The sequence below is a fragment of the Chenopodium quinoa genome, unplaced genomic scaffold (genome assembly GCF_001683475.1).
Source record: "Chenopodium quinoa cultivar QQ74 unplaced genomic scaffold, ASM168347v1, whole genome shotgun sequence".
Classification (NCBI taxonomy): Eukaryota; Viridiplantae; Streptophyta; class Magnoliopsida; order Caryophyllales; family Amaranthaceae; genus Chenopodium; species Chenopodium quinoa.
Window position 1 is genome coordinate 6,911,647 of NW_018742484.1, and position 144,179 is coordinate 7,055,825.

Here is a 144,179-nt window from a genome sequence, read left to right on the forward strand (position 1 = left end):
CTTCTCAAACACGAGATCGGTTGTTATTATCCCCGTTTTCCCCAGGATAGGAGAAGAACCAACATACAGGGATGAATGGGCTCGATGGACTCCGTACACCCTAGAGTATTACAACACCGAATTACACTCCATACTTCATACTTTCTTTAGGTACAAGACTAGACTCATCCATTTTGTGGAAACTTTTCCAAACGTTATAGAATTGGATAATAGTAACAAAAATCTCAAAATTTTACCAAATTGGATCCTTTTAAGGAGCTTACAAGTTACAACTCATCACCTTTAAGATCAAAGGGAATGAAACACAGGCGTGCCACCCTCTGAACAGAATTATTCATCACCTTTAAGATCAAAGGGAATGAAACACAGGCGTGCCACCCTCTGAACAGAATTTAATCGGAAACTGTTATTAAGTAATTTACTGGCCTTGAAGGACAGCACAACTCCTGTAAAGTTGGGAAGGGGATCCAAATTCCCAAGTTTCAACACAGAATAACCGGCCATAGACTAAGGTTGGTAATTGAGTAAATTACCTGATTGGAAGCCACACTAGCACTCCAATGATTGGTTAGGAGAGGTCGAATCCACAACCTCTTGGCTGCAAAGTGAGAGCTCTACCATTCAGCTCTCACTAGGTTAGGATTGCAGGTGTAAAAATTTATACATTAAGATCACCAAATTCATTAATGCTTGCAAGTTCTGTAATTCAATTAAAATCCAATACATTAATCTATGCGATGATTTTGCTTGAATGGTGAAAACCAAATGGTTGAGCAACTTTGCAGACCGTAATGCTTCAATTGAAGCAATGCCAATGAATTATTGGGTTATATATCAGGTGAAGTTTTAAGGTATTACTTCATTAGATCTAAGAATACAAATGCATTCCACAGACTGTGCAACAACATGGAGGGCATAAGGTTCCTCGTTCGAGCAAAGAGAGCACCCATGACAACCCCCAGAAAAATAAGCGGAAGCATCCTCTGTACATTGAAATGTGCTAGAGCAAAGACAACTGAGCTTACCAAAATAGAGCACCACACAGGCATGTACTTCGTCAAGGAGGGTAGAAGGAAACCCCGGAAGACTATCTCCTCCCAAATGGGAGCACACACAGAAACAACCACAACATACAATCCCATTGCAACTGGATCCCGTGCTAAGATAGACTGCTCAACGCTTGAGAGAGTGCCAGGTGTTGATGGCAATAAAGGTAGTATGTCAAGATTGAATTGAGAGAGACGATTAACCAGGGGAAACATGAGGCATCCAAGGGCAACATCAAAATGCCAGTTCCCTTTCAGGCTAAATTTAAACCATCCCGGAGGAAGTGGACGAAAACGTGACAGGCATCGATGAAGGATGGCAATCCCTGCTAGGCCTTCTGTCACATCGGTCAAAAGGCTGTAAAATGCTTGTCCCCTATATGTCAAAGACTCCTTACTGAAGCCAGCTATGTGTGCTGCAAATGGCATCATCCAAGAACCCACAAACCAAAATGAGGCAATCCATAATAGCATAACCTGGATAAACAAAGAAGATAGTTAATCCAAAGAGCTGTTTGCATGTGATCACATAATTTCAGAGTTGCAAAGACTGAGGGCTACTGTCTGCAGTGAGTAGATTACTCCAGCTAAAGACATTTTCACATGTCTGGAACATACATTGGAACAAAACAATGATAAATATGACAGATGAACCTTGCAAAGTTCTTGAAATAAGGTTTTCCAACCATGATTGACACATTAATTATCAAAAAAATGTCAACAGACAGCATGTATAAACAGTTTAGTGTTTAGACATGTAACAGCATATGGGAGATGGCTGTTCCTACAGCGATGGGGGCATGGGGCTTGAGAGCACATGCAGGTGATGCAAGATTAGAGATAGGCATTGAAGACAATAGAGATGCAGGTCTCTTGACAATATATCATGGAGAAGTCTCGTTTGCTATATGGTGTAACCATATGTGCAAATTCTGTTGTGTCATTTTCTCCACAACTGTATACTGTAATCAACATAATGCAAAAATGTTTGGTCTGAATCATGATAATGTTTGATCTGAAATGTGATCCAGTGTATACATTGTGTAACAATGAAGCTGAAACCACAGACCGCAGAGGACCTTTCTTTCAGTAAGATACGGAAAAGATTGCTAAACTGGAATGAACACTAAAATGGAAGCTAAAAGGTCTCCAGAGCTGGTATAACTGTGCCAAAATCACCAGCACATCAACTGGGACACTGACCCCACCCCCCCCCCCCCCACCCTTCTAAATAACGCACACACACAAAACATCTTTGGCTTCTAGGTAAGCAGAACTTACTTGCAATCATTAATAATGATATATTATTTGAAATGAACTTACTTGCAATATGGTTTCTCCTGTCCATGGTACATTCCAGCGGTCCCCGATTGCTCTAAACACAGAAGCAGCAGCCTGAAGCATTTTTATGCCATTAATAAGACTTTAAACACCTTGGAAGAATAGTAAAATATTACATTTTCACATAATCCTGATTACACCTTGCATCCCAATTCCCAAGTAGAAAAAGTCTAAACTCACAAGTAAATTTTATATACGTCCATCGTTTTTTAAAAGAAACATTTTTCTTTTCAAGTTTGCCTATACATATTTTCAACCATTAATACCTCCCATTATCAAGAAGTAAAGAATATAAAATATTTGAAATTATACACCGAGAAGAATCTAGAAAAACCCCACATGACTAATTTTTCATCAAATATAAATCACCCCAAAAATAGAGAAAGTAAAGTACTCCCCCCCCCCCCTCTCTTCTCTTTTTTCCTCTCAAAACAAACCCTATTATTTATTTTTTTTTTATTTTTTTTATCTTTTCCGTTTTAGGCATGTTCCTTTTTTTTTTTTTTTTTTTTTTTTTTTTTCCCTTTTGCTTTATTTCTTTAATTTAATGGTAAAGGAAATAGTCAATTTATCCCTCCTTACCCACCACATGGTCCACGTTATATTATATACATAATATTAATGTCTCTATACAATTCTTTCTTACTCAAAAAGTCAAAAACATGTACCCCGGTAATTTGGTCCTCTCGTCAGCAGGGACCACTAATGACATTGCCTAATATCATCAATACTAGAAGTTCTAGATTCCAGGTCAAAATGGCAACATACCATAGCAAGACAGTTTGCAACATTGAACAGCTCTAGGGAGTCTGATACATCAATCCCAACCTATGCTACACAAACTTAGGTAGGAGGATCCCACACAGATATGGAACCAAGAGTCTGATACATCAATCCCAAAATTTCATGATGAGGATTCTGTTCGAGTTTTGGACAAAGGTATAACTCTTTTTTTTTTTTAGAATTATATTAATAGTATTTATCCTCTTTCTGTTTGGACTTTGTTTGAGTTTTTCACTTATGTGTGGCTCTCTTAGTCTCTATCTTTTTCCTTTTTCTTTTTACAGCCAGGGAGAGAAAAAGTAAGAAAGAAAATCAAATAAACTCTTCCTCTGTTTCTTCTTCTTCTGGTTTTTTATTTTTATTTTTATTTTTTATTTTTTATTTTTGGTGCAGCTGTATCGGAGTACTATTAACTTTCTCAAAATGGATAATTGTGTGTAAACTTTTCACTATATGTTGATGCTCCCTATAGGAAAGATTCAATCTGTAGTTGACCTTTGGGGTACGAACCTAAAGTAATTCCTTAAAACCTTCACCACTTCATAGGTACATGCTCTGTTACTCTTTTATACAACCTTTTAGTATCCCTCATTAGTTTCTCTCTCAATGCAAATATCCCCTGTTATTATAAATTGACATTCAAATGACTTGCCCCTATTATTCAAACCTTAAGTAAATCAACAAAATATCAACATCTCCACACTTCAATGGCAATCCTAATCCATCCGAGTGAGTTCTATACTTTTTCACCTTTATTATCTACTCCAATTCTATTCATTGACCTCTTTGCATTTTATGAGCAGAGTGATAAATCTTTTGCATTGTAATTTGACCCTTAATAAAAAGTTCACTGATCCTATCAGCTTTACTTTACTCTTAATACACTTACTGAACAAAGATCTTAGGACTTCAATTCCTATTCTCACACCATCTTATTAGTATTACTTTCTCCGTCCTTCAAGTACTAATTAATCATACAGGCTGCATTCTTAGCCACTGTCGCTGCCTTTGCTATTGCATCCTTATACTACACAATATTCACTCCTTTACCCCAACATAATCTTACGGTTCATTTCACCATGTCGTATCTATGTCAATAAAATTTTTAGGATTATTACAATAGCATCCTTCATATTTTACAAATGCAATTCTTCAACTTGATCGGATGGGCATACAAATATCTCTAGAGGTTAATCTTTCTTTTCAACAACTTTGCGGACTACCTTATAATCTCCAAAACCTAATTGTAAGCTGGAGTTCCCATCCTCCTTGATCTTACTTTGATGTGAACCTAAGAACCAGCATTTATGGATTTTCACCCTTTCAACAAGAAAACCTATTAGTCAGGCATTTACTCCATTTCCAAATTCACCAGTCGTGCCTTGTACCTTCCAAATCACTACCTCCATTCACATCTATTTCCCCCGTCACTCTTCAATATAATTACCCACTATCTCCAATTACACTTACTTTTATCTTCATCTTTGCTACATAAGTGCACTTCCTTAAACCTTGCACCTAAAACAAATAGATACAGTTTTTGGAGAAAGTATATTCAATTTAAATATTGCGAAAGAGACCCAGGTCCATCCAAAAAATCCCAAAAAAATGTGATCCATGTATGACTTGAAAAAATGGGTGGCTAAGGTTTGACATTTAATTAATTCATCTACGTTCAACGATCCCTTCATCATTAAACAGAAATACATAAGCATCAATGCAATTAAATGATAAAGCAAATCTGTGACGTAAATGACAAGACAATTTGGCCTTTGTTCAACTTAGCGATACAAACAATCATTGTTCTTAATTCAGTCTTAACCAAGAAAATTATGCTAAAACTAATCCACTCATATAGCTACAACCCAGTTAGATCAACATTCTTTCTTTTTACCTAAAATATTAAAGGCAGGAATAGCCCACTTTGACCTTTATTTTCTGCTCAAAACGGTAACAATAGAAAGAACATGACTAAAACGGAAAAGATAAAATTTAAAAAAAAAAAAAAAAAAACCACTTTAACCTTTAGGGTAGGAATTTAATTTTCTTTTACTTAGCCCACTTTGACATTTAAAAAAAGAGGGGGGGGGGATGTTTGGCATATATATACTAAAAAAGAAGCAGTAGATAATCAAGTGCTATGAAAATCTCTCCATAAACGAGATCTCTACTATAATGTCAATCAGGAAATGCAGAAGTACAAAAGTGAAACTACACTAAATGATTTCTGTCTAGAACTCTAGAGTTTTAGGTATGTTTATAGTTATTAAGTTATAGACAAAGAAGGTATACAAGTTGGCTTAGGTTCCTATTAATAAGTTTACAAATAGTCCCTTCGAAATATAGAGATAGATTCTAAAGATTCAATCACCTGTCATTAACAATTCAATGTGAAGGTTTTTGATTGATATTCGATGTGCTCAGAAAAAATATAGTCTTGTATGTTGTGGTCCTTTACATAGCTGCTAGCCTCATGTACAATAGCAAATATATACGTAAAGGGAGAATGTAGGATCTAATTGGAGGGGTGAGATTTAGAATGATATAGGTACAAGTTGTGCAGCCACTTGTACAAGGCTTTGATGCTTAAAAACTCTCATCTAGGTCAAGATTCCTATCTCTGATACTTTGAAACTTGAGGAAACTGATGGCAAACCCTGATTTCTGACAACTAAATGTTATTCCTCTACATAAATCTATACTTATCTAATTTTTTTTTCTAAGAATCTCTTTAATTATATCACTTTTGTGGATGGAAAAAGATCACAAGTCTATAGCTAACATCAACTGAAAGAGGCCAACAGCGAGTGTGGGTTCCGATTCCTCTATTCTACCTGCAATTCATGGGAGAGAACATATTTATTATGGGAAACCCTCACCTTTTAAAATCTCATTCAACAACCTCAGGAGTTTTGAACGAAAGCTTTGTCATTAGATTGCTGCAAACCACATGTAAGTTCAAGGGAGGCCACTGAAAGTGCACTCTTAAAGCTCTAGATGAAGATTTATAGCCATAGTACATCTATAGCCTGTATAAAAGTAACTATTTTCCAAGACCATCATTTAATTCTATTACAGTTCGACATGAAAACTACATCTTGCACACTTCGTGTAGTTGATACCAATTACGACGTAATAAACTTAAACAGATGCATCAATTCACTAAACATTTGCAGATAAATTGAGCTCATAATTACCTCTCGAAGACCTGACCTCCAATCCTGTTTAAGAGCTGTCTGAAAATCGAGCTTCGGCTTTACCAACTCCTCAGATAAAATATCTTCAACCACCTCAGGTTTCAAGTTCTCAGCTGGAAACTCCTCTTGCCTAAAACAACAAATCTTCCATCTCTACAATTATCCGAAAACACAAAAAACAAAATCAATTACTTCAAATTCTAACCCAGCTACAACTAATTGCATTAAAAAAAAAAAAAAAAAAAAAAGCCCCAAATCACATAATCACTGCAATTTCTAACACAAAGTTAACTTTTTACAAATTAAATTGAAAGAACAAGCATTATATAATTACTTACAGATTTTGAAGCGCTGAAATGAGAATCGGTAGCGCGAAAACTACGATTAAGTAACGATAAGCTAACAGGACGATTAGGAACCCTAATTCTAGTTAATGGTGGTAAAGTTAGGGGACGATGAGAGATACAATAAGAAGAGGAGCTCAACATTGAAGTGAGAATTTAGGGTTTTCTCCGCGTCTTCTCGTCGATTATACCAAACCTATGCATTTGGGGAAAATTACAGATGAATCAAAAACCCTAATTCCCCAAATTCAAACTACCACAAGCATCAACCAGAAAAATATAAACCCTAATTGTTGAATTCAATGTATCCCAGTGCTAGAAATGAGTCAAAAAATTCGATTTTGAGAATTTTGAATATAATAATTTTGGGAATTTTGGATTGGAAGGAATCGAGGAAGCTTCAAGTGCACACGAGTTTTCTTAGAAAGGAAAGGCTTGAATTTTATCTTACCAACCACTCAATTCATATGTGCTTCTAATTAACTTAGATTAGCCAGACTTCAAGATTTTATCAAGGGATGTGAAATTTGTCACTATGATAGGAGTTGTACATAGGGGTGGGACTTTTCAAACCGAACCGTGAAACCGCCCGTTACCGAACCGAACCATCACGGACCGATCCGTTTATAAACCGATAAATTTAAACCGAAAATCGAACTGAACCGTTCAATATCAAACCGAAATCGAATCGAACCACTCAATGTCAACCCGTTACGGACCGTAAACCGATAACAAACCAAACTGCTCAAATCCGAACCGAAACGAAACCGAACCGAATGATTTATAAACCCGTTAATGACCCGAACCGTTTATAAACCGAAACCGTTTAAACTGTAAAAAAAACCGTTTAAACCGAACCATTTGTAACCCACTAACCGTTTAAACCGACCCGTTTATGAACCGAAACCGTTTAAACCGCAGGAAAAATTGTATAAACCGAACCATTATAATCCGCTAACCGTCTAAACTAAACTGCCATAACCCGTTAAACCGTTAAAATCGAACTGTTTTCGAATCACAACCTGTTTAAACTGATCCGATTACAAACTGCTTAATTCAAATTGAATTATTTACAACCTAAATGGCTAAATAGTAAATACAATTAATGTTAATAAATGTAGATCTAATCAAACGGCTTAGGTTTATACAAAGGTTTATATCACCTAGATCTAGTCCAACGACATTATTAATATCGTTTTAGATTACTTATTTATTTTAATTACAAGATATATCATTTGTATCATTTTCATTCCAGTAATAATGCTAGTCCACCCAAATTATCTTCATTGTTCCTTCATAAAGATATTCATGATCATCCAATAACACTCAAAGGTAACATAAGATTGGAGATGTATGAGATTGCGTTACACAAGTGGCATAAGCATTAGAATATTAGTATATTACTGTACTAGTCAATAAGGCGTACAATCATTCACATTATCACTTTATAAAACTTTCTTATACACGTATTTTGTAAAGGGAGGACTAAAATGTTTATAAAACTGCATGAGAATAACTAGATTTGAAACTTATGGTAGAAGAAAATGGGAAACTTTCCCTTCCTTTACATGATAAAAAATTTTACACCCCTAACAGACGTTAAAAGGAAAGCTAACATACTAGTATACTAGTATACTACTATATCTTTTTTTTTTAAAAAGGAAATACTGTAAAGGAGATTCTGAATAGAGAGAAGGAAAGAAAAGAATTTTTAGTGACATGATGACATTACATGAATGAGGGTAGCCAACAAATTCATAAGTTTGTACTATAGTGGAGGATAGAAGTATGATGATAAGGAGAATCCTAAAAAGAGGAAGCCACCGACGGTGGCGACTGTGCGTTGCGAGATCCTGGACGCCAACATGCTTCCTCCCACCACAACTACTGAAGTGCAGACCAAATGGCTTACAGCAATTGTAGCAATCTGACTACGATCCCCCCATTCAGCCAAGAAGGTGAGAATAAATGACTGCAAAATATGTAAAGCAACAATATCAGATGGATCCACTTCTAAGAGGTTCAATGACAATTTTGAAATAACATTAACATGACCTCCGTTATAGATATAATGAGGGTTTCATATTTTGTTTTCCAGATACTAGAAGAATTAATTAACTATATAAATCAGTTCCAAGCATACCTCCAAGAATATAGGAAGAAGGGACTCAGCAGGAACTTATTTTTGTTTTTCAAAATTGCTCTCAGATTTACGTTTATCGTATCATCACTGAGCAATGGCTGTTTTAACTTAAAACTTGAAAAATGCTGCCAGCAAGTACATATACATTGAAGTCTCAACATAAATGACAAGGGCAACGATGATTCAAGAAAAATTAAAACAGCAAGCATAAGAAACAGCAGCAACAAAACTTATCATAAATTCATAACACAAAAGGCAGCAACACAGCACCTCAAGCTGGCAGGAGGCAGGAACCAGCTCATGCAGGCAACAATATAGGCAATAACAACTCAGCAGAGACAACAACCAAAAGGCAAAAGCACTACCAGCAGGCACCAGCTCATAACAAGTTCAAGCAACTTCAAAATTATAGCTTTTGTTTTTTAAAATTGCTCTCAGATTTACATCACTGAGCAATGGTTGTTTTAACAAAAACTTGAGAAATGCTGCCAGCAAGTACCAAAATACATTTAAGTCTCAACAATCAACATAAATGACAAGGGCAACGATTTTAACTTAAGTCTTGAAAAATGCTGCCAGCAAGTCTGAAAATAAATGACAAGGGCAACGATTTTTCAAGATAAAATAAACCACAATGAGACACAAATATCAGTTATGTAGATGAAGCACTTTCGGCTTCAATCTCTTTACCAATAAGGAGGACGTCTTCCTCAACATCCGCTTGATAACCACAGCACCAATTTTGGGTGGTAACCAATGCCTCAACATTCTTTGGAAAAAGTTTACCCCTATATTTGTTCAAAATACGACCACCCAAACTAAAAGAAGATTCAGAAGCCACCGATGTAATAGGAATGGCCAAAACATCCCTTGCCATATTAGCTAAAATAGGAAGAGAAGAAGCTTGAGATTCCCAATACTTGAGAACGTCAAAATGTTCCCCTTGAATTAATCGCGAATGAGGTCCATTCAAATATACCTCAAGATCAGCCAGAGGGCATCTAGTTGAATCATCACATTCGTCATCAACCTCACGCAACTGAAACAGATTAAAAGTTAAATTATGACATTACAAATAAAAATAGAAGACTACCATTAATATTGAGTATATTGTATAACATAAATACCGTGAACATATTTTGAGAACTCAACGTGCGATTAGAATTTTCAGATTGAGCTGTGTTTGAAGAGGCAGGATTTCTGCAGCTTGTATTAGATGCAGTAGAATAAAATTTATAAAGGTCATAAAAAGCTTCCTTAATCATCATAATCTTTTCGTCGCATGCCTCATCATTATACAACGAGTTCAACATATGTCTCACTCAAAACAACTTATAACGAGGATCAAGAGCAATAGCAACTGAAAGAATCAAACTATAATCCTCCCAATAACTCTCAAACTTCTCAAGCATAACTGCTGCCATGGGTGCAAGTTTAGGGTCTTTAAAGGCTTGAGTAATAGCGTACTCAATTTTTAAAACACTAACAAAATACAAATTAGAAGTGGGATATTCGGTACTAGAAAATAACACAGTTATATCATTAAATGGCTGAAGGAAATCACAAAGTTTTTGAATGGTATCCCATTCATCAGCATCAAGTCTATAAGAAATACCCAAAAACCTACTAGTATATAGAATCAAGGCATCCTTAGCTTCTAAGGCTTTTCGGAGCATTGTATAAGTGGCATTCCAACGAGTCACAACATCGAGACATAACTTACCATTAAAAGCAGAGTCTCCTCAGACAAAGCATTCTTAAATTGAGTTAATCTAGAATCAGAAGCATCAATATATTTAACAACCTCACGCAATTTTTCAACACTTTCATGAACTTCTTTTAAACCTCTTTGAACAATAAAATTTAAAACATGAGCTGAACATCGAACATGAAAGAATTTACCATTACAAGGTAGAGGAGAACATAGCATTAATTCTTTTATCAAATATTCAACCATAACATTCATAGAACGAGCATTATCAACAGTTATTGAAAAAACCTTCCCTTGAAGATTCCACTCTTTAATCAGTTTAAACACAAACTTTCCAACCTCAACACCAGTATGGGGAGGGCCACAATATCTAAAATTTAAAATTTTAGACCTAAGAGACCAACTGTTATCAACATAATGAGCAGTCAAAGTGAGATAGCCTCGGTTAGTGCATGCAGTCCACAAGTCACATGTAAAGCTAACTCTACCAGAAACATTAGCCAAAGACTCATGCAACAAGGATTTATATTTATCATGCTCAGCAATAACATACTTTAACATAGTTTTTCTACAAACATGCTGCACCTTAGGATTCAAATATGCATGAAGTTCCCTAAGATATTCATGCTCTACAATTTTTAAAGGATATGCATGGCATATTATAGCTTTAGCAAACTTTTGTAAATAAGTTTTTTTGATCAAATTGTGATTCTTTATCGGGCTGGAGACCATGCTTTTCCAAACATGCATTAATATGAGCTCTACAAGTTGAAGTACCCGCTTTACCAGGTGCTTTATATTCTTTGCCACACAAATTACAACGAGCATAATCTACCTTTTCATTACCTATCGTCTTTACAAAAAAGTGTAATGCTTCCATATACATGCGATTCTTTGACGTTTATTAACAGAAGTAGTGATAATGCCGGTATCACTAGCATCATCAACCGGGGCAGAGGCAGCTTGAGAGCTAACAGTATCAAAATTTGATTGCCTCTCATAGTCAAATTCATCATACTCGCGAGACATGACTGAAACAAAAAAAAAAAACAGCATTTATAAGTACCAAATTAAGTGACAGATTCTACTAATAGTGAGCAATTAAGCATGCATTGTCTCATGTGACTGACATATGTGTACATTTTAAGTACTAACTTTAAGCCAACTTTAAGCCAATCATACATTTTAAGTACTAACTTTAAGCCAATCATACATTTTAAGTACTAACTTTAAGCCAACTTTAAGCCAATCATACAAGTATACATTTTAAATACATATAAGTATACTAACTTTAAGTACTAACTTTAAGCCAATCATACAAGTATACATTTCACTGGACTATATATGTTCATTTCCTGAGGTAATGGTAACAAACTAACAAACTAATAGAGGCCTCAGACAAACTAGGCCCATTTAATAAATGTTGGACTTGGACAGAATGTACAAAGTATGACATTAGGCACAATTATTTTATAGTCCATTACTTGGAGTTTAGTTTCCAAAAAAAAAAAAACACACACACACACAAAAACTAAACTAAACTAAAATAATTAGATGGAAAAATTAAAACAATCCATCTATGAAGAATCAAATCATGAAAATCCAGCTAACATATGAAGACTTATAAAGTAGAAAAGAACACTAGTACAATACAAAATGGCAGTTTAAGACAAATTTAGAAAACCAATCCAACTATTTAAGGTGTTATAATGAATGTGAAAGACAGGAGTGCATCCATTTTGAAATCATTAGCCATTATAACCACTGTCTAATGACAACTCAATTTGCACTACAATTTAAATAAAAATCATTAAAAAGAAAAGAAGGGGCAAATATAGAACAAGGAAAGAATTAATCATAGATTCCATGTGAAATATTTTTGAGTAATATTTGTACATTATAGGACACACCCAGAATATCATGAACACTCAACATCATGATCATATACACAAATTTGAACAAAAATTACATCCCTCTACAAAAAAAAATCCTCATATCATACTTCCCACAAACAATTCTTGGTTTAAATTGGGATTTGGGACATAAATACACAACATAACACTAACTAAAACTACATGATACATTGAATTATAATATATGCTTTTTTTTTATACAAGAATCATATAGTATAAACCATAATAACCCCCATCAAATTCATATACTCAACATCATGATCATATACACAAAAAATAAAATTTCACAAAAAAAAAGCACAAAATAACGAAATATACATTGCAGAACAATTAATGAACAAAAGATCGAAACTTAGAATAAGAATAAAAAAATACCTTATATCGTGAGTAGAATATGACAGATCTACAAAAAAAAAAAAAAAAAAAATTAAAACTTCAAAAAAAAAAGCACAAATTAATTAATTATACATAGCAAAAGAAAAAAGAAAAAATACCTTATACGGTTATACCGTGAGTATAGTATGACAGATCTACAAAAAAAAAAGAAAAAAAAAAATTAAAACTTCAAAAAAAAAACCACAAATTAATTAATTATACATAGCAAAAGAAAAAAGAAAAAATACCTTATACGGTTATACCGTGAGTATAGTATGACAGATCTACAAAAAAAAAAAGAAAAAAAAATTAAAACAAAAAAACAAAAAAAAGCACAAATTAATTAATTATACATTGCAAAAGAAAAAAGAAAAACTACCTTATACCGTGAGAGAATATGACAGATCTACACAAAAAAAAAAAAATTAAAACTTCAAATAAAAAGCACAAATTAATCAATTACATAAATTGTAAAAGAAAACAGAAAAAATACCTTATACCGTTCGCCAATAAGGAGATTCAGATGCAGAGGGATGATGAAGAGGGAGATTCAGAGGCGTGAGAAAGTTAGGAGATTCAGAGGCGTTAGGAGAGAGAGAGCTGGAGACGTTGAAGAGCAAGTTAGGAGAGAGAGAGAGAGAGAGAGTCGTTTAGATTATGATGAAATGATCAAATGAGGCGTGCTACTGCTGTTGTTAGGTTTAGGTATTAGGTTAAAACTTATTCCCCTAATCTAACCGTCCATTTCAATCTCAATATCTCACCGTTCATTTCAATTTTTTTTTTGGTAGTAATTAAGGATCTAGAATCTTCATACATCCAACGGTCTTAATTTTGTTTTGTTCTTTTCGAGGTCTTTTTGACCATTTATTATTTTATTTTATTTTATTTATTTATTTTTTTTGATACTACCGTTCATTTTTTAAACATATTAAATATTATTGTTAATTATTTATTTTTATTATTATTATTTTGAATTTTTGACTTTTGAGGTTTTATTATTATTATTATTATTGTTATTAATAATGTTATTTTTATTAATAATGTTATTTTTATTATTATTGTTATTATTATTATTGTTAGTATAATTTTTTGTTAATATTATTATTATTACAATACTACTACTATTAAATCTATTATTACTATAAGTAGTTTATTACTTATAAATTGTAAGAAACGCAAATGTTTCAAAATTGAAATTGATTCATTACGACATAGTTAATGTACATCAATAACTATCATCTCTATATGTATATAATTAATCAACTATATATTAATATATATGATCGGTTTAGGGTTTAGGGTTTTAAGTTTTTTGGGTGGTTAGATTTTACATCATGCATCAAATCATCTTAATGTAGTAAGTTTTTTTGGGTCCGATGTCTGAATGAGTTTAGTTTAGAGCATTACAAAAGATTTCGACAATGAACGAATGATTTTTTGTACAGATGCTGTTATCTTTCATGTTTAACCGTTAACTAAACAATAGCCGAAACTATTCTCAATGTACGTAGCATGTCTATTGCCATGAAAAATATATTTAATTTGATATTGATCCGACCATACTAGCTAGTTTGCTATTATATACATTTAATTTGGCAATACTGTTAGTAGATTTGATATACCGCACGCTATCAAGTTGACTGTGAATAGAATCTAAATTATCTAATGTACGTCATTGTGGTTCGACCTACTTGATCAAACTCATAATTAAATTGAACATCCTCTTTAAGTTTAACCGGTAAACATAAATCATTATATATGTGAGTCTGTCACTTTAAATGTAATAAACTAATTAATAAGACTAGTAACTAATAAGTAATAAACTAATAACTAATAAAGTAATGAAATCTAACCGTTGTTTTTCATGGGCATTCAATTTAATCGTTATGTATTTGACTATTTGTACATTAGTATTGCATAATGATTTCATCACCACTTTAGTGATTTTGTGATTTCGTCCATTTAACTTATCAAGTTGTTTGAGTTAGTAATCTAAATAAAGTAACAAACTAAATAAGTAAATAACTAATTCATTTAATCTCGTTTAACTTATAAATTATAAGAAATGCAAATGTTTGGAAATTGAAATTGATTCAATACGACATTGTTAATGTATATCAGTATATGTATTATGTATATGAGTATATCATATGGTACGAATGTACGATTGGTATCATACTATCATTGTCTTGTTGAATCATTGGTATCATGGTATGTACGTATAACGGTATAAACCGTATAATCGATAAACATATATGATTATTAAAACTTAAAAGTTTAAAACACTTGTTGATCGATCTAATTGAATACTTGTACATTCTTAATTATCGATTTATCGTATTCTAAGTGTCAACTCATTAAATCATGGTCATGACGCGATCTTTAAAACAATCATGAATTCATGACCCAAACCGCTTATAAACCGAACCGGCATGATCCAAACCGTTCATAAACCAAACCAATTGAATTGTGTAAACCCTCCACTAAACCGGCCCATTTCAAACTGAACCGACATGATTCGCACCGTTTATAAACCGAACTGATATTGACCTGGGTAAACCCACCCCTAAACCGACCCATTTCAAACCAAACCGGTTTGATCCAAACCGTTTGTAAACCGAACTGACATTGACCCGGGTAAACCCGCCGTATCAAACCGAACCGTATCAAGCCGAACCGACATGATCCAAATCGTTTATAAACCGACCCGCTTATGACCCAAACCGAATTTAAACCGCAAAGAAATAAACCGAAACCAAATCGAGCCGTGACTAACCCAAATCGAACCAAACCGATCCGGCAGCTAAACTAAACCGTTTCAATCCGAACCACTCCAAACCGAAACCGACTCAAACCGAGGTCAAACCGAACCGCCAGACCGAAGTCCCACCCCTAGTTGTACATGTTGTTGTGTGCTTCATTGGGACATATCGAGTAGGGATTTTGTTGCACCTTTCATTTATAATAACATAAATAGATATGAATAATTAAGTACCTGTATATTATGTAATCTTTAAAATGAAAAAAAAATTCCTAAATTTGATTCTTTCTTAATCTTCTTTAAAAATTCATCTAAGTTCAATTTAGTTTATTATTGTTGAAATTCTCCTTGTAAACAAAAAAAAATTTTAGGGAATGTTTAGTCATTGTTGCTAGTTGTTACTAGCTATTTACTTGATTGATGTAAGGCCTAATGTAGTTAAAACTATCTAGCATAATATTTTACATCAACTCACTTCTCTATGTTCGATGGTTAGTAAAATTAGTTGTTAGTTATAGATATCAAAATACTTACACAAATAAGGAGTGGTATTCAAAACTTAGGATCAAATTTCTTTTATATCATTTGCCTTTTACGACTTTCTCTATACCAAAAAAATTTGGAAAAATTACAATTACTCTAATCGAAAATTCAATCAATATAATTAATTGTTTTTATATTCCAAAGGGTTCAAACCCTCATGCTATTTAAACTAATATAAAAACTGTTAGTCATATGCATGCTTTATCGTTTGGTTGCCCTGCTTGGATTAGCATGATGCATTCATACAAAGAAAGAATAGTATGCTTTGATATGTAAAAGTCATACTTTCACTTTCATAATAAAATTGAATTCCACATTTTGAGATGGTAAGCACATGGAGCCGCAATAAGACTACAAGTTCAAGCGCTCAAGCTCAGCAAGATCAAGCTCAAAGAAAATAGCCTTGCATAGTCTGCACAGTCCACTAAATACTTGAAAATTTCCGTAATGAACGAGTTACAACAGGAATTTGGGCAAATCTTGCAGGAAGTTTTGAATGAATCTGCAAACAAACTGAAGAAATATAACTTACAAATAATAAACCATACCCACCTCAATCAAACTGATATGAGGAACATGAAGTATCACAGCAGGAGAACGACAGTTCTTTCGAAGAAATGAATACACCACATTAATCACAAATCTTTTGAGATTAGATGCTTTTTTTCGAGCCTTAATATATGAATGCCCAACTATGAATGCTACCCCAGCCTCGTTAGCTTCCAAAAGCTCTATCAATTCTTCCTTTAATTCCTATAAGAAATATAAAGATTATAAATTTTATTATTGATTTACACAAGCTACAGTAGCCGTATATATAGATACAATATTAACAACTATAGAAAAACTAAGCCTAGAGTTATGGCTAAATTAGTGGAGCTAAATTAGATACATTGACTAAGAAGATTAAATCAGAATTTAATAAAGGAAAAGATAAACATAAGATAAATGCAAGATTATCTTCTAATAATTCCTCCTTTAAATTCTCGGTACCTGATAACTGAAACCTGGTATGCCGCTGACGAAACTTTGGAGCCTCTTCCACTATGTAGACTACGCAAGGTTGTCGACTTACCTCCTTTGATGCGTTCTTTATGGTTTGAGCAGCTCCCCTTTCTGTCAGAACTGCTATCTGATGTCACTAATCTTGTTCCGAACTTATCAGATGTTTTCACCAAAGCCATCCAGCCATCAACCATACCATCAAAAGATTCGGAACCTTCTGCCTCCATTCTGATGAATTCTGCAATGCACATGACAAGGTTGTCTTCAAAGTCATCAGCATATTTAGCAACCTCTTTGTAGCCATAACGTATGATGCACCAATACATACGATAAGATTTGGGCCCAACTCGGCCTACAACATACCGCTCTTTGTCTGTGACATGAGGTACAGGAACTGATTTGATGCAGACAAAAACCACTATTTGATGAATGGCTGGTAAGTTGGTTATAAAGTCGGTAAAAATGGAAGGAACTCCACTGAAAATTTGGTGTATATGAAGCTGATACCAGGAATCCTTACAATACCAAGGTTAGGCCCCAATCCGAAGATCCATTTCACAGGCACCTTATTCTGTACTTCTAGCAAGTATTTGCGCCTACTGCCAAAATGCCATATATACATTACAAACATCAAGAGCACGGCAAATACAAGTTGAGTCCACCCTCCTCTAGATACTTTTACAAGGGATGATGAGAGGTAGATCAATTCAATCGGTGTGAAGAATAACAAGGGTAGTAACGCTAACACGATGTTCTGATACCATACAAAAATGATTACAAGTGATAGTAACAATGTATTCACCAAGTTCACGCTCATGAAGGCCAAACCTGAAGAAAAGCATCACAAGGAGAAAGAAAAAATAAGAAATGAACATCAGATCCCAAGTTCCCAAAACAATGAAGATAATCATATTCTGACGAATGACCAAACAGCCAGAAGATGCATCTATAAGTAAACAGGTCAAAAGCAGGTAAACCTCTGAAAAAATATTAAGGTTATACAGACAAAAAAGTTGGAAATTTTTCCATAGTTCTTCGATTGCAACAACAGTAGCACTTGGTTGTCTGAAATCCCTATCCTATCATTTATTAGGAATTGGTTTTATTCAAGGATTGTATACTTCTCTAGATATTATACATACTTGATAGTGTTGAATTGAATACCTTAATATTTTGATGATTGACATACATAAAATGACTAATGATGTTTATAAGTCTTAGTTGAACAAGAAGATTCAGGTACAAAGCTACATGTTCCGGAGTAGGAACAAAAGAGTTTGGAAGACTTGACGTTATTTGCAAGCTTTCAAGATATCCTCACAAGCTCCAAATACTTAGTATATTTTTGTATGTACTTGAGAAGCAAAAGTGTTGGAAGGAACTAATAAGAAACTCGAAGTTCCTAAAGGAACTCGACGTATGACTCAGAAACGATTTTTACGAGAGATTTAAAACGGTTTTCAAAGTCCTTGATTTAAAGAAAAGATAAAATCAGTTTGAAAAGATTTGTTTTACAAATAAATAAAATCTAAATAATTCTTTAATTTAAAAGATAAGTTTATTTTAAATTAATTAATTGTTTAAATATCTTTTTAATAAATAAATATTTATCTTTTTGATAAATATTCTTTTAAACTGATTTTGACTTAGTATTTTTCAGTTGCCTAAAATTATGGATTCACGTTGAACTTGGGAGACAAGTCAGTGAAACATGTTTCTCCACTTCCTCAATGTACACTTACTTCCAAGTTATGGTGAATGTGGGATTGAGGGGGAAGTGGGAACATGGTTGAGGCTTAATTAATCTCCATATAAAAAGAGTTCAACGTTGTTGTTTTAAGGTGTGGAAAACTTCAGTTTTCTGAGCGTAAAAGTTTCTAAGTGTTTTGAAACCAGAGTTCCTTCTATCCTTAAGTTTCTTGAGTACATTAGGGAAATCCTTGTAATTACTTTGTAATTGGGATTGGGGTTTGTGAGAGTTGTAAAGTGTGAGGCTTGAGAGAGTTCTTCATACTGTACAAGTGATTCGGAGTAGAATCACAAAGAGAGAGGAACTGCGATTGAGGGATCGTAGTTGGGTAAACTTGAGTTCCTCACGGAAATTGAGTCTAGGCAGAATATTAGCGATTGTAATTCATCTTTACATAGTGAAATTATTCATTGCCTATCTCGAGTGTCTTCTCTCTTAGTAGATAGTTTAATTCCCCAAAATTTTCTATAGTCTACAATTCACCCCCCCTCTTGTAGTAGACATTGTTCTATCAGATAGGTTATTCCTGACTCCTGAGCCTCCATAAACCAGGAGCAAGGCCGATAACATATTCTAAGTTCAAACATTATGTTCATAATTAATACTGAATGGTTAAAACAAAATTTATCAAAAATAATTACCATATGCATTGCCTATGAGAGTGGTATCTTGGAATCCAATGGTCACAGCCAGACTGAGAATCATAAGTAACCAATTTATTTCCGGGATGTAAACTTGGCCTTGAATCCATCTTGATGTGTGTTCCACCTTGACACGAGGGAAACACCCTAGTGCTCGGCATTGTTGCACAATTGAAAATGTTGCAGATATGACAGCTTGACTGGCTGTGATAGCAGCTAGAATGGCTAATACAAACATTGGCTAAAAAAAGGGATCTACAAAAAGGCAACACATATATATCAAAATTATATAATAATTTTTCCCCTCCTCAGAAATATATAAAAAGTGTACATTGCACCTAAGTTATACCACAGAGCTGTTAGTTGATTATCCTAGTATTCTAGAATAACTTCTGTTTGGCTGCTTTCCAAGACACTCGACTAAATCACATCTCTTTATTTTTGTACACTCATCAACTCTAGTATAAATTATTTCGACTGACTCTAGAACAACTTCTGAGTGTTCTGACAACTGACTCTTGAACCGTGCACCCAAATACTAAGGAAAGTATTTACAATTACCATTTCCATCCCCATCTTGTGTCTCTAATGAGGATTTTTCCCTTTGGCAGAGTGGAGGGAGTCAAATGGGTGCAACCTTCACAGCTACACCCATGCGGACATGCAACTGTCATGAGGCTATTTCTGTCAGACTCTTGTTTCGGGTGACAATTTACTACCTGCTTCTAGAATTTAGATAAGTAGAGGACAAGTATACTGAACTTGATAGCAACGGTGTTGTTAAAAGAACAAGTACTCTCAATATCGGTAATTCAAACTTCTCACATGGAAGGAGGGTGAAGCTTGCAGTTTCTTATTAGTTGACCTTTGATAGCTTTTCTGCAGTACAGATGCCATGAAGCTTTCAAGAGAGTGGTGTTGTAAACTCACCTGGTATAGAGCTATAAAAACTTGATGCAATTGCAGAGAAGTTTTTCGAAAGAAATGCTGCTTGCCCCATGCACTGAAGAACTAAACAAGGGTAAACTACACAAGAAAAGGCAACCTGCATCACAAGTACCCATCTGATCAAAACTCTAGCAGCCAACTCTGCAATAGTGAAATGTATTAATTTACAGGTCCATAAAGTCTTCATAGTTTATTTTGATAGGGTGATAATTAAACAGAGGGGGAGACGACATTCTCACCTGTGATGCACAAAAGTAACCCTCCAATAGAACTTCACCCAACATTCCGAGTCAGTTTAAAGAACTTGTAGATGTAATATGGAGAGAGAGAGCATGGTAGACTCCTTGATTCCACTTAATGATATTATAGATGCCAAGTGCAGCAATTGACAACAACCAAATGCTTACAATGGGGGCAAACAAGAATGAGACCTTATGGGCACCACAGTGCTGTAAAGCAAAGATGCCAACCAGCAAACTGCAGACAATAGTCATCACCGCACCTGAGAAAATATTTCTGTCATTAAGAGAGTATTCTCATACAGGTTGAAGAAGAGCTAGATATTAAAGATAACATGGCATCCAAGAGAATGTGTAACAGAAACATTAAGATCACCCATCAATGAATTTTCAACAAAACTTGGCATTTCAAGTCACAAAACTTTCATCATATCAGTGTTCCTCTATACATCTGACTCCTTGGATGATACTGGTTACAGTGTTGGCAGAACATTACTGTAAATTTGCTTATTAAGATCTCAGAATATTGTAAATTTCCAACCAGTATTTGTTCAAGGACAACTTTCGGAATCATGAAAAATCAGATCACAAGTTCTGGATTCAATGCTCACACTTTGACTCTCTTATCTCTGTCGTCTGAGCTACATATTGTGGAAATTTTGTCTAAGCACATTAACTAGGTAACTGGGTGATGCAAGATCTTTTACGAGATAGTCTCACATTTATTTATTGCACGTACTACTAATGACTTGGTACTTCTTTGGGGGTACTCTTGACGTCACACGATATGTTAATGTGATTATGTGAACCATGTCACCCAAGACTTGTTACAGGAGATATTCCCTAAGCAATATAACAAAATTATCCAGACATTTACAATAACAATGAACTAACCATGATTTAGGCTCGCGCTATGAGCTCTGAGCCCCTGAAATGATGACAAAACTGTGGAAAACCAATTAGTAAATTGGCTGAGTTAGAGAAATGACATGAAAATAGCATGAATTAAATTTAAATACATACTGAATCATAAGCAGAAAATGTCTTATCTCTTACAAAATAATCAATTAAAAGACAGTTTTACCTGAAATAGCCGGATTAATTACACCATCACCAATGACCATGCAGGCCGCAAACAAAACAATAAGAAGTAAACAAGTTCTGAACTTTTTGTGTCTCTCAAGGAATCTTCTAAAAGAGGAGGATCTGGTTACATAGCCAGGCCTATAGTATGCTTGAAGCTCCTCATCTGCTGCTTGATGATTTGGGAGGAAACTGAATTTTGTAAGTCTGCGCAGAAGTGAGTACAAAGCCAAAGTTCCCCCTGAGAAAAAACAATTTTTTCAAACTCTATTGAAGACTAAGACATTGGTTTTTTTTTTTTTTAAGAAAAAAAAAAAATCACCTTCACCATTATCATTTGCACTCAACATGATAACAGCATACTTGAGCAAAGGGAAAAGAGTTAGGCTCCAAAAGATTAATGATAAAACCCCGAAAATAACTTCTTCGGATTGATGCTGATGCAATGAAGAGAAGGCACTTTTATAGACATACAAGGGAGATATACTCAAGGCTCCATAAACTATTCCGAGACTTTGGTATGCTAAAAGGAGCGCATGTCTTTTCCTACTTCCAAGTGATGCTTCTTCATTCTGCATGAAACACTTCACCATATCCTTTTATTTAACTCCACAATCTTTTCAGGCTAATAGAAAAACCACATATTCGATGCAGTGTTAATAATCAGTTCTAGAAACTGGACTTGTGCATGTTAGATATCAAAAGAAAAAATACTGTCCAACAGTTATTCCTGATTTCTTAAGTGCTACACAAAAAAAATAAAATTGACACAACTACATTGCAGAGTTTACGCAGGGCTTACTAGCTAGTCCAAGCTAGTGTCAAAAATTGCACAAATGAAGAGCACGTTTATGAGAACTTATTACATTATTATTTCTTATTATACATATATATATATATATATATATATATATATACACTACTTGTACAATACATATCACTTGTAACATTTTCCTATGTTTTCTCTCGTTCCTTCTTTTCTTCTTCTAAAGTTCATATGGTATCAGAGCCATTCTCAATCTGAGATTGCGATTTTTTGGTTTCGATCAATTGATTTCGTTGATTCTTGCCCCAATTCCTTCGCAATTTAAGGTCGCGATTGAAATCGAAATTTCTACTTCTTGATTTTCCGATCGATTGCTTGAAGATCTGATTAATTGAGGTGAATCAAATGGGTTCTGGAAATGTTAATGGCGGTGTTAATGGCGGCGTTAATGGAGGTGTTAATGGCGGCATTAATGGCGGAAATAATGATGATCCTTACTTCATTTCTAATTCGGATAATCCGAATTCTTCTCTTGTACCTGTTGTGTTTACTGGCGTCAATTATATGCGTTGGCGTCGGAATGTGTTGCGAGCACTTGGAGCGAAGAATAAGACCGGGTTTGTTGATGGATCGATTCCAGAACCTGCTGTGAATGATTCTTTGTTTTCTAAGTGGAAACGTTGTGATTACATGGTTATGAGTTGGTTGCTGAGCTCAATGAGTGCTGATATTGCTGATGATTTTGCGTATGTTGAGAGTGCTGCAGAGTTATGGAGTGAAATCAAGGAGGGATTTGGTCAATCAAATGGTCCTTTGATTTATCAGCTCAAGAAAGAGATTAACAATCTCAAACAGGATAATCTCTCAATTCTGGCTTATTATGGCAAAATGAAGAGATTATGGGATGAAATGCAGAGTTTGCGTTGTTTTCCGACTTGTAGTTGTGGTGCTTTGGCTGGATGTAGTTGTGAATTTCTCGAGAAACTTCAAGATTTTGAGAGTGAAGAGAAATTGATGCAGTTTCTGCTTGGATTAAATGGAGGTTATGATAATGCTATTACAAATATTCTGACACAAGATCCTCTTCCTTCTATAAATCGAGCATATTGAGAAGCAGAAGGAGGTGAGTGGGAGTAATGATGTTGCAGAGAGCAGTGCTATGGCAGCTCAATGTTTTTCAAGGAGTTCTTCTTAGCATCACAGTACTGGTGCGATGATCAAGAAAGATTGGAAGAAGGAAAAATTCAATCGTGTGTGTAACCATTGTAAAGCTAAAGGTCATACTATTGACCAGTGCTTTAATCTCATTGGTTATCCTTATTGGTATAATGCGGTTAAGGCTAACAAATCTAATGGTTCAAGAATGGTAGCTAATGTTGCTGCTGAAGATGGTATGGTTGATAGTCCTTTCGATTGGGGTAATACTGGAGATTCTGTCAATTCTGCTGTTGTGGCTTCGATATGTCAGGAGGTAATAAAAGCGATGAAGGATAAGCAAGGCTTTGATGGAGGATCTTCTTCTGCTAATTTTGTTGCAAATGCTGCAAGTATTACTTCTTATGCTCTTCACTGTGGTTCTGTTAAAGTTTTGAACAAGAATCTTTGGATTGTTGATTCTGGAGCTACTGATCATATGGTATTTGATGAGTCCATTCTGGTGAATAAGGTGGTTTTAGATAAATCTGTGAAAGTTGGATTGCCTGATGGTAGTGTTAAGTATGTGAACATTGTTGGCACAGTGCGTTTAACAGATACTATTGTGCTTCATAATGTGATGTTAGTAAAGGGTTTTAAACATAACTTGTTGTGTGCTGAAGGGTGGAGTTGGTGTTGTGTTTGATACTGGAGGTTGCGAATTTCAGGACCTTACTTCTGAAAAGTTGTTGGCTGTTGGACAAAAGTGTGTCGGTTTGTACTATATTTCTGCGCTGCTGATCTTCCTCAAGGTGATATCTCTTTTAAGCACAGTTATTTGGCGTGTAAGAAAGCTACTCATGTGGTATTAGCTGATTTTGTTTTGTCTAATAATGTGAATAATGAGAGTCAGACTAGGAGTTTTGACTTGATTAAGGGTTAGAATAAGGCATCTATTGTCAACATGATAGGTCCTATTTTTCACATGTTTTAGGTGGGTATCTAAGCTCATTTGATTACAAAATTAGAGATCTTTGGTGCATATTTGCATTATTTGCTTAAGTTGTGCTCCACTACTCTTCGTTTGTGTGTTTTGATGAATTTCAGGTGATTTATATGCAAATGGAGTATGGTTGGCTAATATTGAGTATAATAATCATGGAGTATGAAAACATATTTCTTAAGAATATCAAATCATGTGTTCGAGACGAACTTGAGTGAAAATGAAGCAAAACGTTGATGAAATACTTGACAAATATGACACCTTTTCACTATTATGCTCATAACTTTTGATATACAAATGATAATGGAGTGATTCAAATTGCATTGGAAAGTAGACTTGAAGACCTTTCCAACGATATATTACACATCTCAAACGGAGCTCCGGATATGAAGTTATAACTAATTTAAGATGAGTGATACGCGCAGCAGAGCAGGCACGTCCGTGCCCAGAACCAGGCACGTCCGTGCCTGGAAGACAGACTCAACAGCAATTTGCTACGCAGTGAGGCACGTCCGTGCCTCCCTATTAGGCACGTCCGTGCCTCCTGGAATCCTAGTGCGCCAAAGCTTGGAGTTAAATCTTATCTTTTTAGGTTTATTTATATACTCTTTTAGGCTTTGTTTTAATTCATTCATTAATTAATTAAGCATTGTTTTATTTTATTTTCTCTCCTTAAGCACTAGTTCTCCTTTATTTTTTTCCAAGTTTTGTAATTCAAGATTCAAGATTCAAGGTTTCTACTTTCAATTTTATTCAAGATTCGTTATTTATTTTTCATCCTTTGTTATTTAATTATGCTTTCATTATTTATTATTGTTTTTGTTTCTTTAATCATGTGTGAGTAGATTCTTTAATTCAAGGTCTAGTGTAGCCCAAGTATTATTGATGCATGAATTAAATCTTTAAATTCTTTGACAACTTTAACAATTGAATTGCTAAATTGATTGTGATTATGCCAATGCTAGGTTAGAAGTAACTATAGTATTGCGATTATTCCATTGTTTTTATCACAACGAGAGTTGGGTATAAACGGATTTGAGTAAATTAATTTAGGGTTTGATTCATAACACGAGAGTACTTATGTTTGATAATTGGGAAGTGAGAGTAACGTGTTTAATGTCTTTAATATGCATGATACCATGAGAATAGGATTGATTGTATGTTAGGGAAGCCATTGATATTCGAGAGAGATCCTTGGTAATTATTAGGGTTTACTTTTCCCCGTTCGATTGAAATCGTATGTTAAGGGTAGAATTACAATTGCATCGATAATAATTGTGGTGAAACTAAGATCTTGGGTGTTTTTTTTTAGTATTTGAATTAATCATATTAATTAGTTTGTTTTCGATTTTTTTTCCATATTTTAGAACCTTGGATAATTGATTTTATTCGATTCTTGCTTAGTAGAAATTCGAGTCTGCTTAATTTTTTTGAACCATAGTCTCTTGGGATCCGACCCTTACTTGCCAATCTACATTAGTATTGGTCTGTTAGGTTATTTTTTATAGGTGCGCGACACGCCTACCACAACAATTGTAAGCTTGATTCCTTGAATATAATGCATGCAAGACGTGGGCATGTTTCTTTGTCAAAAATGAAACATATTTCTGCTTGTCAATGTTCTGGAGTGCATGATTATAATTGTGAAATATGTGTGTTGGCTGCATCATAAGTTGCCTTTTATCGGAAGTGAAAATAAAGCTGTGACCAGGTTTGATTTGGTACACATGGATTTGTGGGGTCCTTATAAAATCAGTGAAATTGGAGGTGCTAAATATATTTTTTACCATACTTGATGACCATAGTAGAACTGCCTGGACCACTTAATACAGAATAAAGAGCAAGTTGAGAGGGTTGTTGCAAATTTTCCTGTGATGGTGGAAACACAATTTGGTTTAAAAGTGAAGTGCATACGGTCTGATAATGGGACAGAACTTTTAAAGTCTCAATGCACTCAGTTGCTTCAGTCTAAAGAGATTATACATAAAAGGAGTGTAGTTGGTGTACCTCAACAAAATGGTAGAGTAGAAAGAAAACATAGGTATTTGCTTGAAGTGGCTCGGGCAATTAGATTGCATGCTAATTTGCCTAAGAAGTATTGGGGAGATTGAATCTTAACTGCTACTCACTTGATTAATAAACTTCTTACAAAAATTTTAGATTGGAAGAGTCCTTTTGAGGTTTTGTATGGAAAGGTGTTGCTTATAATGAGTTAAAGGTGTTTGGATGTCTTTGTTATGCCTATAACAGAGATAAAACAAGGGATAAATTTAACCCTAGAGCCAAGAAATGTATATTTCTAGGCTATCCTTTTGGACAGAAAGCTTATAAGGTTTATGACCTTGAATCTCATACTACATTTATTTCTAGAGATGTAGTATTCCATGAAAACAGTTTTCCCTTCAAAGAATTTTCATCTAATGATTCTCGTGTTCCTATTATTCCTCCCCAAGTCACCTTTGGTGATGATAATCCAGAACACATACCTATTCATTCTTCTTAACCCACATTACAATCCACACCTATTATATCTTCTTCTTCCTTTTCTCCTAATAATTACTCTTTCTCTGAAAATTCCTTGAATATAAATTCTACCACTGATTCTGTCATGCAGAATCTTTCAGACACTTTCATGGATTTTCACACTAGTTCTGAACCTGAAATTCCTATACAAACCAGAACTTCCACTAGAATTACAAAAATTCCCTAACAAACTACAAAATTATGTTGTTCCTTATGTGCCTCATAGGCAACATAATTCACGTCCTTTGTCTTCATCAGCCACCTCAGAATCCATGTCTTTTGTTGTTACTTCAGATGTAACAGAGCCTAAGACTTATGCAGATGCTCATCCTGGATGGCAAGAGGCCATGCAAAAGGAGTTAGATGCTTTAGAGAAAAATGTAACTTGGATTGTTACTGATTTGCCTAAGGTAAAAGAGCAATTGGGTCAAAATGGGTTTTTAAAACTAAGTTGAATCCAAATGGGAGTATAGAATGGTTGAAAGGACGGGTGGTAGCAATTGGTTATCAACAAATTGAAGGAGAAGATTTCACACAAACCTTTTCTCCGGTTGCAAAACTTGCTACAGTGAAAATTGTCATTGCTTTGGCTGCAATATATAACTGGACTTTATGTCAGTTAGATGTAAATAACGCTTTTTTGCATGGTATGCTTGATGAAGAAGTCTACATGGTGCCTCCTGCTGGTTACACTAAAGCTAAATCTGGGCAAGTTTGTAAGTTGCAAAAATCGCTATATGGCCTAAGACAAGCTTCTAGACAGTGGAACAAATAGCTGAAAAAATTTATGTACTCGATTGGTTTCAGTCGGTCTACTCAAGATTATTCAATGTTTACCAGGCTCCAAGATGGGGAGTTCCTGGTTATTCTTGTTTATGTGGATGACATGCTAATAATAACAAATATACCTATCTCACAATCGGTCATTTAGTTACCCATACAAATTACTCCCTCCGTCCAAATTTAATTGTCACAAAGTAATTTAAATTACAAAGTGACTTACAATATTGGATTATGAAAGAGTAATGAAGAGTAATAACAGAATTAGCGTGCTATAATTTCCTTGTAACTTAGCAAAGGGGATCAGGGATTTCATACATGAAAAATAGTGGTGGAAATGTAGGTATGATAACTATGAAGATGTTAGTAATGGCAAAGAAAACTTACCATAGTCGACAAATGAGATGATCTCTCGCAATCTCTCTCAAAAAGATGGAAGCGTGAAATATGAAAATTGTTGTTAATCGATGGTTGGGTGATTGGCAAACAAAGAAACAAATGTAAAATGAAATACAACTATAACTATTATAATGAGTCTGTTGAACGTTGTGGCAACTGATCCAAAGCTCTAGGGCATTTCATTCCATGTCAGCAATTTTTTTTTTTTTTTTTTTGAATAGTCCCATGTTTTTTTTAATAAATCAAAAATGTTCTTTTAAAAAAAATACATCTAAAATGTAACCAATACATAATCAATCATAGCATAGTGCATCATTTTCAAAAGAAAGATTTCTAAAGTAAAAATAAGCACACTGTCCAAACAAAAGATACATGAAAACCCTTATCGTATCATATCATATCATAAACAATAATCTGGTCAATAAAAGTGATATTTTTTCTGCACATATATCAAAATAATATTCCGTACAAGAGAAACAGGAGCAATTTTTTTAGATGACATGAACTAATGATAGTTAGAACCATATGGGCAATATATTGGTAACCGCATGCATGAAATGTGACATAAAATTTCTGACCTCAGTGCTCAAAGAAAGAACAGATGAAATATCTGCCTTTATGAAGCTCATATTAGGGACCAAATCATACCCTTTATATCTCAAACGTATACATTCAACTAATCATATGCCTGCCAACGGGCTCCAAGTCTCCGTAGCTCAATTTTTGAAAAAATTACAGCCCCATATATATGTATAAAACACTGGCACAACTAATTTACAGCAAAATGTATTCAGCTCACCAGATGAATGACATACGTAAACAATTAACAATTGTGCAACTACAGAGGAAAAGAAACAAAAAACTACACTTGGAATACCAAATACATATACACAGGACCTTATATAATAATTGGACAACACTGGATCAGATCCACTCTACTCCAAAGGCATAAATAGTTGGAGAAGTTTAAATATTGACAAAATCTCTGCCATTGTTCAAGAACTGGTGTAGACGAGCTTCACACGACAGTCATAGTAGTCATATTACAAAGTTACTGTCCTATGAATCATCTCCTCCGTCTGTTTAAACCCAAATCAGGGTTGCCTTTCTTCATCGTAGCTACAAATTCCTCATAATTACTCTACCATCCTGCATAGGAGAGAAGAATTATAATTTAGTCTGATTTATAACAATGCCATATAACATAATTTGAGTCTCTTCGAGATGAATGAGAACATAACTATAAAATGACAAAAGCATGTTCAAGAAAAATGAGGCAGCAGCTAGCACGATTATGAATTACGATTATCTACTAAATGGGACATAAGGAGTCATAGACAAGAAGATACATTATCTGTGTCAACTTCAGCAATTATCTCCTGTATTGTTTTCTCATCACCCATGTTATACTTCTTCAAGGCTTGCTCTAGTTCCTCCATGGTTATGTACCTAATGATGTGAAACAAACAAGCAAGGCAGTATTCATTTATCAGTATACAAAGCTGTTGAAATTGTTTCAAAAGTAGACAATACATTTAAAAACCATGAGCAAGTTAAGCTACCCGCTCTTGTCCTCATCAAAATATTCAAAGGCCTTGTACAGATGGTCCTCCTTCTCCATTCTATTCATATGCATTGTGGCTGTGATGAACTCCATGTAATCAATGGTTCCATTACCATTGACATCAGCCTGCAATTGAACATGTGACAGATGAAACACATTGACATAAAGTTATCTTATGCTCAATTTGCGGAGCGAGAAATCTTAAAACAAAATCTGTGAAACTGCTTGTTAGAAGAATTGCTATGATAAAGCTAAACATGGCAGCAGCAAAATGTACAATGAAGTCATTTCCAAAGATTAATTAGTTTACACATTGAATTGCTACTTTTTTCAGTTTGTTCATTGCTCTGAATTGCTTCATTCTGGTTAAAACAGCAATATCAATTGGCTTGTCAGGAGCTTCTCCATCTTCTCTCATCCATGGATGGTCTGCAGTTCATTCAGAATTACATTGTCAAGTTCAATTATAGAAGGGCATTAAGGCATATTTACAAAGGATAATTGGATTTATATAATCAAAACTGTAGGAGTGCTTGTGTGTGTGTGTGTGTGTTGAGGGGGGGGGGGGGATCAACCTTCTAACTTTGATAATAGTAATTTTTTTTCCCAAGAATTTAAAGTTAGCAATTTTTCTTGAAGACTTTGCATGTTTTCCCTACTTTTTAAAAAGTTAGAGTTAGTTCTTATGAATAGTGCTTGGACAATTATACCCTCTAAAATGATTATTTACTTATTTGCCCTCATTAATGTCAATTGCCTCTTTTTTTTTTAACTTTTAAGAATAGTGTGGAGACATTTATACCCCTAAAATATTTGTTATTATAATTTCCCTCATTAATCTTAACAATAAGGCTAAATTAAAAGAGCTCCCTGGACATGGTTAACTACGGAGTGCACATTGCGCACGTTAGCCACCCTAGTATAATTGAAAAGTTATTTTCTCAACAGCAAAAGCATGAATTAATTTGCATTGAGAAGTCACACGTTCCCAAGGTTACTAAATAATACCAGCAGTAAAAGTAGAAATTTCTTTAAACAAAAACAAAAAAGAAAGAAAGAAAGAAAACTTATAGAACATAATAACTTTCAGTCATTAAAACTCTCCCTCTCCTAAAGTTGGGACTATTGACATCCTAGTATGAAGTTTTGTAAATATTTGTTCAATCATCTATAGTTTGGATCATCATAATAAAAATAACTAATCTATCTAAAAAGGGTGAAGTAAGCTGTAAGCCTATCAGCAACATGACCACACTAATGAACATCAAATAACATTTATTTTATGTCCTTAGACATTACATTCATTTTTAGCGAAATTAAGCAGTTTTTGATGTTATTCTTGATTATGGGATGGCGAAATTTCATTTAACTATAGTACTCCGATATATGAAGTGATTCATAATGATGACAATGGGAAGTCATTTACCAATTCATATTTTTGTCTTAAAATCCTTGTGTTAGACTATAAATCTTTCATAAAACTTACTTAAAGCATCAAGAGCAGAAAGCCTTTCCTTAGGATCTTGACGCAACATCTTCTTCACTAGATCTTTGGCACTACTGGATATTGAAGGCCATGGATCAGATGTGAAATCAAGAATGCCCCGTAAAATAGCATCAAAGATACCCTGCTCATTCTCTTACATGGAAAAGGAAAAGAAAAAAAAAGTCAGTATTATGCATCAAAAAGCAAAAGATATGGTAAGCTATATAGCCCTTACAAAACAAGTTCAGCAGTTGGATTCTATCCAAACAAGAATCAAATTCATAAAGTGAAAATATATATATATATAAAGGCATCTATTGGCCAATTAATCTTTGTAAGGCTTATATATAAAATAAAAACAATAATGGAACAACTGAGAGAACAACATAAAAAGTTTCCATCACTCAGAAATGAAAAATTATGTATAAATGAACAACAGGGCAAGAGAATTCAAGAAATTTCCATCTCAAATGATATCTTAATGAAGGAGAAGAAGAATACCTCCCCAAAATGGAGGAACTCCACTTAGGAGGATGTATAATATCACTCCAGCACTCCAAACAGCAGCTTCAGCACCATAACTACGATGTAAAACCTCAGGAGCTACATAATATGCACTCCCAACGAGGTCTTTGAAAACATTTCCTGCATCCACAAGTACAAAACTGTTCATAAACTTCAACTAGGGATAGATAATAAACTTCCTCCATAAACAATTGAGTCTCGTGTAGAATAAACTTGCTCAATGGTGATGATTTATGAAAAATTCAAAGTAATATTACCTAGAATTTTTCTTTAGGTATATATTAGCTAGCACAAAACCAAAGTGGTTCAGTTGAATGTTGCTGGATTGATGTTGGCAACACCTAGAAACTTAGTCCCTCCTTCCCACATCAGTTTTGACACTTAACATGACACATAGTTTCAGGTGATAAGTTGTAATGGTTATCAATTGTTATTTCATTGGAAAAGTAGATGTAAAAGATATATAATCAAGTATTCTTTTATTAAAAAGGTAGATGCACAATAACAACAACAACAACAACAAAGTCTTAGTCCCAAAATGATTTGGGGTCGGCTAACATGAATCGTCATAAGGTATCATACGATATAAAGAAAAGGATATAATAATTTTTATTGAATGTGAGATAGTGTGGGGCCTAGCTTTTTGGTAGGGGAAAGAGAGATGTTTTAAGATAAGAGTGGAGATTTACCAAAATAGAAGTGTAAAAATAATTTAAACAAATACAAAGGAAACTGTAAAAACTAACCAGAGACGGGACAAAAATTTATTTAATGCTAAAATTTTGACAACATATTGGCACCAAAAATTACCTAAGAAACTCACGGGGATGACAGAGCCTAAGTTATCTCAGTACATATCATAAAAAAATTTACAGATTAATATTTTAAAAGTATTTCCTCCGTTCTTTTTGTTCTACTCATTTTTTGTTTTCAGTCGTTCTTCTTTGTTTTACTTAATTTGCTTTATTCTACTTATGGCATACCCTTTTTACCATCTTACCCCTTCAACTCCACAATAATTACACCTTTTCATACACTTTCGCATACTTTATTCACCTTTTTCTTACACAAACACACTTTTTTACATTCTCTCTCTTACTTAATCCTACTTTATCTAACACCCACTTACATTCTTCAACATTTTCTTAAATTGCATATCTATAGTAACTGAATAGGACATAAAAGAACAAAGGGAGTTCTTCAATATATGAATCTACTAATATTACTTATACAAAAGTAATCAATACATATTGAGAGAGAGTATCAGCCAAATGTAGTGATGTGAGTAATTTGGGAGTGTTAGGAGCCCATGGCTCTTTCCAGTAGATTCGTATAATCCTCCAAAATAAGTTAATAATCAGGCTGGAAAGACCAATTCTAGAAGAGGAAAGAAGATAAACTTCGTGGATTTGAATTTCTTCAGAGACAATAGGGCAGGATGATTTCGATAGTAAGAAAATAGGATGAGATATATTATGTACAAGATTTATCCAATCTCCCAAAAGAAGCATCAACTCTTCTTTTATTACATTGAAGTGGTTGTTGATTCCCCAAGTTTCTAATGCACTGAGTGTCAATGTAATACTATTAACTTGATTGGAAGGTCACAAAGAACCATTACTAAACATTTGTCCAATAAGCGAAGGGATTATAAACTCCATAATCAGTAATACATAAACTTCTTTTAGCACACAAAACATAAAAATAGTTCCTTATAGCAAATGAGGTAGAAGTTTTTTACGAAATACCGTAAACTCAGTCTTATCCTTGAGACTATTTTGCTGTTGGGCAAAATTAAGAACTCCCTCTTCTAATTTCTACCCATTTACAATGGATCACCTACATGGACCAACATGTCATCCCTGTGAGTTTCTTAGGTAATTTTTTCTCTCTCCAGTCTCCACTCATCCTTATCCAATGCAATATGATCCTGAAAAGATGCAATTGTTTCATGTCCCTTATCACCCTTTCCATCCTAATCATCTTTGGTTTTTTTTGACTTTTTATTATCTTTATTATGTCTGCATTCTCTGAATCAGTACTTCTTGATGTTGCTGTTAGTGACCTGACTTACCTCAATTTTCTAATAAATATACGGATTTCTTAGCAACTAAGCGACAGATTTTCACAAGACAAAACCTCCGCTCTATCAGGGAAAATACTTGTTGGAAGTGGCTTTGTTAATAAAATTATGGAAAACTTTAATCGATTCAAGGTAGTCCATAGGCATCAATGAAAACACTGCTTCCTTGATTACTAAAAGTTTTAAACTGATTCCTAACAATGGTAACAAGGACAAAATTCGGCTTGACAAGGAATTGGAAGGGAGGTTTCTATTTGATACTTTTTCTTTCCTTCAACCACCGCGAGTAATAAGAGCTATTGGGTGGGTCAAATTTTGGTTCTAAAAGCTTCACTAAAGGAAAATGCCCAAAAGATGAAAAAAGATTTATTGCATCCACAGCTGGGGAATTTCCTACAAATTGAGCACCTTTTTTCTTAGAAGACAGTTTTGATTTCAGGAAGGAAATGAATAGGCTCTGTAAGTTGCCTTTGCAACAATCAGCTTAGTTGCCATTTTAAGGCTAGTCGGGAGTTTTCAAGGCCTCATATGTGGAGAGTCAATAATTGTTTCATACACCCGGGTGTACCATGCGCATGGTACACCCGGAAGAACATCACCCTATGAATAAAAGAACATTACCTATAAATAGAAAAACGTTACCTATAAATAAGATAACATTACATATAAATAAAAGAACATTACTTGTAAATAAAAAAAAAATCGTAGTTATAATAATTTATTATTACATTACAAACGAACATAGAGTATATCAAAAAGAACGTTACATATAAAATACAGAACATTACATACAATAAAAGAACATAACTTAAAAATAAAATAACATTACATATAAATATAAAAGAACATTATCTTTTTGAAAAAGACGTTACATATAAATAAGGGAAAAATGCTACTACCCAAACCCATGGAAGAAGATGATGAACAACAATGGTAGTGCCAAAAATTCAAACAATCAAGTAATTTCATGATAATAAAGCTTTATATGAACAACAAACATTATCACAAAACACAAAATATAGGTAAAAATAACAAGCAAAGAGAGAGTTCACTATTGAAGCACAACCTAGGGTTTCATATTCATGAAGTAGAACAAAGATGAACAAAGAAAGAGAAGTCATATCTCAAATGAGTAGAAAACCCTTGTAAAGTGAATTAATAGTGGAAATCAAGCAAGTTGAACACTCAATTGCAAGTTATTTAGCCAAAATAAAAAATACCCAAAATTCTCAAACATGAAAAATCCGAAAATTTGGTTGTGAAATTCGGATTTGGAGTGTAAAATCTAGTATAAATGTGTTTGTGAGTGATGAATTAAGCACATAAAAACTATAAAAATCAAGAAATAAAATGGAAGAAGAAGTTAGAGGGAGAGGAGAGAGAGTATCGAAGAGAGAGAAAATAAATGGGTGAAATGAAAATTACATATAAAATAAAGAACATTACATGTAAATGAGGCTTCATAAATAAAAGAACATTAAATTTGTCCTAATGTTATTTTATTTATATGTAATGTACTTTCAAGTGTACCATGCACATGGTACACCCCCCTCTACCATACTATTTGTGCCTAATTTAATCTTTGTTGCCAAGCTCTACAAAATAGGATTCCAACCAAGACAATCTTAAGAAGAGGAATCCTCTCAAATACTCTAATAAAGAGCGTTCCTTCAGTTATAAACTGATTTCACCTACAATGTGGTACATAAGAGGCACTTAAAACAGATATGGAAGCATAATTCACTACCTAGTTCTGTTCAACTAGTCCACAAAGTCATCCCATATCAATTATCAATTTGCATGCTCATGGGTTAGTAGAATAGCTGCACAAAATTAGGAAGTACGAAGTGATAATCTAGAAGACTGGGATTACTATCACTGAAACCATTTTAGCATGTGCCGCATATGAGAAGGATGGAAATTTTACAGAAGCTTGACTATTATAGTTGCTAATTTACGTCTGAAATAGAGGTACTTTCAGGTGTTTAAAAATTTAAATTAAAAAAACAATAAATGATAGATACTACCTCCATTTCATTTTAATGTTAACATGTTACTTTTTCACGCTTGTTTATATAAAACTTTGATCATTATTATGTCTAACCAGTCTAATTGTGTATCTGTAGTCTGTACAAACTATAAACAGTTATTATCTTGAAAATACATATTGAGACGAATCTAGCAAGATTGCACACAACTACATTATTCCTTACATATAAATCACACACGATGGTCAAAGTGAAATTTGTGAAGTGTGCCAAAATTATAGTTTAACATCAATATGACTTGGTTATACGGACAAGGACTTAATTTGGGCAAATAATTCGTCCTAAAAATTTGGTTAAGATCCAAATTAGCATGCAATTACATGAATTGAATTATTTTAGACTTTCTACAAATTTCATTGAATTTAAGACAAAATCCAAAAGTGATTAGATTTGGCCTGAATGCCTGAACTTATATTTATGGAAATCCAAACAAAATAGTTTATAATATACCCCTAATCTTCCCACGTATTTTCCTATGAAAAAATTTTAAATTGTTAATTCTTTCAATTTTGCAACAAGTCATTCAGTAGGTATATGCACAAGTCAAGCAGAAAGGATTCTCCCACTCAAAGACTGGTCACTAATGGGAAACAAATGAGGATGGCTCTAGCTGGGGAAATCGGGAAGCATGACTAAGCATTGGTTATAATCATAATGGGAGCATTCGTGGTATTTTTCCAGTGACCTGGGAGTTGTTTTTAGACTCCAAATAAACTTAATTACATGCTTTGCAACAAGCCCTGAACACTACAATCTCAAGACTTGAAAGTTGAAACCATTTCATAAGAGTTGATCTACAAGCATGCTTTCAGTGCGTATCAAGATATGCGGTACACTGACTCGCGCAACCAGAAGTTGGAGAAAGGGGGTAGATGGGAGGGGATATGAAGCTGATGAGTTTGATAACAGTTGTATAATCAATTGACAAATAAATAAGGAAATTGTTAGGTGGGTAGTTTTAAAAACATGTAACAAGGAGCAAAATAATGAAGCTAAGGTACGGTATGGTATAAGGCTATACGGGGCCAGTATGATCTCTGGTTTCAAATAGAAGCACCTCTCAACAAACATTACATTACACTTGTTGGCAATTAGTTGTCAAATTCAATTAATTAGTCCATAAAATTAAAAACCCCCAAAGAATATAATGATCTCAATCATTAACACCTTTCTCACAAAGTACCAAACTTTACATGTGCAATTACATTTTTTTAGTTGGTTTAACATTATATTAGAGTTGAAAAATAAACGGATTATCTAAGAATACCAAACTAATTTGTCATGACATAATTCTCTGATACCAAAATCCATTATATTCCAACAAACATTTGTTTAACAATGTAATGTAACATATTAAAATACCCTAATCCGCTTCAATATTTTTCTCCATGTATTAAAAACTCTGAATTCTCAATCAATTTACTCAAGTATGCTTCTCATTATACTGAGTACTCGGTAATGATTACGCTTCCACACCCATTATACACCATATACCAGTATACTGAGCCGTAAATTGCTTCCGCAACTACTTGATACCGAGTAATAACCCGCTTTTGCATTTATTATTGTATACCAATTAATTTAACACGATGATTAAAGTCTATAATTAGAATTAATTCTGACACTATCATACTACCATCATCATTTACAATCTTAAAATAACCTAACAATCAACAATACATAATTATAACATCATTTAGTCATTTACCATCTCTTATACAAACCTAACAAAATCAACAATACATCATAATTTAAACAGCCAAGAACTCATACCTGGTTTGAAGAAGACAGAGAGTCCGAAATCAGTTGCTTTCAATGGCGAATCTTCAAGAGAGCTTAAAAACAAGAAATTCTCAGGTTTAAGATCTCTATGCATAACCCCCATAGAATGACAATTGTACACAACTTTAACAATCTGTCGAAACAACCTCGCCGCCTCGCGCTCCGAATAATGCCCTTTCGCAATAATCCGATCAAAAAGCTCGCCGCCGGCGCACAATTCCATAACCAAATTGACAGAGTGACGGTTGTTGGTGACACCAAATTGTCCGCGCCCTAATTCGCGGCCGAAATTGTAGCTGGCGCGGACGTCTTCTATTGGTCGGCCGAGGACTCGGCCGATATTGGAAATATGAGAATAATTTTGCTGTTGGTTCTGTTGTTGTTGCTGCTGCGACGGTTGTTGCGGCGGAGGGTCAGGGTGGTCGTGAGGTTGTTGAGGTGGTGGCGGAGTAAGTAGAGGGTCAGGGTGGTCGTGAGGTTGTTGAGGTGGTGGCGGAGTAAGTAGAGGGTCGGGGCGGTTGTCGTAAGAGCGGAGTTGAGAGAGAGTGGAGGGTAAGCCATTACACTTAGGGATGTCAGTGGCGGGTCAAGTAGGAGATCCGCCCCATTGGGGCGGGGATGGGTCTCGGTTTGGCGGGTGGTGGGGCGGGGATGGGGATAAAAATCATACCCGCCATGGGTGATGGGGCGGGGGTGGATTTTAAGTTGTACCCGCCCCATTCCCGCCCCGCCCCACTTCGTACCCGCCCCATCCCCACCTCATACCCACATCTATATATCTTTTAAAGAAAAATTACATACTTTTATTCTATTTATAAAATAATTACATGAAATACAATATTAATTATAATACTTTGTACGACATTTATATTATAACACAAAAATGTGTATATAATGTTTTATTTTATAATTCGTATTAATTATGTAAGATTGTGTATTTGATATACGGATATTAGGTGGATCTTGGGTGGGGATTAGGCGGGTTTTTGGTGGGGATTAGGTGGGGATGGATATCCTAGTAGGGGGTGGGGCGGGGATGGTTTTAGAGTTGTACCCGGTGGGGCGGGGATGGGGATGAAAATTGGACCCGCCGCGGGGATGGGGATGAAAATATTAGGTGGGGATGGGGATGGGAAGGCCAACATCCGCCCCGCCCCGCCCCATTGACATCCCTAATTACAGTTGCCCATTTTTGGAGGAGAGAGAAAATAGGGGAGAAGTGGATATTGGCGGAAGAAGTGGGAAAATGGGGGATTTATATGTCTGAAGACCAAGGTGGGTTGGGTTGGGTTGGGTTTGAAGGGTTTGACAAATTCAATTGGTGGGATTGAAGGGTGAGCTAGACGAGGTCTGGTCAATGTTCAACATGGTCCATGTTAATGTGTTGATGGTCAATGCAAGTCACAAAACTTACAACTTACTCATTCATACTGAAGTAAGATTCGAAGTACAAGACATACCCGATAGTATCAACGACGTATTGATATTTAAAGTATTTTCTCTTTAACATACATTACAAGAATACCTCCACCAATTTTTGTGACAATAGCGATTGAATTAGTTGAGGAATGGTCCCTCCATCTCCCCCTCCCCTCAAGTGATGGGAATTCGATTCCTTATCCAGCCCCCATTCCTATGTTAGGGTGGGGGGTCCATCCTGTATCTTATCGTAAATAAATAAATAAAGTATGAATTAGCCGGTAAAAGTGTTTTAACAACTTGAGTAGAAGTTTTGAGTTTGGACCTTGAGCATGCAACAACATTTATAGTGAGAGTTTTTTCTTCTCATTTGGAGATTAATGTAGCATTAAGATTAATCAAAACCTAGTTGGTTCTAATTTATGAATGAGATACCTCTTTATTAAATCCAACCTGCTACTGCCAACCATAGCTAACCAAAGAGTAACAATTTGATTGTACGAAGTAGATTCATTTCAACCTTGTAAAAATAAAAACTTTGGAAATTAGTGTAGAATCATATGCTACATCACCTACATGCTCAACAATTTTTTAATTATATTTCTTCTGCATACAATATTATGAAGTTACATCGGTTCCCGTCCCGTCAAAAAAAATAAGTTACATCGGGTTAATTGCATATTGACTAAATTTAGCCATCTTGGAGAGTTCATCAATAGTTTCAACAAGGTGATCAAGTTTTGCCACAATTTCAGTGAGCAAAGAACAAAATGTAACCAATGATAATATAGCTTTACTCTCTTCCAAGATATTGGATTTGTTGTTGAGATGTAAATGTTGGTTTATAGCCCATTGAAGTTGATATGTTAAGCTATGTAATTGTGTAAGAAGTGTTGTGCTTGTTTGTAGACTTCTCTTCATGTTGTTAATGTCCTGCCCCAAACCCCTCAGAAATTTTGTGGCTAGGTCGGTTAAGTCTTGCATCTCTTGCTTGAACAATACTCGAAGATTGTAGGGTGCCTGTAAATTATATGTTGACATTGTCAATGTAATCAATTTTGGATTCAATTGTTTTATAGAACCTACAACAATTTATTTATTATTTAAGTTTACCAATATATAACTTTAATTATTAATGTTTCTTTAATAGTTAATTAAAACCAATACGGAGTAACATTTTGCATCATAATATTTACTTTTCATATCAATAAAAATTTATCAAAACTAATACGGAGTACTTGTAGACAAATAGTGTAAAAGTCAAACTAAAGCAACTTTTTATGAAAAGAGAGACGCACATGTGTGTAACATCTTAGTTGTAACCGATTTTTTTTAACAAGGGTATTTTTGTTTTTTTTTATATTCCACCCGGTTCATTTGGGTTATTTCAAATTCGGGGATCAGTTCTGGGTGGTTAGGTTCTATTCCCCTCCCAATTGTTGTTGCGGGGGATCGAACACACAGTCCTCCCTACCAAGTGCAGTCCCAATCACCACCGCATCAACAAATTGGTAACAAGGGTATCTTTGTATAACTTCTTTTACTTTTAACCTATTTTGCAAGAAAGTCATTTTGGTCGGTCAAGACATCAGTAGGTCTTTAAATGAGGATCAAGAAGTGGAGGGATGGTGAGTCTCTCCATCTCCCCCTGGTGTGACCAAGGTTCAATCCTCACCCTCACCCAAACTGTGATAGGAGGGGCACCTCGTATATGACCGTATAAAAAAAAAATTAATAGGCCTTTAAATTATGGAATTCTTAAAAAACACAAACAGATTGCTCTTACATAGTTGTGCATTTGTGCTTTCTATTAAAGACTAAATAAGAAATACGTGTAGTAGAAAGGTAGAAGCACCTGTGATTCAGAATGGAGGACACCATGGAGGGCCATAATTTCGTAAGCACATTGCCTTAAAATGGTACCGATTTTGACGTACTGAGACCATGGATAGGAAAATTGCTTGAATCTACCATGAGGGGGCTCCCATTTTAATGAACTTGCCTGTAAAATAATTCAAATTAAAAATATATTGAATTGTTAATCATTTTTGTATATAATAAATAAATAAATAAAAACACGAATTACAAACGCTAAGCAGAATTAACGAGAGAAGTTACCAAAGTTTGCAACTTGATAGAGGCAACTAGATTGTTTCTACATCTTTTATAGGCAGATTCATTGGAAAGCTCATCAAGAACAATCCTCGAAGAGTTTATGTCTTTTGACCCATCAAAATCTATATAATTTATCACGCATTCTGATGAAAAAGGTATAAACAAGAGCACGTTAGTGACAGTGTTACTTCGTATTATACTTGGATAACAATAAGGTTTTAAACACACCAAAAGTTTAATTTAGTTTTGCAATTTCAGTGATATTATGGCTTATACTTTTAAGCAACAAATTTAAAGTGAAAATTAATTCTGATAAACAGTAAAAAAAAGAGAGTATATGTATGATGGAGCTCTTACCTTCAAGTGAATCAGGGAATACGAGCACATTCACTAAAACAGCTACGATCCCTCGAATCGCCACCGAGTAGAGGCGGTCCACAGCCACCGTGATAGAGTGTCCCATCCGGTAGCCAGAAACTACGATCAAACAGAAAGTAAATAGAGTCACCCTAAACGCGTATTCGTATTGTACTAGTGACGGCCATATCTTCATGAATGATGTTATAATACCTACATGTACATACATCAACACACAAGTATTGTGTTAATGCAACATTTGTAACATTTCAGTAGTTTTAGACTTTATAGTTTAACTTAAATTACGTACCAATGAAAAATATGCTAACACCAATTATTATAGGTGCAGCAATTGTTCCTGTACATAATGCAACTTGAGCTATGGCAATGGCCAAGATTCCAGCGAATGAGCTTCCTATTGCACGGTTGAACCCCTTGCTAAATGTCATGCCTGGATAAATTACATTAAATTAAATTCCAATCTTATAATAACACTAAGAACAATTTACAAATTAAAACTAATGCAAACACCATTATATTCTCCATTGGTATGTAACTTATTCTCCAAATGTCCACGTAGGATCACTATAAATTTCTTTTTTGAAATTGTGTCTCGTAGCAAAACCACTACTAGAAGTAGCGATTTTGGTACTAAGTTATATTATACAATTAACAAAGTTTATCAATGTTGACCTAAACTCTTACTAATGTATAGTGAACACAAGAAGTAAAGGAGTACGAGTACATACCAACAGTGTATTCGAACATGACAGCAGTAGTAAGAATAGCCCAAATGAGATTGTTGCCACCAAAAAAATGAAAAGGAGCTGGAATTAAAATTAGTAATGAAACAATAACAACCGCTAATCCTACTTTAAATGGGAAGATTATTCTATTAATGTCGTCCATATAAAACTTACAAACATTCTTAACCCAAATACTTCCCTTACTATTTGTGGTTTCTTTGGAGGTTGCAATGGTACTACTTGTATTTTCTATTTTTATAGGAATGTGAATGTCAATATTACCCCTTTTCACATTCATTTTTTAATTTAGAACGTATAAATATTTTGTAGGAGAGAAAAGTGTGCATGATCTAGGAGATTTTGCAAACTATATATATGCATATGTAGAGATAATTAAAATAATATTATATATTTAAACAATTTTCGAATAAAATTCGTAAATTAATTATTAAAGAAAAAGAATAAAATGAAAATAATGAACCTTGTGCTAGGTATTTGCAGGCTAGAATAAGATGGTTAATATCAGCAAATAAATATTAGGAATCACGGCATGCATGGCAATGCAATTGGCAGCATTTTTTATTTTTCTTTTGGAGGAATCTCAAAATCTTTCTTACATTTAATTTCAAAAAATTAAAATTATTCATCATATACTCTGCACAGATAAAGAATAATGTTAGCATAATTGAGTATTTATTAGGCGGTTACTATTCCACGGAATCAAATGCGCCAGGGTAATGTGGCTGAACTAACAAGAGCTTCGATCTATTCTCAGATCATCGTATAATACGGTAGCTCATTAAGAATCAATAATCTCATGCTTAATTTCTCGTACTCTGTATGAAAAATTGATAATTATATGTGAGATAAGAATTTAAAAAAAAAAAAAAAAAAAAAAAAACCTACTCAAAAGGAAATATGTAATATATAATAAAATAATGATATATGATCTACTATACTATTTGTACATCCTTCATGATTAATCCGCGTTGATCAAGTTCAATCATGTGAACTTATAATACTCGTATAAAATTAGGGTAATCAAAACGGAGATAGTAAATTCAAATAAGTTTAGGTAAACAAAATCGTATAATTATAGTAATGGTTATTAAAACAAATTTCTACACACAATATCATCAGCGTTTGTAGTCCAACGGTTAGGATAATTGCCTTCCAAGCAATAGACCCGGGTTCGACTCCCGGCAAACGCATTTTTTGCCGATGCTATCTAACTCCCACAGCACCCCATTTGTCTGTTCTATAACCATGGAGGAAAATTCTAGTTTCCTTTGCTTCAATCAAAATTCAAAACCATCTTATGCATTGACTTCTTTCCCTCTTACTCTCTCAGTTGCTTGAATTTGTTGATCTGCCACTAAATTTGTCAAAGTTATTAAAAGGTTTCATTATTATTATTTTTTGTTGAAAATTGTTTCCCATTTCTATTGAATTTGTTGTTTCATATTCTGCAATTGCAAAGTTTAAAGGGTTTTTAATCCCTATACTAGGATTGAAACTATTTTGTTACAGAATTAGTTGTTTTTTATTATGAGATGTGTTTTTCTAGCTACATTTGCTAACCCCTTTTATTGTTCAATCTTAGAAATGATATATCAACACATGAACTGTCAGTTAATTTGATGAATTGTAATTTTCAAGTATTATGCAGACTTTTTTATTAAATAGTTCAAATGCCTTAACTGTAATTTTATCTGAAGTTAGTATTATGTAAAATTCTTAGGTAATTAGATGATGTAATAGTGGAACGTATCACCTTCTTCAACACTCACTATTGCAATTGTTGCCATTATCTGTCACTGTGATTTAATGGGGTTTTGAGAAATTATGTGTTTTCATGTAACGCGTATTTGATTTATCTGCTTAGAAAGCTTCTTATGATTAACAATCACGATTGAGCTTTTCATGGGAGTACTTTGTTGGCCTTTTGTATTCTGGGCATAATTTAATGAGAAATTTTAAAGCTATAGAAATATATATCAATTATCTACATAAAACGACTGATATTATAAAATACGACGACCTTATGATATCTAGAAAGGTTTTAAGTTTTCAGAATTGGTGGGTTCGGACCCCCCCTTTGTAGCATTTTGGTTTTAAGAATTTTGACTAATAATACATTATCTTACTATTATTCCTAACCTTCAACTAATATGATCTTCCAGACTTGTTCTGTCATGCCTAAATCACATTATTGGTTTTACATTTTTAATCTGACAAGGGTTTCCTTGTTGGTAACTAATGTTATGCTCTAAGTGGTGCGTCTGCTTGTGGCAGTTTCATTGTCTCCTTCTCGAACAGTTCTCCTGATCCAGAAAAGGATAGTGCTGCAGTACAACAATTCTTTGCCAAAATGGAAGTTGCCTTCAAGGCTCGTCCACTTTGGAGTGGTTGCTCAGAAGAGGAGCTTGAAAGTGCTGGTTAAGTGAGTTAACTTGCTTCTTTGTTGTATGCGCTCTTTGATCCCATACATGCAATCTTGATTCAATGATGGGTACATTACATTTGACCTGCCCAATTTTCACTTGCAGAGACTGGAGAAATATGTCCTGAAAAAATTATTTCCTCGTGCTTTTGCTTCATTTCCTGACGATGTAAAGATTGATGAGCAGCTTACTGAAAAGATAGCTTTAGTTCAACAATTCATCTGGCCAGAAAATTTGGATATCAATCCACCCTTTCAAAATGAGTAATCATGGCTGGTTAGTATGAAAAGTTGATGCTTTTTTATCATATTGTATCTGTAACAGCTTGAACAACTTCTTTGGAATAGAATGACTTGTAGATTTTACTACTGAGTTAAATTTCAACTCTCCTCATTTAGATATGCATCGGATTTGACTATATCTCACTGCACTTAAAATATTTTAAGGGAAAATTAAAACTCCCTCCATCTCACTCAAATAGTCCCAAAATAACGACCACTCTTCTTATCTACTAAGCTAAATTATAAAATTTCCCATATCTGACTAAATTTAGGATTTTATGCGTCGCAAATTGAAAAAAAAAAAAAAAACAAACAAACAAAAATTGCTTGCTCTAAACAATTACATATCTTATCTAGGATAATTATGGTATATTGAGCCAGACCAAAAGTGTCCTATTAAGACAACCAGAGAGGGATTATTATTCTTTTAGTTTTCGAGGTATCTAAGATTCTAAGTTGTCACAGGTCATAAGTTTATAAATGAGGCATCCAAATACTTAGTTGTATGGCCTTTGTCATTTGTTGATACGATAGAATGGATAATCACGCATCCAACAAAGTAGAGTCACAAAATCAGGAATAAGAAAAGTTTTGCTAGAATGGAAACATCACTCCGTCTAATGTTTACAAGTTTACTGCAAATTTGGACTTCTGTTCAAGACTTCAAGTATGATACTCGTTAGATGTAGTTGTCATTAACTCTTTCACTTTATGTGGACTAATTACAAAACACTCTGACTGTTGAGTACTTAAGAGTGTTTGCACTTTTGAAAAATATGCCAGCTTTCAGTTATTGTAATTTCAAAAATATTAAAAATCTTGAGGTTTTTATTTCCATATTACTTTTCCGTTACTTTCTTGGGTTTTTTTTTTCCGTGTCATTTTTGGTCATAGTATCAATTTCTTCATGAAATGCATATAAGAAGAACAGGAAATTATTAAAATCACTTGAAGTAAAGTTGCTAATTGCATGAGATTAGTAAGTAATATGAATGGAATCTGAATCATATAGTATTATTGAACATAATTTCTTGCTTTGAAACGGCACTTAATTAAATGCAGCTACCACCTTGAGACACAGGGAGTATTTCTCAAGATTTATGCGCCATCTTAATGTTGGCAGCTTGCGCAAAAGGAGTTGCAAAAGACTAATATGTACAAGGCACCTAGGGAAAAGCTTGCCTGTATTCTTAACTGTTGCAAAGTCATAATTGTTGCACAATGTTGTTGTCACTGCAAATGAGGATACCCCTGGAGCTGATGAATTTCTTCTGGTACTTATTTATGTCACTATAAAGGTCAGTTCTGCATTATTGCAAGTAATTTCTGCTTCTGCCTCCTTGCATGTGCTGGTGTGACTTTTGCTTATCTAGTTTCTTTATCTGTATGTCCAAAAAAGAAAAACCACTTTTGATTCTAATGTACTTTCAATTGTGTCACAATCACTTGCAATGAAATCAGAAGCCCTTAAGATGGGACGAAAAGAAACTTAACCTTTAATAGGTTGATTTTATATACACCATTCAATTTTATGATTATTGTGTTTTCTTTACATTTATGCTTGAAGCATTCACCTAGAAATCTAGGGTGCTGCATCCTTATAACTTTCGTTGGTTCAATACAAACTTACGCAATCTTACATGGCATTGTTATGTAGGCAAATCCTCCCCAGCTGCACTTGAATTTGCAATATATACAGCGTTATATGAGTCTCGATTAGTTTCAGAAACAGCTTACTACTTCACAAACATACTTTCAGCTGTATCCTTCATCTCAAACATTGATGCACAAGCTCTTCCAATGGATGAAAATGAATTTGAAAGGAATATGGACTCTGCTCAAGCATTTCTATTTGGGTTAACGACTGATATTCAGACTACAACGAATACTGTTGACAATACTTCTAGCTCAAAACCCCCCATGGAAAAATTTCAGCAAACTTTTTCTTCTAATAGTGACTCCACAAAACAATCACAAACACCCTTGGATTCTTCTGCTTCAAAATCTAGCCGCCAGGAGGATCCACCTAGTAAGGATCAATCATCAATGACAAAAAATATGTCCATCTCTGATCTTGAGGAGAAAGGTGCAACTATGATATTGAAAGAGGATCATAGTATTGACAAAGTTTTTTAGCAGTTCCTATATGTATTTGCTAGTGTTGGGGATCTAACGTTGCGCGATGTTGAAGATTTACAGAATAATAAACAGCTTGTATTCAAGTATGTTTGCCTTGCCAAGGGAAAGGGCGTTGCACCATCACTGTCAATCTCTTCATCTTCACAAGCGCTAGATTAGAGCCTTGTAGAAACTGTGGAAGGATTTGAGCCCAGGAAAGAAATAGAAACAGATGAACATTAAGCTAGAACCTGATAGTGCTGATGAAAGCTCACACTCAGACATGGTAATTTCTGAATCCAAGTCACCACATGAGGATGCTGATGCTTCTCCACAAGAAGAAGAAAGAAATGAAGATTTGGTTTCACCTAAAGAAGAGTTAGAAGACAAGGAGCAACAGGAGGATTCTGCTGCACCACTAACCAAAGAACCACAAAATGATAATTCTTTGATATATTTGCAAAATGTTGTCAGATGTACATTAAGACCATCTTCTCCTGATATTACTTTGCACGAATGAAAGGACTCGTTAATGAATATTATTAAGGTCTGAGAGACAGCGTATGTAAGGTACCATGAATTTCGTAATTACACCTTAGGTTAAGCTAGAAGCTAATTGTTCAAGACCTTTTTGAAATCCTAGCAGTCGCTTAACTCCTAGCAACATAACTTTCAGAACATGAGGAAGTACTAATGTAGAAATTGCATAACAAACACTAAAATATTAAAAAGCACATGGGGGTGAGAGAAAAGAGGAGAGAGATGGGTAAGTGGGACCACTTTTGAATGTCCTACTGAAAGTTTATATAATACCATTAACTATGTAGTGATACTATTTCTACACGTAGTTAATACCACTGAATGAATATATAGTACCACTACATATACATAGTACCCCTACATACATATATAGTACCATTGAATGTTCAATGGTACTATTTGATCATCCGGTGATACTATTGATCACCCAATGATACTACTCTAAATTTAGAATATGCATTTACGTGAAATGACCCCTATGCCCCTCGTTATGCATTTACTCATACCTCACTAACCTCCCTTTGGAAGGCCTCTCAGAACATGATACAATAGCTCGTAAGCTCATGCATGAGTTGGTGCCCAAAGTGAAATCTAGATCCCAAAATTATTTCGCAATATTGGCCTTGTATACATTAGAATTTATCTTTTGGCATGGGTGGCCAATTGCCAAAGTTACAATTAGAAACTAAGAGAAAATATGTTAACTGTTGCTCCTAGTATAACTCTGTTAAGCCTATAGTGTATAGCTAATGGGCCTAGGTTATCGGCCCTAATCTCTTGTTAGGTTGTATATATATACTTGCTCATACATAATACAACTAAGGAAAATCAATTCCTGACATGGTATCGGAGCCTCTAGATTTCTAAACAGATGATTCTCTATCGAAGCGACATGATAAGTCGACTTTGTATTATATCCAATGTCATCGATTTGGTCACGATTATGCCGCTTGCTTTTTGGTCCATGGCTACCCCAATTGGGGGCTCGAAAAATACGACAACCAAGGGAGCGCTTCTACCTTTACTATCGCTGCCTTGTCCGCTACTTCTTCTATTGTCGTTGCTAATGCACCGCCTGCTTCTGCCCTTGCTCATGCTACGACAGCAGCCCACACTACTCACACCACCAATTGTCCGCCAAAAATGAGGATTGGTGATTATTTTTATTTCTCTTGGATTATTCATACGGGTGCCTCTCATCATGTAACGGGTGACGAGTCCTCTCTCCTAGATATTCAATCCATTCTACCATGCCCTGTTGGTCTTCCCGATGGTGCTCATGCAGTTTCTATAAAGGAGGGTCGTGTTTTCTTGGCTGATGGAATTATTCTTGAACACGTCTTATTTGTTCCTAAATTAAATTGCAATTTGATATCGGTGTCTAAATTGATTGATGACACTCACTGTTATGTACGATTCATTAATTCTTTGTGTGCTATACAGGATAAAAATTTGGGGAGCGTGATTGGAGGAGGTGAACGAATGGATGGACTCTACTATTTCCGGCGTCTTCCAAAAGTATGTGCGGTCACGGGTCAAGAGGTCTCTACATTTGAGTTGTGGCATCGACGTTTGGGGCATCCGTCGGAAAGAATTGTCAAGTTACTCCTTGATATTAGAGGTAGTTCTAGTAGTAAATATTTACATAAGGCATGTGAAATTTTTCCTCAAGCTAAACAAACCCGGGATAGCTTTCGAATAAGTGATAGTCGTGCTAGTCGAATTTTTGAAATGATACATTGTGATCTATAGGGGTTGTATAAAACTCCGTCTACTTGTGGTGCACACTATTTTCTCACTATTATGGATGATTTTTCTAGGGGTGTTTGGGTATATTTGTTGAATGAAAAATTAAAACTGAGGTCTATTCTTCTTTTTGCTCATTCTTTGCTATGATTAAAACTCAATTTGATGTGTCTGTGAAGTGTGTCCGGAGTGACAATGGTACGGAATTTAAACACATGCTTCCCTACTTTGATAAACATGGAATTTTATTTCAAACTTCTTGTGTTGGTACTCTACAACAAAATGGCAGGGTTGAGCATAAACACCAACATATATTAAATGTGGGTCGTGCACTAATGTTTCAAGGCAATTTGCCGATTGATTTGTGGGGTGAATGTGTTTTTGGGGCGGTATATTTGATTAATCGTACTCCCTCCCGTTTACTAGAAAATAAAACACCGTATGAGGTCCTATTTGGCAAACAACCTACTTTTGATGAAAAGCGAGTTTTCGGTTGTCTTTGTTTTGCTCATAATCAAAAGGCTAAGGGTGATAAGTTTGCACCTAGGAGTAGGAAGTGTGTGTTTGTGGGATACCCTCATGGTAAGAAGGATCGAAAGTTATATGATTTAGAAACGGGTGAAATCTTTATCTCACGTGATGTCAAGTTTTATGAGAATGATTTTCCGTTTGTGATTAATGGTGGTTCGGATAATTCTAATGTGGGTAATGATGAAGTGTCCCATGACAATAATGGGGTTGATACTGATTTTTTGGATGACTTGGAGCTAGTTTTAGAGGTTGGTAAGGCTTCTCTTGAGGCCAGTTCTTCGGACAGTCGTGGTGGCAGCCCAATTCCAATCAGGAATTTGTTTGGTCCGTTCCCTCCCCCATTTCACCTATTATTGCTACTGCTGCTGCCACTGCTCCGCCTACTACTACTAATCCTGCTAATGTTACTGCCGCTGCATCTTCCTCTAATGCTGCTACTACATCTGCTTCTGATGCTGCCGCTACCACTGCCTCTGCTGCAACGTCCGATACTGCTGCTAGCAGACTAGACCACAGCCACACCATGGCATCCAGTGCTACCCGCAGCAAACCCGCGACACCTACAATTGTTGTCTCTGCTTCTGCCAGCACTACGGACAGCAGCCCTGTGGCTGATCCGAGCCTCTCTTCTTCCTCTTCTCTTGATATGGGTCATGGTCAACGCCAACAACATCCTTCAGGTTGGCATCGTGATTATGTCGCACATACTATTTCTCTTCCGAGTCCATTTATCTCTACATGTTCAACATCTACTCCATGCTCCTCAGGTACTCCTTATCCTTTAGCACACTTTGTGAATTGTGCTAAATTTTCTATGCGACACCGTGTATTTATTGCAGCTATAGACACGACAATTGAGCCTCGTAATTTCAAAGAGGCTATGAAACATGAGGGGTGGAGAGAGGTTATGCAAAAAGAAATCTCTACCTTGGAAGATAATGAAACTTGGGTAATGGAAGAATTACCTCCGAGGAAAAAGGCTCTCGGGTGCAGATGGGTTTACAAGGTGAAACATAATTCAGATAGCACAATTGAAAGATTGAAAGTTCGCCTTGTTATATTTGGCAACCATCAGGTTGAGGGTATCGATTATAATGAGACATTTGCTCCCGTAGCTAAAATGGTCACCGATCGTGCTTTCTTAGTTGTTGCAGCTGCGAAAAATTGGGAATTGCATCAAATGGATGTTCATAATGTCTTTCTTCATGGTGATCTAGATGAAGAAGTCTATATGAAGCCTCCTTCCGGATTTCATGGTTCTCAACCTGGCATGGTATGTCGCCTACGTAAGTCTTTGTATGGCCTTCGACAAGCACCCCGTTGTTGGTTTGCCAAATTGTCTAGCTCTCTCAAAAGGTACGGTTTCATACAGTCGTACTCTGATTAGTCTCTATTCACTCTGAATCATGGGGCTATTCATCTCAGTGTTCTTGTGTATGTTGATGATTTGATTATTTCGAGGAATAACTCTTCTGCAATACATTCAAGTCATACTTGAGTGATTGTTTTCATATGAAAGATTTGGGTGTTTTAAAGTATTTTCTTAGTATTGAGGTTGCACGAAGTTCGGAAGGCTTATTTTTATGTCAACGGAAATACACCCTTGATATTATTGCAGAATCTGGTTTGTTAGGGGCAAGGCTAGCCGGTACTCCAATTAAGCAGAATCATACTCTGGCGAAATTGGAATAGATGACCCCAAAATGTATCGTCGTCTTGTTGGTCGTTTGATTTATTTGTCTTTCACTAGACCTGACTTGGCTTATACAGTTCATATCTTATCTAAATTTATGCAACAACCCCGTCAAGATCATTAGGAGGCAGCACTTCGTACGGTACGCTACTTGAAAGGTTGTCCAGGCCAAGGGATCCTTTTGAGTTCATATTGCGATTTACATTTGACAGGTTGGTGTGACTCGGATTGGGCTAGTTTTCCTTTGACGAGACGCTCGATTTCTGGTTGGTTGGTGTTTTTTGGTGGTTCTCCGATTTCGTGGAAGACCAAGAAACAACATACTGTCTCTAAGTCTTCTGCAGAGTCAGAGTATCTCAATGTCGGAAATTACTTCTGAGTTGAAATGGTTGAAGGCGCTACTTGATAGTTTGCATCCCCGTGCGATGAGCTTGTTTTGTGATAGTCAATCGGCATTATATATTGCGCAGAATCCGGTCTTTCATGAACGCATTAAGCATATTGAGGTTGATTGTCATTATGTTAGGGATCAATTCAGGAGGGGGGTTATTAGTTCGTCTTATGTAAAGACAACTGATCAACTTGCGGATATATTTACTAAGGCTTTAAGCAAAAACAAATTTTTGTATTTCCTTAGCAAGTTGGCATTTGTGATTTGCATGCTCCAACTTGAGGGGGGGGGGGTTAAGCCTATAGTGTATAGCTAATGGGCCTAGGTTATCGGCCCTAATCTCTTGTTAAGTTGTATTTATATACTTGCTCATACAATAATACAACTAAGGAAAATCAATTCCTGACAAACTCTCAGGCGAAAGACAAAGTTTAATTGCCTCTTGTACATCCTTAGGCTAGTATAGTTCGATCTACCCAACTCATCTAAATAAATTTCTATCGTCGTGTTTGATCACCTGACAGGCTAAAGTCGTATCACCTCATCAAAAGTAATTCCTAAAACCACTAACTAAAATAGATAGGGAATTTTATGTCGAATCCACAGGGAAACAACGTTCTTCTATTCCTAATTAATTAATATAATCTAAATTATCAAGAAACAAATAAGGGTTGTATGAAATAAACTAAGGAAGAAATCAATAATAAAAAGCCTAGGGTCACAGGTTCACCAATAATTAATACTCCGGGATAAAATATAACAATCAACGATTAATATTACAAACATAACATGATTAACAGGCTCTCACAATTTATTAATCAACATAGATCTAACAAGTTCTCACAATTTACTAGATATAAGTTCCTATTGAAAAATAACCTTTAATATCAAATTAACATCTGCTCGATTGATCAATTCAATATTGCTATACTCTTACAATCAAATCACATCTGCTCGATTCATAATCTAATTGTAAAGAATCAAAACAATTCAATAAGAAATTATTATGCAATATCAATAATCAACCAAAATAAATCACCCCTTCATATTAATTATAGATCCCTTAAGAACCCTAGAATTAAACTAGTTGTGCATAATTAAAATTAACCTAATCAAAGCGATTAAATTAAGCATGATTAAAACAATAATTAAATTAGGGTGAATAATAATATTAAAACTAAAAAGAAAACAAAACAATAACATTAAACATGAAAAGTCAAACAAAACAAAAAGAAAACAAATCTAATCTCAACATAAGAAAACTAAAAAGCATAAAGATTCCCGCTAAAATCCTAACTGAAACAAAGTTACGGAAAAAAAACTAACAAAATAAAAAATTAAACTAAAAGTAAAACTACTTACTACCAACCTACGTATCTCCCTCCTGTTTATAAGAAAAGAATCCTATTAAAAGTAAACTACTACTCCTCTAAACAATGACAACCGATCAAGCAAAACATAAATCGGCAACAATAGCCCATAGCAGCAGCCCAAAGATTCACAAGCCCACATGCCCAATAACTGAAGTTTCACTGATATCCCCTTGACCGGACCAGGCCTTGCCCGATCGGGCCCGGTCAGCTGGAGCTACGAGCTGGACTTCAATGATCCATTTTCCTTTTGTTCTTGGACTTGTCTTTTAGAGTTTATTCACTTATATGGTCCGTATTTCGTGTGAAAACTTTGGACCTCTTTTACTATATTGAGCCCTTAATCACCAAACTAAATTTATCAAGCTCGGCCTTGGACTTCAAATTTACGGTCATAAAATACAATTAAACTCCAATATTTTCATAGTGGCTCAAAAAGCTCGGCAATTATCATAATTCTGCAAATTCCTGCAAAATAATGTTGACTCTACAAAAACACTAGAAAACATATATTAGTAATAAAAATAGTTCTGTAGAGCTCAAATAAGCACAAATATGACCACGGAACGGGAATAAAAATATACATAAAATAGACTACCATCACCTCTACCATCCAAATCCCTCCTTGACGTCCACACTTAATATCGATGCCAAATATTACAAGAGTAGCCCAATAATTTAACGTATCTTTCCTTAAGCATGCTCAATGTTAGTTGTGAATGATTACATACACTTAGCAAATATGGAAATAGACAATAAAATATCTATTACTAGACGTACAATATAGTCAATTTTACAAGAATATGAGCCTTCCAATTTTAATCGGAAGCTCCACCAATCATAGTGCTCTCTCGGAGGGATAATATCTTTGTTTTATACCATTCCTTTTGGGTCCTTATTATTGAAGGCCCTAGATATCAGTCAATTCTAATCGGAATAACAGCTTAAAAAAGATGTTGTATTTAGACTCCGGCAAAATAATTCGGGTCACTACATGAAATAAACAATTATACATTGAGTTGAGTTTATGACCGATGTGTTATTAATTACATTTTGTTTTTCGTAATGTCAAATACCTATATTTTTAACTTTTACTTTGCAAAAGAAAACATAAAGTATGACATAGCTTAATGTAAGACATTAGTAGTGTTAAAATTTGAGTTTGCTTATTTGAATCGAATAGACCATAAATATCTTTAATGTAAGTTGATAAAATAAAGAATGAAAAACAATGAATGATAGAGAGCACCACATTGCATGCAGATTTCCATTAAGTCCTTTTTCAGCATATAAGTGTAGATATAAATGTCTTCACTTTAAAAGGCTAGAATTCCCTTAATAAATAAGTTTAAAATGAAACCTACTTGATCTTGTAAAGTGAACTCTTTCTTCTCATGATAGGTGGGTAGATGCCGACTTCTTTGGTTCGTGAAATAACGCTCTTCTTATATACACTCACTCAAATAATCAATTGCATGGAAAAGGCTAAAACCCTCATAGAGTGGGTATCTTGTACTTCGTAAATTTTTTGAAATAAGGAGAATGATCCTGATCAAACCTTAACCCTTACGGTTTCTTTGGATCAATATATACAGGGCTAGACACTTTGAAATTGAAGGAAGAAGAATAAGAAATTGTCAACCTTGAAGTGTATCTAGTGTGAATCGGATCTCATAACGTAATTGTTTGGTGGTGGACCGGCAAGAAAGGGATAGTGATAATAGCCGACTTTCTGATAGCAAGAGTCCAAGAGACAAATGTTTGTCACCACTTAAGACAGTGTAATCGGGACCTATGGTTACCTACTTACCTATGATATACTTAGCTTTTTGATTACGTAGCAAGTGAACAACAACAAAATGAATCACCCATTTCTTCCTCTTGACTTCTTGGGAGGATGTAGTAAAGAAGGCTCTTATGGAGGTTAATTTTGTCAGCAGTCTTCTTTAGAAACACTTTTTTTGCTCTTGCTTTCAGGAGTATGTTTTATACGAAATACTACGTATTTATTTTCATTCATAACATTCTTTCGGTACGAAATTTATAGATTTACATAGTTATAGCAAGTACTCCCAAAAAAAAAAATTAAAAAAAAAAATAGAATTATATTAGTTATTTATGACAAATCACATGTTATACTTGAACTTTAAGATAGCAATATTATTTTCCTTTTAGCATTAAGCAATTCCTATTAATTATAATGTAGGGTACCAAACACAATCTTTATTAAATGGTGCACACATTTGTTTCATTATTGCTCAAAGAAACCAAACAGGTCATCCATGTACTTCATTTTGTTGTTTGCCTAGCTTACCAAATGTGCTCAATAACACAGTACTACAACCACAAAAACGGAGTAGAAGATTTTGTGATGAAATTGTTTAAGCAAAACAGAAAAGGAATGCAGCTTTATGCGACACGAATGGTATAAATATGTACTTCAATGAGCATCATGGAAGGAATAGAGACCATTCAATTTTGTGCTCAAAGCGAAAGATTTAGAGGTGATCAGATATGATGGAATCAGACAGAAGTTGAAAGAAAGAACCTCATCTTAAATTCATCACAGCCACTAATACTGGAAATACTTCCATGTGACTGCTGCCGCCTGCCAGTAAAGAAACTTACCAAGACGGCAAGACATATCACACAGATTCCAAGCATAATACCTACAGCAATAAGTCGAAAAACCTAGAATAGTCGTATTATAGCAATTAGTCGGAAAAACTAGAATAGTTTACAATTAACATAAAACCTGATCACTATAAGAATGATTGATACAATGTAGCAATGTTCATTCAACACTCGGAAAAAGTACATAAATTGAGAACATATTTATTCTGAAACTTGCTGACCAAATCGACAATCCTATTTACAGAGACAGATTATTGAAAGTACCAAAATACTCTAATCGTTCTCCTGATTCTGAAATTGCAACTCATAAAATTTTTCGAACCAATTGTGCCGTTGCAATCAATGGAGTACAGGAGAGCTTTTCATCATCATCATAAAAAATAACTACATGAAAACTAGAATTTTGAAATGCAGACTCTATAAGCAGACGGAAGACAACCAAAAAAATAAAAGCAGAACAAACCAAAAGATGAACGATGTGATGACAACCAGATTTGCTCCACATGATGATCTAATTGCTTGAACACTGCCACTGCTTTGCTTCAATGCTTCGAACTACTAGCGAGTAATGACAGCAAACTTCCACCATGAACCCTTCCTTCTGGAGTCGGAGGTGAGCGAGACTCTTTATCTACACACTGGAACTGAGCATGCATCAAATCACAGGCAGGCCATCCTACTGCATTAAGACCAGTTGGTTCCATCGCCATGGTGTCACCATTCATTATTCTTGTAGATTCAGCTATCATGTTCTCAAGGTCAGCGGAGTCTGGGTCCTGCAATAAAGGACCCAAAGTGATGCCTCCATGCACCCGCTTGTCCTGAACCAATGCCCCATGCATTGCACAAAGACCCGTTTTCCCCCTGGCAAAGGAAGCACAAGGGCCATCAGTTTGGTTGCCAAAGTGAGATCCAATTTGTTCCCAAGCACATCTTTTTCCTCCTCCATGTGCCTTGCAGAAATCAGTGCTACCTTGTGCACTTTTGCCACAACCTTCAAATCTACACCTTTTACCCCCGCCATGACGAACACAGAAATCTGTCCTTCCTCTTGCACTTTTGGTGCAACCAGAGACAGCACACCTCTTGCCACCTCCATGAGCCACACAGAATGCTGTTCCCCCATGGACACTCTTTGGGCATCCGGAGAAAGAACACCTCTTTCCTCCACCATGGCCCTTGCAAAAAGGTGTGCTTCCTTCGGCGCCTTTCGTACACCCTTCGATAGTACATCGTTTACCCCCACCATGTGCTTTGCAGAACATTGTACTTCCTTGAGCTCCCTTGTTGCATTCAAGATACTGGCATCGACGACCACCGCCATGTGAGATGCAAAGTCCCGACAAGCCTTCAGCACTCCTTGTGCAGTTCTCTCTTTGACATCTCTTACCACCACCATGCCTTATACACAAACCAGACTTTCCTCGAGCAGCACGAGAGCAACCTTCTTGGCCACATCGACGTCCACCACCATGTGCAATGCAGAAATCAGTGCGTCCTTCAGCACTCTTTGTGCAACCAAGAAACTCACATCGCCGTCCACCCCCATGTGCTTTGCAAAGGGCTGTTCTCCCTTCAGCTCCCTTGTTGCAGCCAGGCCTTTGGCACCTTCTCCCACCACCATGAGCAATACAGAGACCAGAAGCACCTCTTGCCCCCTTTCCACATCCAGTAAACTGACAAAGCTTTGAACTACTCCCACGTTGCACCTGCTGTGGCTGCTGCACAATCCCGGAAGTACAGGTGACTGAACTTTTAGGCATATTTATTGTGCTTGCTGAGACATCTGGAGCTATAGAGATCAGGTCCACATTTCTTGGAATGGGCTTCAAAATAGAAATTCCTCCCACACCAGGAGAATGGGACACTGGTGATGAGGAATTTTCTACTTCCCAGTGAGAAGAAGCAGATTCATTATCCACAAATTGTGTTGCCCCAACCGTGAATGGCACTGCACCATGCTGAGAAGCATCTACGCCACCAAAGATGCTAGTGATGTCTGATTCAAGAGGGCTAGTGGAGAGACTCAATTCCAAGTCGAGGTTAAGCTGCATACTCGCCCTCTTGAAATTTGAGACAGCTGGCATCTTTGGACTAGGAGATTTGTCGCTGCCAAGGTGTAGAGTGAAGTCCAAATCAAGATCCATTGAGGACTCAACCTCAGTTTCTTTGGCTGAAGAAATTGCAGTGCATGCAGTTCCCGAACTTCCTTTGCTGTCTGATGAACTTGATGAGCGGTGCAACCCCAGACACAATGCAGGATTGACAGATTGGCCCATGTTTCCATCCCTACAACCCCACTTTCTCTTCATTCCCTTTGACGAAGGGAAATGAGGAACATTGGATCCGACTGGTTGAAGCCTTAATACCGTATCTGCACAATGATCAGATCCAAAACCTTCTATATGCGGTGAATCACCCAGATTCTTATATACATTTGACACATTATCAGAATAAAAGCCTGCTCCTGGATTCCTAGTGCCCATGAACCAACAAAATTTGCTATACTAATGCCCAACAGAAATCTCAGCCACAGATATCAGTCCTTCCTGACTTCCGGGTTAACCTATTATCTACAAACCTAAACTAGTGTTAAAAGTATTTAAAAACCCATACAACCCCCACTAACGAACCCTGAGGTATCACACCGGTCCATTGCTTCAATAAAAAATTATAAAACTAACTGCTGGCAGCTTGACGGAAGGATCAAAATACAGGCCAACCCACAGGTATACAGTTTGCAGAACTGACAGAAAAGTAAATCATCCTGTAAAGAGCATGAAAGAACAACATTATAGCATGCAGTAGCTACACAAACCGGAAAATCGATAAGCCCATAAAAGAAAACACTGTTGCTCCAGAACTTCACTATGTTACCCTTACAGATAGCAAAACTATATTTCAAACACGTTATGGCTAAACTATTTGCCATCATTTCAACAAACCCACATTTCTCAGGTAAGTTTACAGATTTTCCAACATTTACATTTAAAGTTCCATTATCCAACTGACCATAGATTAATTTACAATTAAAAATTGGATAAAAGCACACTCTAAATCTGAGAGGGCAAAGTGTCTTGTTTTGCAAAATGCAATAACAATTCAAAGTTCCCTGTATCAAGCTCATTATGCAAAGAAGAAAATGATAAATGGAACTAAAAGAAACACATGTACTAGTAATTGAACAAAGCATTTTCGGGTAACGCTGCTCAAACAAAATGGATCAGAAATTATATTCAGAAAATCCCATTACAAATTGGGAGTAGCTTTAACCCAAACGATTTGATTCATGCCACATTTTATAGGGATCAGTTTCCATTTACCATAAATCTCCATGGACTTCTGATGATCCATGCGTGAATTTTTTCCCAAAATTTCTTACACGCACCAGGGGAAGCATAGTACCTAAGAGCTTTTTTTAATCATTTGATAATTTCTACTAATTTCAAAACCTTAATGAGCAAATTTTATCAAACTCATACCCTGGTGGCACCGCGGTACATGTTTGGGCTGACTTTATCAAGCACCCTAATTTTACTCATGGCTGTTTTTAGTTTGTGTAGCAATTTGTTTGATTAATTGCATAAAAGTCAAGATTAACAAGAAGCACATCAAGCTAACACCTTGTTTGACCAAAATTTCCACAAAGCTCGAAAATCGAGGTAATTAGAGTTAACGGAGTAACACATAAGGCAAAAATGAGGATGACACTTTACAGTTTACACATATAAAATCAACATAAACCCATATAAATTAGCACTATCAATTAGAATTAAGGAATTGCACAAACCTTGAATTAGTCGACAAATTAAATATCAAGCCAAATTAAATCAGCTGCAACGAATCAATTCAAAACCTCCAGATCTGAAATGCGTTCAAGACATTAGAATCAAATTTTATAATTATCATCCAAAAAATTAAATTTTTAAAAAAAAATAATAATAATAATAATTATACTTCGTTATTACCAATAACAGGTTATTATTATATATAAAAAATTACAAGAAAAAAAAAACACACAGAGAGAAACACAATTAAATGAATGAAATCCGTACAAAAACTTATATTTATTAAGCGGCAAAAAACATCAAGAATTTTTTTCAAAAAAATTAACAAAATTCAATTCACAAATCGTATTCTATAAGCAGAATCTCGCAAATAAACTGAAACAGCTCAAAATTCAGCAATTAACAATCACAAAAATGACAGAATTTATCTCGTAAATCCAAAAAACCACAGAAATTCATGCGAAAACAGGAATCATCAGCTAAAATCCAATAACATTACAATTCAAAATTAACAATTAGAAATTCATCAAACAAAAACCTTCCAAAATTCACAAAAAAAACCTCAACAAAAACAAGCAAAAAAAACAAAGAAATTCAAAATTTGACGAAAAATTAAAGGTGAAAAGATAGAAAATCACCAGTAAAATTGAGTAAGAATGATTGGTGGGAGGAGAGAGAAAACTAGGGTAAAAGTTGGCGCCGGCGAAAAAGAGGAGATGATGAGAGAGAGTGGGAAGGGGCGGGGGCGAGAGGAAACCGTATAAATATTTTAAGGGAAGAAACCTTTTTATTTTATATTTTTTTCAGTGGACCATAATAAATTCACTAAATCGTCAGACTTTTTTTTAAATAAAAAAATGAAAAATGAAAAAAAAAATTAGAGAAATTGTCAGGGTTAAATAGTTACGTAACGTTACGCCGCATGTGTAAAATTAACTGCAGTAGCTACGAGCAAGTAGTCATTTTTTTTCTGAGGTTTGTTGGTACTTTTACTGCGGTTTTTAAGGGTTTTTTTTACCGATTTGGATAGGGTTTTTTATGGGTAAATCAGTGTATCTAGTAACAAAATGAGTACAAATGAAGTAACAAAAAACGTCTACTATTAGAAAGTTATCCCTGTAGTTACAATATGTGTGGATAGAGTGAGAAACTTTTGGTAGTGTAAATAAATAGAGAAGGGGTAAAGTAAAATGGTTAGCCAGGTACGAGATATCGTATGAGGATAAGTTTTTTAAAAAAAATTTACTTAATTCATATGTTTCATATTTTAATCAATTATTATGATGCTCTTTTAGTCTTTTATGTTGAACCGTAAAAGATTATCTCAGTTGCCATTTTTTTTAGTGATTTATGTCCTAGTGTAGAACAAATGGAGTAGTGTCAAACTAATTGTTTATATAGGATTTAGTACTTTAAATCGTAAAAGAAATTAAAAATTAAAAAGGCTATGACATTGTTTTGCATATTAATTCAAAAAATATAAGCTCGGGCTATGTTCAGATCAACCTATTTAAGTTGATATTATGTATTGGCATATTTCTGAAATAATCAAATCAGTTCAGACCAGATTGAATCAGATCAGATCTTATATTTTTATTTGCTTTTGTTTATCGGTAGATTTCTTTCTTTTCGTAACTTACAAAATTATAAAAATCACATTTAGAAAGTGCATATTATTATGAATCTAATGACATCTCATTTGCCAATTTTTTTATCTTACAAATTAATGTAAAAATAAGGTCACAATTTGATCAAATATGGAATCAAATCATGCAAACTAAGCATAGCCTTAATGAGTTTAAATATACAATGTCTAATACGAGTAAGCTCAATTCGGCACATACTTAAAATAAGTTCAAATAATGCATGACCATTCATATTACTAGAAGTGTAAGTTTTTTTATTGCCAAATCTAGTATAGAATGTTAGTGAAATCCTTACCATTTAGGTACACCACTCTTCTCCCTCATGCACTTCAAACAATATAGTTATATAGTAGTGTACAAGAAGCATTTACAAAATGTATGTCCTACAATTGCTATCGAATATCTTGTTTTGCTTGCACCCCTAAAGATAGTGATAAATTTCCCAATTGTCGAACATCATGTACTGTAATGGATGGAGAAGAGTTTAATGTCATTGGTGACGCTTTGAAGTTTTCATTGAACGTTTCAAGTGTCTTATACTATGTTGATTGTTGACCACTAGTAAGCTGTTTCTTTAATGTTGATATTTGAGATCTTGAAATGCCTTGATTCATATACTCTTGGAAACCTTTGCGAACCTGTTATTGCTTGTGCTAGATTATAAGGAGTGAGTTGTGTCAAAATTAAAGGCTCATGTTAAATTGTTGTTGTATTCAACAATTATTCTTGTTACCTTTGGATTATTTTAACATAATCCGTCAAAATTTAGTTTAAGGACTGCATGTTTGGGACATGGGGCCCATTTGATGAGGGTGAAAGGATGCTCTTTTTTTTTTTTAATTTTTTTTTAAACTCTATATGTGATAATGAGGTTTTCTAGGAAATTAAATACAAAGAAAATGGAGAGTTTTATCTCTTTATATATATACCACATGAAGGTATTTATATACCCTTTGTACTCTTCGAATTAAATTTTGTAAATAATTAATTAGACCATGATATTTAAAATCATCGCACAGCTATTAGCTTCATAGATCCTAATTTTTGAAGAAAGATGCAAAGTTATGTTGTAAAGCATTATTACTTGCAACAAAAATGAAGTTGTTAATTTGGAACCATGTTTAATTTCAATAATGACCTTTTTTTAAAAAAAAAACATCAATAAAGACCTTAATTAATGTAGAAATTATGTATTTCTTAACATTCTATTTATGTCTGTATTTTTGTAAGATGTACTTTGCAAAAATCTAATTTCAATACATTAATGGATTTTATTTATTTAGAAAGCTCCATTAACGAAAATATGTCACAGTCATACTATTATTCATTAGAAAAATATTCAGTTTAAGAAATATCATAAGTCGCTCATTCAACTGCTCCTTACAGTCACAATCGAGCGAGCTGAGAAATGCCATTATCAAGATAACCTCTTCTCTATCCATCTATCCTCTTGCTCTATTCAAAAATTCAAGTAAATAGAGCATAATATTATAGCCTTACATGGTCAATAATTCCAAAAACCTAAGCTAGCTCCTTGGTAAGTTGGTATCATCAAAAAAAATAAAAATAAAAATTGTGATTCTCCCTAGCACAACTACCTCCGAATTCGACCCAAAAGGCCAAAATCATACATTATGATGTGACCAAACTACCAAGGCATAACGCTAAGGCCAAGTATACTCATACGCTTACGTTACAAATTGCATAGTGATTCGTATTATGATGCCGATTGTGCACGGGTGTCGCCCTAGTATGGTCACACTCACACATCACAATAACGTTTGGTATTATTGTTGCCACTCTTTTATAGCATAGAGAGACTAAAAAAACATCTAATTTAACTCAATGTATGATAAATATTATTATTATTATTATTATTATTATTATTATTATATACGTGATTTGGTCAAAAATTTTAAGTTTTAATTTTAACGTACCATCTAGAGTTATGCAATATATATAGCAAGGAATTAGCTAATTAAGCTATAAAGTTTATCAAATCCTTTTCATATTTTACACTTTTGATTATTTAATCAATTATTTCAATTTCATAAAATTCTAAATTATACACTATATTGATTTTAATTATTAAAAAAAAAAAAAAAAAAAAAAAAAAAAAAAAAAAACCTCGTTCTATTATGAAACCAACATAATATTTAAATTATTCATTACTGTCAAAATATTTTAAATTTTGTATGGAGTTATTTTCATAAATAAGTGGAGTTAGTATTTCTACTTCATTAGTAAAAATAAAAGTGCAAGAGTTACTCAGAACAAACGGAGTACAAAAAATAACATATATTAAAATATGATACAATATCGTGTAATTTAGCATCAAATACCACAATATTCTTTCTCCTTTGGTGGAAAGTTCTAGTATCAAATTATATAAATAGCATCAAATCTCCACCAACCTAAATAAGGAAGCTTCATTAAAATAATTATTGAAATAATATATGGGTTTAGTTTGTTAAAAAAAAGAGGGACGATTGAAGGTCAAGCTTATATAGAAGTGGCGAATCGAACTCAGCTTCTCAAACATATAATTCATATTTATTTATTAGGTCTTGTTATTCACTTCACCTTATTTTTGCTGAATTGAAATTATTTTTACTGAATTGAAAATTATTTTTGCGAAACTTAAATTATTTTTACTGAACATAATTATTTTTACTGAATTAAAATTATTTTCACCGAACTAAAATTATTTTTACTGATAATTATTCCGTAATTTTTTAAGGTGAACTAAACAGGATCTTATTATATATTTTACTTTTATGTACTGATACTGATATTTTATATATATTTTTATACAAAGTACTATTATAAAAAAAATAATAAAAAAAAAGTATGAAAGTTGGACACAGCTACTTGATCTAACACACCTCCAAGAAACGTAACGTGATACTTTTTCATTGTTCATCAGCAGCAGCGCCTCGTCACCGCTATTTGTGCTCCGTTTTCTTGTCCCTTTTTTCTTTATTCTTTATTTATTTATATTATATACGTGGACCAGCCGCCAGAAAATTACAATTTAATTATACTCTTATTCACTCTCGTGTTTCCGTGGCTAAAGCCTAAAGGTGAATGGTGCTCAACTGGGTTGTATCTAGTACAGACTAAGATACAGTCGTGTCGTTCTAGGTTTGTGCCAATTTTTCACAACCGTAGTCCATGTGTTGAGCCCATAAATAAATCTTCACACATTGGCATGCTGGCAATTGTGATCCAGATTTGATGATTCGACTCGAATGATCATCTGATCTGTGACCTGAAATCGACTCAAAAATCCAAAATCTACCATACCCAACCCAAAGTGAAATTAACCCGATTTTAACCAAGTTGAGCCGATCCGACTATACCCGACCTAAAATCAACCTGGTACCCAAAGTGACCCGATCCAATTTTAACCCAAATTAATTTACCTGAACAGACTCGATACCCAAAGTGATCCGAACTAAATCCTTATACTCAAACCAAAAATACCTGAGTAAGCTGATACCCAAAATAACCAAATTAATTTAAGCCCGAATTACTTGACATGAACAGACCCAAATTTTGTAATAATAATGACAACAATAACAATGATGTGAACACTAACAATTACATTTCAAAAAAAAAAAAAAACACTAACAATTATAACAATAACACTAATAAATTACCAATTTGAATTTGACTCAAACATTACCCAACCCAAACTTGACCCGATTTTTGGATTAGAAAATTGACTAGACCCAAATTAACCCGTCTCGATTATATATTCACCCAAAATCGATCCAAAATGACCCAATCTCAACCTACTTCGTATTATTTATTAATCTGAACTTGACCCGACCCGAACGATGTTTGTCAGGTCTAGGCATGCAAAGCGAGACAAATTCTAAGCACGTAAAACAAGACTTTTACGTTGTTTTTTTTTTCCCCAATTTTAAGCTTAATTTGGTCTCTTATGATCCAAAATGACCCTTAAAACATTAATCGAACAGTTTTCATCATGCAAATCTAAAAAAAAAATAAAAAATATTAATAAAATTGAAGAGTGGGCCCCACTAACGATTTTCTTGACATAATTTGTTAGTGGGTAGCAAAATCATTTTTTTTTTCTTTTTTTTGCATTTTAAAGGTAATAAAATAAAATTTTATAAAGGTAGTACAAGTCAAATTTTTCAAAAATTTACTTTGTATTTTTTTTCTTCCTTGAAAAAACATGTAGGTTTAAAATGGTACAATTCTCTCTCTAACCGAGAGCTTCTTTTTACTAAAGAACTCCATTGTCTAGATTTTACTAAACAACATCTCCTTTTTAACTAGTTATACTTTGACAAACTAGTTATGTGTATTCGATTAAAGTCATGTGAGATCTTGTTGGAATCCTCTTAATGTGTAATCAAAATACTTATTTTTGTATACTCATAATTTTTACTTATTAATAATTAAAGATATTTACGATTCAATTTATGCAGTAGCAAACATAATAAAATAAACGTGTTATCTAATTTAGAACGAAGGAATTGAAGTATTACTTTACAACACAATGTTTCTAATCTATGAAACCTTCTACATAAAAATATGTATTATCTAAAAGATACAAGGAGTACAATTTATCTTACATCAATACCTTACATTTAATCACACAAACAAGTTCCTCATTCTTTCGTTATCGTTCCTTTCATATTGATTTTCGTGAACCCCTTGCATGTTTATAGGGGTGAAAGTTCGGTTTTCAGTGTGGTTAATAGTCCAAATCGAAACCAAACCATATTAATTTGGTTTTGGGATTTTTCAAACCACATCACACTATATTACTATTGAAACCGAACCAAACCACACCGTTTTAAATTCAGTTTTTCAAAATAAAAATCGAACCACACCACAATTTCTGGGCCTTAATTTGCAACTTTTGTATGGGCCTAATTACTCAAAACCTATTTTTTGAGTTTGATTATCAAAAAATAAAGCCAACAAATGTCAAATAGCAAATAATGAAATAACAAGTTCTAACTTCTAATTAAGTAATGATAGTGACTAAGTCTTATTAGACCTATAATTTGGATATGGGACATCTTTCGGTTTGGAATTCGGTTTTTCAAATCCTAAAACCGAAACCAAATCGCAATTTTTTTTCTTCAAACCAAACCGAACCATATTAGAAAAAAAAAAACGCACCTCATTTCTAATTCAGTTCAATTTACGGTTTGGTTCGGTTTTAAACCGCATTAATTAGTTTCACCCCTACATGTTTACATATGGAGTATACAAGTTATACTCCGTATAAATTAATTAAGGTTATTTAATACTCGTACTTAAAAAGGAAAAAACTTTCTTACCCACTTGTTCTCTTTACCTTATAAAAATAAGTTTTTGGTTTAATAAGTTCAGATAAGGTCCAATAAATTTAATAAGCTTTAATAAGTTCTAATAAGTTAAATAAGGTCTAATAAGTTTCAATAAGTTAAATAAGATCTAATAAGTTCTAATCAAGTTTAATAATAAAGTTTAATAAAATTTAGGGTGTGTTCAATTCACTTGATTTCACTTATCTGAACTTAACTGAACTTATTAAAACTTATTTTAGTTGTAATTTGAACTTGGGTAACCCTTATCAGAATTATTTTTCCTGAACTAAACTTATTTTTTTTTAAACTGAACTTATTAGACCTGAAATAAGTGAAAATAAGGTGAATAGAACAGACACTTATTAAGTTTAATAAGATTTAATAAATTTAATAAGGTGTAATAAATTCAGTTCAATTCAATTCAATTCAATTCAAATGAGTTCAGGTCTATTAAGATGAGGAGAACAAACTCAATTTAAATAAATTACCCACCCCTAATAAAGAAAATTGATGATGAAATTCAAGTTAAATAATTCAATTTTTTATAAGTACTGGTAGTTTACCGGATGGGTAGCTTTGCCCGAAAAAGGGTTGGAGATGTAGTTAATTTTTTTTTCCCCTCTTTTTTCCGGCGGCAAAACAGTTAAATCTCACCCGGCTTTTATAATGAAAGGTAATCCTGTTGCTAATTTTCAATTCTAGTGCTAATTTGCTATGCTTCGACGTGAAATATGACGTCTTTGGTGATGCACTACAAAAGTACACACTTTCTTACTTTATTTTCCTAGATCTATTGTGGGTCCTATTATATCAACTTTATTCCTTAATTTAATAAACCTCAAGCACCCTTATTAATTAACAGTAATAACTCTGTCTAAATTTGTAATCATGTTTAAACTACTTTAATGACTTGATATAGTGGATTTTTATTCTACGGTGTAGATTTTAAAGTACATATGTAGTCATTTATCAAACTTGATTATGATAAGTAACCAATGTTGAGATAAAATATTGAACTATAATCTGATGGCACATGCAATAAATCGTTAAATTATACTATTTTAAAGTACATAAACATTACAAAGCAATATTTTTTTTGGTTGCTAAGAGAGCTACAAGCTAAAGACTGAGAATCTTAAAGAATTGAGAGCAAAAGCTCTAATCAACTGAATTATATAGATGGATTATCTTCATAATTATTATGAGTAGCTAATCCATATTCAACTAGAAATGTACGAAAAAATCACTCTGCACGGTGTTATATAGTATTACTATATTAGTATTTGGTTTATTGTTAATACATATATTTTCTCTTTTAATTCTTTACCCTCCCTTTTTTTTCGTACTTGTGTATACGTTGTATTATTTTCATTTAAATGGCAAATAGCAATATTATATAATATTAATATAATATTTGTATAATAGCCAGATTGAAAGCTATTATGTTTGCCAACTATAGTTTTTCTGATTTCTAAATGGATTATTAAATATATTCCCTTTAAAAAAAGCATACTTAATAATTGAGTGAAAAGGGCCGGGGCATTGATTTACATACTTCATAATGATAAACTTGTATGAAGCAAAAAATTTTAATTTAAAGGCAGGAATTAATTATTGGAATGCTGGCTACTAGAGTATTGGGCTACTACTCTACTAGCTAGGGAATCATTCTCAAGTTTATTTTATTGGAATAAAAAAAAATTATAATGACGTCCGGGGATGTTTAATTAAATGCTAACCGTTGATTAAAGAAAAATTAGCTCACCACCTACATGTCTAATGTTTTCAATTTGCATTATTCAAACTAATAATTATGTTTATACAATTGTCTCAATGAATAATTTAGTACCCACAATAATATTTTTCAATGCCTCTTGCGTTTAATATGAAGTCACTTAAAAATTGAAATTCCTAATATCTTCGAGGTTATGATGCTAACCTTGCTTACCAATGTTACCATAATACTCCATGCTTGTTATTTCAAGTCAAATTAGACAAATAAGAAAACAGAACAAATAGGGGAAAAAAAATTTAAAAAAAATCTACTACCTCCGTTACACATTATGTGCAACTTTAGAGCATGGCACGGATTCCTAGACAAACACCGCAAATTATTGTTTAAGAAAGTTAAGTGCATGTAATTAAGTTAAGAGAGAAAGTGGGACTGTGGGACATAAACTACCACCAGGTCTACTACCAACACCGTACCCAACACCCCCGCCATCACCACCGCACCACCAACACCACTCTCATCAACACCAACCACTGATACCCACACCATCGCAACTCCAACCTAACCACCCGAAAGTCACCATTGGACAACCTAAAATCCCACCACCGTTGTACCCTACCCTAACCACCCACAACCCCACCACCCCTCTACTCTACCCCAATCACCGCTACTCTACCACCCTTCTACCCCACCTAAAACACCCGATAACCACCTCTAATCGTAAACCATAAACACCCAAAACCTACCTCACCCACCACATACACAACCATCCAAAATCCACACCTACTCACCCCGAAAAAATAAGAAACCCAACAGAGAGCAACCCACGAAACGACAAAATCATCCCATCTAGCTTGAAACCCACCAGATCTAAATAATTTTCACTTTATTTTTTAATTAAAAAAAAGAAAGAGATCAAGAAAGAGAAACATGAAACCGGTGGTAGATTGAATGAGCTTGACGCCTTCACTTGGGTTTAAGCAAATGAGAAGCGGTGGTGGAGGGTGGCTCTCGAAATGGCTGAGGCGTGGGCGGAATGTGGAGTTAACATGGTTGGTCGAGGACAGGGGTCTCGTTGATGGTTGAGGCGTGGGCGGTAGTTGGGGTTAACAGGGTGGGCTGAGGACATGGCTCTTGGCGGTAGAGGAGGCGGAGGTGTGGCCGCCGATGGTGGCCGAAGGCGATCCGAAAAGATGAACAAAGAAAAAGGGGGATGAGATCTGATGGAAGTTGAAAGGTATTGATGAATTTAGTGGAGTGAATCAAAAATAGTTTGGGGTTTGAATTAAATTAGGGATAAATTATTAGATTAATTAAGTTGGATTAATCACTTAATGAGTTCTGATTTAAAGAGTTAATTGAACTTGTAAAGTTTAAATTAAGGGTACTATAGTAATTTCATTTTAAAAAATTTACCAAAAATGGAAACATTTGGAAAGTTGCACATAATGTGTAGCGAACAAAAATGGCAAAAGTTGCACATAATATGTAACGGAGGTAGTACATCTTATTTGTCAACAAAGTTCATGTATTTATTTAAAGAAAATGTTATACATAATCCTTAGGGTAGCTACATATAAGGAGCTAAAACAGGAAAAACAAATGAAAATATAACATTAATTACACTGTTTGCATGTGATTTTGTCATACATTCCTAAATAGTTACCAAATTAGGAAGATATTAAATGCTTATTCTTAGCCCTAAGGGCTACATATAGGATTACCCTTTATTTAAAGAAAACAAACGGTATGAAATCATACAATTTAGTTGTCCAACATACAATTTAGTTGTCCAAATAAATATACTACGTATTTTACCAAGTAATAATTGGTCTAGTGGGTAAGGATTGTTAATTTGTTATTTCACAACCGTGAGATTACAGGATCAATATCGATTAGAGACAATGTTGGGGGTGAGGTTTCCCGCCCTCTCTCCCCCTCCCAAGTACCTGAGTTGGTTAGACCTAGACCTGGCAATCTTGATCTAACCCGAATGACCCGACCCATGACCCGAACACGAAATTGACCCGACCCGACCCGACCCGAAGTGGAGTTAACCCGAACTTCCCAATACTCGAATTGACTCGACCCAAAGTTGACCCGATACCCGAAGCCGACATGAACCAAAGTGGCCCGAAATCCGAAGTGACCCGACCCGAATCGATTGACCCGAAGCGACCCGAACTATACCCAAAATGACCATAATCAAAATTAACTGATACTCAAAATGGCCTTACTGATTTAAGATTTAATTACTTTACCTGAATAAACACTTATCGAAAATAATCTAAACCAAATCGACTTGTATCTTTTAGTTGATATTTATTATATAATTTGCATGTTTTGAATGTTCTTTTAATTTTTATTAATAGTTTTCCCACTTAAATTTTTAGTGACTTTATTTTTGGAGGGAAATTTTCCCCACTATTTTTAAATTAAACATTCAAGTTATTTGGAATAAGAGGGAGTTTTCCCACAATTCTTTTTTTAGTGAAGTTACTTTTACTTTTAGAGGGAAGAATTTTCCACCACTAAAAGCAAGTGTTGAAGTTAAATGTTTGATTAAGTATGGAAGTAAATTTCCCTCTTTCAATGGTAACTTTATAATTTTTTATTTTATTTTTATTTTTTTTTACAACCTTATAACATGACTCAACCATAATTTGACTCGACAACTGGACTCGAAGATTGACCCGACTCGAATTGTACCGACCCAAGCTCAACCCGACCAAATTTGGCTCGAAATTTGGATTCGAAGACTAACCCGACTTGAGCTCGACCTGACCCAATTCAAACTCGACCTAAAGTGTTGACTCGATACCTGACCCGACCCAAATAATCATTGACCCGAAACCTGAATTGACCCGACCTGACCCGAATATTGATTGACCCGACCCATACCCGACCCGAACGACCCATTTGCCGCGTCTAGTTAGATTTATGAGAGGCTCTAGTTCAATAGGGCACCTTCTCCTTACCTTTAAAAAATAAAACTCCGTATATATATTAAATATACTATCTTACATTACTAAACCATAATTTTATCTCCGAGTAACTTGTACATATTTTTGCCCTAAGTTGTATACATTACTTAATTATTATTGCTCTTGATGTATTGATCATAACTTCCCTAGTCCAAATCCAAAACAAAGATCACAATACTTGTAATTGAGCCTAGGTCACAATCAAATTTCTAATTTGGTTTTTGTTTAGACTTAATTCAAATGGCTTGTCTTCCTAGACGACAAAATATAGCAAGCAACCAACCAGTCGCATGTTATATAATTTGTCTTGTATTAAAATTAAGAAATTGCTTAAGACTCAATCAAATTAGCCGACTCCATCATTTGTCTTGTATTAAAATTAAGAAATTGCTTAAGACTCAATCAATTAGCCGACTCCATCATTAAAATTGAAATTATGATATCGTTATCATTTTTGTGCATGATTAGTGCATTGCTATTGCATGGCTGATTACAAACTTTACATTTGTTGCAATTCCTAGCAGTTTGACATTTATGTTATGCCGGAATATATATAGCTAATTGATACTTGAGGACATTTCGTTATCTAATTGAGTACTATTCAAAGAAGACAAGGGAATAATTGAATAAACAATGGTGTTACTTAGTACACTAGTAGTACCTAAAAGTCCTAAATGGCCGGGGCCTAATATGAAAAGACCCCTCTAAAAAGAGTGGTGCTAAGAGAGTGTGAGGAGCTTCATATTTTGAAATTTTTTATGTCAATTATTGAATTGATGGAATAAATGTCAAAGAATACACTCCTCTATTCATTTAAGTTTTAACTTCGGCTAAAAGTAGCAATTTGCTTCTCGAACTTAATACTCGAGAAAATTTAGACCCAAAAGAGCTAGAAATCAAATTATATGGGTTAAACAGCAAAGGTAATATGTTACCCAGAGGTTCGATTTGTTTCAAGCAACCAGGTTCTTTCCATGCTAAAGTTTTCAAGGGTTTTCTAATGTATTTGCGCATTTGAAAGAGCTTGTTTAGTTCAATGAAGGTCATTGTAAACACTTCTAATTTGTATGATTATTGATTAGCATATGTCACAAAAAAAAAACTTTAATCTGCTTCATTGTGCAAAATAAATCCCTTTCCTATAATTTGGTGAGCTTTAAAAGTCATTAATATAATTATTATTGCATGTAAATGATGTGATGATACCTAATGAACTCATAATTGTCGTATACTGAGATTATTTTCTTCGTTAAATCGTTTCTATCTCCTTATAGATTAAGTTTAACAATTTGTAAATTTTTATAATGAGTAATTAATTTACAAAGTATAACAAGCACTCCGTTTTAAAATTTACACATTTGTAATCGATTATACTATTTTTTTTTTTACAAAATATTAAAAAAATAATGCTTACCAAAAATCAGCAAAAGAAGAAGTAAAATCGTTTATGACATGATCGAATAACTCGTAATTGAAATGGTCTTAATCGAAAATGATCCGAACGGAATCAACTATTTTGATAGGTCTATGTACAATGGTTATCCCTGTCAATTTCTCATATATTCACCAATATGAGACTTAAATACGATGTACCTTTGCCAATATCCTAGGAATGATAATAGTAAGAACTAGTGTCAAAGGTAGAATAATTGACTGGTTTATATTAAAAGATAAAAGTAGTTTTGAACAAAATTGAGTTTTTACAATCACTCTATAAAATTCTTTATTCCTCCATTAACAAAAACGCCTAGTGATTTATGTTACTTTGCTTAACATCACACGTTTACCTCTTTCTTTAGTGAAAATAACATATAATTGTGGTGGAGATGGTGCCTTTTTTTATATTTCAAAGGCGGCTTTACCACAAAGAATATGCGATGCAAGATGCTGCCTTTTTCGGATGTATGCAATTTTGATGATATGATGAAGCATATATTATGATATAAATAAGAGAATTTAGTCACTTGACCACATACTTCCAAAGATTTTTAATTTTTTTAAAACATTATTCTCCTTCCTTTTATTTCCATATATAAATACTTTGTATCAAGAATTTAAGGTGACAAACACAATTGGATGGAATGATCGATCTTTCACAGCCTCCCTACGTACATGGCTACACTTCCTCTTAGTTTCTACACGTCATCATTTTACATTTTCCTCTCAATGTGCTTAAGAAGTTATGATTGTTATGAAGTACGATGTATAATACGGAGTACAAAGTATGAACGGGTTATATTTACAATTGAGCGTAGGATGAAAACCTAGTAGACTCCTACATACATCTGAGATTGAAAGACTCATCTTATAATATCAATTACCTAAAAACAGTGATATGATTGATATAAATGAACAAGAGGAATATAGTAAGCTGTTATAGGTTTTTCCACTAGATTGCATACTCCAAAAATAGCAAGTGCCGCATCTGATAAGTGAATAAGCACTTAAGCAGTGTTCAGTAGAGGTGTTAATTCGGATAATCGGATGGAGTTTGAGTCGGGTCTATTCGGTTCGAGTCTGTTTGGATCAAATATATTCGGTACAAAATTATCCTTTTAACCTGTTTTGGGTCGGATCGGATCACTTTCGGGTCTGGTCAAATTCGGGTCAAGATCTGTCGAGTCCAGATCGGGTTTGGGTTGGGTCAACTTCAGATCAATTCATATTCGGTTCGGATAAAATCGGATCGAGTTCAAAACAGCCGGTTTGACCAGATTAATCTCGGGTCGGATGACTTTGGATCGAGTTGGTTTCGATTTGATTGATTTAGGTTATGTTAAGTTTTGTTTGATTACTAAAGTTGATTTAGTATTCGGTCAATTTTGATTCAGATGCTTTTCGTGTTTGGCTGAGTTTTGGTTGGGTTGACCAAATTTAATATTCAAATAAGTACATTATTAAAATTAGAGTAATTATTGAGTTTTTTTTACTCCCTCCGTCCCATAATACATGAGATGTTAGATTTTTTTCACAATTCATGCATTAGGTTTGACTATAACTTTTTATTAACATAATAAAAATATATTTTATCATAAAATATGTTGTTAGATAGGTTTTAATATAAAGTTTCATAATATAATTTTAAAAATAATTTTTATTAATATTTAATTGTATTAAAATAAAGTCAAACTAGTGCATTGACATATGTGCAATGTTTGACTGTATCATGTATTATGGGACAGAGGGAGTATCTTGTTATTGGGTCGATATCATGTTATTCATGTGTCATTTTTCCATAGCGTGTCATTAATATAGGTTTAATAAGTAAAAATAAAAATAAAAAAAGGTAAATAATAGGTTAGGTTTAAAATTATGGTTAGTTTGAAATCATGTCGAGTCAAAATCAGGTCGGATTAAAATCGGGTTAGGTTAATTGTAATACCCCATATTTTTATACGTATTTTAACTTAAATAAGTATTTTTTAAAGTATTTAAATAATTCGAAATGAATTATTTATAGTGTTTCATTAAATTAAAAAGAATTAATTTAATTAAAAATTTATTTTTAATTATTTAACAATCTTGAAAATATTTTATTTCATAATTTGGAAATATTGGGGCATATTATTTTATAAAAAAGTAATTTTTAAGGTCAGTGGTATTTAAGGAAAGTCAAGATACTAGTTTGAATAGGAAATGGATTATTAAGGGTAGTAAAAGAATTTTAAATAGAAGGGTTATTGAGAGAGGGTATAAATACCTATCATATGAGCAAAATCAAACTTTGCTCAAGGTGGAGAATACCCAAAGGTAAACTCTCTCTCTCCTTTTATTTCTTTTCCCCTTAATTTTTCCCCTTCCCCTTTAATTTTATTTTATTTTTGTTTCAATCACCACCCACACACACACCACACCACAACCATCCGGCTGCCACCACCAGCGAGCGCCGCAGCAGCAGCATCGACCGGCAGGCGCGGCAGCAGCCTTGCCTCGGTGGTGCTGTGCACACAACTTTGAAAAAAAAAATTCTTCTTTTTTGATTTTTAATTCAATCCACCCTTAATCTAATTATTGTTTTTGGGTTTTGCGATGATTTTTATAATGTTTGATAATAAGTATTTTGTATATAAATTTTCAGATTTGGTTTTGAATTAAAAAGCCCTAAATTATAAACCTTAGGTTTCTAAGTTTATGAATATTGATGGAAATTGTTTATGGGTGATTTAAATTATTAAAAATAAGTGTTTTAAAATACAATTAGAGCAATTTTAGATGATTTAATAAAGCTGGAATTTTTACATATAAGTTATAAATATGCTTCTTGAAAGGATTTTTAATTACCCATTAATTGGGAAGAAAAGTAAGGGTTTTAAATTAAATTTTAGCTTGTTTTTACGGGTTTATGAGTGATTTAAAGAGTGTATATGTAGCTTGAAATTTGTGTGGAATAGATTTTTGGTTTGTAGGAGGTTTCCAAGTGAGTGATTTTATTTAGTCGTGGCGATTTTGAGATCATATTCAAGGTACGTTCGCGTACTTGGTAATTATTTGATATGTAGAAGCATGTTAGGCTTTGATAAATTAATTCCAAGTAGTATCATGATAGGTGTTGGTTGGAATTTGTTGATTGGATTGATGTTGGTAAATGATTTGTGATGTATGAATTATTTATGATGAATTGGTGATTGAAATTAATTATGTTGGCATGTTGATTATGAACCACACTTTTATTATTGGCATGATAGAGAACATGTTTAATTAAACTAAATATTTAATTGAGTTTGGAATATGAAAAGGAATTTTATTGTGGTTCATATAATTTTTATTGATGCTATAAGCATGAGGAAGGAGCTATTTAAGTGTGTATGTACACGAGGATTAAATTATATTTTAGTGCCTAAGTGCACTTAAGGCGTTCTAAACACCAAAGGATAGGTTTTGTGGTGCTTTATGCGCTTAAGGTGTTATTTAACACCGAGGTAGTTTAATAAGGATTCAACATTAAATTTATGTGGTCACTAATTATTCAAGAATTAAATTGGTATGTTTGATTGTTTGAATGAATTATAATGTTTGATTGTGTTATGGTTTGAGAGTCATCACCAAGTATAATAATATGTAAAGCAACTTAAAGTGAAAGAGATTACGCACCAAAACTCTTGGAACGTATATACCTTGAGTATGAACATATATGGAGGGAGTTATGCGACTTTATATTTGACCATAACTTCTAGTGGGAGTACAGGACGCCGTATATTTTCCTTTTTATTATGCGCAAGAATTCTGCCACTTACAAGTGGTTCTTTTATACTGGCACGGTTAGCTTTCGTGTTAGTACCCTGTATTGGGGCAGGTTAGGGGGAAACCTGTTCGATGCGTAATCAAATTAAATGGACATTAATATTTGTCTAGTTAAGTGTTGGATGTTTTGTATGGTTGTTTACAGGTGCAACAAGGTAAGTTGTGTGAAGATAGGATAAAAGCATGTTAGTGTGTTTTAGTTACGCTTATGTATTCAGCATTGCTGATTATGTGTTGTATGTTTGTTTGGTCTTGTTTTTACCTTGGCCCTACGACGACCCATTTCTAATGGCGAGTAGTGGGGACAGGTAGAGAAAAGTTTTTCAGGTGATGAAGCATTTTCGTGATGGGTATGATTAAAGAGCGAATCATGTTTAGTTTTCATAGGAATATGATGTGTTTTATTTGCTTTGAATATTATTTATTTTATTATGCTCATGAGACTAACGTAAAGGTTTTCAGTATTTCTTGGTTTTAAGGGCCTATAATGGTTTCAGGCTGTAGGTTGACTTTACTTTCTTTTGGTTTGACTTTTAAGTTGACTTGTTTTGGATAGTTTAAAAGATAGTCTTTCGCTGTGTGTCTTTGATATTTGCCTTAGCTGTTTTCACGGTGGGGATAATGTTTTAGATTTTCCTATTTCGTATTTTAAAAAGAGCAAAATAGGTATTTTAAAGGAAATAAATTTCTAGGGTGTTACATTAATATCAATTCGGATAAAAAACAAATTGGATTGAATCGGTGTTTGTCGGGTCAATTCGGTTCGGATTGATTTCAGGTCGGGTCAGACCGGTTCGAATTGAGTTTAATTCGGGTGAAATCGGTTTCGGGTTGAGTTCAAGTCGGGTCAAATCGGTGCCGAGTTAAGTTCAAATTGGGTCAAATTTGGATTCAGGTTGAGTTTAGTTCGGTTACAGATCGGGTTTGGGTGTTGAGTTTCTCGAATCAAATCGGATCGATTACAGTTCGAAACAGATGGTTTTGTTCGGTTCGGTTCGATTTTGACACCTCTAGTGTTCAAGCCATTATCTCACCATCTAACATCTTCTAAAAGTCACTTACATCTTTATTCTTAAGTTATTTTTTAATAAATGGAATATTTAAAAATAAAAAAAAACAATGTACAGAAAAATAAAAAATGGAGTATCAAGCTACGAGTACTTGGTAATTATTGTAATTACTGCTACTTTCATCCTGAAAAATTATGAAATATAATTAATTCGTATAATACTCGTCTAGCTCTTAATTAGTTGAAAGTGATCAGGAGAATTGCCGAGTCAACATCTCCTTTCCAAATCTTAAATAAGCTTAGAAAAGTTCAAGGAAAAAGAAAGAAAAAACTCATAAAAAGACAAGCATCATAAAATTAATCAAATTGCATTATTTTATAATCTTCATGATTAATATATTTTTTGTTTCATATAACAATTTTTTTCTTTAATAAGGTCCATTACAGAAGTGAAGAAGTAATCACTGACATGGCTGTAACTACCTAACCCTAGTTCTACAATTTTTTTTTTTTTTAGCTACATTTTTTGGATTTTTTTTTTAATTTTTTATTTTATTTTATATGCATTTATGAAAGTACTCTCCATTTACAATGAGAACTTTCCTTGAACAAAAAAAAAAAAAAAAAAAAAAAACTCCAATTTTCTGAGGGTTACTAATAGATGGAAAAAAAAGAGAACTAATATTTTACTTATATTCTCTATCAACACATCAAAAGTTTACTAACAAAGGAAAAAATATCTAAGAGAACGAATACTTAATGCATATTCTCTATCAACAAATCGAATATAAATGTATATAAGACGATAAAAGTAGAAACATCAATGCTTCGTATAATTATTCGACATATATTAAGTCTAAATGCCCAAAACAAAATTAAGCAATCTCCAATCTCACAAATCCCTAGGATAACTTAGAATGGACATTAAAGAAAAGAGAAAAATTTGGATGGTTGAGCAAAAACCTCACTCTCTTCAGACCACTTGAGTGAACTTTATTCTTTTGCAAGATCATTGTCTTCAGTTTCCTTATATTTCCAACGACCAACTTATTATTCTTTCATCAATTCCCCCAAGGTGTTTGGTGCTCATTTGCCTTTATTTCCCAGCTTTCTTAAAGTAGTATATAGTGAATTCATAATTATATTTACTTTCTATTAATGCTCACTCAACTAAGTTGTTATTGCATTCCAGACTATGAGCTAACTAAAGAATACACAATACAGTGTGTAGACTTGCAGTACATAGTACGGAGTACTAAATTAATTACACCTTTTTTTACTACTAAAATATACAATTCCCTTAAAATAATGGTTGTTCCAAATTCTCCCCCGTTAGATATTAGTTAATCTTCGCAATAGTACAATTGTAAAAACAAGCACAAACCAAAATCATTTCAAAAGCATCAACTTATTTCGGACATATTGATAAAGTATTTCATCAATTCCACAATAATTGCAACATCTTATTACTAGTATAAGCTTTAAGGTTCCATGATATAGCTCTATTGCTCTAACCATGTGTTCACAGCTACATATATAATAATATAAAATAACCCATCAAAATCTTAAATTTGTTTCAATGTGCAGTTTTAAAGTCTAAATTTTTCATAACTTTTCCTACTGTAATACATCATCGAACATATTTATGGTCAAAGTACCACATAAAACACCATGTAAAGCCAAAACAAATAGTTTTGAAGCGGAGGAAGTATATGTGCTAAATTTTTGACGCTTAGTCATGGAACAAACGGAGGAAGATTTATGTTTGTCAAATATAGGATTGTATGCACAAATTTGTGGTGTTGAGTGACTTGAGTCTAACCAAACCCAAGTACTACCAGGTGTCCACGTAACAAATATAGCACAGAAAATATCAATTGGTTTATGGTCCCCTATTATTAATCTTATTTTTTGCTTTAATTTGGCTTTAAGTGCAATCTTGAGTCTTGACATCTTCCTTGTAACTTCAATGCATGTCATTTTCAATCAATGACATCTAAAGTGCACAATTCGACTGACTAAACATAGTCTAAAACAACACGTAATTATCTTACAACACATGAGATTACCTGACTTCACAGGATCTATGTTTACGGTGTCTATTAAATTATACAAGGCGATATTTTTGACAAACTAAGCGGTCCTAGATTATTTATTATAATTCCCTTTCTAAGGAGTAATAATTAAGTGCATGCATGATGCAACCCTAATTATGGACGGGACATTTTCAATGGATCAGCAAAGCAATCTGAATATATGCGTATATGACAATGAGTGAGAAAGCGAGAAAAACTACAAAAACAGAAGTGGAAAAATGGAGACATCGGGCAGAACGAATCTTAAAGAACAAGATTAGAGTACAAGTGATGGAGATCAATGAATAAAAAAAGAATGAGGAAATGACATTGAGATGAACATAATCAGTTAGAAAGAACCCACATTGCTTTTCTACAAATTGGCAACACAGGATCATTGTCCATCCCAATATACAAACAGAAGTGTCTAACCATGAATTATCTCGATCAATGTTATGCTGGCAAAAACGAGAAATAGAACACCTCCAACGTATGAGATTACCTACAAATTAAATTTCAACTAGCATTCAGTGTGAAGCATTAAAACAAAAACTTGTAGAATCAAAGGGTAAATGACAGTGATGAGCTCAATTGGAGACAGCTTAGAAGATTTTTTTTTACTGTGTTCATGTGATTGTCTATGAAAGACTAGTCTTTTATTTTGGAGGTGGCAGTGTGTGTGTTGGGGGGGGGGGGTGGTTACTGAGTTCATGTGACCGTCTATGAAAGATTAGTCTTTTATTTTGGAGGTGGCAGTGTGTGTGTTGGGCGGCGGGGGGGTTATTAATATTTCAGAAATGGATGAAAGCTTACCTTTTCAGATAAGAAATTACCCAGCAAGGATCCCCCTGCTACAGCAAGCTGCATTTAGATGACTTATTAAGTATGTGAGAGAGACTTGAAGTCGAGAAAATAAACTTCACAACCTGTTAAAATTGTTAATTAATATGAAGTATATGTAACTTTGAATATATTACCAAGGTTGCTACTCCATGACCAGCAAGAGCTCCACCAATGACTCCAAGTGGCGATGAGGCTGCAGCAAGTGCTGTACAAGTATAATAAAAAGTCAAAAATCAAAAGCAAGTGCTGGAGTGTGTTCATGAATTTCCTATAAATAAGAACTATTTCATATGAAAAAAAGGAAGAAAAAAAATTCAAAAATAAAGTAGACTATAAATCATGCAAAATGATGCAAAATACTTTATAAGAGCTATGAATGAAGTAGCCGATTGTTATTATGCATCAGGAAAAGGGTGAACAGCAGCCTCATCAGGGTACAACACTAAGGATTCTCAAAACTGACATCCACTAGTGGGGCAATGTTAATTTTGATGTAGTGTGTCAACACACTCAACAGAGATGAACATTTAAACGCATACAATCTTCTAAACAGTAAATTGTCTGCTAGTTTCGGGCTAAAATTAGACTAGACAGTCAACTCACCTATTGTCGAGAAGAATGATTTGTCACCCCATTCAGCAACAAAAACCAATGCAAATGTACTAACAATTGTGCCTGCAGCTGCTAAGATCCCAGCACCATTTCCAGAAAACTCAGACACTGCCAGCTCAGCCTGGTTCAAAAGGCAACACATATTCTGTTCTTTAGCATTATGTTTCTTTCCCATAAAGAAGAGAGATAGCTGAGCAAGAAAATAAGAAGACCAACAAAGGCCATAAAGTTAAACAAAAGAGACAGGATAGAAAAGAAGAAAAATGGTTAGCAGCATCGACAAAGATGCCAAAGGAAGCTAAATTCCGTGTTTAAGATAGCATCAACTAGAAACATGTAAAAGAATCAACAATAGAAACATATAATATACCCTATAAATATTTGCACAAAAGGACCATTGTAGCACCTATTTTCTACATATAGTAAGCCAGCTAAAAATTTTCAGAGCAACATATGAAGAATAAAGAGTTGTCAATACTTGGTATGTAATAGTCACCACCTATTTTCACCCCCTACAATGTCATATCGAATTTTAAAAAATTGATAAAGACTCCTAATTCCTAAACTCATCTTATCACCTGATCTCTATATGAAGGCATATCAAACAAGCCACACGATCAACTAACATTACATTCATGTAAATCCCAAATAATTCTAACTTCAAAGATAAGAATTTTTTGGCTGTTACCTCAAGCATATAACTAATTAAGTACCTCTTTCTGTTCATCTTCAGCCTTTTGACTGTCACTTGAACTGGCATCAATCAGTGTCGTGACCCCAAAATACACCTGAAACATTAACAATAATTATAAAAAAACGCTTCATCCTCCACCACTCACCATCCATCAACAGATTCTGTAAACGCAACACATAGCCCTATTTTCAAGACACAAATATTAGAAAACTTACAAGGAGACAGACTGCAGCAATATCATCAATAGGCAAATCACTACCAGCAAAACTGCAAAATTATTGATCAATTGTGAGGGAGAATGAATGAAATGATTAGTATGACACATGAGTTTTTTAATTTCCCTAAACAAAACTCAGAACTACGTATCATCCATGCGTCAATACTCAATACCAATCATGAAAACTAGTTGTAATGTTGTATAATCCTTAAAATTGCAAATGGATGATGACATTTTCCCAAAACCTTTAACTTGATGACAGGAGCATTTGGTTTTTGATAAGATATGCCCTTAAATTCCTAGCGTTTACATAATTACAGATTGTGTTGTGTATTCAGCAAAGACATGGTTGATTATATTAAGGTCTGATCATAGTTATAGAATTCTCAAAACAGTAAACTAAGCGTGTATACTTCAGTATTCACCTCAAAATAATTTTTGAAATATATTCATGGCTAATTTATATCATAATGCACCAACATTACCTGAATGGAAGGACACCATCAATATAGTGAAAAGTCCTACCCAGTAGCACTGATATTATAGTCATGATCCTGTTAAGATCATAGATATCACTGTAAATTAGAGCCCATTAAAAAAGAAGAAACTTCAACAGTTCAAATCATACAACTCTTCATGAACAAAGTAAAAAAAAAAATTCTACTTCTTTTTGGCATACTTGTTCAGTTGTTCTGGCATTGTATAATGAAGCTTACAAAATAAAAAAGAATGCAGTATGAATCTAAATTAAACTATTCACATGCATTCATCTATAAGGTCCAAGAGTTATGAGTACATGCAGAACTAACTACATGAAAGCAAAGAGCATCTTAGCAACATGAATGGGAAGAGATAACATACCCAAGTGCACCAAAAGTGCCTGCGAAAACAACTGCAGCAGAATTTCTGGCAGCTAATAATGCCTGGACAGGAATGAACAATACGTATCAGGAACAGCAAAATTTATTAGATATAATTGTAAAGAAGAAAAATTTGTAGGGAGGCAAATTCAGTGCAATCAATTCTCAGAAATGCATGCCCTTATGAAATGTTCACACTTGATAGCTTATTATACTCTGTACTATTTAAAAATTAGAGTGTATTCCGCTGAAATCACAGGATTGAGTCACTACATGAGATAAACAGTAAATGTAGAAAAATAAAGAAAAGGCTATCAGTCAAAGTCAACATGACCAATAAGGCTTTGACAAGTTCGTTAGTGCTTACTGCAATAAAGAAGGTCTTGTCCCCAAGTTCAGAAAAGAAGATCAGCAAGAATGCCTGCAGAAGAACATATATCAGCCAAGTTACTAAAATACAGCATCGGAAATGAAATAGATCTATGTACTAGAAGGAGCTATGAAATGGAGAGGAAACCATGAGTAACACATATAAGGAAGAAAATATACAGCATAATATCTTTCATAATGTCAAGAATGAGAATGGCAAGCGACAAAAAATAAATAAACCTAACTTTATATCATCTTTCGTAGTTTTGCTTCTTGTAAAAGGGTGTAAAGAGGAGGGGCATAACTGATTAACTACTAAGTAGTCCACATAAAGAGTATTTAAGGGCTGTCGCAGTAACATTGAAGGTTTTGCAGAGAGTCACGCTTTGTGTCCAGATATACCTCACACTAAGTATTACTTCGTATTTCAGAAGATAGTCTAGTTTAACATGAGCTTAGTATGAATGCACATTGCAATAGTTGCAGGGAGATTTTCCTAACTGAAGCGAAACCTGTGCTAATGTCACTAAGGTCCCCAAAGAAGTTTGCTGACTGTAAGTTGTCCATCACATTTGAAGTAGCACTTGCGTTTTCAGCACCCTGGACTGTGAGCATCCCAAAGAGAAAAACAAACTTTAGCAATTGCCGTGTTGATTTATCGAAGGTTGAATTGTCCATCGCAGCAATAATCTCATCTGCTCTGCACTGATTCGAAGTAGATAAATTTGAAGCACAAAAATCATATTGGTCCTCGCACAAGTCGGCAATTTGATGCGGATTCCCATTTTCATTGAGCCTGCACTCCTGCAACGTATCATACATTAATCAAAAAGCTTTATCATAGAAATATTTGCATGTGCATATAGTGCATGTAACATAAGACAATGTGTAGCATTTATGATATTGTGTTGGTAACAGTGAATCCGGATGGAGTTTCAGCATGATATACACGGGAAGTTGATTGCAAAAGACTTTTGCATGGACATAGGGTCAGATAAACATATACATTACATAAGAATGACACCATAAAGGTGAGAGGTCAGAAACTGTAATAGCATTTCACAAAACCTCTATCATGCATCAGTGATTCCAATGATAGTCGCATTATTATACATTGACACAAGCAGTCAAGACAGGATTATATCATAGTAAAATAAACATCAAGTTACATTGTTTTCAAAAGAGGCAAAGAGGTCTCACAGAAGGGGGGGGGGGCACTGACAGTGAAATGGGCAATTGAACTTCAAGGAACTATAAGCAGTGTGGTGGTAATTCAATTAATGTTCAAAGAAGAATCAGATTATTTAATCAACGACCCATGTACTAGAGAAGTGTCGCAACTTTCTATACAATACAAAACATTAGATATCATAAAGAGTGATTCAAAGATGAGCATACAACTCATAAACTACTTACACATATGATAACAGATAATACTACATAGTATATTTTAACTTTAGTTTTCTGTATCATTTTCAGAATTGAATCAAACTGGTGAAGAGAGACAGCATGATGATCATTGTTTTACAATTAGAATACAAAAGAGCTCATAAAATAAACACATGACAGATCAGGAGGATAGGATGATTTACAGGCTCATTGAATATGTGCGCTTTTTGTCCAAATAATTGAAAATCCTTTTCCTGCATAGGGTTGTACTTCTTGCTTAGAGCTCTGCAAGAAATAAGTTGAACTTTAATGCATAAAAAAATAAGGAAAATAGGTCATATCCCCTAAAAAAATTCAAGAGTATGAATGAATGTACAACAAGGAGAAGCCTAAAGATCTAGTTAGTGGTCACTGTCAGTCTTGGAGGAACTCAGAAATGAACTTCATGTTTCATCTAAATCTATCAAATTTCACTCCATATTCTCTAAACTCTCTGTTGAGCCCATGAACGAACCCATATGTGAATGGAAGTGTTATCCCACGTTAAACGAATGTGTATCCCACATTGAAGAAACTAGAAAGTTGTGTCTGCTTCATAAGATTTTGAGGTGGAACCTCCTTGAAATATCACTGGCAATAGAGGCTTCTCTCAGTATATGATGGCTGGACTGCTTGGGAGCACATACATATCTAAGATTAACTATTGCTACTTATTTCCTAAGTGAATTGGTATCTAACCATACTATTTTTAACCACTGCGACTTTTTCTATGTGATGGTAACTAATTCCGTGCAGATTACCATCTAAAGGCAACTGGGAATTAAAGTTCATCCATTTGATGATATTCACTAAAAATGTAGTTCATCTTTTCAAGATTGAAATTTCTTCTTTTAAAGTTCAGGGAAATATCCCCTTACCTAACATTGCACAGGATTAGGGTGTTGTCCATTTGACTGCTAAGTAGAAAAGAGGAATAAGGGACACAGTGAGGAGTGAAACTAGGAAGATTAACTTTTACATTTCCTAAAGCCTTATCAAAAATGCCCATTAAAAAAAAAAAAAAAAGCAACTATATCTTCACACACGGAACATTTGAACATGCCATAAGACAGCTCAAATCACCCTATATTCTATTAAGTCCTACAGTATCTTACAATAACACACTCGTTAGTTACTCCCAAAGTTTATGGAACACCCATTATGCTCATCTTATAGCTTATTCAAAAGGTTAATCAACTCTTAAAAATACGAAGTACTATAGACCTTGCCAAGTTACTTATGCTACCATTCTTTACACCCTGTTTGGTAAGCAATAATAAGCACATATGCAGCTGATTAAAATTAATCTAACTTCCAATTAGAAGTGCTTGGTAAGCAATACAACCAACTTAATTTCCTTAGCTTTAGAGGTAAATGTAGCTTTTAAACCTCATATAGCTAGCTTGTCAATTCCTACTGGTAAATGTATCTTCAGTTTACCTTCCATTTCAGCTAATATTATACAACTTCCAGCTAAGTACCTTATCGCCTTATCTTATCTCACCGAATGTTTTGCTTCCTTTCCAACTCACTTTCAGCTAGATTAAGCTACCTTACAATTTACTGCTACAATTATCGTCTAACCTATCATTTTTGGCCAATTTTTGTCAAAAACAACCCAATATTACACCTAACCTTCATTAATCAAGATTTTTTCACTAAAGATAATTCATCAAGGCAATCAATATCACATTGCTCGCAACTTTCTAATGTCATACCTCACACATGAACAACACGAGCACACGACTCTTCGTACATAAAACAAGAAATCAACAATAATTCAACAATATATTACGGCTTGCAAACAACTATACATACTACAATTCATTGATTTCATCGAAGCAACCAGTACTAACACTATTAAGTCATCCTACAAAAGCAGAAAACCACGCTACCAACAATTCTAAGTTCATAATCATATCCTAAATTAAACACAAAAATTACAACTAGCAAAGAAAAAGCACAAAAATTCTCACAAAATAGAACAATCAAATCAATCAAACAGCGTAATTCATCAAATTAGAAAGCAAAACCTAAATTTGTAAAAATAAAATAAAAATAGAGATCAAAACACCTAAATTGAAATAAGCAGGGAATTCGGCGACGCAAGTTGAAAGGATTGAAAGTATGATTAAATGAACTTCCGCCATTGTTGAGTTTGAAGGTTCCAGAAAGTGGTTGAGGAGATGCAGAGAGCATCATCGTCCTCATCCTCCTTCAATGGATTTTCTCTCTCTTCGTTTTTCTGTGTGTAAATAAGGGTGGAAGTGAGTTTTTGTGGGTGTGTGCTCCATATCCAAAGCTTTCAAATTTTGTGATCATTTGATGATAGCGTTTGAGTGGATTGAGACGTTTTCAATGTGTACACCTTTTTGTTTGAAAATTTTTTGACGTTTTTTTTTACAAATAGTTTTTGGAGGTCCGATTACTCCTAGATAGGAAGCCTGTTATTATAAGCCCAAACCTTAAGTCCATGTTCCCCTGCGACGCGACCATGGAAGCGTTTGTTCGTATAATGGTATTGGATTGGAATTAGGAAATGATGAAATCATAATGGTATATATTTCAAACTTGATTCATATGTTTGGTTTGATTTTGAAAATGAAGTTTTATTCTTTTATTTTATACCTAAAAATATTGGCATGAGGCAAACCCACCTCTACTTAGGTTTTTAAGAGTTTAAGGTATGACTAGTAAAAGTTCTTTTTTTAAATAAAGTAAGAGTTTCAAAATGCATGGGTTTAAACCATTTTAAAGTCATATCTCATATCTAGATTCCATTAACTAAGCACCCTCTGAAATTTTTTGCCCAGGAACCCAACCAACCAATGAATCACCCTAAACTCGCTTTCTATACAAACAATTGAAAAACACAATGCTAAACTTATAAATTACCCAACCTAGCCCAATACATGACCCATTCAACTCATGTCATGACCCAAGCTTAAGCTGGTTCACCCCTAACCAACCCATGCACAATACAACCCAATTCATGAACCAACTTGATCTGGTCCTATTTCATCCCTCATCATGCCCCAACCTAGTTTGCATCAAATCGTATCCCGTTGGCTATCACTAGGGCTAAGGTGCTAACAAACAATCCATTTAACCCATGCCCAAACCCAACTCAAATCATATCACACTCAACCAATTAATCTTTGCACAATTCAACCTAACCTATGAACCAATCAACTCAGTCTTTCTAGGTTACCGCTCACCATGCTCCAACCTAGTTTGCATCAAACCATACTTAAACTAGCATGATATCCATCTCTAAGCATCTCCAATGGTTACAAAACTGTGGTGAGATTAAGCTACTTTAATTTGACTTGTTATTTTAATATTTTTTTACACTATCATTTTGAATTTAACCTTTTTTTTTTCCAACAATGCTACAACTTAAATATGAAGCTTGCAGATTCCACAAGGCAATTTGGGTTACTTTTCCTTGGCTACTAAGTTTTCCCCTTCTAACCCACAATCATCCCCACCCTTAAAAAGAATTGAACCCTTTTCCCATAGCTACTATATGGTCATCATGTATTCATGTTCCACCTTATGAGGGAGCATATGGTGGTTGTAAACTTCAGATCAAATTTGGTAAGATAGACCTTTTATATTCCTTATTGAGAATAATACATGTTGTTGAAAAGATCGAGCTAGGGGTTGGGCCTTCAGCCAGTTGGATATTGTCCAAAAAAAGAAAAAAAAAAAAGAAAAAAAGAAATAAAAAGTTGATTCAAGCAAGCAATAAAACAAAATCGGCAACATCGCCTACATGACACATAATATATACAAAGTATATACTTGTATGTAGTTTGTGGTAAGGATGACGTGTATGAATATGAAATACTATACGCTATATAATCATATGATATTGTTTGATTGAGTACATAATTATGTACTTCATAAATATTTGTACCCCGGCTAATCATCACTAATCTATCTCGCGTAACATAAATGACGATAGAATGTCTGAAAATTAGTGGGACTTTTATTTGAATTAGTCATGTTACTTATATGTCGAATAATTTATAACTTTAAAAGTGTTACTATTTGGTGTTACCTAATGTCAATTATGTAATAGTGTCAATTCACGATTTATTGATTAATATAATATTGAATATTAACTTAAAATTGACAAAAATGAGGAGGTTATAGCTGCACATCCTACACGTTACACCTCATACGATTTCCTTATCTTTGTCACATTACTTAGGAGTGTATATGTACATTAGTGGAATTAAATAGGGTTACCTTCACTCGAATCTAGCCCGATCAGTTCTAACTTAATGTTATAGGAAACTTATTAGCTAGCTTTATCTGATACGATCTTATCCTATTTTATTGGACCTTAGCTTGTAAGGCTTATTTTAAACGTCATTAAATCTTATTAACCCTTATTTTATCTAATGTAATAAGTGAAAATTAGTTAAGGAGATGAAATGAGCTTAAATGGAGAGTATGTAACAGTACAATGTATATTTACCTATTAGTTTAGGGTAGTTTTCTACTCTTGTTCATGTATCAATTTTACTGCAAAAATGTGTATATATGGTGCTAATTCCTATATATTTGTTACCAATCTCCCAAAATCCCAACTAATAATTTCATTTCCTTGGAAAAGAAGTGAAATAGTAACCACTATGATTTGACAACTGGGCCTCAAGATGTGAATTCAAGTTATAATTATTTGCAAACTTTACGCCACCTTTTATTTTCATGGTTCATATATTTGTTTCGTTGCTGCTGGTATCTAGTTACATTATGTCGGATAATTACATGTTGTATTCTTGCTACCCAATTACCGTTACGTTGGTGGATTAGTAATAAGCACATCAAAAAAATAGAACATGGGGTAGCTTAATCAAGTGGATAACTTTATTAGTGGTACTACCGGTCCATCAAAATAAAATCATGACAGACTTTTTCCTACCCCTTTTATAAAACAATATGATTACAGTATCAGAATACAGAACGTTAAATTTGTTACAAATTTTTAAATTAAGAGTCCATTTACATGACTTGTTCCACCTAACTCAAATGTCCCTAATTTGGTAAACATATAAAAAGTCCACAGATTTGTATACTAAAGTACTACTAAGTAAGTGTTTCTTAAATTTCTTGTTAAGAGTGGATCCCAATTACTTATCATCCCTTATATACATGGGCTAATATGGTGCAATAGACTAATTATACTTTAGAAGTTTAGAGTGTAGACGTTCTAGCTAGTTAAATTTATTTCTAAGATGTCTCATGGATTTTGTGTAATTTTATTCCCTCGTGTGCTAATAACTCGATCTGTCCTCTAAACAAAAAATATGCTGTGTTAATGGACTTTGAGAAATTTACCAATTGCAATGGTGATCCAATCATCCAGCTACTCCTCAAAAGGAAAATAAAAATTGTTAATCAAAAGGAAAATAAAAATCGTTTTTAATGGGACCGAAAAAAATTATTTAAACCATCACATCATCTGTAATCCTGACCAATTATAAATAAACATGAGTAACATTATTTTCTCTAACATTATTGATATTTTGGTAATGTATAAAGAAGTCTTTCACATAAAATCTTATTATAAATAGAATCACAAATGCCGTAGATATCTGGTAGTCCTAAATTAGACAATTACTTTTTCGGAGTAGTGCCAGAAAGCTTGGTAAGAGCGTTGCATGCTTGATTGCTTGTCTAGAGTCTAGAGTAGTACTATATATACAACCCTGCCAATATATGGTTTCCAAACAAATTAAAAGTTTTTACGTACTCTTGTAGTTGCAATTCATTCATTTCCTCAAAAAACAAGGCAAATGGCACTCAAATCATCAATACTTTCCCTTCTCTTTTTCTTTCTCTTTTCACTAGCAAACCTCTCAAATGCTCTTAAATACCCTCATAAAATTACCCAAAGGCCTAGGAAGCCATGCAAGAGTATGGTGTACTACTTCCATGACGTACTCTACAACGGCAAGAATGCCAAAAACGCCACTTCAGCCATCGTAGGAGCGCCCGCTTGGGCTAACACAACCATTGCAGCAGGGCAAAGCCATTTTGGAGATGTAGTAGTTTTCGACGATCCCATAACACTTACAAATGATTTTTACTCCACCCCAGTAGGCCGCGCCCAAGGGTTTTACTTGTACGACAGGAAGGACGTGTTTACATCTTGGTTAGGGTTCTCATTCGTGTTCAACTCGACCGAGCATAAGGGGTCATTAAACTTTGCAGGGGCTGATCCTTTGATGAATAAGACTAGGGACATTTCTGTTATAGGAGGAACGGGTGATTTCTTCATGGCTAGGGGTGTTGCTACCTTGATGACTGATGCTTTCGAAGGCGATGTCTACTTTCGACTTCGTACTGAAATTAACCTCTATGAATGTTGGTAAGATTTGTTAGGATGCAACAACATTTTCACGTGAAGTGGGGGTTGCAAAAATTATACCACCCACCTTTGTGTTTCTTTTTCTGCTTTTTTTTTTTTTTGGGCGTGTAATGGCAAGTTTCTCCCTAATTGAGTAATTGTGTATGATCAAGCTAAGGCCATTTGAATTTTGAAAATGGAGCAGAATAACGAGTGAAATAGTGCACTTTAATTGGATGCAATATGGTTTGATAGTACGTTTATTTGAAGTGTCTACTTTACATGTTCGAATTTGAGGTAGTTAGGGGCATGTTCTAGTGATCAATAATTCGTTTTAGTTTGGATCTATTAGAGTTGATTCAATTAGCAATATCTTAAAATCAAAATTAGCCTTAATACTTAGAGCCCCAGGATGTAAATCTTTTTAGCTCTCCTTATGTTTCCTTTTTAGCTTCCTCATGAATGTGCAAATTGCTAAAAGGATCCTTTTAATGGAAGGATAGTACCCAATCCTTTTGATGGAAAGGAGTAGCTTCCTCGTCCCACGAGCCAAAACAGGAAGGAAAAAAAACAGAAAAAAGAGGAAAAAGTAGCGTGAAGTAGAGAAGTCCCAAAATGCAACGATCAAATGGATTTAAAATGGTGACACTTGTCTTTATTTAAATGGTGGAATCTTTTTTGTGATTAAAAAAAATGTAAAACGACTATAATTTGTAAATGGTAACTTGTTTAAAAAAACAAAAAACACCAACGGCATAAAATTTTTTTCTCTATAAAATGAGTATAGTTTTTCCATATTTTCACACACTTTCATTTTTTGCATTTTTTCCCATTAATCTCAAATTTGCGGAAAAAAAACCGAAGCGAAGAAAAGGAAAAGGGGGTACTACGAGCCCTCTGCCCCACGCATCTAACACAATTTTTTTTTTCTCCATTTCACTTCCAATTTCAAATATTCTTCAATTTGGATCATAATAATTCAAATTATGGGAGTAACATGAATTTTCAAAATAATCCAAACTTTCAATATAATCAAAATAATCCTTCTTTTGATCCAAATCTATTAAGTAATCCTCAGTTTCAAGTTGTTTTACAATGGTATATAATAGTCAATCAAGACCAATAAATGTCAATAATATTCCCTAATTTCAACCTTCTTTCCCTTTTCCTCAAAGTAGCTCATCATCTCAACAACCTCTTAGTAATATGTCGGTTTTTCCTATTTTTGAACATTTCACTCAGAACATGGACCAATCACCGGGAGGTTTTGGTGGTAGCAATGCAACTCCATTTAGCATTTATGGGCAAGGTCTAGGAGCTTGGTTGAAAATTAGCATTTCAATAATTTTTAATTATGTATGTTATTTTCATTGCTTATTTTCATCCATGTATTTCATGTTTTTAATTCATGTGATTTAATTCATGTATTTCATCTTTTTACTAAATTTTTATATTAACGTGTTAATGTGATAAAATATTAGTTAACGTGCTTTATGCTCATTTAACAACAACAACAACAACAATAATAATTAACATCTTTACATACTTTAATAATAATTAAGTGTGTTAATAGGGGAGGAAAAATATGATAGGGTATGTGTAAATAGGAGAGAAACTTGAGAAATGATACTCATTGATGTGGGAAATATTTAAGAAAGAGGATGAGTAAAAGAATGGAGATAGTGGGAAATGATGTGGAGGAAAGAGAGTGTGATGTGTCAAGTGGAGGAAAGGAGAGAGAAAATGGGAAAGGATTTTTATATCTCAGAAATTCTTGCGTGGACCTGGTCCACAATAATATTATTGTGGACCTGAGATTTATATACACGCAGAACTAACGTTATTTGGAACATATTGACCGTAATTTTAACATAGTATCCTCATTTTTGAACATAATAACCTTTATTAAAACTTGTGTGACCTTTAATGTTATTTCTATTTACATTCCAAAAAATTAACCTCTTATAGCTTTTATAATGTCACAATCGCTTTTATTTCAACATAATAACCTTTATTTTAATGTAGTGATTTTTTTTATTAATAAAACAATCATAATATCTCTAATATTAGTGATCCACAATAAATTTGTGTGAACCAGGTCCATTTAAGAATTTGTACTGTATATCCTTATCATTGTTTATGCTCTTACCAATAAAAATTAGCCTTAATAATTTTTGGGTTAGTATTGCATGTTCAACCGTTCAAGTCATGTATATGCACTTTAAGTTGATGTTACTGAGTAAGTTTTAGGTCCAAACTTCAAAGAGCCTACAATTTTGTATCGAATTTCATGTATTTTCTTCGTCCCTTCTTATAGATTGAAACTGTATTATACCTATCACTTTTAAGTTTTAACCGTCACTTTATTAATGATGGACAAAATTGTGCACACACATGAAAAAGAGAACGGACCAAGTAAAAAAGTTTATTTGCTTATGAGTCAAAGTAGTACTCCTTCCATTTTTTTTAATTGCGAGCAAATCTTAATCCTTAACTTTTTATGAATCCCAAACAAAATTATATACGGTGGTGTGAGGTTACAAATGGAGTGGTAAATTTACTACGGAATACTAGTAAATAAAATAATCGATTAATGTTAAAGAAATATCTATTAACTATTACTAAAATAAAATATTGCTTACATCATCTCTCCTCAAAACAATATATGTATTATTTTTTTATAATAAAAATTTTCCCGCTAAAACCATTGATGATGCCATTTTTTGGATATTTTTTTTTTTGAAAGGATTTTTTTTTTCTTTTTTTTTGAGTGTGATGCTTCGTAAACAAGCTAAGTAAATTCTTTCAACAACTTTAATCTAGCAAAATTAGAGTAAAGTAAATTGAATAACAACTGTATTCCTTCTAATGAATTTATGACAAAATTGAAAGATTCATTGTATATACGAGTTCTACACTATAATTTCTTTTGTTAAAATCTTGCATCGCATGAGAATAATCTGGTACTGTAATAAAAAAGAATATGGGGCAAATAAAAAGAGACAGAAAGAGCATATTGCAACTTGCAAGTGCCGCCCTACACGCACTTGAAGGAGTTGCTATAGGCAAGGCGATCGATTTGGTGCGCTTTCAGCTTCTCGCTGCTGTCAATTCCAGGTTTTCACCAATTCTTTCCTTATTATCTTCATTGGAATTTTACTGTAAATTTGGTGATTTATCATGTTAATTATGATTAAGAATTTTCGATTTATAATCGTTAAAATCAACGAAGAGAACGATTTTGTTGTTATTTTTGTGAATTAAGATTTTGATAATCATGATTGTTGTAATCTGTATCCATAGAATTGATTTCTAAATTTTGGATGGAGGAATTATGAATGATACAAAAATTAGGGTTCAGCATTGAGATTATGATAGCAATCTTCTAACTTTCGAAACAATGTCTAATTTAGTGATTTTAAAATTGATTATGAAATCAATGTTCAAAACTAAATTGAAGTTTGACAAGGAAACTTGAGGAATTGGGGAAGTTAAGCGAATTAACACGGTCATTGATACGGATTTTAGCCGGCGAATCCTTCATTTGAATACGTCGTATGTTTGTTAGTCTTAACTATAAAAAGTATTTTTGAGGTCTTACTACTAGCAGATTTTAGTGCAATTGATGACTGTTTGATATTTTTGGGGGTAGGGATTGAGGGGTAGAACTAAGAAAGCATCGGTTTTAGATGGTGATGATCGAGATAAGATTGGCGATTACACAGGGTTTTAATTTTGCAAATGGTTATGCATTGTATACAAAATTAATATGTCAATATGTGACATTTTGGATGGTTGGGATTGAGGGGTAGAAGAAAGAGTTGGTTTTAGATGTCGAAGATCAAGATAAGATTGGTGATTGTATGTGATATTAATTTTACAAATGCTTATGCAATGTATCCACAAGTAACACAAATTGTGCCATAATTATATTGTTCTCGAACTGTAGCTTACTGAGTAGGTGTTTATAATATGGCTGAAAACTACATACTATTATTGCTCTTGTGTTGTCCATGTAATGTGAAATTGTATTGCATTGGTTATAAATTTCTTATTTGAAAGTTTAATGGCTTTGAAAATGAGCGAAGCTATTTGGTTAGTTGGCAGGATAATGTTGTAAAAGTAATTTTTACCAACCTATTGTTATTATGGACTTATGGTGTCCATGTTTTGCAGGGTTGTACTGCACTGGTTAAGAAATTTACCCAGAAATATTAGGAAGGTGATGTCCTTTCAAAGTGTCAATTTCTATTATTTCAGAGTCAGGAAATTGCCATATTTACAAGCACCAGTCTTGTCTTTTCCAATATGTGAGCTTCCTCGTGGGAGCACCCTATGTAATTGACTCCTTCAAAGCGTATTATCTCAATGGGTTGAGCGCTGTGCTCTTGCACGGAGGATGTAGGTTCAAATCCTACATAGGCTATGATATTGGAAAAGTTATGTAGATATGTATATCTCTGTTATATAAAATATAATGCCAAGAATTGATTGTTTTAACTTTGCATACATTTTGTAGTATGTAACTGCCTGTTATTTCCTTTGCTACACTAGCAGTGGCATGCTTTTTGAATGCTAACGATGTTATCAACCTCATGCCTATTTTATTCACAAAGATGGAAGCAAGCAGCTAGGTAACAGAAGGCTGATAGAGCTGCCGGGTACGAAGAAGTTCCTGTTCCTGTTTCTGATTTCTTGTTAGCATATGACTTACCGCATTTTTTTGTCTTTGGTTTGGTGTCTCTGTGTTTAGTAGTAGTAGCATGCCTGCTGTTGAAATTCCCTTAGAAAATTGTCTGCTGCTGCTGCTCTTGCTTGCATGGCATGTTGATGTTGTGTAGGTGTTTCTAGAGACTTAGTTACTCAATTGAGTGAATTCTGTAACAGAACCATAAATAGCCAATGTAGGATTGGATTAAATCCCCTAAGCTAATTTATAAAATCATAATGCTCTGTCGATTTAGATAATAGGCTTTATTATATTCAGTAGCATAAAATCACATCAAGCTCAAGTCATAAGTTTGTAAAGAAACACGGAGAAATCATAGCAGTAGCAAATTGATGATTTTTCAAGTAGAGCACCAAACACAAGCAGGAAACATATCAATATCAAACACTCCATAAAGAAGGTTCACCAGAACATAGCTTATTTTATCATAGTGACAACCAAACTTTACACTGCAACTTGAGAAGTGCAGTTAAAAGTGAAATTAGAGAGAAGCAAACAATTCTGGTGTAAATAGGTGTCATACATAGGATACCTCAATTTTCATATCAAGTCAGTCGATTCCCAAACCTTGTATCCCTTCCCTTCTTCATACTTGTCTGAAAACTTTATACTAGAAATCCACAAAATTGAAAATACCAATCTATAAAAACAAAATTTCATATGCACAACAATTAAATGGAAGAAAATCAAATTGCCAAACACATCATTTAACTGTCATTGTGAGAATTATAAAATCTAAAAACTCCATAGAGGTTAGGCATGCAAAAGAAATGTAATGCTACCAAAGTCATCGATACAATTCTTTGCTACTTATACACTGCTACAACTTGTGAAAAGCCCAAGCGTCACTTCAGGTCAGTGACTTGTCCAATTATTGTAAACAGATGTCTTGAGATTTCATAGAAGCCATTTCAACAACTTTGAAAAAACTAAAAACCACATACATACTCTGGAAAACAGAATTTCCAAAGCCTCTGATCAAGCTTATGTATCTACCTATATATCTACTTTTATGTATCATCTGTAAAAGGAAATACATAGTACAATTTAATTTGTTCTTAAGGACATTTTCAGACTAATTTCATTTAATCAGTTTCAGCCCCATCAGTTGGCCCTTCCTCTTCTATGGATACTGGCCTTGTACCACCAGTGTACTGATGAAACACTAATACAGAAGCATTTGTCGAGATCTCTTGAGAAACCAACAAACCCCCAACTGGGCCTATTTCAGGGTATTCAATCTTTATATTAAGTTCGAAAGCAGCAGCCACCATACCTTCTGGTGATCGTCCCACTAAGACCATATTACAACTGCTGAATTCCTTAATTATATTTACAGTATCAGAAGTTGCTTTCACTATTGTTTCCTTGAACTTAACTGACCCGTCCTCGGACACTTTTTGCTTAATAGTATCAATGGCCTTCTCATCAGCTTCCTTGGATTCTCCATTGTTACTACTACTATCACTCACATCAATAGCTACTCTTTCAGCTCCTTCCATGTCGGGATCTGCTCTTAAATGCACCACTATAAGGGTGATACCCGGGTGCTCAGACATCCGTTGACCAAGGGCCAATGCCTCACGATCATCAGGCCCACCAAAGAAATAAACAGTGACGATAGAGTCGACGTCGCTGGCTGACACATGTGAGGACCCACCAAGCCCTCGATCAACTAGGATACCAACTGAGCAAGGAGCATTTTGAAGGACCTTTTTGTTGATTACTCTATATTCATGCCTAGTGGTTTCCAATGAACCATCAACCTTCTGGTGCTTGTGGAAAGGAAGGATAATGAGGGCAGCCTTCTTGCTCTCTGCACTAGCACATATATCTTCATGCATGTTAAAGAAGTGAGATATTGCCGTCATAGGCCTGATTTGCACCCGACTGAGCTGCCCATATGCCTCAAAGGCCACCAAAACTTGATCCGAATTTGGCTGCATCCCCTTATTCCAAAAGGGAAGCCCATTATTTCGGGCTTTATTAACCATCCGTATTGCAGAAGGCCTCTCAGAGAGCTCCATGAGATGCACTGCGTAGACCGTGAGCCCTTTCCTTTTCTCTGTTCCCCGGGAAGCTTCAATTAGGTTTATCATAGTAGGGATATTCCTTCCGCTATGGAAGCATGCCATGATTCGGAGTTGAGATTTGGGATCTTTTCTTTGGATTGTCCTTAGATTATATGTGCTTCCTCTCTTAGCTGGTGTATACACTGCCCTCACAATTGGTGTTGTCATGAATGTGGTGACTAGGGCCATCATTACCATTATTGAAAAAGTTTGATCATTTAGCACCTATAGTTATCAACCAAAAGTTAGATAAAGCGCTTCCAAGAAGAAAAACAAGTATTGAAACTACTCTCTCTGTTTCATATTAATCGCAACACGTTCCTTTTACATCCGTTTCATATTAATTGCAACACTTCTATATTTGGAAAGGGACTTACCATTATTTTATATTTTCTCTCTCCCACTAATCCTTTTTTATCATATTTTATATATATATATTTTATTATTTCTCTCTCCTATCAACAATATTTTATTATTTCTCTCTCCTATCAACAATACTTTATTTTATCATTTGTTTTAAGGCCACTCGAAGCAAAGTACAAAGGAAGGAGGAGACTAGATATAAGATCCTCCACCTTTTCTACCATGGCACTGGCTAACGGCCCATCCTTTGGGGCTAGAGTACCAAGAATAAAAGCCCCAAAAAGTGCATGGATTCCTATAGTGTCGGTCACAAATCCAGCTGCCAAAACTGCGGCTAAGGTACCGCAAATGAAAATTTCATTCACAGGCTCACCATCAGGGCAATGCCTGGTCAACCAGTTAAATGCACGAGGGACTATAAGAATACACATGCCAACAAAAGCTGCACCACACAAAAATACCCATAGGGAAATGAGAGGAGATTTTCCAGTGCCAGAGAGAGCTATGGCTATAGCAAGAAGAATCCAGGCTGCCACGTCATTGACTGCAGCTGCTGACATGGCTGTACGACCCACATCAGTGGTAAGTAGCTAAGATACGGGCTAATACGGGAAGGGCAGTGATTGAGAAGGCAACCCCCATGAATACTATAAAAGGACCTAGGCTAACACCTTTTGAAATAGTTTCCCTGAGGACAAGTGATGTACCAATTCCCAAAGCAAAGGGCAAACAAATGCCCGCAACAGCAATGCACATGGATTTCTTCCCTGTCCTGCGTAATGCTTTCGGATCCAATTCTAAGCCTACGAGGAACAGAAAGAAGATGAGGCCGATATTTGCAAGCGTGTCCAATACTGGCAGACTCTTGGGAGGGAATATGGTATGCAGGAACGCCTCGCTACGACCAAAAGCAGATGGGCCTAGTAGCACTCCTCCCTGTTAAAGACAAGTGAAACATAATATTGAAGTCTCACTTTCAGCTGAAGAGTATAGGACATTAAAAATCCTCCATTTAAGCCCAATTCTAATCAGTTAATATCAGTTTTGATCGGTTAAATTCTGCAACTTCAAATACATAAAAATACAAGCTTATTAAGCCCAATTCTAGTCACTCTGTTTCAATGGCCTTAGGAATTTATCAACCATTTTTTTATATAGATATACAAACTGTACATCAGAAGTATTATCCCTCTATATCTGCACTATCATGCATCACAACTTCACCTACAAACTTCCAAAGTGAAACAGTTCAGAAATAATGAAACAGTTAAGAATTCAGACCCATCATTTGAAGGTTTAGGGTGCAATTGCATATCCAAAAAGAATTAAAAAGGTAGGATGATGCAGTAGAAGTGTTGTTACAATAACATAATCCAAAAAAAAAAAGTATTCTTTGTGTGAAAATAATTTATTTATTGATTATCAGTTGTACAGTATCAGTCACCTAATTTAGGCAAAACATCTTTTTGTACACCTTCAGTCTTTTTTCACAATCATTATGCAAAACACTAGCACATTAAAGTTTAAACTAAGCTTCCTGGTACTGAATCATTGGTATTTTCTGGTATAAAGCAATACCTTTAAAGTCTAGAAACCTAATTTCTGCGAGTAATCTTACATTTGCTCTGTTAATCTAGTAATTGTTTCATACAGCTATTGCACGCTTGCCATAGCTCTAGTCCTTCATTACGTGTTCAACTTTTAGTTAGTAGAGTTCGTGCTTTCTACTTTCCCCAAGTTCCTGTGCAATACTTCTGAGTACTGAATGCTAAGATTAAAATAGTGCTCATGCAGTCGTGCTTAAAGGAGTCTTAGGAAAACAATTCATGGCATCACAATATAACAAAAATAAATAGCACTAACATCGACACAATGCTTTTAAGGAATCAATATTGGCCGTGACTTATATAAAAGCAACTGATTTTCCATTATTTAACCTCTTGTTTAGCTCATGAATTGAGTTTTGAATGACCAACCACGACATAAGATTCTCAGGTGCCAATATCAGGTAAGTTGCCTAGCACAAACAAAACAGACCTGATAAAAGTGAATATATTTTCACATTAAGTTATTGTGAGATCGTCTCATAAAATATATTTCCCTTCTAACATCTTACATGATTCAAAACAAAAATCAAGAAGCATTGCTAAACTATTCAATTTCCACATACTTTATAGTTATTTAATTTCCTGCAAGGTTTCAATTGCCAAAAATAGCAGTACTTACAATAATCTCAGCAATCACACGAGGCTGCCTTAGAGGTCTAAGCAAGAAGGCCAGGGTACGAGTGAAGACAATAACAATGATTATTTGTAAGATAACAAGGGGGAGGGAATAATCAAGAGGGTTCTCTCCTTGGAAGACTCCCGTGGAGGTTGCCTGCATCGGCTTTGGACAAGCAGTATCAGTGTGAGCCATGCTAGAGACACAATTATGATCAGAACGACGAACAAAAACAGCAGAATCCCTCTTTAGCACCCTGCTAATATGAAGAAAATGTGGTCAGCTAAAATTTCCATGCACAATCATACATACATTGAGCAGGAAAGCAATATTATGCACGAGAAACCGGATAGCTAGTATCTGTTAATGCAAGAAAAGGTAGATAATAACTCCTCATGGATTATGATTTATAAGTATCATAAAAGTCCAATACAAGCTCAAATCATGTGATCACAGCCAACCAGACAATATTATCATTTCTTTTCTTTACAGTTCACCACTTGGCATAAAACTTAGATTTCCTGTGACATTCTGACAGAATACTACTTCCTTCCCTAGCTACTCGTATTACAGTAGTAAATTTTCAATGAAGAATTGACATTCTAATTTTCGATGTCTTTGAGAAATCGCCCTGATTAGACATGCTTGAATCATTGGCGCGTTCCAAATTCAGTTCTTAGTAAGAATTGTTTATTGAAAGTGCTTAAAGATATGGTAAGAGCTATTAAAATTTTGGATTTAAGGTACCTGGCATAAAAATCATCTAATGTCAAATATATACACCTAGCATATTCGTCATATGTTTGACATTGAAAATCACACTTGTTCTGGTTTCTTTAAAAGTGGATACTTCGTTTTATTTCCTTCTGAACTTCCCAAAGCATGTGTTGCACACTAATCTGACTTAACCTACAAAAATATGAAGGCATATGTGCAATTGCGATATCAGATTATCAGCTAATCATGACCCTTGAATAATACAACTTGAAATAGACACTATAAAACAAATGAAAATTCTGATCTCTGAGACCTGTTCATACTATGCATTCACAAGGGGCTCTAAAACACGTAGGATTGAGTTGCGGTGAACATTGTAGGCAAAGAAAGAAAAGTCTAGTCGTCGAGATTATTTGTTACTTGAGAAGGGGAAGGGCTCTACACACAATATTCTGTTTCTATGGCAGAACACAATGCAAGATTACAAACACTCTTAGGAGTCTCATTAAAATTCACAAGTGAAGAGAGTACTAATTCACAGTTTTGTCAGGAAATTAATTAAACGTAGGTATTATGTTTAACAATCACAATTCACATGAATAACAACTCATTGGTGCAAGAAAATAAAAAGATACATTTCTTCAGAAGTGCAAAACCCATCATTTAATTGGAAGGAGTGAACTACTCCAAAGCTGATACAACGCTTTTGCCCATATATATACTATTACAGCTTGTGATTGTGAAAAGCCCAAGCTTCGCTTCAGCTCAGTGACTTACGAGATTCTTTTACATAAATGCCTTGAGATCTTCATAGAAGTCACTCCAAAAACTTTGGAGAAAGACTATAAACCAAAGTAGTACTGTCGAAACCATTATTTCCGAATTCTCTGGTTGAGATTATGGATTATCTACATATATATCTACTTCGCAAACACTCAGCAATGAGCAGAAGAATCAGTTCTTAAGGACATTATTCGGCTCAATCACTTATTCGGTTTCGGTACCATCAGTTTGCTCTTCCAAATCTATGGTTATTTTCCTTGAACCAGCACTGTATTGTTGCATCACTAAAACCGAAGCATTTGTTGAGACATCCTGAGAAACCAAGAACCCCCCAACTGGACCTATTTCAGGGTACTCTTTCTTTACATTGATACTGAAAGTAGCAGCCACCATACCTCTAGGTGATCGTCCAACCAAGATCATATGACAACGGCTAAATTCCTTGATTATTTCGACAGTTTCAGAAGTTGCTTTCACTACTCTTTCCTCGTACTTAACTGACCCGTCCTTTGACAATTTTTGTTTTACAACATCGATGGCTTCTTCATCAGGTGCCTTGGAGTGTTTACTGCTACTACTACTATCACTCACATCAATAGCCACCATTTCACCTCCTTCCATGTTGGGGTCTGCTCTGAAGTGGACTACGATCAGGGTGATCCCGGGGTGCTCAGACATTCGTTGACCAAGGGCCAATGCCTCACGATCATCAGGTCCACCAAAGAAATATAAAGTTACAGTAGAGTCGACATTGCTTGCTGACACGTGCGAAGAGCCACCAAGCCCTCGGTCTACTAGGATACCAACTGAGCAAGGAGCATTTTCTAGGACCTTTTTGTTGATGTCTCTATATTCATGCCTTGAAGTTTCCAATGAACCATCAACCTTCTGGTGCTTGTGGAAGGGAAGGATAATGAGGGCCGTCGTCTTGTTCTCAGCACTAGCACATATGTCTTCATGCATGTCAGAAAAGTGGGAGATTGCGGTCGTTGGCCTAATTTGGACCCGGCTAAGCTGCCCATACGCCTCAAAGGCCACTACAACTTGGTCTGAGTTTGACTGCATCCCCTTATTCCAGAAAGGAAGACCATTGTTCCGAGCTTTGTGAACCATCCGAATAGCAGAAGACCTCTCAGAGAGCTCCATGAGATGCATTGCATAGACCGTGAGCCCTTGTTTATTCTCTGTTCCCCGGGCTGCTTCAATTAAGTTGATCATTGTCGGGATGGTCCTTCCACTATGGAAGCATGCCATGATCCTAAGTTGACTGCTAGGGTCTTTTCTTTGAACTGTTCTTAGCTTATACACGCGTCCTCGCTTAGCTGGTTTATACACAGCCATCACGATTGGTGTGGCCATGAATGTGGTAACTAGGGCCATCAGAACCATGATTGCAAAAGATTGATCATTTAACACCTACAATGATCAACTAGAAATTAGATAAGACTTTATTACTAGATAACAAGCAATTAATAAGCCAGAGATAAGATGTTACAAGTACCTTTCGATCTTTGCCAATATTTAAAACAATCGCTCCACCAAACCCTTGCTGTTCATTAAAACCCCAAGAGCAATAGCCTCAATAAGAGGTACTTTACAGAGGCGCGAAACAACAATAGTCCCAACCACCTTGCCAAAACAGGCAGTTAGTATAACAAGAAGTAGAAGTCCCCATGACTGAATCCCTTGAATGGTGGCAACATTTGTTTTAAGGCCACTCGAAGCAAAGTACAAAGGAAGGAGGAGGCCAGATACAAGATCCTCCACCTTTTCTACCAAGGCACTAGCAAATGGCCCATCCTTTGGAGCTAGAATTCCAAGAACAAATGCCCCAAACAGTGCATGAATTCCAATAGTATCTGTCACAAATCCAGCTGCCAAAACTGCAGCTAATGTACCACAAACGTAAATTTCATCCACGGGCTCTCCATCGGGGCATTGCCTAGCCAACCATTTAAAGATGGGTGGAACTATAAGAATACACAAGCCAACAAACGCTGCACCACACAAGAACACCCATAACGAAATAAGAGGAGATTTCCCGGTGCCAGAGAGAGCAATAGCAAGAGCAAGGAGAATCCAGGCTGCCACATCGTTGACTGCAGCAGCTGACATGGCTAAACGGCCCACATCAGTGGTAAGGAGCTTAAGCTCAGCTAAGATACGGGCTAACACAGGAAAGGCCGTGATAGAGAGCGCGACCCCCATGAATACAATGAAGGGGCCTTGGCTAACTCCTTTACAAATAGTTGCTCTGAGGATAAATGATGTACCAATCCCCATGGCAAAGGGCAAACAGATGCCTGCAAGAGCAATACTCATGGCTTTCTTTCCCGTCCGACGCAATGCTTTGGTATCCAATTCTAGGCCTACCAAGAACAGAAAGAAGATAAGGCCGAGATTGGCAAGTGTGTCCAATACTGGTAGACTCTTGGGAGGGAATATTGTTTGTAGGAATGCTTTGCTACGACCAAAGGCAGATGGGCCTAGTAACACTCCTCCCTGTTAAACCAAGAGAAACACAACATTTATCATTTATGTCTTACCATCTGTTGAAGGTTACACTTAAAACTTTTCACTTAGAATTTATCATCTAGATACATGCTTTTTATTCTTACATGTACAAACTATGCATACTATATATATTTCTCCATCATATATGCAGAATTTTATATACAGAACACAGTCAATATAGTCACTAAATCAAAAACATCATAACTTGTAAGCAAATCCATACAATGCAACGGAAGAAGCCATGAATCATTATTCCAGTAGTATTGGTCAAAATCAGAGTTCAAGTTAAGTTGAACGTTAACCAAAATTGCAAGAAATTTCTACTTTCCAGAAAGAAAGAATAAAGGTAGGAGGATGATGTAAAATTTACTACATTTATAATGCATTAATGCCGTCCAAATTTATATAGTTTGTGTAAAGCTAAGGTTTAGTTTATGTTAAGCAAAACATCTTTAGTAAACGACACCTCGATCTTTCTTTAAACTTTTGTTATTGCAATAATTAAACAGAACACTAGATAGTAACATGTATATAAATTTCCAATATAAATTAGTGAGTCCTTTTTGTTTCAGAACTGTAGGCGTTTACTTTCTGCGAATAATTAATCGTACGATATTTGTGCTTAAGTGTTATTAGAATAGTTCCCTCTTTAGACTAATCGTGTGTTCTTTTATCATTACAGCTTTCTACTTTTGCCAGGTTTCTGTGCATTACTTCTACTAGGATAATAAACTACTGTTAGTGCCTTGAGCTGTTTTAGGACGACAAATGAGAGCCTCAAAAATGGAAAAAAAAAAAACACTTTAAGCTTTGATATTTTTACACTTTTCAGGATTTAATTTCAGCCGTTACTTGAACTAAAGCAATAAGTTGTTGAACTATTCCAGCACTATCTAAGGTCATCGATAAACCATAACAATAGATTCTTGGGTTCGAGTATTAAACATTTGCGTAGCAAACACCTCAGGTGTCATTTATAGAGAAGTGTGTAACAAACAGAACATACTTGTATATTACAATGCTTTTTAACGAGAATAACTTTTGAATGAGACCGTCTTACAGTAATTTATTGTGTGAGACATTGAGACTTACCCTCAAAAATTAGGATGTTATTCCTAAAAATAAAAATTCATCCTAGTCTCATAGTACTTTACCTTATAACATTATATGCATGTACAGTATGATGATTCAAAACAGTCAAGAAGTACTGCTAAACCACCAATAAACACAAAAAAAATTAAGTTAATGTAGATTAGTACTTACAATAATCTCAGCAATCACACGAGGCTGCCTCAAAGGTCTTAGCAAGAAAGCCAGGGTACGAGTGAGAACAATCACAAGGATTATTTGTACGATGACAAGGGGGAGGGCGTAATCAAGAGGGTTCTCTCCTTGGAACACTCCGGTGGAGGTAGCCTGCATCGGCTTTGGACAAGCTGTACCATTTTGAGCCATTTCGAGCTAGAGTTTTGATCAGAACAAAGAACAGAAGCTGCTTAATCCCTTTATAATGCCCTGTTTATACGAATAAAAACTTGTTAGCCAAACTTTCCATGCATAATAATCCTAGCTAGATACAGTGAACAATTTACATACTTTTAACTCTTGATTATGCTTGTAGTATTCCAAGAAATATAGAAAGATAATCCTAAAAGCAATATTATGCACGAGAAAGCAGATGGTTGTTGTTAATACAAGAAAAGGTAGAAAATAACTCATCTTCTCAGGTATTATGATTTATATAGTTTAAGTGTACATAAAAGTCCAAGACAAGCTAAGAACATGTGATCGCAGCTAACAAGTTAATTTAAAATTATCTTCTTTTCTCTTTTCACAGACATAGTATTTGCATTTCCTGTGACATATTAATGTAGTTGGATTTGAAGCATAATAATAAGTCAAAAATATCAAGGGTGGTTTTTCACAAAATTTGCCTACCATATTTGCCTAATTTACATAATCACATTGTTTGAAGTACAAGTTATGGGTCTGTTAGTTATTGCATTGATGTATGAAGTACTTTGTACGTAGTATTAAAATATGATGACTATTGTTATGTCGATGTCATATGAAATACTATTTTCGTTACTTTTTAGTTGCAACAAATGCATTTTTTATATCTCACAAAAAATACCATTTATTGTATCTAAAAAGTAACAAGGTAGTAGCAATGTAAAACGAGACACGAAAGGCCCATGACACAAAATGGGCCACATTTCATGTTGTGTTGGGCCTATTGGCTACCTAAAGTGCTTTACTACGTATTACATTAATTTATTTATAATTTGGCTATGTAAATTTGTGAACCGTCGCTCATGTTAATATTTGCAAAGTCATAGGCTGTGGCCTGGGGGAGACTCATGTCGAGTTTACACATCTTTTTCAGGGGATCACTAAAATGCTAGAGGAATCCTTGCCAAACATGCAATTGTGATATGAACTCTAGGGAGCAACAACAATATCGAATACAGGCATACACTAAGTTGTTTAGTTATATGTTCAATAGTTCAAAGTAAAATCATGTATGAGACAATCTCGTAATAATTAAATAACACTTTTGAGGTCTCACAATATCAGATGACAAGAAGTTAACGATAGATCATATAAAGATTGTCAACCAAAACTTTATCGAATTACCTATGCACCATTTCTTTGCAGATAAAAGTCTCCAATAATAATTCTGAATTTAAACACCTGTCATAATCATAAACTACAGTCAAATAATAACACCTACTAGTAGTATATTTTCCAAAAATTAAATAAAACTTTTAATAATATAAAATGGAAATTATTTCCTTCTTAAATTCCAACAAAGATACTAATAAAAGTTTGCTCAAGTGGTAAGCAGCTTGATATCGTTTAAGGGAGGTCTCAAGTTCGAACCTCACCGAATGCAGAAATGCTTGTTGGGAGACTCATCCACTATAAGCCAGGTGTGTAACCCGGGTCGAATCCAAATGTAGTGGGAGCTAAGCTCCGGTGAACCGAGTGGGACAAACTCAAAAAAAAATTTCCAAGAAAGATGTCCAGATTCATACTAATGGTTCACTGTAATCTGACTAATAATACTAAAAATGTAGTACGAGTTGTATTTTCTATTCCACAAAGTTATGTAAGCAATTGAGTTGACCAACTTGTAATCGACTGAATCGCTTAAAAACAAAACAAGATTCCAGTTTTGCTGATTTATTTTTATTTTTTTTCATTTTTTATTTGGAAAATAAAATTATCTCAAAATTCTACAGTACAATAAAGTGAATAAACAAGGAAAAATCTGATAAGTTTGATTATTCCCCTCATTATTTAAGGATAGATTGGAAAATAAATCATCTACAGAGTTGACTAATAACTCGTTTCCATGACACCGGCACATCTTTACGTGAAAGCACAGTTTTCTATCCTCTTCTCACCTCTTCTCACATAAGGGTGTGTCAAAATCAATTAAGGGTGTGTCAAAATCAATTTTCCATAACACGTCAATCCATTATTTTTTAATATTCTTCCATACTTCCTCTGTTTTAGTAATATTATACTAACTGTACTTTTGCATAATTCAACACTCCTGTTTGACCATATAATATGATTTAATACGTTAAAGTCATGTAGGATCTTGTTAGATTCGTCTAATAAAATACTTACACAATATTAACTTTTTATAATTTTTACTCTTATATAATTATAGATATTTAACATATAAATGTGTTTTGAAATGCGTAATATCATTCTTGTTGCAATATTATTGAAACGGAGGAAGTATAAGTTTTGTAGTATTTATATACAACTATTTCATAATAAGGTAAAATGGTTGCAGGTTTAATATATTAATAATAAAGCCAAATGAATAATTATGATTATGAGTTTATCACCCTAAATGCTAGTCTTGCCAAAAAAAAAAAAAAAATTAATCAAAATATTTGCGAATAAGTTAATAAATTACTCGTAGTAAATACGGAGTGTATCAAAATAAAGTTAATTAAGAGTAAATCTAAAGGATAACCAAGGGCATAATCGTCAAATGATCTAGAGCTTAAACAGATGTGAACATCAGCCACGCTAATCTGCTATGCATGATAACCAAATAACAAGTGTATATAATTTCAGCCTACACGCTGCAAACGCTGAATTCTTCCTTCAGTATCAGCCTACTGAAATGTCAACAATACCCTCCAACAACCAAATGTGTTCTTATATAATTTTTAAGATATTATTATCACAAATCTTTCATTTAGGAAAATATAAATAAACAAAAGAAACAAAAGAGAAAGAGTAGAATATGACGAACAAACAACAACTAAAAACACTGAAAACTTCCGTTTAAATAGAACCGCGTAATATGCAAAAAGGCGGTTTTGCCCCTCTGTGACAGGCTATATTACCATCTTTAGAAACTTCATTGAAGTAAGTACTTTGTATATTGACGACATTACCCCTATGAGTGGAACTTGGTTCTCCGAGGTTTTGGCAAAGCTTATTGGTTTTTGACAACTATGTGGCTTTCATTATTTAACTATTTTAATTTAAGTAATTAAACAATAATTAAGCAAATTAAGTTTGCTTTCTTTGTGCTTTTTTGGCCTATTTTTACTCATCTTAGTACTAATTTTTTATGCAATTATTTTGCAGGTTGCAACTGCTAGTATAACCTAGAAACATAGGAGTCTATATTAATAAAATTATGTACATAATACTAGTTCACACATACTACGTATATATTAAGAGATTAAGGCGCTGTTCTTTTGAGCTGCTCTACTCTGCTCTGGATTAAAAATAATAATTAATAATAATAATAATAATTAATATTTAATAATAATAATAATAATAATTAATATTTAATAATAATAATACAATTAATATTTAATAATAGTAATAATAATTAATATTTACTAATCATAATAATAATAATTAATAATTCAAAATAAAAATAATCAATATTTATTAATAATATCAATTAATAATTAATAATAATAATAATTAATAACAATTTCTAATATTTAACGATCATAATAATAACACTTAATATTTTTTTTGAAGGAATAATAATACGTAATATTTAATAATAATACTAAATATAAAATATTCTTTTAATTATATTCCAATTTAGATATGTGCTTGTAATAATTTAAAGATGTTAAACTATTGTCTTTTATCTTCTACTATTAAGATATGTTAAAAATGGTACACTTCTATTTATATTTTCATTCACCTAAATCAATGGTATCCGCTTCTTAATAATAATAATAATAATAATAATAATAATAATAATAATAATAATTAAGTGACTACATGCGATAATATTAATAATAATATCTTCACTAGGGTAGGCTTTGCAATAGCTAGAGGAGTGGGGGCCCAGATTGTATATCGGCTTCCCACTAATTTATTGTAGGTTGTATGACTTTGTCTGTTTTTGAGATAATAATAATAATAATAATAATAATAATAATAATAATAATAAAATAAAAAATAAAAAAATAATGCGATAATATTAATAATATCGCATTATTTTTCTATAGTTTGGTTTGATTTGATTTGATCCGATCATCTTCAATTTTTCTACAAGAGTACCACTTTGACTAATGTTGTATGCTAATGTAAGAATATATTAAGTGATGTCTTGTTAAATTTACCATTAGTAAAATTGATAAATTTCTATAACTAATATCAAAATAGCAACTGCTTGCATCATCCTATCCTAATTAAAATTAGATACGTGTCAAGTTGACATTAAAAAAATTTCCTTCGAAACAATAAATGATGTCATCGTTTTATGATTTTTATTTTATTTTATTAAAATTCTGGTTAGCTATATTATTATTAACATCAATTTCAGAAAAAAAAAGTCTATTCTCTCTAATAATAATTATTTAATTTTTCTTCCTCAATTACCCCTATCATCATTCAATTTTTCTGTGAGCTCTATTTTTATTTTATTTTATTTTATAATATTTGATACATATTTGTTTTGGGAATTTTTTTGTTTTTAATTTTGGTATGAAAAAATAAACAAAATTAGAAAATTTTATTTGTTCAAATCGTGCATCGCACGAGACTTATCTATTTTATAATTAGATTAAGGTCTTGTTTACTTCACCTTAATTTGGCTAAATCGAAATTATTTTTACTGAACTAAAATTATTTTTGCTGAAGTGAAATTATTTTTACCGAAGTGAAATTATTTTTACTGAACTAAAATTATATATATTGACTGATTCTCTATTATATTTTCTCTTTAAATCTATTGATTTTTATTGAACTTAAATTATTTATACCGAACTGAAATTACAAAGTCTTTTAACTGAATTGAAATTATTTTTATTGAATATATAATTTTTTAGATGAAGTGAACGGGACCTGGGACCACACATAACATAGCCCAAACATTTGATTTTTCTTATGTCTTGGAAATTTATCATGATCAATCAATAAAAGACTTTTTTTTTTTTTTTGAGACAAACAATCATTAAAGAACTTTTAAATATGTGGTTCTTACTAACATTCAAAAAGAATATTCATTATCCTTCATTCTTTTTTTCAGAATAAAGGGGCTCCAGAAGGAGCTTGGAGCTTGATAGTATGAGTTTATCCTTTCTTTTCCAGCCGTTTAGAGAATAGTAGCTTCATGGAGTAGTACTTCTACTTCGTATTACCTTGTGTGTTTTTTTTTTTTTTTTTTTGAGGATAGTGTCATCGTGTGTTTTGATCAGTATTGTATATTTTCTCTGCTTTTTCCAAAAACAAATTATGAAACAATATAATTTTAAGAAACAATAAGTTTAACTAAGGGTTAATACTATAAATAACGCGTATTCTGTGCAGTTGGCACAATGTGTGGCCGCTTGTTAAAAAAAACAAAGTAACCCTTATAATACTGACAGAGTAACCCCTTATTATACTTATTGAAAAGCCCTTAAATAACAAAGTAATCCCTACAACGTACAACACTAACAGAGTAACCCCTATATTACTAACCAACCCCTATAACCGTAATAGAGTAACCCCTATAACAGTTCCGAGTAAACCTGTGATGGTTGGCCACACCATGTAACCAGACGTATATAAAAGTATGTGTACTACAAAATGTTAAATTAATGGTAGAATAAGTTCAGATAAATTAGTTTACTTTAAATTAGGGGTGAAAGTAATACGGTTTAAAACCTAAAACCGAGCCAAATTCGGTTCTCCAAAAACGAAATATTTTGGTTTGGGGCCTCAAAAAACCGAACACCTAAAATCCAAACCGAATTATATAAAGCCCAAATATCCAAGCCCATTTCCCTTTTATATATAAACCTAAATCGTAATGTTCTCTCTCTCATTTCCCTTTCCTCTTTCCTTTCTTTTGAGTTCAATCTTGCGGCTCCCTCACCACGACACCACCTCCTCTCCCCCTTTTCTCACCACCTCCGTTTGAACCTCCCTCACCAACTTGCGGCGCCCTCACCACCTTGCGCAAACACCTCCGTTGCGTCAGACCTTGCGGCTCCCTTGTGCGCGAACACCTCCGTTGCATCACCACCTTGAGGCGCCCTCACCAACACCTCCGTCACTTTCACTCTCTCATACGACACTCAAAGGTAACAGATCTATTCCCAAATGTTCGAATTAATTCCATTGATTAATTTTATTTTCTGGCTTTTTCCCCAATCGTGTTGGTTGTTATGTTCGAATTAATCCCAAATCGTGTTGCCCTTGTTAGTTAGCCACTTATTTTTTAGATTATACATCATACTTTAATACTTTAATTTGATTGTTGTAGTTTGGTTGTTCTGTATTTTAAGTTTGGAACTTTAAGTTAAATTATATGTTTGTATGTTGTTCTGAATTTTAAGTTTGCTGTATTTTATGTTGTTCTGAGGTGTTTATATGTTGTTCTGAATTTTAAGTTTGTTGTATTATATGTATTCAAGCTCTTTTACTTCTTTATATATGGCTATGCATGGTAAATCTTTCAATTATTAATGCCTTAGTGTATGTACTATGCAATATGAACTCTAAAGGTTTGAAGAGTTGAAGTTGCCGAAACTGTTGCCATCATGTTGAATCTGTTGCCATGTTGAAGCTGCCATGTTGAATTTATTAATTGAATGAGGACTTTTATTGCATTTTAAAGACTTTTGTAATGTCTGAAATTTTATTCTAATGGTCTGGCTGTTTTTTTTTGTATTATTTTTATGCTATCTCCTAAATTTGGCAAATATTAGGCCATTTTAAGGGCCAAAACAATAGGTCCAATAACAGGCCCAAATTTAGGCCCAAAACGACAGCCCAACAAAATTTCGGTTTGGATTGGATTTGTTTCTTAAAATCGAATTATTTCGGTTTAGATTGGATTAGATCCAATCCAAATTCGGTTTGGATTCGGTTCCAAAAATCCGAAATCGAAATAATTCGGTTTGAATTCGGTTTGGCCAATAATCCAAACTGAAATCTGAACTTCCACCCCTACTTTAGATAATCAAGTAAACTAAATATAATGGAATCTTAGACAATATATGATGGGTAGATCTCAAACCATGGGTATCACCCCCAAATACCCAATATATAGCATAGTGTATTATGTTTGCAATTTGTATTTTAATTTAATTTAATCACCATTTTTTCCGGCCAATATTATATATTTAAAACTACGGCTATTTCACCAAATGCCATCAAGTTTTTCAAAATTCACCCAATGCCACTGAGGTTTAGTACAATATCACCAAATGCCATTTTCGTTAGTTGACCGTCAGTGTCCGTTAGTTGACCGTTAGTTGACCCCATCACTTGCCATGTGTCACCTTTTGATTGGTCCGTTTTTTTTATAAAAAAAATTTAAAAATTAAAGAATTAAAAAAACCAAAAAAAAAAAACATCAAATAACAGTTGAAAGCCCTAATTCAATTCGTGGAAGGAAGGAGGAGAAGGGGAATGATTCATGAGCAACAACCCACCAAGCGGATTTCTCCGATGAACCAAAGGAATCTCCGGCGATTGTGGAGGAAGGGGGGCTCGAAATTGTGGAGGGGGAAGCGCTACAATGGAGAATTGAGAGAGAGAGAGACGCGAGCAGGAAAATGTTGAAGGTCGCCGGAATGAGAAGGTGGTCGGAGTGAGGCGACGGTTGCCGGAGATTGTGGAGGAAGGGGGGCTGGAAATCGTGGAGGGGGAAGAAAGGAGGCTGACCGGAGGGTGAGATTGTGGAGGAAGGACATATGTTCCAAATATCTCTTTCCTCATCTTTTTTTTTTTTTTAATTTTTTAATTTTTTTTGGTTTTTTTTTAATTTCTTTATTATTTAAAAAAAAAGACCAATCAGAAGTTGACACATGGCAAGTGGTAGGGTCAACTACCGGTCAACTAACGGTCACTGACGGTTAACTAACGAAATGACATTTGGTGATATTGTACTAAACCTCAATGGCATTTGGTGAATTTTGAAAAACTTGATGCATTTGGTAAAAAAATGAAATTACTTAGTGACATTTGGTGAAATAGCCGTTAAAAATATTATGCATTTAGTCTCTAAAACAAATGCATGCATGCATGTTGTTATTTCAATAAAGGAGCAAGGAAGAAAGCTCAGTCTTTGCATACGGAGCTTAAATGAGGTTTCATATTCAAATAAAATAATGGTGATAGATAGTATAGAATTATGTTTTTTTCCACCTTTATAATGAAGAATTGATGGTCAAGAAGAGTATAGGGCTTATGCACATGCTTAAACACAAGTAGTTCAATGATCAGATATGATTTTATGAGTTAGCATTCGAGTGAAATTATTGTTGCAAGTGTGGAAGCTCTATTGCTTAAAGAGTATATCATTCTACATACAAGAAATCTTCATATTTGATCATTGAACTACTTTCCTTAGCTTCATAACCTTCATACTACATCCACCTATACTTTCGATTATGTTCATAAGTTCAATTATTTGCTTTTTTCTCACATGCATATAATGATCATTTATTATATGAAATGAAGCCTTATCCAAGACTCTAGGTTATTAAGTCACTACGAAATATTAGAGTCGGATCGTATTTTATAACCAAATATTTGAAGCCAAGGCTGAGCTAAAGATATTTAGTTTGGTAATTACTAATTAAGGGCTCGGTTATAACAGTTTAGCATTTGCAATTCCTTGTAGTACATAGACTAACTAGAGTCTCAAAGCAAATAAAGAAGGGCCAACAGGAAGGAACCTGGCTCCAAGGTACCGCCAACAATAAGAACAAAATCAATTAATTAGTAAAAAGCCATCTGGCATCTACAAATGAAATCTAAATTAACAAATACATAAAATAGAATCAAATAAAGGTTTCTTCATCAAAACTACGATCGTTGAAAATATCTTGCACTGTGGTACATCCCTCGCACACATCGTTGAAAAATACAACCTTTTTGGAGAGACTGTCTAACGATTTGTTGTAGCCGTAAGAATGATTATTATATGATTCGCTTGAACGCATTTGAGAATTCGACAACCGTTGCGATCCCGAACAAATGTTTACCAACAAACTGATAATTGGGCAAAGGATGATTACTTTTTTGATAAGCCTTGATATACAAATAAACCCTAACGAAAAACATCTAAACTAACAAAAACTAACGACTCCACCATGTGAAACGCTAAACATCGCCCACAAATTACCATATAAAGCCCACAAATATGTTATGATTTGACCATTATGCCCTTTTGCTAAAATTGAGATAATCTCGGTGTAAAAAATGTGGAGCCGTATTGGCTCGTCGGGGGAGACCGGATGGCAGGCCGGAGATGCGGAGGACGCCGAAGGTACGTCGTCGTCGACGGAAAACGAGGTAAGTGACCGCTAAAATTCACGGTTTACCTTCGTAGTGGCTACGGCGCCTAGGGTGGACGCCCAAACCGTAGCCTGGACGTCCAAGCCGGACGCCAGAACCACCAGAGTGGCGTCCAGGCTAGACGCCCAGACCACCAGAGTGGCGTCCAGCCCAGACGCCCAGACCACCAGACTGGCGTCCTGGGCAGACGCCACTCCACTGGGTGAGGCGGCCCTGCCAGGCGCCAGTCCAGTGGGTGTGGCGCAGTGGGTGTGGCAGCCCTGGCAGACGCCACCTTTAATAATAAATTTATATTTTTCCTTTTTGATTTTGTTGTTGTTTTTTATTTAATTTTTTTGTGAAAATAAAAAATCGAAAATGATTTTTTAAAAAAATTCGAAATGGGTTTTTTGTAAATTAAATTTGAAAATTCAAAATAGGTTTTTTTAAAATTAAATTTGAAAATTCGAAATGGTATATTTTTAAATTTAGTTTGAAAATTCGAATTGGGTTTTTATAAAAATTAAGTTTGATTATATATAATTATGTTTTTTTTTTTGTGTTAATTATGTGGAAATATAGAAATTAAATGTATTATCCGTTAAATGTATTTATTGTAATATATGATTGATGCAGGAATATGGTGGAGACGGAAATGATTACAGTGAGATATTTGGACATGATGGTCCATTCGAAGAAGCTCAACAGGCGATTGATTGGGCAAAACAGGTTGCAATTGCAGCTGGATTTTGCTTGGTAGTAGCAACTCATAAATCTCAACGGGATGGTAGAATGGATCGCATTTTGAGATGTGACCGTTATCGCAAAAGAGAAGAAAGAGATTTTCGTACAGCCACTCGGTTTGACACAAAGCGGAAAGGTTGTGGGTGTGAGTTCAGAGTAAAGGTTCGACAACTACGGAGTCGTGACGGTTGGGAAGTGATAGGTTACTCTAAATGGGGGTATCACAACCATGAGATGATAGTATATGAAGAGGGTCATTGACAACTGAGCGGCTTAAATCCTGCTGCGAAACTAGTTGTGAAAGAAATGAGTGATGCTCAAGTGAAGCCTGCTAAAATATTAGCATCTGTGTTAGAGAAATTTTCAGAAGACCATCCAAACCGAAGACACATCTACAACGTCAGACAGCAACTCAGGTTTGAACGGTCAGAGGGAAGGAACCCTATACAGCAGCTGCTACACCAGGCACAATCACGTGGTTACCTGTTCTGGTTTGATTCTGATGAAGATACAGCGGAGGTGACTCATCTTTTCCTTGTGCATCCTGATTGTGCTGATATGATCAAGTCTTGGCCATTTGTGATTTTGATCGACTCAACGTACAAGACAAACAAGTACAAGTTCCCTCTGGTTGAGATGGTTGGGATGGCTCCAACGAATCAGAACTTTCTGATTGGTCATGCAATCATCAGGGATGAGACGGCTCCAAGTTATTATTGGGTGTTGGAGAAGCTGAGAAACTACATCGGGCCTAATGTTCATCCAACAGCCATCGTCAGCGACTGTGAGGGAGGTCTCTTTGCCCCCATAGCAGAGCTGTTTCCCGAATCGAACCACTTATTGTGCACATGGCACATCAACAACTGCGTGAAAGTGAAAGCTTACAACCTTTTCAAGAAGAATTTGGAAATGGCAGAGAGATTGGTGAATGGTAAGTGGCGGAAGATCCTACAGGCTACCACAGAGAAAGCGTATGAGCGAGCATTGGCTAACTTCAGGGATTCGTACCAGTGGTGTCCGGCACTGGTGGACTATGTGATGCATCAATGGGTCCCTCATAGGGAAAAGTTTGTCAAATATTGGACAAACCAGGTACTTCATTTTGGGAACACTACAACATGTAGAGTTAAGAGCGCTCATAGAGCTACCAAGGACGGGATTGATTCATCGACCGCTGCTTTAGATACACTGTTCGCTAGACTGAACAAGTCAATTGAAACTCAGAAGAACGACATCAGGAACTCTCTAGAGGACTCCAGACGACGACATGGTACGATGTATAGCCATTTTATATTTAAGATTCTCCATGGTCGTGTGTCGCACTACTGCTTGGGGTTGATTCTCACTGAGCTGAACAGGGTGAGGGACTTGGCTGACGAAGTGTATACTCGGTGTGGGTGTACTATTTCAGTAACTCATGGATTACCTTGCGCATGCACCATTCATCGCGTTATTACAGAAGAAAGGGCGTCGTTACATGTTGATCAGGTCCATTCATTCTGGAGGACGCTTGTTATTGGTGAGCATGCAGACAATCAAACGGCCGACCGTGAACAGGAAGAGTTGGAGCAGTTTCGTTCGATGTACGACCGAGTGTCCTCCAGCCATCCTTCTATTATTCGTGACGCTACTCATGTGCTTCATGACATGTTCCACCCGTCTAACTTAGATTATGAGGAACCCGAAGGAGTTGACCGTCCTCGAGGTCGACAGCGGCGGAATAGGAGTGCGTTTGAGTATATCCGTGGTCATGGTCGTGGTCGTTCTCGTGGTCGGACATCGTCATCTAGTCGTAGTCAATCTTCATCGTCTGTGAATATGCCCCTGAGAACTGGTACGTTTTGGTTGTTTTTATTGCACATAGTTTTAAAGTGTTACTCCTGTCTTCTTTACTGTCTATAATTAATTATTTGGTGAATAGGAAGAAACGATGTTGATCAGTTTCCGTACAAGGAAAGGATACCTGCGATCATCATGTCGTACGTGGAAGGGTGGAATGATGTAATCGGAGATGGTAACTGCGGATTCCGGGTCGTGGCTGATGTATTTCAAATGGGCGAAGACAACTACGGTTTGGTGCGTGAGTTGATGTACAGCGAAATTGCCTCTAACCGAAATGTTTATCGTCATGTGTACCAGGATGACTTGGATGGCGCTCTCCGGCGTATCCGGTGGGGAGGTGGACCTTGCGGCGAAAATCATTATTTTGACGCGCCCCTAGATCTGTTTGCCGTTGCAAACATTTACAAATGCGCAGTCATGCATTTCGGCCTGGGAGTGCATAGTCAAGCTTATTATCCTTGTACCACGGTTCTGCCTTGGCGCTCGCGTGAGACTGTCACCACACCGGTCAGAGAGCTAGCTATTGCGTTTCTTGGGTCGTCATACAGACATTTCATCCGACTAGACATGTCAACCGATTTTCCGGTGCCACCGATTATACCTCGGTGGTACAACATTCGCACAGCGAGCGTAGAGGGTTGGGATGCGCTATATAATGACCGGATCCACGAATGGAACACCCTAGCTGCATTTTAGTTTTTCTTGTTTACATTCTTTATTTGTAATCTTATTTGTACGTTGCTCTTTTAATGAGAATATTAATATTTTATATTGTATTGCTTACTGCATTCTATATGTTGTATGGGTAAGTTGCGCGGATCCACGAACGGTTATATCAAAATTTAAAAACAGCACTGATAATATGTTTAAGTTGGAAGCTAAAAGAACAATCTAAAATGTTACAATTTTACAACATAATGTCCAACATAATGCTCTATAAATAAAATACAATAACCATCAGTAATCCCTCCTCGACGACGACTCCCACTGCGCAAGGGTCTGTTCCAGACTATCAACAACAGCTCTCCCTGTTGCACTCATGCTGTCCTTCTCAAGAGAGAGTTTCTGAACGTCTTGCATTATCTTTCCCATCCACTGCATACAACAAAAAACAGAAGATGAAATACAATAACAACAAATAAAACTTAATTAAAAGACAACGATCAATATAATAAAAGACATACCGCTTCCGTGGCAGTAGGCGTTGGCACATAATCATCATCGCTGTGGTCGAGATCAGCGATCAACCTCGGGTGCGAATACCGGTTGAACCATTCCATGTAGTAATGGTCACACATGGGAGTAACCCCAGAGGGCGGCCGCTGCAACTTCGCTGTCCATAATCGAGCCACCATCGGAAACTGGTCCCACGTCCCGGTCATGATATCCGGCCATTCCACGACGTACTCCCTCGACGATGCAGGTCGGACCGCCTTCATCGGGCACGCCGGGGGAGGAGGGACAACTTGGACAAATCCAAGTTGGCGAAGACAACGCTGGGGCATGTACGCTTCGACGATGTCACGATACTGAATGAGTCCCGTGTACAGGGTCCTGGGTACCCTAACACTAGGGTTCGGGCCGAAAGGCATCCAGTTCACCTGTACAATTACAACATATAAAATATAATAACATGAATATAATATGTGCAAATAATAAAATGTAGACTCTATAAATAAACGTTACCTTTAAAGAGGACAGCCTGTCCAGCAATAACCGTATCGATCGGAGGCGGTCAACGGACTTCTTCTCCGAGCGGGGACTCCACGCACAAGCACGCGGCATCCCCTCATCAATAGGAACTGGGTCACGATGTGGTCGCAATGCAGGAAAATACTCGTATATCCAAGTCTGCAATAGAGTCAGACACCCAGTGATACCTGCCGCGTCAGCCCGACTCGCAAATCCTAGTTGGCGATACAAATACGCCAACGTAGCCGATCCCCAGGAAAACTGGCCTACACTGTCGGGGTCACACGCCTCTACGATGTCGCGTGGCCTGAGCTTGTTTCCGCCGCTTTTATCCGGAAACAAGGTACATTCGAGGAGTAGAAAAACATAAGCACTCAACTGTGCGTCGGGCGTCCTACGTGCACTCGGGTACAAACACCGCTGCAACACAGATGCGATCTTCACACCTCCGTGTTCCCAAACACCTAGCGCCTCGGTGTACAGTGCAGCCCTGTCCACCGCCAACAACTCCGCCAGCGAATCTGCCTGATCCGCATCAGCCACAGCACAAAGTCGTTTACCCTCAACACGAATCCCCAGAATGGCCTCGACGTCATGTAACATGATCGTCATCTCACCGAACGGAAGGTGAAAAGAGTTTGTATCCGGCTGCCATCGCTCAATGAAAGCCGTGATCAGCGTACTGTCAATCTTATCGTGCATGGTGGCAGGAACGTGCTTCACCCCAGTGCCCTCCAGTCGCTCGAACATCTCGCTCTCCGCCGGCCAGGCCTCAGCCCATGTACGCAAAAAGCTACAAGTCTTTTCCCGGGTATGACATTTCAACAACCCCGTAACTGAAGGCCTCTCCTGGTCCTCCCAAATACGGGCAGCTATGTGTCCTAGAAAGCTAGGAATCATACTCCCGTCAACAGGCCCACCGGGCACCTCACTCCTAACAACCCAAGAATCATTACCCGCCCTCGACCGTTTCCTGCTTGCCCCAGATACAGTGGACGCAGATGATGTGCCAGATCTACTAACAAACCTACCACCCCTACCCTTACGCACCTCCACCATATGCGTCTCGTACATGTCATCAAGACTGAATGGACCGTAATCATCATACGGTCCACTGCCATCGTCCACATCCTCATCCTCATCTGCGCCCTCCTCCTGCTCCTCCTCCTGGTCACCCTCCTCAGCATCATCATCGTCATCGTCATCCTCATCCCGACGGTGGATCCGTTCTCTACGAACTGAGGCCGAAATACCACGGGATCTGACATGTCTATGCCCCGACCTCTCCACTGAATAACTTCTACTAAGAAGCTCTATATTCTTCCCCCCACCATGACGACCCTACACAAAATTTTAAAATATATAAACATACAAAAATTTATACGATAAATAATCATAATCGCAAATCAAATAAACTAAAAACATACAAATAATTGTAAACAAAATATAAACGTAGAAAAAATACAACGAAATTGAAAAAATTTATAAAAATAAACAACAAAATATAAAAACAATTCAAAATTATATTACAAAAAAAAAAAAAAAAATAAAAACAATTTTTTAAAAAAATTAAAAAAAAAAATAAAAAAAAAAAAAATTGGGGGGGCGCCCTGGCTGGACGCCCAGCCGGCGGTGGTGGCGCCAGATGCAGACGCCGCCACCAGTTGGCTGGCGTTTGGGCTGGACGCCACTGCCACGGCGGCGGCGCTTAGACTAAACGCCACAACCGTGGCGGTGGCGTCCAGCCCAGGCGCCAGCCAACTGGTGGCGGCGTCTGCATCTGGCGCCACCACCGCCGGCTGGGCGTCCAGCCAGGCGCCCCACCGCGTTCACGGCGGTTTTCCCTTTTTTTTTTTTTTTTTAAACAAAACATACCTTTCCACCTTGGGACATCCTTCCCTCCGCCGCCGCCGCCACTTCCTTGCCTTGCCGCCTCGACATTGCCGTTATTTTGAATTTTTTTTTTAGAGAGGTTGAAAGAAGATGAGCAATGAGAGTGTGAGTGATGAGAGTGTGAGTGTTTTTTTTTTTTAAGGTCAAGGGCAATTTTGGGAAACCAAGTGAATTTTGTGGGCTTTATGTAGTAATTTGTGGGCGATGTTTAACAAATCCCCTCCACCATAGGGTGACACTCCACCATAGACGGACGAATATCTATACTACTCGTGTAGATTTATTGAAACCTAAAATGCAAAGCTATAGAAAAGATTAAAGGGTCGGAAATAGTCTAATCTCTGAAGAGATTAGACTATTTCCGACCTAAACGGCCAAAATATAATTGTAACACCCTAGATATTCCTTTCCTTTAAAAATACCTATTTTACCCTTTTAAAACACGAAGTAAGAAAATCTAAGACATTACCACCACCGTGAAAACGGCAAAGGCAAAAATTAAAGACACACAGCGGAAGACTATCTTTAAAACCATTCAAAATAAGTCAACTTAAAAGTCAAACCAAACGAAAGTAAAGTCAAACAAAGTCAACCTTTGATTTGGAACCATTGTAGGCCCTTAAAAACCAAACAATACTGAAAACATTTACGTTAGTCTCATGAGAATAATAAAATAAATAATATTCAAAGTAAATAAAACACATCATATTCCTATGGAAACTAAGCATGAATCGCTCTTCACTCATGCCTATCATGATAATGCTCCATCACCTGAAAAACTTCTCTCTACTTGTCCCCGCTACTCGCCATTAGAAATGGGTCGTCATAGGGCAAGGTAAAGACAAGACCAAACAAACATACAATCAGCAATGCTGAGTAAATAAGCGTAATAAAAACACACTAACATGCTTTCATCCTATCAACACACAACTTACCTTATTGCACCTATTTACAAGCATACAACATACCAAACGACCAACTAATAAATAAATGAATTGCTTATTTAATTTGATTAGGCATCGAACGGGTTTCCCACCAAATCCCTGCCCCAAATTAATTGAGGTAAACTACACCGGGAGCTAACCGGGTAGGCAAATGTCACATGAAGTGACTGGACGTCCTGCGCATAAAATAAATAAAGAGGAAATACAGCGTCCTGTACTCCCAGTAGAAGCTATGGTTAAATATAAAACCCCATAACTCCCCCCATATGTTCATACTCAAAGTATATACGTTCCAACACTACTAAAAATAGGTCGTTTTCCGACGGACTTAAATTCCGTCGGAAATTCCGAATTTTCCGACGGAATTTGGGTCTGTCAGAAAAGTCCTTCGGAATAGATAAGTTGCGATGGACAATCCCTCGGAAATATTCCGACGAATTTTTTTCCCTCGGAATTTACTGCTTCCGACGGAATATTCTCTCGGAAAATTTCTTCCAACGGAAATTTCCGTCGGAAGCTGTAAATTTTGAAGGGAAAAAAATCCGTCGGAATATATTAATTTCCTACGGATTTAAATCCGTAGAAAAATTCCATCGGATTTTGTTTCCGACGGAATTTAACCCTTTTCCGATGGAATTTTATTTTATTTAAAAAAAAAAAAAAAAAAACTAAACCTTACACTCCTAAATATTCTTACCCCTCCCCAATCCCTATTCATTTCTCTTTCCTCTCCTCTTCTCTCTCCCCGTCTCTCTTCTTGTTCTCTCTCCACTCTTCTGGTTGTCCTCTTATTCTCCTTCTCTATATTTTCGATCTCCTCCTTCTCTCCTCTTCTTCGATCTCCTCCTTCTCTCCTCTTCTTCTCTTCAACAGCGAAACAACAACGCAACAACCACACCACCGCGCAGCGACAATAACAACAACAACGACACCAAGAGCAACTACACCACCGCAATGACAACAACAACACCAGCCCCAGTAGCAACGCCAACAACATCAACTGTAGATCTAGTTTTTTTTTTGATAATTGTAATGTTATTTTATTAATTTCAGAAGATAATTGTATATTTGTTTATTTTGTTTGATTTCAAATTTTTTTTTTTACTTTTTTCGATTTTTGGTTGTTGTTTCGATTTTGGGGGTTGTGGTTTCAGTGGTAGTGGGTTTGTGGGTAAGAGAATTGGGGCTGGATCTAGGTTGGTTTGGCGTTTTCCGATTTGGTTTTTTTTTTTTCATTTTTTCTTGGTGGGTGGGGTACGTTTGTTCAGGGTGGGTGGGGGAAGTTTGGTTGGGTCTGGGTTGGGGGGTCTGGTTTAGGTTGGAGGGGTGGGGGGTCTGGTGTGGGTTGGGGCTGGTGGTGTCGTGGGTAAGAAAAGGGGGTTTTGGTGGCTTGGGATGCGGGTTAGTGTGGGTTAGTGTGAGGTGGGGTCTGGTGGGTTAGGGGGTGGCGTTGGGGTGGTGAGCAAGGGTGTGGATAGTGGTGGATCTGGGTGGGGTAAGGGTTAGGGGTGGGGTTATTATTTTTTTTATTGACTTTTCCAACGGAAATTTCCGTCGGAATATACCTCTTCCGACGGAAATTTCCATCATAAACCTCTCCAACTCCGACGGAAATTTCCGTCGGAAAATTACGACGGAATTTCAATTAAAGTAAAAAAAAGCGCCGACAGAAATTATCCGTCAGAAACTAGCCTTCCTACGGAAATTCCGTTGGAAAAGGTCGAATTTCCTACAAAGGGTTTTGCGACAGACTGATTCCGACGGAATTCCGTCGGAAGACCGTTTTCCGACGGAATTTCCGATGTTTTCGACGGATTTTTTCCGTCAGAATCAAGCTGTTTTCTTGTAGTGCAAGAGTTTTGGTACGTAATCTCTTTCACTTTACGTTGTTTACATATTATTATACTTGGTGATCACTCTCAAACTATAATCAAACATAATAAATCATTCAAGCAATCAAACCTACCAATTTAACTCTTGAATAATTAGCGACCACAAAAATTTAATCGTTGAACCCTTTTTAATCTATCTCGGCGTCAAAGACACCTTAAATGCATAACGCGCCGCAAATCCTATCCCTTAGTGTTAGAAACACCTTAAGTGCACATAAGCACCGCAATATAATTTGTTATTCCTGTGCACTAAGGCACTTGATAGCTCAATTCCCATGCTTAAAGCATCAATAAAAATTATATGAACCATAATAAAATTTCTTTTCATATTCCAAACCAAATTAAACATTTAGTTTAATTAAACATGCTCTCTATCATGCCCATAATAAAAGTGTGGTTCATACTCAACATGCCAACATAATTAATTCCAATCACCAATTCATCATAAATAATTCATACATCACAAATCATTTACCAACATCAATCCAAGTAACAAATTCTAACCAACACCTATCATGATACTACTTGGAATTAATTTATCAAAGCCTAGCATGCTTCTACATATTCAAATAATTACCTAGTACGCGAATGTATCTTGAATATGATCTCAAAATCGTCACGACTAAATAAAATCTCACTTGGAAGTTTTCTACAAACCAAAATTACAAAGAGGCATTAATACCTACTCCACACAAATTTCCAGCAATATATACACTCTTTAAATCACTCATAAACCCTCTAAAACAAGCTGAAATTTAATTTAAAACCTTTACTTTTATTCCAAATTAATGGGTAATTAAAAATCCTTTCAAGAAACTTAATTATAACTTATATATAAAAATTTCAGCTTTATTAAATCATTTAAAATTGCTGTAATTGTGTTTTAAAACACTTATTTAAATAATTTAAATCACCCATAAACAATTTTCATCAATATACATAAACTTAGAAACCTAGGGTTTATAATTTGGGGCTTTTTAATTCAAAACCAAATCTGAAATTTATATACAAAATACATATCTCAACATCATAAAATCATCACAAAATTCAAAAACAATAATTAGATTAAGGGTAGATTTAATTAAAAATAAAAAAGAATATTTTTTTTTTGGTTCGAACACCGGCGCACAGCACCACCACGGCAGGCTACTGCCGCGCCCGCCTGGTGGTTGCTGCTGCCGGCGAGTGCTGGTGGTGGTGGCCGCCGGCCGATGGGCATCCATGGTGGTAGCCGACGGTGGTGGTGGTGTGTGTGGGTGGTGATTGAAACAAAAATAAAATAAAAGGGAAAGGGAAAAATTAAGAGAAAATAAGGGGGGAGAGAAAGAGAGTTACTTTTGGGTATTCTCCACCTTGGGCAAAGTTTAATTTGCCCATGTGATGGGTATTTATACTCTCTTTTCTAAAACCCTCCTAGACTTAAATTCCCTTTTTTCCCTTAATGATCCCTTTTCTAGTCAAACTAGTATTTTGACTTTCTTTAAAACTTGTTGACTCTAAAATTTCCTTTTTATAAAATAATAGCCCCAACATTTCCAAATCATAAAATAAAATATTTTCAAGATTGTTAAATAATTAAAAATAAACTTTTAATTAAAATAATTCTTTTTAAATTTATGAAACACCATAAATAATTCATTTTGAATTATTTAAATACTTTGATAAATACTTATTTAAATTAAAATACGTATAAAAATACGGGGTATTACAATTATAATCCTTAGAAGAGAAGAGGAGAGAGAAGAGAGGTAACGTATGTAATGCTGATTTTGTTAGCTCTTTTTTTTTCCTTCTTTTTTACTATTTTTTTTCTATTTTTTTTGTTTGAGTCATATTTAGTTTTACTTAGTTATAGTTTTGAGATTAATTTTATATAGTTGAATTTTTTTTATATTCTTTGTTTTTTTTTTTTAACTTTTCATGTCCCAGACTATCTGACACAGTCAACTTTGCATACAAGCCAATGTACTAGTTCAACTTTATTTTTATATAATTAGATATTAATGAAAATTATTTTTAAAATTAATAAAAACACCAATACCTATCTAAAAACATATTTTATGATAAAATATGTTATATTATGTTAGTGAAATATTATGGTTAAAGCTAATATATAAATAGTTAACAAAGTCCCAAATAATCTAGGACAGAATGAGTAGTTTTTAGTAGAAATAAGTAGGTTTTAGGATTAGGGAATCTTTTACACCTTTATAAGCAAAAGGTTTTCATTAGTTTTGAGGTCTTTTTATGCTTTTAGATTATTTCGGTTTTTATTTTTATTTTTTATTTTTTTATGTTTGATTATTATAATTTTTCATCAGTTTTATTAATGTTGTTTATTTAGTTTAATTGCGTTGATCAGTTTAGATTTTAATTATGCGTAAGTAGTTTAATTATAGGGTTTTGAGGATCCATGAATTAATATGAAAGGTGATTAGTTCTTGTTGATTGTTGATGTTGCATATTGATTTTCTATTGATTGTTTGAATTCTATACAATTAGAATTGGCACGGGTTTAATTGTTATAGTATCGCAACATTGATTTTACGATCGAGAGATATAACTTTGATATTAATACTAGTTTCAATTGGTAGAATTGGATCTAATTAATAAATTGTGAGAGCTTGTTATTTTTTAATCCTACGATTAATAAATAGCAAGAGCCAATCTGATTAATTGCAATATTTATTATTAACTATTGTGTGTTTATCCCGAAATATTATTATTTGGTGAACCTATACCCTAGGCCTTTTATTATTGATATTCTCCCTATTCTAATTATCGTTTTAGCTTAATTACATAAAAATCACTCATTTCTTAATAATTTAGATTATATTAATTAATTAGGAATAGAATAACATTGTTTCGCTGTGGATTCGACCCTACTTCAATTATCTGACTATCTTGTTAGTGGACTCTATAATTACTTTTGATTAGGTGAAACAGGTCATACAACTTTAGCCTGTCACCATTATTTCACTCCCCCCCCCCTCTGTTTTGGTCTGCTTTGAAGTGGACTACACTCAGGGTGATCCCAGCCTCCCAGGATGCTCAAACGTCTGTAGACCCCAAAGCCAATGCTTCACGGTCATCAGGTCCATCAAAGAAATAAACACTGATGATGGAGTTAACATTGTTGGCTGCTACAAGTGAAGAGAGTACAATTTCAATTCACAGTTTTGTAAGGAAAATTTATTAAACGTAGATATTATGTTTAACAATTACAATTCATACGAATCACAAGTTCACAACTCAATGATGCAAGAATATAAAAAGATACATTTCATGTCAATGTACAAAACCCATCACTTAATTAGAAGGAGTGAACCATTCAAAAGCTGATAAAATTCTTTTGCCCATATATATACTTCTACAGCTTGTGACTATGAAAAGCTCAAGCTTCAATTCACTTCAACTCAGTGACTTACCATATTATTTTACATAAATGCCTTGAGATCTTTATACATGTCAATCTAGCTACTTTGGAGAAAGACTATAAACTAAAGAAGTATTGTAGTTATAAATTTTTATTTTCGAATTCTCTAGTTGAAATTATGGATAGTCTACATATACATATACTTCGCAGACACTAAGCAACGAAAAGAAGAATAAGTTCTTATGGACACTATTCGGATCAATCACTTATTCGATTTCAGTCACATTAGTTGGCTCTTCCAAGTCTATGGATACTGTCCTTAAACTACCACTATACTGATGCATCACTAAAACAGACGCATTTGTTGAGACATTTTGAGAGATCAAGAACCCCCCAACTGGGCCTATTTCAGGGTACTCTGTCTTTACATTGGTGCTAAAAGTAGCAGCCACCATGCCTTCAGGTGATTGTCCAATCAAGATCATATGACAACGGCTAAATTCCTTGATTATTTCGATAGTTTCAGAAGTTGCTTTCACTACTCTTTCTTCATACTTAATTGAACCGTCCTTGGACAATTTTTGTTTAACAGCATCAATGGCTTCTTCGTCAGGTGTTTGGGAGTGTTTACTGCTACTACTACTATCACTCACATTAATAGCCACCATTTCACCTCCTTCCATGTTGGGGTCTGCCCTGAAGTGAACTACGATCAGGGTGATCCCGGGGTGCTGAGACATTCGTCGACCAAGGGCCAGTGCCTCACGATCATCGGGTCCACCAAAGAAATATACAGTTATAGTAGAGTCGACATTGCTTGCTGACACGTGCGAAGAGCCACCAAGCCCTCGATCTACTAGGATACCAATTGAGCAAGGATCATATGACATTGCTTGCTGACACGTCGCTACATACTTTTAAATTTTAATAATCAACTTTTACTCCGAACCTATCAAAAAAGACTTGCATGACAATCTTACGTTTACATTAATTTGGAGAATATGGAGTATTTGATATCAACTAGTTGTGGCGATTCGCGCGCAACCCCAATGGCGGTGACTATTATTAGTGATTATTATATTCGGTGTTTCTGTTACACGGTAATTATGTTTGCGCATTGTGTAATCTTAGAGAAGTTTGTTGTATTTAAAGTTAGTATATGGGATAGATGTAATTTAAATTATGTTATTAAAAAGAAGTTTTTTGAATTACAATTGAAATAAATAACATTATCGTACAATTTTCAAACCTTTACCTTTGTGTGTTGCACCTCATTCCCATTTGTTTTTTGTTGGAAAATAATCTATACAGTAATTTAGTTATATGTTAATTAGTCTTTATTAAAATCAAAATTTGAAGAGCAGAAATTGAAGAAAAAGAAACATAGCTGCTGAACTAAGTACAAACTCAAACAAAAACTAATAAGGAGTTTTTTTGTACAAATGGCAAGCTGAAACAAGAAAAAGGCAAAAGAGCAGAAGCGGCAATTCAGCGATCAAGAGCATGTAGACCCGTAAGATTATGTAGACGACTGCCCGAGTTCTTATGCATCGGCCTTCGCCGTGTCAGCAGAGGACGAGGCAGGCTTGACAACTTTCTGAGCTTGAGGCCCAGCTTCTTCACCCTCATCATTGGGAGGGAACAATCTATGTAAGTACGTTATCTTTAATTAATGAAAATGGCCTTTTGAGCAACCATTTATTCAAATTCAGCTATGTGTCTTTGTTTGTTCTGTCTTCTATGGTTTTTGCAAAAAAATCAAGGTTTTCGTTCGGCGCTGTCCGAAGTATTGCATAGTGATGCATTATACTTCGGCAAGTCGCAAAGCCTGTCGAGATTGGGATAAAAGATAAAAGCCCGAAGTATTGCATAATGATGCCTTGTACTTTGGATGAATCTGTTCTCCTGGGCAAAGAGGCCATAGACGCATTCGAAACATAGCCTAAAAAACTAGGAACTGATAAAACCCTGAAGTATTGCATAGTGATGCCTTGTACTTCGGATGAATCAGTTCCGGGTGGTGATTGCATTTCATAAGTATTGCATAGTGATGCCTTGTACTTCAGATAAATCACTTCCCTGGCATCGTATTTTGGATAGTCGTTCCCTCGGATGGATTGAAAGTATCACAAGAGTATTGCTCTCAGAGTCTAGGGCTCTGGGGTAAGAAATCAGAACTTTTGAAAACAAAAATAGAAGAGAAAAGGAAAAATAAGTAGAAACAATGAAGCTAGAACTTTGCAAAAATTTCACCAAGGCAAAATCTTCGGCTATGCCGATGAAAGCGGTTGTCCCAGAATCCTGAAGAAATTTTTGCAAAAATTTCACCAAGGAAAAAGTTCAGTACTCGGAGAAAGTTTTCACAAAATTGAAGTATCTGAGTAAAACGAGCAAAGGCAAAAGGAATGCAAGCAAAGGCAGTGCACTCTCAAACAAAGTAAATTCTCAGCTAAGTATGTTTCCAAGCCGAAGTTCTGCACTTGGCCGAATTTCTAAGAAAATCAAGAAAAACAGCTAAAGTACAGAGAACCTTAAAACAGGGAATAATGGAAGAAAGCTGAGAAAATCAATTATAAAATGTAACACGAGGATTTCAAATGTCAGACAAATAGCAAGAAATTCTAGAGTCGGCAGCCTCCAACAAGCGGAAAATACAGCTGCCGAAGAAATGTACTTAAACGAAAAAAGTTTGTACAATGCAAGGCTAGCTGAAGCAAAAGAGTTAGGCAAAAAGCAGTTGCAGCATTGATTCAGTTAAGAGCACGTAGACCCGCAAGATTCTGCAGACGACTGCCTGAGTCCCTATGCTTCGGCATATGCTGGATCAGATTCAGGGGTCTTCAAAGTCTCAGCAGCAGCTGAAGAAGAGGCGGGGCGAACAATATCAGTCTCCTTGGCTGCATCCCCATATTCTGCCTCATCTTCCGCGGCATCGGCTTCGGCCAAGCGAGCCAAGTACACATCTTCAGCCGGATGGGCAACCCGCATCTTAAGGTAGTTAGGGACCGCCGCCCATTCCTCAACTTGGTCCGAGTCTATGCTTGAGTAAGTTTGGAAGGCCAAGCGCCGAGCAACGTTGAAACTGTTGTCAAATCCCTCCTCGTATTGAGCTCGGGTGTAGATACGCACTTTCAGCAACTCATTGGCAGCCGAGAGATCTGCCTTAGCTTTTTCAGCCTCTTCCTTGGCCTTGGTTAGATAGTCCTTCAACTCTTGCATACCGGACCCCATAGCAGACAGGTCTGAGTCCCTGACATTAAGGTGGCCGACCAAGCGCAAAGTCTCGGCTTCATGGCTCGCCTTCTCCATCTCCAGATCCTCGGCCAGAGCTTGTCGAGAATCTGCCTCTTTCTTTATTCTTTCTTCAATTCGAGCCTTGAAGCTCGGAATGTCAACGACCCCATATTCCTGAATCAAGGCATGACCCTCCTCAATCCAGAGAAAGATGGTCCGTTCAATAGTCTGGCAGAAATCTCGAAGTTGGGAGTCCACCTCTTGCATTCGAGACTGGCTAGCAAAGGCCTCATCCTCTGCTTTTTTGCACTTCAGCTCGTACAGCCGAGCCCGGTTCTGAGCTTCCTCGGCCTTGAGCCTCAACTCATCATTCAAGCCCGCAGCCAGCACGTTGTTGTGCACAGCCTGTCAAGGTGGCAAAATGCATCAGCCGAGGAAAAAGGGACGTAAAAATATAAACAAAATAAAAGCAAGGGGGAAGCCAAGGAGAAAGAAGTACAAAAAACAGGAATACTTAAAACAAATGTTTGAGTGTAAATTACCTGCATTAACAACTTCTTGTTTTCGGCAATGGGGTCAGGCATCCTCACCAAAGGCTCGGCCACTCTCGCAGCAGCGCGGATTGACCATCTCTCGGCCTTCTCCAGCTCAGAAATGCCGGATAGGTCACCAAAGAGCCCAATGGCAGAGTCTCGATGAAGATGCAAACAATCCCTGATAGCTTCAGGAACTATGATCATTGGGGTGTTCTCAAACCCCATATCTCCTGACTAGAAGGTCTTGAAAGAATTCCCAGCAGGAGATGGAACGTCAGAAGCTCTGGGACCATCAATTCTTTCGTCAACCTCCTTGAAATTATCGGGCTTCCCCGACAAGATCTGCAAGTCATCATCCTTAGAATGAAGCATAATGAGCGCATCAGTCTCCTTTTGGATGTCAGCTATAAAATCTTCGACTTCATGCCGAGGAGACTAAGTAAGGACAGGAGTCCTTTGCTTCACTTCTTCCTCCTGATGCTCAGGAGAAGGGGGAGTTTTTTCCTTGATTACCTCGGCTTGCTCCTCGACCAACCGAGGTCTTTTGCTGGTTGGCTCAGCAACCTGGAACTCGCGAGGTTCAACAACAGCTCTCCTTGGTCTCCTCCTTCCACCAGCCATTTCTTCTGAAGAGGAAGGCTCAGCTTCTGCAGCATCGTCTTTGTTTTCTTCTTTTGTGTCAGGCTGCAGCAGAAAAAACAAAGGGGGGAAAGAGGTGATACCAGTATCACATATGATATCAGTAATGCACATGCAAAAAAAAAAAAAAAAAACTTCAAGCCGAAGCTTAGTAAAGTAGACGAGGTTTTATACTTGAGCAAATTTTCAAAAGTTGAGAGAGCTGAAGAAACTCACCGTAGTCGCTAACAAACGATCGTCGTCGCCTTCGAAACTTTCTTCTTCTTCAACTTTTCCTCTTGGCTCAGCGTTGTGTTCAGTGTTAATAGTAAAAACTCCAGCCTTCACAGCAGCTGCAGCCGCAATAATCTGCTCTTCTGGGCCCAGTAAAAAGAAGGGATCCCTCTTCAAATACCAAGGCTTTTGAGCAAGATATAATTCTAGCTTCACAATTTCCAAATGAGAGGGGCGCAGAGCAGGGGCCCTAGCAGATGGAGGGGTGATAGAAGGATCACGCCTTGTCACTCTCCGAGCTGCGTTGATCCTGAGCCTGTTGTATTCTAAGCCGTAATTTCCTTCGTGCAACACTGAAAAACCACAAAGAAAGCAAAGGGTTATTCTGCATGAACAAACAAGATTTTAACAGGAGAAAAAATAAGCTAATTAATGACTCTCGACCCTAACCGAGGTTCTCACCATTCTGAAACTTTCGGTTGAGGACGACAGCAGCTAATATCTTCACTTTGAAGATATAATGGTAGCAGGGGAGCCAAGTCTCGAGAACCCCGTTTGATCGGCGAGCACCCCTCGCATTTGTATCTCTGTTAAAGAGCTTCAGCAACTGCTTTTCTTCAGCAGAGAAATCATCGGGACCGAGGACGCTCATTTTTAGGTCAGGCATTCTCATAACCTCGGCCCCCCATAGTAGTTCGGATGGTCCTCATCAGCAGGAGCTCGAACCCAGATCCATTAACCTCGCCACTCCTCGTCCGAAGTATCATTCGGCCAAGTGGTCAAAATTCTCCTCCAGGATTCTATTCTCCACCATCTAGGTCCATGGTGTTCATTGGACTGCTGATTCGGCACCAATTTGTGCAGCTTTCTGAAGACATGGACGCTGGGCAAAAAGCCGTAGAAGAGGCTGACCCATAGAAATGTCATGACTCTCCTGATGTTGACAGGGGTCAATTGGCACAGGGCAATGTTATACCCGTTCAGCACTTCGACTATGAATGGGTAGAGGGGAAACCTCAGGCCAAATTGCAGTTGCCTGGTATAAACACCCAAGTACCCAGGTGGAGGCCTGTGAATCCTATCCCCAGCCACAGGTATTTGGCACCAGTAGCCATCCTCCTCCATTATGCCATAAAAAACTTCTATTTGTTCGGTGAAATGGTGGGTGGCATCCCCTTTGATCCACCAATCATAGGGGGCATCATTCGTTAACTCGCTGCTCTCAGGCGGATTTTGCCATTCCTCGGCTCCATCAGGAAATCGCCGAGGCCCATGCCTAGAGCCGCTAGCAGAGGTGGTAGCCTCTTCCCAACCTCGGCACGACACCGAGTTTAGGGGAATTGCAGCAACAGGGGGTTCGGGAGGAGAAACCCTATCCTCTCTTCTCTCAAGTAGGGAGTCCTGGCTGCGACTAAGGGGGGGCATTCGCTGCAAGGGCTGGTTGTGCCGAGAACCCAACACAGTCATTTGAAGCTCCTCTTCTTCACTCGAAGAACTTTCAACTCAACTCTTAACCATTTGTTTTACGAAGAAGTGGGAATTGGGAAAAAAGGCGAATTGCTCAAAACAAGAAAAATCCGAACAAGTTTCGGGAAAAACTACCTTGACCAAACTCGGAATTCGCCGATCTTCAAGTTCACAGCAGCAGCAGAATCGCAGAAGAAAAATCTAGGGTTTGCGGTGAATTCAGTGTTCTTGGGAAATTTGTGTGTTTATGAGAAAATGATTAAGGGAAGTGGAGAGGGCGCTTTTATACAAGGATTTCAAGAATCAAGAATTCAGAAAGCCTTAAACCGCCAAAAACCCCACTAAACTCTCCTTAAACACGTTCCCCTAGGATTAACTACCCATTACGCCTCCTAACTCCTTAATTACTCCCCTTAATAACGGTTCCAACCGTTAAAACTATCCAAATTCCATCAAATTCAAATTGTAATAATTTGTTCCTTTCATTTACTAAATCAAAACCCGACCCGTATTACATCCGAATCGGGTCTTGGGGGCAAGTTGTTTGGGTCCAATTTAGTCAACTTAATTGGGCTAGTCCAAATGATCCAATTACAAAGCCCAACAGCAACAAAACAATACGGGGTGGTAGTCCTGCACCACCCGTGTTGGCTACAACAAAGGCCGTTGGGGCATAGTGCACCACCGGCCTGTGTACCACATTGCTCAGCTTATATTATTCCTATGAAGCAAGGCAAGAAAATGAGAACACATGTTACATAGGATTTCATATTTATGGTTTATTCACATATAGCTTCAAGCATTTATTTTTGTTGAATAACTTATTCTCTCAAGAACACTGATTTTAGCATTGGAGGGGCCTTCCTCGGCAACCACCCCCGAGGCTAGTTTACGTGTCTTTGTTATTAGTTGTCCAATTAGGAATTCAAAACAGTAGATTGTAGTTGTTGAATCAATGAAGCTATAATATATAAATAATTGTTGATTTTGGTTAGGAAGCATTATATTTGTGTTGCTTTTTGTTGTTTGTATTGCTTCTATTTATGCTTTGTTTTCAGGTTTTCTTTAATGTTGTATTTTTAGTTTACCGAATAAGTTGATTTAATGTGCTTTAATTTTTAATGTTATTTTGTTTTTCCTAATCGTTTTTGTCTCTATTTCTTCTTTTAAAAGATTTCGAATAATACGTTGCACTCGCTTTCTATTTCCCTTGGTTCCTAGAACCTCTTATCTCTCCCTTATTTGCATCAATCTGATTTCGTAGTTTTTAACTTATTTTAAAAGCAAATATTGTAATCAAGCCAGTTGTAAATGGAACAATTATAATTTACCATAATTAAAATATTTTAGACATACATATTACATCGGTGTTTTTTTTTTCTGAACAACATTCGACCTTTTTAGATTGTTTTCTAAGAACATTAACTATTGTACATGCTCTTAGAAAACTGTTCAAAAGTTTTAAATTCACAGCACTGCAGTCCTATTTACATTAGATACTCTATTTTCATCTAGAGATATTTCAATGCAATGCTGGAGTAGCACACCCAAAAAATATGTTTTTTAAAAGAAATATACATCAAAACAGCTACTGCTGTAATTACCTTTTTGTTTAATATATGTCATTGCTGTAATTATCATGGAAGCTCATCTTTTTAATACAAAAGCAAATGGATCACTTGGTTGACAGAAAATCAGAATTGTTGTAAAAAGTCGTCTCAAAGCAACTGGTGACTGTACTTCTGCAGCTTCGGCTAAGCATAGAGATGCAGCATCATCATAACTTTGTAGTTATTACTGATGATTATCTTGAAAAAGAAAGTCAAGTGATGCCTGTGTCATATGATCATTCACTGCTACAGATGTGTTAGCATCATTTTCTGGTGTAACTGATTTATCAGAAACAGATGTTGCTAAATTAGCTAGGTCTTTGTTGGCAGACTTGTGATTTTCATTATCCTGAGATGGTGATGTTGTTAACCGGAGTTTTTTTTGAGCTGCACTTTGTACACAATCCAAGTTATTCTGTGTGTCTCCAGTGTGTGCTAGAGTCACTGGAGATTGCTTGTTTGCAGTTATGCGAGTGCGACTGAGCTGTGTCCACTCTGTAGGTGAAATCTTTGGAGTTTTGACAGGTGCAGGTGTATGTGTAACTGAATGTTTGAGAGGCTTGTTTATCAAGTTGCTACCAGCAATCCCATGGCCTTCATCAGCTATAACAATACCTGTAAATAGGGATATACGTGTATCCATTGTCATGAATGTATTCTTAATTGTTTAGTAAGATTATTTTTATAATAAAAAATATGTGTTAGAATTGTTACCTTTCGATGTCAATGGGAATTTTCGGAAACTTGTTTCCGAAATTCTTTGTTTTCCTTTGTCTTTTGCTTTTGAATCTGGTGCTTCTTTGTTTGTAGCTTCAACATTGTCTTTTGTATTAACTGGAGCACTCTTGATGCTTGTTTGGTGTAAATTCTACACTCATATTCAAATCTGAATATTCTATATCATCACTCCTTGCAGCAGTCAATTTTGTTAATTCTTTTGTAGATGCATCTTCAGCAGTTTCAATATTTTTGAGTGACCATTCCAAAACGTTGCTTGAACCAAGAGAATTAGATGGACCGAGTTTGAAGAAAGTGGTTTTTTTCCGAAGCTTTTCTTCAATTGCTTGAAAGGCAAACACATCACCCTAGACAATATAGTTAAAATCAGTATATGTATTATTAGTGTATATTTATTTCTTGTAATAAAATAATAGCATTATGTAAAAGAACTATAAGTAAGTTGAAACAAGGAGGTGTAGATTAGAAACTTCAAGAGATGACGTCCCAATTAAGTAAGTTGAAGGATGTCTTTTCGTTAAACATAATGTTATGGATATTTACGAATATAGAAATTTATTGAAGTTTTCTATATTTCCATGGTGTTATTGCATCCATCATTTCTTTCTACTATTTCCTACTAGTGTTTCTATATCTAGGAATTAACAAAGTTATATCGTTAGAATAACCGACATGGGGATTTGGTTAATTTTATCTTGCCCCTAACCAGTGAGTGTCAATAAAGGAAACAAAGAGGCATAGATTTGAAACTTCAAAAGATGATGTCCCACTTAAGTGAGTTAAAGTATGTCTCTCCACTAAACATATTTTTCTGGATATCATCTATATTGGCTTGAAAATTGTAAGTTGAAGTATGCTTTTTGATTTTTGCATATGATAAATCTGATGCTAGTATCTAGTCGATAAAGAAAATATTACATGGAGGAGCAGCTTTATATGTCAATAGGTAAATCCTAGGCACTTGCATAATATAGCTTAATAAAAATGGGAATATAGAAAACCTTCCCAGCAGAAAAGAAGCCAGCCACATCAATAACAGTAGTGTATTCTTTAGGGTTATGTGTAAATTTAGTAAAAAGTATTGTGTAAAAGAACCATACAAGATCTTTCATAATCTTGATTTCAGCTGCGTTTTTTCCGAGCAATTTTTCTGTGTCATTGTTGAACGCTGTCAATGTTATTGAATCTGTTACATCAAATGCTTCAAATTTGAAAGCAACCCTGTACAATAAAAAAATGATAAATCCAATGTTAGGGTTACTATTGTATAATGTAAGTTTTCAAATTGTATTATTAAATTGTGTTATAGAACACAACACCAATACATGACACCTGATAACACTATATATTTTGTTTTTACATAGATCAAATCTGAAGGTTGTGTTAAATTATATCTTTGTTTTATTTTAGAATCTGGGCTTGAACAAACCTTGGAGTCAAGACACAGTTCTTGTTGTCACAAACTATGCATGTGAATTGACTGCCTTCTGGAACACTGCATTTTTTGTCACAGTCAGAACAACCTGTGTAAACAAATACATCATCTAAAGAAGCATTTGGAATGATAGCCTGAATCCAATGCCGTTCTTCCATTAGTGCATTTGTAGCCTGTATAATTTACGGGAATAACATTAATATTGTATTATTTAATATGTATACAAAAACATTATTTCCATTTTGTACACCTTTTTGCCTTTCCGTTCTTCAATCGTTTTCATAGATTGTTCTTGTGTGGTATCTCTAACCTGTAAAACTTTTGCATGTCTATCTTGCAGTAGCTGTTTTTGTGTAACTACCCTGTACATGTGTACAGAATAAACATGGCATTAGAAGCTCGTATTTTAAAAATTAGAACAATTAGTGTTTATAAAAAAGCCATTTGTAGTCGTTTTAATTACCATTCACGTAAGGTATTCGCCCTATCTCCTTTTGGGTTATGAATGATTCTTGTAGACATGGTTGTTGACAAGGCAAACGCTGTACAGTGAAGGACATGTTAACCTTTGGAATTCATATGAACAATAAGTAGATTACTTTTAAAAGTAAGTAGTTTATATGGTTTTACTCTACGAGGATTATGTTTCAGTGCTGTGAAGCCAACCACAACAAATTTTTCAGCCCAGAAATTTAGAGCATCACTTGCAGTTCCTGAGAGGTCATTCCATGCAGAGATGGTCAATGTTTGGTTATGTCTGTTGCAAGCAGAGAGCTAATTAGTTTAGTCATTGTATAGATTGCATAATTATGTTAGGAAATAGTTGTTTGTGTTTAATTTTGTACGTTTGGTATGTGATGACAATTTCTCGCACATAGCTTTGGTTATTATATCTGGAGTTCACCTGCCATGCTGCTTCTTCTACAAATAGTATCACACCTAATACATCTGTACAATTAGAAAAAAGAAAAAAAAATAGATTAAAAAATCATCTCAAATCCCAGAAAAGTTGTGTGTATAAATACATAAATAGTAATATAATGGGTATACTATATTCACCATCAGTTTCAAAATTGGCTGAAAGTCTATGTTATTAATTGGCTTAAAGTCTATGTTATTAACAAGTTTTTTAGTGATTGATACATACATATGTAGTAGAATATAAATAACGGTTTAAGTATAGGATAATAACATATCTTTCATCGGCAATTTCCGGTGTAGGGATTGAAGCTATTGACTGATACTGTAGTTCTACATAACCAGTTTCAGGGCAGACTGGCTGAACAACTGTCTGATTATTGAAATTTAGTTGATATGGTAATTGATCACGGACAGTACGGTATTGATCTTCTAATTGCTTACTGTTGCATTAGAGATTTCATATTCTCCGTTGTATGCAATTGCCTCGTCATATGCCTTAATTTGATCTCCGAAAAGAGAAACACGCATCTTGTTATTTTGAAAAAAATGTGAGTATGTACGGTTTAATTCAATGCTAAAAACATATGTTATCAGACTGTATTAATTGTCTAATTCATTTCCAAAAACACTAATAATTTATACAAAATTTACTATATAGACATCTAATATTGCAAATCACGTTTATAATCTATACCATTAACGCTATTCCATTAGTTATGTAATATACGATCTTTATACCAGGCCATCAATATGATCAATAACATATTCCATTATCTATTCATTTGAGTACATGTATCCCTTAATCTGCTATTTTTTGAAGCAGAGGGAGGGGCACAGTGTTGAAGGTATAAGAATGGTCCTTGCAATGAAGGTGGTGGAAAATAATGGTGGTGATAATCGAAGATAGATAATCATTAAATTTTTAAGGTAGATAATAATGTTTCTATGCACAGATATTTTGAATACTACAGATAGTAGATAATTATAAGTTATTATAGCATCTAACACTTGTGATCGAATTTTAATTAACTTTGACGAAAAAATTGAACCCTTCTTGATTATTATTATGTAGAAATGCCGGACTTATATGTTTCAAAAGTGAAATGATAATTTTGTTCATACCAACTTGGTGAGATATTTTCTACATCCATTAATACATTTCCCACTTTTAACCTTCAAATTATTAGGAAGCACAATGTCATAAAATAGAACAATTAAATTATACATTTTCAATATAAATTTGCTATTTAGGAGCAAAATCCATTATAGTAAAATAAAGGTAGTTCTACAAAAAAAAAAAAAAAAAAAGAAATGCTATTTTAAAAATGAATTTTCTTTTAAATGTAATCTTGACCACTTTGTAATCCTATTTTATAATTTAATATTCAATACAATATTTGCCAACATTTTTTTTTAAGAAAAAAAATTAAATTCATAAAGCGCTCTCTCTCTCTCTCTTTTTTTTTTTTTTTCTTGCATGACACAACTTTTTATACTTTATATATATATAGACATCAACTACATTATCAATTACATTCTCAACCTCAATATAAACCTACTTTAGTTAACCCAAAATCACCGTGGCTTTTTCAAACATTATCAATTATCTTGCAGTTTTACTTCCTAATTTTTAGATGATGTGAAAAATACATTCTCTTAGGGTAATTAGCTTAAGAAACCATAATGATTTTATTATGGTTTTTTTACCAAAATGTTTTTTTTTATTCATTCACCGAATACAGTGTTCACCAAATCACTTTAAATTTATTTCAATATTTTTTTTTATAATTAATCTTGTTTCCTTGTTTTCCATTAAATTATCACTTTAAGATGTTACTTGTCTGAAATTCTAATCATGCATTGCATGAATAGAGAGCTAGTATGGTTATAATTAAACCCCACCAAAGATTTTCTTTTAAATATTCTGATACAACAATTTGCCAAATAATCCAAGTTTACTATATCATCAATAAAAAAAAACCACCTATTTCACAAACATATAGCGGAATAACCCAAAAATGATGCTTAGGCAGTTACACAAGCAAGCTTCAATTGGACATATAGACAGGTACCTCACTCGTCAATATAAAGCAACATGAAAAAATATGAGTATTTTGTATATTAATGAGAGGAAGACCAATCATTTGTAGTCTTCGAATTGGAATTAGACTACAATTAGAGCAACATCACTTAAAATTGAAAAAAAAAATTGAAAGAAGATTGTTTATAAGAGTATTTAAAAAAAAAAAAAAAGAAAAAAAAAACCTCTAGAGTAGATGAGAGGGCATGCATGATCATCTGTTGACTTCTTTGATAGGTAAATTTCAGCTGTGGTAAGATTAACATAAGAGTTTGGTCAGATCATCACCCTAAAAAATCAAAAGCTTCATTACAACAATTGAACCATATTACAATAACTTACAAAATACCTGATTTAATGTTCAATGATGCATGTAACTTTTTTTCTTACAGGATTTATACATTAGTTCGGTTTGATAAGAAATTTGCATCGGCCAATAAGTGCATGTGTTTCTTTCTTAAGACATCTTAGCCGGTTGTTCTAATTTAATAACTGCATGTTTTGTTTATTAAGCGTTTTTTTTAAATTATTTGTATTTTTAAAGAAACAATTATTTTTTTAAAGATTTAACCAAATATTATTAAATACATGCAATTAGTAAGATTTATAGATAGTATATTAACAGAAAAAAAAATATATAATATACCTTCTCATCAAGTAGATATAATGTTTGAAAGATTGTTGCTTTAGAGTTGGAAGATATTCTTTGTCTAGCTTTTTCAACAATTTTTACCTTCACGGTAAAATTCATGGAGCTAGGATTAAGCTCATCAAGATACATGCGTTCTGTTTTCATCCTGATCGGAAAAAACACAAACCAAATGTAAGATAAATAATAATTCTATTAAGTATGAATATTTCATCATTTGTTTGGTACTATTAAAAATGATTCTATTCTTCTTTCACGGAATACACGAAACATATTTATTTCTCATGAGATGTATGAAATTCATAGAGAAAAGAATTATGTAAATGTACATATATCAAATAAATCAAGAAGAAAAGATGAATATAATGTTGTTTTTGTTTTACCTTGTAATCCTCTATGAATAGAGTAAGATCTTTTGTAGATCTGTTGGAATTTTTTTAAAGATGATTTTTGGTTAACTAAAGTTGGTTTCTATTGAAGTGGAGAATGTAATTGATAATGGAGTTGATGTCTTTATATATAAAGTGTAATAAGTGGTGTCATGCAAAGAAAAAAAAACATAGCTTTATGTTTTTTTTTTAAAAAAACAAACAAATTGTTGGCAAATATTGTGTTAATATTAAATTATTAAATAGGAGTACAAAGCGATCAAGAGTACATTTAGAAGAAGATTCATTTTTAAAATAATATATTTTTTTTTCAAAAAAATATCTCTTTTTTCTTTTTTTAGTTGAACTACCTTTATTCTACTATAGTGGATTTTACTCCTAAATAACAAACTTATACTGGAAGTGTATAATTTAATTGTTCTATTTTATGACAGTGTGCTTCCTAACAATTCGAAGGTTAAGAGTTGGAAATGTATTAATAGATACAGAAAATATCACACCGAGTTGGCATGATCAAAATTATCATTTTACTTGTGAAACATATAAGTTCATTCTTTATTATTATATTGGTTTTGTTAGGATTTGATTACAAGTGTTAAATGCCATAATAACTTATAATTCTCCACCATTTGTAGTGTTAACAATATTTGTGCATAGATAACGTTTTGCTTTTCATAATTTGTACATTCTACTTACCTCATAATTGAATCTTGCTTTTCATAATTAGTCCATTTTTCCTTTGCGTTTTAATTAATTCTATTAATATATGAACTCAAAGAATAAAAAATGTAGTAATGGATGTAGAAAATTTAACACCAAGTTGGTATAAACAAAATTACCACTTTACTCTTGCAACATATAAGTCCGGTATTTCTCTATAGTAATAGTCAGGAAGAGTTCAATTTTGTCATTAGAATTAGAATTCGATTACAAGTGCTAAATGCCATAATGACTTATTATTATCTATCATCTGTAGTATTCAAAATCAATGTGCATAGATAACATTTTGTGTTTTCATAAGTTGTACATTATAATTATCCCATGATAAAACTTTGCCTGCCATAATTAGTACACCTTGTGTATGTGTTCAAATTACTTGAATTAATACATATTTTAGACAATGGTACATTTTTAAAAATTTTAAAAGGCAACACAACAAAAGGGAAACAAATATAGTCACTTAAACCGAATACATGTGAATATAATTGAATGATATTATCAGAAACCTCATGGTAATAATTTATTTCAGTAAAATCTCGATCTTAGCAGCATTTGAAATTACAATTTCAAATCTAAGTGTGAAATTTATCAAATTTTCAAAAAAAAGTTTCAAATTTAAATAGTTTTGGTTGACACCATAAAGTCCAGTTTGGTAGCTCCACGATAACAATTATTTGCTTCAAAATCTTAAACTTTACATTAAAGTAAATTATAGATTTAAGTTTAGTTTTCCATATTAATAAAACCAATAATAAAATTAAAAGGATAAACAGGCTAAGCTTTCCACATGAAATTCTATCCGGAATAAAATGTTTATCATGTGATGGTTGGTTGGTGATCATATTTGGTAATTTTGGTTTGGTTTAAAGAAAGTAGAAATTGTACTATAGAAAATGAAATGGAAAGAGGTGAGCAAGAAGTGCCAAATATGTGAAAATTATGTGCCATGCAAAGTACCTTTGACTATAGTATACCATAATCATCATTTTTGAGTATGATTATTTTTTTTTTCATAATTCTTGTCTTTTCAAATAGAATAGTGGCACTTGACATCACCGTAAACCATCATATATTTGTTGTGGTCTAAACCTTTTAAAATCATAGGTAAGTGATACGGTGTATTTTAAACACTTTTGTAATTGTAATAGTATATTTTAAGCATTATTTTTTTATTTTTAAAAGAGATTATTTTTAAAAAATTTTGGTTTAAACTTTTTACCTAATATAAATCTACATATTGTATGTTATTTAACTAATTTCCTTAGAAATAAAGAAATATGAAGTCTTTTTTTTTATTGAGAGATAAATTCTATCAAAGTACACTTATATTAGTATATTATTTTGTTAAAAGAATATTATTCTATTATTTTCGTTTTTCAATATACATGATGGTATTTAATCAATTCCCTTATGCTATTTATAAAGATCTTCAATATTGATTTGTACGAAATAAAGGCCACTTTAATCATGTATTGCAAGGGAA

At 34.9% G+C, this 144,179-nt stretch overlaps 7 protein-coding genes, 1 long non-coding RNA gene, 1 other non-coding gene and 4 pseudogenes across 11 annotated transcripts; 5 read left to right on the top strand and 8 right to left on the bottom strand.

Annotated features, from left to right (window-relative positions):
* Positions 1 to 643: 643 nt before the first annotated feature.
* Positions 644 to 7,207, bottom strand: LOC110719609. Its single transcript, XM_021898584.1, has 4 exons — positions 6,706 to 7,207; positions 6,368 to 6,520; positions 2,370 to 2,441; positions 644 to 1,523 (listed from the first exon to the last, which is right to left on the bottom strand). Exons 1-4 carry the CDS (start codon positions 6,853 to 6,855, stop codon positions 855 to 857), a joined length of 1,044 nt encoding a protein of 347 aa, XP_021754276.1. The 5' UTR covers positions 6,856 to 7,207; the 3' UTR covers positions 644 to 854.
* Positions 7,208 to 16,511: 9,304 nt separating this feature from the next.
* On the bottom strand, positions 16,512 to 22,419 carry LOC110719230 (annotated as a pseudogene).
* A 6,598-nt stretch (positions 22,420 to 29,017) lies between these two features.
* LOC110719611 (calcium-dependent protein kinase 1-like) lies at positions 29,018 to 38,533 on the bottom strand. Of its 2 annotated transcripts, none has more exons than XM_021898586.1 (7): positions 37,911 to 38,533; positions 31,983 to 32,126; positions 31,482 to 31,634; positions 30,306 to 30,424; positions 29,994 to 30,121; positions 29,781 to 29,880; positions 29,018 to 29,580 (listed from the first exon to the last, which is right to left on the bottom strand). In XM_021898586.1, exons 1-7 carry the CDS (start codon positions 38,140 to 38,142, stop codon positions 29,551 to 29,553), a joined length of 906 nt encoding a protein of 301 aa, XP_021754278.1. In that variant the 5' UTR covers positions 38,143 to 38,533; the 3' UTR covers positions 29,018 to 29,550. The 2 variants fall into 2 exon arrangements, with proteins under 2 accessions (XP_021754278.1, XP_021754279.1); XM_021898587.1 differs by having other exon boundaries at positions 30,321 to 30,424; positions 37,911 to 38,532.
* Positions 38,534 to 39,998: 1,465 nt separating this feature from the next.
* On the bottom strand, positions 39,999 to 42,259 carry LOC110719232 (aluminum-activated malate transporter 9-like). Its single transcript, XM_021898131.1, has 5 exons — positions 42,121 to 42,259; positions 41,811 to 42,023; positions 41,457 to 41,596; positions 41,194 to 41,340; positions 39,999 to 40,358 (listed from the first exon to the last, which is right to left on the bottom strand). The coding sequence occupies exons 1-5, from the start codon at positions 42,257 to 42,259 to the stop codon at positions 39,999 to 40,001; spliced, it is 999 nt and encodes a 332-aa protein (XP_021753823.1).
* Positions 42,260 to 43,695: 1,436 nt separating this feature from the next.
* Positions 43,696 to 43,767, top strand: TRNAG-UCC. Its single transcript has one exon. It is a non-coding gene; the product is annotated as a tRNA-Gly (tRNA).
* Positions 43,768 to 43,924: 157 nt separating this feature from the next.
* LOC110719233 lies at positions 43,925 to 47,725 on the top strand (annotated as a pseudogene).
* An 8,678-nt stretch (positions 47,726 to 56,403) lies between these two features.
* Positions 56,404 to 60,857, bottom strand: LOC110719612. Its single transcript, XM_021898588.1, has 3 exons — positions 60,731 to 60,857; positions 60,095 to 60,168; positions 56,404 to 59,071 (listed from the first exon to the last, which is right to left on the bottom strand). Exon 3 carries the CDS (start codon positions 58,788 to 58,790, stop codon positions 56,847 to 56,849), a length of 1,944 nt encoding a protein of 647 aa, XP_021754280.1. The 5' UTR covers positions 58,791 to 59,071; positions 60,095 to 60,168; positions 60,731 to 60,857; the 3' UTR covers positions 56,404 to 56,846.
* A 19,490-nt stretch (positions 60,858 to 80,347) lies between these two features.
* Positions 80,348 to 87,750, bottom strand: LOC110719613 (protein PAM71, chloroplastic-like). 2 transcript variants are annotated; one of them, XM_021898590.1, is made up of 12 exons: positions 87,213 to 87,750; positions 85,303 to 85,384; positions 84,212 to 84,506; positions 83,709 to 83,762; positions 83,343 to 83,404; positions 82,967 to 83,035; positions 82,480 to 82,531; positions 82,284 to 82,358; positions 81,562 to 81,691; positions 81,093 to 81,163; positions 80,929 to 80,976; positions 80,348 to 80,617 (listed from the first exon to the last, which is right to left on the bottom strand). In XM_021898590.1, exons 2-12 carry the CDS (start codon positions 85,308 to 85,310, stop codon positions 80,543 to 80,545), a joined length of 939 nt encoding a protein of 312 aa, XP_021754282.1. In that variant the 5' UTR covers positions 85,311 to 85,384; positions 87,213 to 87,750; the 3' UTR covers positions 80,348 to 80,542. The 2 variants fall into 2 exon arrangements, with proteins under 2 accessions (XP_021754282.1, XP_021754281.1); XM_021898589.1 differs by having other exon boundaries at positions 84,212 to 84,514; positions 87,213 to 87,744.
* A 2,975-nt stretch (positions 87,751 to 90,725) lies between these two features.
* Positions 90,726 to 91,744, top strand: LOC110719614 (disease resistance response protein 206-like). Its single transcript, XM_021898591.1, has one exon. The coding sequence runs from the start codon at positions 90,949 to 90,951 to the stop codon at positions 91,525 to 91,527; it is 579 nt and encodes a 192-aa protein (XP_021754283.1). The 5' UTR covers positions 90,726 to 90,948; the 3' UTR covers positions 91,528 to 91,744.
* A 2,457-nt stretch (positions 91,745 to 94,201) lies between these two features.
* LOC110719616 lies at positions 94,202 to 96,439 on the top strand. The gene is made up of 2 exons (XM_021898592.1): positions 94,202 to 94,619; positions 95,679 to 96,439. Exons 1-2 carry the CDS (start codon positions 94,486 to 94,488, stop codon positions 95,845 to 95,847), a joined length of 303 nt encoding a protein of 100 aa, XP_021754284.1. The 5' UTR covers positions 94,202 to 94,485; the 3' UTR covers positions 95,848 to 96,439.
* Positions 96,440 to 97,016: 577 nt separating this feature from the next.
* LOC110719617 lies at positions 97,017 to 101,248 on the bottom strand (annotated as a pseudogene).
* A 998-nt stretch (positions 101,249 to 102,246) lies between these two features.
* On the bottom strand, positions 102,247 to 106,591 carry LOC110719618 (annotated as a pseudogene).
* A 5,569-nt stretch (positions 106,592 to 112,160) lies between these two features.
* LOC110719619 lies at positions 112,161 to 113,069 on the top strand. Its single transcript, XR_002511144.1, has 2 exons — positions 112,161 to 112,477; positions 112,901 to 113,069. It is a non-coding gene; the product is annotated as an uncharacterized LOC110719619 (long non-coding RNA).
* The last annotated feature ends 31,110 nt before the right edge of the window (positions 113,070 to 144,179 follow it).

Bases quoted from the DNA above. Each gene is read 5' to 3' on its own strand.
- LOC110719616 (XM_021898592.1), top strand. From the start codon at position 94,486: ATGGGGCAAATAAAAAGAGACAGAAAGAGCATATTGCAACTTGCAAGT. The intron at 94,620-95,678 runs GTTTTCACCAAT...CATGTTTTGCAG, and splicing joins CTCGCTGCTGTCAATTCCAG to GGTTGTACTGCACTGGTTAA.
- LOC110719613 (XM_021898589.1), bottom strand. From the start codon at position 87,349: ATGAGGACGATGATGCTCTCTGCATCTCCTCAACCACTTTCTGGAACC. The intron at 85,385-87,212 runs GTGTTTTGATCT...TATTTCTTGCAG, and splicing joins CCCTGCTTATTTCAATTTAG to AGCTCTAAGCAAGAAGTACA. The intron at 80,618-80,928 runs GTAAGCTTTCAT...TTTAATTTGTAG, and splicing joins GTAATTTCTTATCTGAAAAG to GTAATCTCATACGTTGGAGG.
- LOC110719232 (XM_021898131.1), bottom strand. From the start codon at position 42,259: ATGACATTTAGCAAGGGGTTCAACCGTGCAATAGGAAGCTCATTCGCT. The intron at 42,024-42,120 runs GTACGTAATTTA...ATGTACATGTAG, and splicing joins TGTTAGCATATTTTTCATTG to GTATTATAACATCATTCATG. The intron at 40,359-41,193 runs GTGCTTCTACCT...TATAATTTACAG, and splicing joins TCCTCCATTCTGAATCACAG to GCACCCTACAATCTTCGAGT.
- LOC110719611 (XM_021898586.1), bottom strand. From the start codon at position 38,142: ATGGAATTGTGCGCCGGCGGCGAGCTTTTTGATCGGATTATTGCGAAA. The intron at 32,127-37,910 runs GTATGAGTTCTT...TTGTGGATGCAG, and splicing joins CTCTGTCTTCTTCAAACCAG to GAAATGTTTTCAAAGACCTC. The intron at 29,881-29,993 runs GTAGCTTAACTT...TCACATCATTAG, and splicing joins TTTGATGAGGACAAGAGCGG to GTACATAACCATGGAGGAAC.
- LOC110719609 (XM_021898584.1), bottom strand. From the start codon at position 6,855: ATGTTGAGCTCCTCTTCTTATTGTATCTCTCATCGTCCCCTAACTTTA. The intron at 6,521-6,705 runs GTAAGTAATTAT...GGATAATTGTAG, and splicing joins ATTTCAGCGCTTCAAAATCT to AGATGGAAGATTTGTTGTTT. The intron at 1,524-2,369 runs GTAAGTTCATTT...TTGTTTATCCAG, and splicing joins CAGGAGAAACCATATTGCAA to GTTATGCTATTATGGATTGC.
- LOC110719614 (XM_021898591.1), top strand. From the start codon at position 90,949: ATGGCACTCAAATCATCAATACTTTCCCTTCTCTTTTTCTTTCTCTTT.
- LOC110719612 (XM_021898588.1), bottom strand. From the start codon at position 58,790: ATGGGCACTAGGAATCCAGGAGCAGGCTTTTATTCTGATAATGTGTCA.